This window comes from Rhea americana, unplaced genomic scaffold (assembly GCF_003343005.1).
Source record: "Rhea americana isolate MKP2758 unplaced genomic scaffold, rheAme1 scaffold_209, whole genome shotgun sequence".
In the NCBI taxonomy this organism is placed as follows: domain Eukaryota; kingdom Metazoa; phylum Chordata; class Aves; order Rheiformes; family Rheidae; genus Rhea; species Rhea americana.
This window is the reverse complement of record NW_028186249.1, coordinates 963,872-1,086,079: the sequence shown is the minus strand read 5'-3', so window position 1 is coordinate 1,086,079 and position 122,208 is coordinate 963,872. Positions and strand designations below refer to the sequence as shown.

Genomic DNA, 122,208 nt, shown 5'->3' with positions numbered 1-122,208 from the left:
ATAGATGCACACCTGAGATACAGTCTTGCATTTCTGTTCCATACTACTATCAATGCATCAATAAATTTTTCTAAATTTATTTTTCCGCTTTGCCAATGTCTAACTTTTTCCATACGTAGAGAAACTACTGAGTAAGTGGCAGAAGGCTGAAGCTTCTTTTTTCTTTTAGGTACATGATAATATCAGCAAACAAAACCTTTGACATTCAGAGTGGAGAAGGGAAGCTCTGAGGTAGAAGAGTAAAAAAATACTTTCAGAATTCTTTTGTTATTTTCAACTACTTGAAAAAAGATGAGCAGCAACTAAAATATGTTAATACTTCCAGAATGAAAAAAGACAGTAAAAAAAGTCATTAGAAAAAAAGATCAATTTAACAAACATTTTCTCATGAAAATGGTGTTTTATTTTTTTTTTTTCCTAATGGTCCTCTCCATTTTCTGAAAAGAGTAAGAAGACAGCTTTTAACACCCTGTGCCAGTTAAATTTTTGGCCCAATCCACAACAAATGTTCTCTTGCATACTCAAATGATTGTTTTCTATATCAAGATGAGTCCAAGTCTTGAAGCATGCTTAATGGGAAAGCAGACAGTGCAAAGGAAGCTTGGGGCACATCAAGTATAACAGTGCCTTGGAGCAGTTCATGAACACTTGCCAGTGTCTCAGGGGGCTTGGTTATCTGGCAGYTTTAGGAAAGAAGTTGTGTAACAGTGTGAAGATGTACACATCCCTAGCTTCTTTCAAAGAGAAAACTGATTTTCTCTGATTAGTTGTGAGGTTTATCTGGTATTTGAAATTGCAATGCTAGTACAAGCCCTAACCGATGTCTGATGGGACCATAAAACCCCAGAGAAGGAGCTGGAAGGCTCTTAAGGGGCTGTGGAACAAACCTCCGTTGCAGGATAGTGCTGTGCCTGGAGGGGATGACCAGGAGGGGCCAGTGAATAAACAGCTCCAGCCTCAGGGGAGTCTCCCTGAAGTAGAGGCAAGCACTTGGTCTACAAGGGTTGTAGCTTTGTACAGCTATTCCCAGTGCTGTGCTTAGTGATTTGGGCCACCATGGAGCTGGGACGCTCTCCTCTGGCGGTGCCCGTCATTCAGCAGTAGTCGAGGGCACGTGCTTCAATTTGGCCTCTTTGAGAACAGCCTTGTGGCCTCTAAACGGAGGCCGTATCTGTGGCTGAGGCCATCCTGCATCACCCCCTCTAAAATGCTCGCAGGCATGCCTGAATCTACTCAGGTAGCAGGGCTGAGGTAAGTGGCAGTGGCTGTGGTGGATGTGCCACGCTGAGGATGTCCTCCAGRCACCTCTCTGGTCATGGGGGTAGAGGGTATTGACCAGTGCAGGATAGCCAGTGCCGAGTTACTATGGRCCGCCCCACGGGCAGAGACACTCAGGCTGCCATGGGGCTGTAACTGGTGATGGGGGTGCGGTGCCAGACGGGTCTCCACGTTAACACCGGGCCTGCCCGAGCGCCAGGGAGGCTTCACGCCCACTGACACGGCACACGGTGGCCGGCAGGAAACTACAGCCCCCAGAAAGCCTTGCGGGGAGGCTTCCGCTCCCGGCGGGCAGTGCGCGGCCCTGTCGTTGCCCTGGCGACGCTACCCCGCGCCGCAATACAGCTCCCAGCAGGTTGTGCCTACCAGGGGCAGTTTCGTCGGCTGTTGTTTCTGTTCCTRTTGTGTCGCGCATGGGGTGGTTCTTTCCTAGATCTGCTAAAAAAAAGCCATGAGTTATAGGCCAAAGAAGTGGGGGAGTGGGTTGAGAGGACGCCATGATCCTCTCTGCGGGCTTGGCCCGGTGCACTGTGGGAGGTGTAGACCCGGAGATAGCAAACGGCCTCCGCGTCCCAGCGTGCTTTGCGCGGCCCCAAAACAAACATGGCGGAGGGGGTGGCAGGTCCGTGGGGTTGGGGCGGCGGGCGGCGGCTTGATTCCGTGTCCCAGCAGTGAGCGGTGAGCCGGGGCGGGCGGTGGTGGCGGCGCCTTCTTCCCCGGGGCGGGCGGCAGGCAGTGTCTCGTCTCTGCTGGGTCCTGTGCTGCGGCGACAAGGGCCAGCCGCAGGTAGGGCTGTGCTTGCCTGGGAGCTGCCAGCAGGCCCAGGGCAGTGACTGTTGTCTTCTCTTTGGTACTGGTGAGATCACATCTTGGCACTGGGCCCAGTGTGGGGCTCACCAGTGCAGGAGAGAGCTGGGCATACTGGGGAGAGCCCAGTGGAGGCCACTGAGATGGTCAAGGCCTTGGAGTATATGGTAGCTGAGAAGAGACTGAGAGAACCGAGTTTGTTCGGCCTGCGGAAGGGAASGGAAGGGAAGGGGAGACCCTGCTGCTGTCTGCAGCTAACTAGTGGGAGGATATAGATGGAGCCTGACTCTTCTTGCTGGTGCACAGGGATAGGATGAGAGATGGCAGATGCAAGTTGCAACMTGGAAGTTCCCATTAGAGATAAGGAGTACATTTTTCACTTGGAGTGTTGTCAAACATTGGGACAGAGGCTTAGAAGGGTTTGGTGATGTCCTTTGCTGGAGCTATTTCTGCTTTTCCTGATCAAGACCCTAAGCAATGTGATCTAAGCTGGCCTTGGTTTGAGGGGGTGTTGAACTGGAAAACTCTAGAGATCCTTTCTAACATATATATACATATATATGTGTATATATATATATTATATATATATTTATATATATATATATATATATAAATGGAGGGCAACTGCTAGCAGCAGTGCTTGGATCCTGAAATGAGCAGTGAGGGAGGGTTTGGGGCTACCATGCTGAAGTGCTTCTCTAGAGAGTGGGTGGTACTGTGGACTGTCAGTAAGGCAGTCATTGCCTTCTAGATATACAGCTTTTCATGGTGACAAAGCCTATTACGAGCAAGAGGAGGCATCCTGATGTGCATTCAGATGAGGAACATAGAATGTGTCATAATCTTTGCATAGTTAAATGCTGAAGTACAACAGGCCTAAATGAAAAAGAAGTGAAGTTTGAGACACAGATTGGAAAGGATGCTAAAACTAGCAATTATACCTTGAAAAGCTTAATGCAAAAAGATCAAAATTATCTTTTTTTTTTTTTAATCTATGTTCATTAAGAAGGAATTCCAACCAACTAATTTTATTTTGTGGGATTATATATGGGGATATTCCTCCTAGGAAGTAGTGAAGAAGAGTTATAGAACAATTTGAACGTTGATACATTGCTCAGAGTAGCTAACTGTATAGCAATTAGAACTAAAATGTGTTTTTGCTCTTTTAAAAATACCAAGTTTGATAATGCTATTTTAAAAAAGAGCTTTAGGAGATACCTGGAGAAATATAAATGGGTTGAATGGGAGCTCTCAGCTATATTTGGATTTCAACAGGTCTTCAAGAAGATTTACCACTGTAGATTTAAAGAAATTTAGCTGACACAAGAGGAGAAGGCATTTTTTTGCTTGATTAAATAAATAGATAAAAGATAGAAAACAGAAGGTTGACTCTCACGGTGGGAGTATCTTTGTATTTTTCCTAGGGCCTGTATTTTCAGCATACCATAAGCTTTCAGGAAAAGCAGTCAATGTCAAAATGATTAATTTCGTAGTGATGATATTCAGTGTAGGTGTGTAGAAAGAGACAAAACATAGGTCAGGGACAATCACAACTTTACGTAAGTGCATGCACACACACAAGCACACACACACACACACTTTATAGCTTATATTTGGATGGATTCAGGAAAATAATATATGTTTCATTTAGAAAAGGCAATTTTGTGCTCAGTAGTTTTGCGATAAGAATTAAACAGAATGTTATTTAGTGATGGTGGTCTTTGGTTTGTGCACATTTTTAACATTTTATGCAGATGTGATCCTCATCTCGGAAAAGGTTATAAGAAAAATTCAAATGATTTGGAGAAGGTAAAGTTATTTAAGGATAATCAAAGGGTGCAGTTTTGGTTGTAGGAATGGATACATCAATGTTGAGCCTGTTGTCTGGGGAAAAGATGAATAGAATATCATTAAGATCTGTAAAATTACGTTTGGAAAGAAGGTGATTACTCAGTGTTTCAGTATAACTTATTGATTAATCATTTCTAATACACAAACTGGAATAGAAAATGCAATTATCAGGTGGCAAATGCTAAAAAAACCCGAAAAGGARGTAAATGCTAAAAGATCGTATGGCTTCCAAAAAGGACTGGGAAAAAAAAAGTGGAGGAAGAATCATTTTGTTGCCATTGATTTTCTGTCATGATTTGCTTCAATGTCTGAAGCAAAAAGAATAGTTTGATAAAATAGCACTGTATTTTTGCCTGTTTCTTAAGCTCTACCTATCTGAATTGGCCAACAGTAGAGACAGGTTATTGGGGCACATGAATTTTTTCAGACATAGTGCAGGCAATTCTGGTCAGTTTTTGAGGCCTTCTTACCTTTCCTTCAGGGAAGCAGGCAACCTGAGCATTAGTTGATTACAAGTTTTTAGAAGTTTTTAGTACAAYTTTACCCTTTATTTTTGTATATATGTTTTTGCTGAGGCACACAAAACTGAAATGTGATGTACGTGGTTCTAGTTAAAGGTCTTTATTCTAACCAGTGCTAAGACAACATTGCTTTTAACTCACCTTTTTTATTATGTTAATGCATGATTCTGTATATTTATTATTTGAATGAGCTGAATAGAATTAGACAATATATAAGAAAATTCTTTTTTCAGGGCTAAGAGGCTATCTTTGAGGCTTTTCTTGAGGACAGAGCCAATCACATTTTTTTTTATAGTAACAGATTATTTTATTTATYTATTTATTTATTTATTTATTTTTAAAGGGCTGTTTTGTCTTCACAATGTTCGGAGACTTATTTGAAGAAGATCCCTCCTTTATTTCAAATAATCAATATGGAAAAGGGAAGAAGTCAAAGTACAGAGGTGCTGAGCCTCCAGCTCCCAGGGAGTTCACCAACCTAAGTGGCATCAAAAATCAGGGTGGGACTTGCTACCTCAATTCCCTTTTACAGACTCTGCTTTTTACACCCGAATTTAGAGGTACTGTATTCAAAAACTTCTTCAAGTAATCTTTTATTTGATTTTGATATTGTCTAGTGACTTGCATTACTAGTTATTTATTAAAAAACACCACAAGTGCACATCCTTTTCCAGAGAGGTTTATTTCGATTCACTTGAAATAAGTATAGAATACACAACTATCAGTCTATAAAATTAGTTTTGTCACTACTGCACAAAGCATAAGTATTGTAAACATGTAACTTTCTCATTGGTAGACAGGCTAATCCTTGCATAAATAAGAGAGATTATTGCTGTCCATAATGTGACATTCATTTTTAAATGCAATCATTGTTTGTTTATTGCTTTGTTGCTTATTTATACTTCGTTGTTTAGCTTGAACTAGTTGTATGGCATAAATGATGTTCAGAAACATTTAATATCTTTGTTTGTTGAAAAGCGTGTGGGACTGCTACAGTAAAATAAATCTTAAAGAGAAGACTCTTGAAGACTTTTTTTTTTTTTAAAAAAAAAAGGGGGGGGGAGGAAAGAAAAATCTTTTTAAGGCATTTTTCTTTTTAATTACAGAGGCACTGTTCTCTCTAGGACCTGAAGAACTTGGGACTCTGGATGATATCAGTAAACCAGATGCAAAGGTGTTTAAAACTGTTTAATTAGTCACTGCTGTATGTTGATTCAGAAGAGTGTTGTTTTACTTCACATGAAACTTCTCATGAGAATAAAAATCACATTAATATTGAAAAAAAGTTTGGTTGGCAGATGCTTCATTTTGCACACAGATGTAAGCTTTCAGTGCCGCAGCTTTTACTGTAAAAGTAAGATGCTGAACCTAGTCCTGCTGAATTTGATAGACAAGGTCCTTTTTCCTTCACACTCAAAGTCTGCACAGTGCTTTTCTTTTTTATTTTATTTTTTTCCTCCTCCCTACTGTAATTAAAGCTGTAGTACGATAGCTTATTTGTTATCAGTAAAAACACTAAATCTGTGTCAGCCTAGTTGCCTGCCGTGAGGCTCTTTGAAGGTTTAGCAGCACATACATGCACCAGATATCACAAGACTGGAATTTAATCTTTGTTTAAAAACTGCTTATTCATGTTCACTACAGAATTTTATTCTTTAGCTCTTCTGCTAAAATAACAAAATTGACTGCTTGGGAAAGTGTTTATCTTTGTACATCAAAGATGAAAAATAGGCAGCTGATTGAGCTTGTTGGCATTAATCCTTCTCCTTCCCATCTCCTCTCGCCCCACCACCCAATCCTTTACTGAACGAGAAATAGATCCTGATAAGTCTGTATGCCTTGATGTCTTGTGGGTGAGTTCTTAGGGTTTAACATTATGAAAAATATAAAAAGTTGTCATTTTTTGCTGTGGTGGTGGTTTAATTTTAGTCTATACAATTTTGCTTTATAACAAAACTTACATTCCTTAACTATATTTAGCTGACTAGGTGAAACATTGTAGATTTGGGGAGCTAGGATTGACTGATCTTCTATATGACTGGGATTTGAGCAAACTATATTATAAAAGCCATAAACAGTGGTAATTTATTATAATTTCAGTATTAAATTAATTTCTGCATAAAATTATGTTTCATTTTATTTAAATGATTGGTTTAATATGTCTTTCTAATCTGATTTTTTTTTCACACTTAGGTTCGAATAATTCCATTACAGCTTCAACGGTTATTTGCTCAGCTCCTGCTCTTAGACCAGCAGGCAGCATCTACAACAGATCTTACTGAGAGCTTTGGATGGAATAGCAATGAGGTACAAATTCCCATATCTGACACTATCATTGATAAACTTTTTCCTAAAGAGGAAGTATTTTTAGAATCTATCACTTGGGGGGAGAGAGAAAAAAAAAAAACTTACTGTATTTTGAATTGTGGAGGTAGCTTTTAATTGGGTCAACTGTTACTGTTTTGTTTGCATCTCCACATGAAGTACATGCCAGTTTCCAGTGAGCAACTTCATGCCAGTTTCCAGTGAGCAACAGAAAAAGTTACTCCTTCAGAGAAGATTTCAGTAGCTTTTCCTTTATTTTTTTTGCAGGAACATTTTTCCAGCAGTTATTAAGGTTAAAAAAATAGATTATTACCTAAAGTGACCTGTGTAACTCGTGTTAAAGTTTAATGGGAGTGTACTCAGATGAATGTCTCGTGGATTGTGTTTTGTGTGCTTGTAACAGAAGAAGCATAACTTTAGTCAAGAATGACAAATAATAGTAAATGATGTCTCATAGCAGTAAATACTTGGGAACAAATAATAGTAGATGTCTTTAACAGTAGTAATTGCTTGAGTAACCATYGAGGCAGCTCTCTGCTGCACTTAATGTGTATTGTTTCTTAAGAGGTTAGGCAGAACAATAAGTAAAGCAGATGGCACTTCTTTTTCAAGTTTGATTTTTATCATACAGGAAATGAGGCAGCATGATGTGCAAGAATTAAATCGAATTCTGTTCAGYGCTTTGGAAACTTCTCTTGTTGGGACTTCAGGTCATGACTTGATTAATAGGTTGTACCATGGTATTGTTGTCAACCAGATTGTTTGTAAAGAATGCAAGAATGTCAGTGAGAGACAGGTAAAGTCACTTTTTTTTTCCCAGAACCTATTCAGCTTGTTGAAGATATTTTCTGTTGGTTTAAATGTGGTGGGATTTTTCTTTTTTTGCTTATTTAACTCCTATAGGAAACTACATCTTTTTGCATGTCACTGGTGATCTGTTGAAGCCAGGTAGCATGTATGGGTAGGGCATTGCAGACTTATAAAAATACGGAATTTATGCGTGACTTTGGCAAATCTTGGCTGACATTTTCTAAACTACCTCCATCATGATGCGTGATGTGACTCATGGGCAAGGGGGGAAAGCATTTTTGCATCTTCTGAGTTGCCAAGTATTGCCTTTAGTAGATGCATTTAGCAGAGAGATGAGCAGTGAAGTAATAACAGTAAAAAATATCTTTTCACCTTTTTTCTCCCTGCTCTTTCTTAAAAAAAACAAAAAAAAAACAAAAAACAAAAAAAAAAACACTCTTGAATAAAAAAGAAAGTTGAAATGATGTAATTCTTATTCTGTCCGTATATGCTGACCTCTCAACAGTGAATGCAAAATAAGTGCTGCAGTTGATGGGATCAGTGTCTTCCTAATGTACCATAAACTTGCATCACTTGTTACTTACTTTTATTGTTGTACTTCTGTATAGGAAGATTTCCTAGACTTAACTGTGGCTGTAAAAGGTGTCACTGGCTTGGAGGAGGCCCTGTGGAACATGTATGTGGAAGAAGAGTACTTTGAAAATGATAACCTGTATCGATGTGGAGCCTGTGATAAACTTGTTGAAGCCTCAAAGGTAATATGTTTGGTGATTCCCAGTATTCAGTTTGGTAACAATTAGGAACTGAGCTTATATTGGTGTGTTCACCACCTGCCCACAAATTGAGAAAATCTGCAACTTTAATCAGATAGCATATAATAAGAAGATATCAAAAACTCTTCTTATATCTTTGACACAGGATGTGTTTTTGTGGCGTATGCTTGTGTCATACCCATCTGCCAGCTTATTTCTTGTGTAACCACCACCACTGCTTCCTATCCTCTCTGGGTGAGCGTCTCCACTAGTTGCTGCACACTAAACCGGTAACCAGCAGGAGTTTCCCTCTCTCTGAAAGGCCAGGAATGAGAAGGAGAAAAATCCATGCAGAAGAATCATTTTCATGCAGTCAGAGTACTGAATGTGAAAAAAATCTTCTCTTTCAGGTGGGCTTTTGAAGGAAGCCCACCGATTTATCTGCTGAGTTGTCCTGCTTTGTCATTATCTTGTAGTTAAAGATTTACTGTYTTGATCTGTGCTCAGCGTTGGCTGAGAACCAGCACGATTTTTTTCTTTGTTATCTGGAAGGCCAAATGTAATGACCTTTTCCTTTGCTAAGTCATTGCTGTTCTTCAGTGTTCAACTGAGAACTGTAGATGTTAAGCCTGTGATGTCTATTGGGAATGGTCCTCAGAAGTGCAGGAACATGCAGACTGGAGCACTCTTCTATCTGGCCCAGTTCCCTGACTTGACCCTTGAGTACCTTGGAGAAGCTGTAAGAGTGAGGGAAGTGTACAGTCATACCTCCCTGATATTTCTGTTTTATTCCAAGTGATGTGTCGTCCAGCTTTACTACTAAAGCCACCAGGCTTGATTCATACTTCAGACGCTTTTTGACATGGGTATCTTCCATGACCTTTAGCTGCTATTTTTTTTTTTAATATCAGATTGAATATAGTCCAAGTCTTGCAATGTGGAAAATGATGTGCCCTAAGCTTGCCTTTGCACTAAGTGTATCAATGCCTTGGAGTTCCAGTGCCTCAGTTGGCTTAGTTATCTGAGAAAAGTTTATTTACAATTTAAACTGCTGGGTTCAAGGGAGTGCAGAATACAATTGCTTATCTATCAAACTTGGTCACCTGCACAGTACACAGTCAGAACTTTGAATGTGGGTAAGAAGTCGCATAGCTGGGGAAGGCCAGGGAGAGGAGAGGACAACATCAGGTGAGAGGGGCTGTGCTTTAAGGTTGTAGCAGAAAGGAGGGAACTGATAACAGCATGACTGCTGCTTTTGGCTCTGTAATTCCATAGASATGGTGTGCGTGATCACAACGTGATTGCTCTGAGAGTCAGTCCTGACAGCAAGTGTGGTGCAATTTGGTTTGCTCCAGGGTTGTTTGTAGCTTTGTGTAACAGTGCAAACATCTATTTGCACCTAGCTTCCTTCAGAGGGAAAGGTGGTCTGTGATCAGTCTGGCCCATATCTATACATGCCATTCCCTCCTTCTAGTATTTTGTGGAGCTTTGGATATGATTTTTTTTCTACCTTCTTTTGTCTTGACTGTTGAAGAAACTAGTAATTGAAGGTATCAACTGCTTTATCAAATTAAARTCACACTATCTGATCTTCACTCCTAAGTTGGAAGAGCACGCAAAATACTTTGTGCTATTAAGCTCTGCAAAGTAGCCTTCACAATGGATACAAATGAAATACAAGATTCTAGGATTTTTTCTGAACTATAGGTGTGTTTTTGCTAGGCTTGGTTCTGGCTCTGCAAATGGGCAGTTGAATGGGGACATTGGAAAGGCCCAAGAGCACAGTCGCTGAATTTGCTCTTATATTCAGAGGATAGCTGGTTTCACTTTGCAGTAATGTTCCTCCTCTGTGCACACGCACCAAGATGTTGTGCCTCAACGTGTGTTCTACCTTAATGAATTAGATTATGTTGGCTTTCCTTCCTTGAAAGAAGCCAACCTTGAAAGAAGGTCATCTCTTCCATAAATGAGGGACACTTCAGTCCTTGCTTGGGTGTTCTCTGGCTGTCTGCAGCTCTTCTAGGATACGCCAACTCTTCCCAGTCARCCATGACATCTTGCTCATTTATTGTCATCCACAGACCTTAGTCAAGACCCTTTCCTTCAAGCAGTCATGAAGATGTTAAGCAAGAAGCCACTGTGATGTATTTTGGTGATATTCTTAGAGCATTTCTGTTATATGATGAAGCAGTCCAACAGCCTATCAGTTAACAGCAGGCTGCAAAATAAATGTAAGAATGATCCCTTTTCTAGGCAATACACATTTGTCATATGTAGTTATATCACAGATAACATCGTGTCAGACTTCTACATTTGAAACCACAGTGGCTGTATGAGTCCTGACCTACACTTGGTGGAACCCTTTGGAACTGTAAGGTTCCTAAAGGGCATTGGAACAAATCTCAGGTGGAGTACAGTGCTGTGCCTGGAAGGGTGGGGGAAGTAGAGGAAATAGCCTCAGTGAGGTCTCCTCCTTGCMGTAGGAGCAAGCACTTTGGCTTCAGGGTTGGTAAATTGAGCTTCATTCATAGCTGTTCTTCTCTGGTTACTTCAGGGGTAACCATGAAGTACTACTACTATCACAGGTGCTGATTTGAGCGCCCCACTGTTTATCTGGGAATGACAGGCCACCATGAAGCTGGGTTGCTGTCTTCCTGTAGCATGTGCTATTTAGCAGAAGTTGAGTATATGTACTTCATACTGGGGTGCCAGGTTCTGTGCAGGACTGATGCTGTACAAGGGGCCAAGAGCAGAGTTGGTGTAAAAATGCTGTATACCCTGACTTTGTGGGTAAATGTAATTCCAGAGGTATGAAGGCAGTTTCTTCATAATAAAAAAATTCAAGAAAATCCTCTTGCAAAGAATATGTGGGGCAAGGAAACATAATTGCTGACTGTGAATTTTGGCAATGTCCTTCTTCCTTTCCTGTAGAAGGATAAAGTATCGGACTAGTGATCAGCGTTCAGGGAAGGTGTAGGGCATAACTAGAGTGGAAGGAGCTTGATTTGCTTTTAGGAAGGTTGGTTGGAAGGAGAATTGAGAAAGGCATTTTTAGTTGTGCCTCCTTTGTTGTAACAAAGTTTTCCTAGAACATACCATATCAGATTTGCTCATAGAGTGATGGAAACATTCTTTATAACTGTGTACTTCTTTTTATCATTTTACAGTCAGCTAAGCTACGTAAGTTGCCTCCTTTTCTCACCATTTCTCTCCTGAGATTTAACTTTGACTTTGAGAAGTGCGAACGATACAAGGAAACCAGTTGCTATACATTTCCTGTCCAGATAAATCTGAGGCCTTTTTGTGAGCAGGTTTGTATTGTTATGTTTGTTCAAATTACTATATACTTGGCAAAGAATTGATACCTCAAGGACAAGCTGTCTTTCATTTTRCATTTTGTCCAAGCAAGATATTGAACAAACACGTGGGGTTCTTTTCTGTCCCTAACTCCCTCTTTTGGAAATATTTTGGAAAAACAAAGTTGGAAATACCTTGTAGCGATAGAAGGGAGGAGAGGATAATAAGGACCTAAAACTTAATCTAATGTTTACTTGAAAGAAAGATTTATCCTCTGAAAATTGAAATTAAACTTACTTTTTGTTGACCTTGTTTGATAATACCATATATGAGTTTAGCTACATATATTGTATATGCCTGTAGCTGTTTTATTTTTTTAGAAATCTGTCTTTGGTATTCTTATTTTTTTCCTAGAACATACCATATCAGATTTGCTCATAGCCAACTTTGATCCTTAAAATAAATAAAGAATATTCTTAATAGATACACCATTACTGAAAAGGGATTTATTTTCTTATTGTAATGCTTCAATGCAGGTTGTAAATCTCTCAGTGTTTGCATTTGTGGAAGCCTTTATTCAGATGGTTTGTGTAAATAAATACCTTGCTTGTTTTCTGTATTTTTTTAAACAAAAAACAATGCTTATGAATCTGCTGGTTGAACTCTTGTTAGTTGTGTAAATATTATGTCATTATGGAATGTATGAATTTCCAATCTTGATTAAAATCATGCTTAATAAGCCCATGCCTTTGTCCACATTTTGCTTTCAGTTCATGCTAGTGTTCCCACTTTAATCTCCGTGCATGCGAAGACACATAGAGAAATACCACAAGCTATGCTGTTGATGTAAAACTGTCGTTGTGTGAAAGACTTGCTGTTTTTTCCRCTAATCTCTTGTTGTTCTTGTTTCTTAAAGACTGAATTGGATGATTCAGARTATATGTATGAGCTCTTCTCTGTTATTATACACAAAGGTGGCTGCTATGGAGGACACTATCATGTTTATATCAGAGATGTGGATGAATTAGGGAACTGGCAATTACAAGTAAGTTGTTTAAAAAAAACCACTTTTTTTCATAGTCATATTTATGGTTAGCTGTTACGGTTAGACACAGGTTAGCTGTTTGTAAATGAATGCATCTTCCACTAGAGGAAATTGATACTAGATTTTTTTTTCTTTTTTGTGACACTCTGCATGCTATAGTAAGCRGTAGAGGCAGCTTATCAGAAGAACTTGCCTGTTTGGTAGCTAGCTTTCGGCCACACACATCCACACAGTGGTCAGTAACTATTCTGTTATGTAACTGTACTGTAGGAGTCTTATCCACTAACATGTGACAAAAGCACAGAGTCAGGTGTTAGGAGTGCAGGCACTCCAGTCATCTGACTGCAAGCTGTTTGAATCCTTTCATACAAAAGCATGAGCGGATCTTGGTCATGTGTTGTGTGCTGTATAATGAACTGATTGCTTCCATCTGGCCTCCACATAGCCATATAAAGAGGCTGGAGGAAACACCTGCATGAAATGTTATGCACAGGCTGCTGTACAACTTTTACTTTGAGGATTTTCTTTACATTTCTGAATTGCACATGCTAATGTTAGTGCAGACTACAACAGATAACTGCCRGTTGTGTTTGAAACAACAGTATTTGAGAATCCTAATATTTTTCTTGTACAGGAGGAAGAGCATAATACAGTTGAAGATAAAGTTTTAAGAGATTCAGAAAATACCAAAGAAGTAGAAAATCCACTGGCAGTGTTGAAAGGGATTTTAGCAGAGGTATGGTATGTAAAGAGTTTATTGCTTTGATGTTGATATTAGTGACCCTAGAAGAAGAGGTTAAAGTATGCAGGAGTGGGTAGGTTAAGAATACAGATTTCTTCTGGACTTGTTTGAAGCATATGAAACTCATAACTTAAGTAGACTTTAATACTTAAAATGTCTTGTTCATACTGAAAGAGGTCATTTTTTGATATTTCTTAGATTGCTTAGCTAAGCTGTTGCAAAAGGTGGTGTTACCTTGGCATATTAAAAAGCAGGAATGGTTTATGAACTTCAGAATTGGGTTCTTTGAGTTGATCTCTTGATGTTCATAGCCCTCCTCTTCATTATCTTAGTTTTTAACTTCTGTGTTTCTGTAGGAAGAATCTAAACAAATGCCTGTCGATCAATTGGGACAGAAATTATTGGAGAAAAATGGGATGTCTTGGAACAAGAAATACCGAAAACAGTATGGGGCATTAAGAAAGGTARTCTACCTGTATGTTAGTTTTCCTTAAATCTGTTACAAGARTATTAGCTTATTACCAAGGTAACTTTATATTTGTATTCCTTTGAAATAATCAATAGGATGGTAGCTGAAAGCACTGGCAATTTGACTAGCAAAATACAAATCTCGTCTCTCTCATATATGAGTAACATAAATTAGCATTCATCATTAGACTGGAAGATGCAGACTGGGGAACATGGACAAGATCCTGAAGGGATTTCTGCCTGAAAGCCCCCTTTTTTTTCCTTCTTTTTTTTTTCTTTTTTTTCTTCTCCTCCCCCCAGCCACAGTTTGGCCTAAGAAAGAATTAACTTTATTGACCTAAACCTTTTTGTATTTTATATATTTTTTTGTGTCTGTGGATGAAACTGCACAGGCATTACTAGTGCTTGAACACAGAAACACTGATGAGAATTAAAGAAATAATGCGGTGTCTCTTCACAGTCATGACAGAAGTGAGTGTTTGAATCCMTACACAATTTTGTTTTGTATAACGTGGGCACCAATCCTGTTTGACRTGTCTACATGCTGCTAAAATGAAGGTAGAGATTAGAGTGGATAAACTGAGAGAAACTGAAAGAGTAGATTGTTCAAGTGCCACAATGGGTAGTGTTAATTTAGCTGACTTAGATCAGTTTGAGGTATGATTCTGCAGACCAGAAGTTAACCTAAGGTCCGTGTTGGTAAATGTGGAGATTGGGGAGCGGAYGGATGGAGCAGTATGCTAGTTGGAATTGGTACTCTCCTGTGTGTCTAATAAAGTAGAAGCATTTTAGTTGCCTTAGAGCATCTCTTTCCTGTTTCCTTTCAGAGAACAGAAAGTGTGCACTTCTGAGAAGGGTTTTAAAAGGAATCCAGTATCTCAAGTGAGCCAATATCCTTGAAATTAAGAACATAGTCTGATTTAATTCTTAGTGACGCATGTAGGTCAAAAGCAATACTTTCGCTGTTTCTTGCATGTTAGTTTGCAGTTATGAAGTTTCAGATTTTGCTTCCTGTATGTGAAAAATACTAGGCAGAGAAGTTAGTGAGGGGGAAGGAATTAAATTTTCCTGTGTAAAATTGAGGAAATACATGAGGAAGCATCATAAAAACAAATTTTCCAAAGATGTGGTAGTTGGAAGGGCTGGGGGTTTTGTATAAATTTGAGGACAAATTCAGTGAGGTAGCTAATGCAGTCTGCTATGTTTAATGCCAGATATTTTCCAGTTCTAGAAAGCTATTTGTTCATCTTGTCRTTGCTTTCCTTTTAGTATTTGCAGAATCATCCCCAGATATTTCAGTTCAATCCTAATGAAAATAAGGTTGGTCTTAAGGAGAAGTATCATAAGCTCCCATTTAAGTCAGATTCTCAAGGAGAAAATCTGCAAAGCTCTCATCAGAAGAATGATGTCCAATGGAATTTAGGAAAAGCATCTACAACACTGAGCAACAGCTCTGCTGGTGGCCATTGGTTTGATCTGAATGATTCAAAAGTCCAGCCAATTAAGGAGAAGGAAATTGAGAAACAATTTCAGGGTAAAGAGAGTGCCTACATGCTGTTTTATCGAAAATCTCAATTAAAAAGACCACCAGAAGGTACAAAAAAATTTATTTTGATATGCTTTGACGCTTGTTTTGGAGGATGAAGGCAGTTGGGCATTTCTGTCCTTTCCAAATATTGATGATACAGTTGCCTGTCTTGTGCTCAGTGAAAAAGAGGCTAGCTGGAGATTACCTCTGCAAAGGGAGTGTACAGTTAACTGACTATAGGTGAAACAGACTTTTTTTTTCCAATACTCTTCTTAAATACTAGCAAAAAACTAGTGGAACAAATAAAAATCATTGCTGATAGCATTCATGTCTCCTTTTCCCTTAAGGAAAAGTTGGTGGGAACATGAGAGGAAGTTAAAGAACTTGTTTATTTTGTATCATCTTGYAATTTATCCTCCATGTTGCAAAAAGCTATATTGTTATTGGTCAGAATTTTCAAGATTACCATACTAAATGTCTCATCTTGATCACTTCTCTTCTTGGCCAAAACATGCTTTATGCTGCTGAGACCAAACTAACCTGTATTACTTGTTCTAGCTCRAGGGAATCCAAGGTATCGAATTCCTGAACACCTTTTGAATGAAATGAATGCTGCTAATACTGAACTGCAAAAAAAGAGGTATATTAATTAAAGTGTGCTGATCTCTTAAACAACATTCTTAATCTACAGATCTCTAAAGCAATTTCAAATGGAAGGAAGTAATTTAGTAGATACAGAGTTCAGATACTAAAATAACTCAGCATCGTAATTGTAGGGATACAACCCGTATGTGCAGATAGTGTCTTGCTGGCCCCCTACCTCACAGCTAATACCCTACTTAAGCATTTTCCAGAACCTCAGAGCAAACCTCCTTACAGCTTCGTATTGTACCASATTTGTATGAAAATCAGTGCAATTCTGGAAGGAGAATGTTATCTTAATYCTTATAGAGGGAGCTGACACTGGGAGAAGAGGGAATAATTTGACCTACTGTGAAACAACAGGTAAATGGTTTTGTTTGCCTGAAACATGGAGGAAAGAGCTAGCAGTGTTCAGATCGTGTGAAAATTTTCCTTATGGTGAGACCCATGCAGACTTGATGATTTGTGAGAATCACAGTTAAGGTGTCAGAATGTAGACATGTGGAATATACCGATGTCTTCTGTGCTACCTGTGTGCTGTGCAAATTTCACTCCTTTATTTTTAATGGCATGTTTGCTACTACATTCATCATCTTGCTGATAAGACTGGATGGAAGTATAAAGGAGGAAGGCATGACTACTCATTTTCCATGTAGTTTCTCCTGTGTGAGAGTGTTTGTATACACCTGTACACGTTCTACAGAGTATTGATCTGGAACACAGCCTGAAGAAAAATCCCACAAACTCCATATTTCTAAAGATGAAGTTTATTGTCCTGTTTGGAAAGGTATTGTAGAAGCAAGCACTATAACGATATGTTCTCTGTGTTTGTGGAGGATGTCTTAGCTAGTGTTGTAATCTATACAATCTATAGATCACTGACACCTTTGAGTGCTTCTTTGCATACCCACTGAGGGAAGGAAGGATGTGGCAGTGAATTTTTCCATGAAAYTAGTAACACAGGATATCAGTTCTAGGATGGCTGCACAGAAACTTCTCTGAAATAGAAGCTTTGTCACTTTTTTGTCACTTTGTGTCATCTATTGCTTGTCACTATTAAATACACCAACTTATTATTGTGTTGTTCTTTCAAAGGGCTGAATGTGACTCAGCAAACAATGGCATTGATTTACACCTCCATTTGAGCTCATATTACAAATTTCACAATGGGGCTTTGCACCCTTCACTTACTTGGAAAGAGAGTGTTGTGGATCTGACTATTGACAGAAGAAAAACTCTAGGAGACCTTCGGCAATCAATATTCCAGGTATTTACTATATTTAGTGAACCTCCCACGCTTTTTTACTTGAGCCACAGAAGCATTTGTAAACATACTTATGTCACAGTTTTTATCTCAATGAAAAATTTTGAACAGTAAATGAAATTTTAGGAGGCTGATAACTTACATGAATTTACAGAAAGGGAAACTTTGGCTTGAGGTTGGTTCTTGAAAGACCAAAAAAGTCACAAGACTGATGAAGTTTTAATTTTGTAGACATTAAAGCTGATGTAAGCAAATTCTTTTATATCTGGGCAGCCTGTACTTGGGCAAGGGTTGTCACTCTGCAAAGCTCTGGACTTATTATTAACATTTGAGTTATGACAGGTTTGTCTTTGTACTTCTAACAAGCTAGCTGTCCTCTACAGGAAATGTAGTTTAAAAATAGTAGTTTAAAAATTAAACCTAAGTAAACCTAATCCTGTAGTTTAACCTTTGAATGCGATATCTTTGCCTTTATTCTTTAGTAAGCCAGAGGAAAGTCACAAACAGGGCATGATAGCATTTGGTTTGAGTAGAGATGCAGAATTTGTGAAATGCTTTTACATACACATCTAAACTAAAGCTAACTTTTTTTTAACTTTTTTTTTTGGAAGTGTTAATTGTGTTTCCTATACCTTACAGCCTTTGGCTAATGTCCACTGGAAATGTTACTCTACCCAGTAGCTAACTGAGTCCTAGATACTTAAATGCTCCCTATGTTGCTCGCCTTGTTGAAGTAAATAGCAGTGACATGTTAACGTTTTAGCCAAGCTGTAACAGCTTTCAGCAAAGTTGTAATTTTGGGTGGGATGAGTTATTGCTTGCTGGTATTGTGTGTATATATATATATTTTTTCCCTCTACTCATGCCAATTAGATGTTGGAATCCTGGGAAGGAGACATGATTCTCAGTATTGCYAAGTCTTTACCAGCAGGACTACATCTTTACCACTCTCTTGATGGTAAGACTATGCTATTTATATGCTGTATACATTACAGACATAGAAGATGTTTGCTTGTAAACGTCTTTGAGGATGTTACTGAGCCCTCTTCAGTCCTTAATAAGCTTAGTTGCAAATCTACTGCCATTATATACGACACTCTTATTAGTGTTAGGAAACTTTAAACTTTTTAAATGTAATCTTTGTTCTCAAGGATAGTAAGAGAACAGGAAACTAAGCACATCTGCTGACAATAAATGTCTATTTCTTTGTATTTTGAACTTGATATGCTTATAGAAGTTTTGCTGTCACAGTATTTACTTAATCAGTAGAGAAGAAGATAGATGAAAGCGGCCAGAGTGATCTTAAAGCAAAGTGTAGCTTAAGCCTGAACAGAAGTAGGAATTTGTAAAGGAAAACACTTGCATAAAGACCACATTAATTTCAACATGAAAATTAATATTTTAAAACCATGAGTTCTGACTTTTAAGTTTTGCATTATTTTCTAGGTGCTGACAGCCTTGAAAATTCTCTTCAGCCAGTTTTAAGTTTTATATATAGTCTATATAAATAGACTATATATATATAAAAATATATATATAATATAAATATATATATATATATATATATAAAATATAAAAAAAAAAGTCTAAATATAGTCTATTTCAGCAAACAGATTCTGCCAGAATGTAACCCAGCTTTCTGTAATAGGACATCAGAAAACAGATGCAGTCATAACTTCTGTAAATATTCCTCTAGATCCTAGTGTATTTCTTTAAATGACACTGATTTTTGGGGGTGAGAGGAGGGAAAGAAATTGACTTACAGTAGGAAGGTGAAGGAAATTTCAGTGTAGGCATCAATATTTCAAAAAATAGGCTTGGCAGGTACAGTATGTTACTCATTTGTTAAAGCCAACTTTTTTCTTAAATCTATTAATATGTTGTTATACGTCACCTGGATAATCCTGACTAAACAGATTCTTCAAGTGGTATCTTTGCCTCAGTTTGCTAGTGAAATTGAATAGGTGGACCTGTGTGCTGGGCCTCTTCACGCAGTGGGACAGCTAAAGGGATGTTTGATGTTTGTCTTTTTCTTTCTCTCTCCTTTTTTTTTTTTTTTTTTTTTTTTTTTTTTTTTTTTTTTTTTTTTTTTTTTTTGATCTTACTATGTGAGTGAACCCTGACTTTAACCCCTATAAATGCTGATGGCACAACAATATTTGTAATGATATACTTGGAGTCAAAGTGGACTGTGCCAGTGTATTTTAGTTCCTCAGCTGACCCTGCTTATCTATTTTGGAGAGGGGAGAACTTAATTATTTACTCTTTTTAGGAGATGAACTGACACTGGATGCCATTGGGCTGGCTGATGGAGCAGACATCTTTGTGTGGAATGGGAAAGAGGTAACAGAACCAAATACCCTCTCTCCTTGTCAATTCTGAGGAGAAAAGATGCAATCACCAGACACATTTTTTGGAAAATTTAATCTGTTCTGGAGATGTGCTGCTGACATATTAACATTGGCCACTTCAGCCTTCTCTAGGGTACTTTTTGCATGTTGTCACTGTATCTTGTGTATGCTGTGCAGTGTGCTTCTTGATAGAATTATAAATAGAATTATACCATGTGGAATGTGATATGGTCAGATCAGTAGATACACTGTGCCAGTTACATTGGGATATATTCTGAAAACATCTGGTGCCTCTTGGAAGGAGATCAAATGATAGCAATGCAATAACAAAAACTTACGCTCTATGGCAAATTGTTCCACACATAAAACTAAACCTGTCGGTGACTTCTTCTATATATGGTCTCCCGGAAATATCACGCTCCCTTTACAGACTGTTGCATCTTTCTTCTAATATCAAGGTTTCTGCATAACCTTCRGATGCCTGTCTGTGGTTATATCACAACAGCAGAAGATTGTCCTGTCTCTGCATGGGTTAAATGAAATATTACTTTAGAAAGATTCTTGTTATAAAAGTATACTTTTTTTTGATAATRTATCAAAAATAAAGATATATCCAGTAACAGAGTTGTTTCTTGTTTATTTTCCTTTGGTACGGTCTTGACTACTTYAGCTGCCTTCATGGTCAAATTGCCTTAGGCAAGGAACTATATTCTTGACCCAGGTATATATTTTAGAGAGACAAGGCTCAGTCTTTTTGTCTCAGTAATTTTAATCTTGTCATATATTTTTATGCGGCTTTGTCTTAGTAAAAAGGTGTGTTTTACTGATCAGCATTGCATAAATGTTACATTCTTTGTTACAGGTTGGTGGTACAAAGCTGTTGACTGGCCTGGATCATGAACCTGTTATTGTAAACGTTCTTTGTTTAGCAAAGTRTAATGAAGGAGGGAAAGGTCAGCACTTCACAGAATCCCAGCACATCATTCCGTGCAGCACAGAACTAGACACTCTGCGCAGAGCCTTAGCACCATCAGGAGGAATCATCTTAAAGAACAGCTCAGGCCTTGGTAAAGATGCCAAGAACTGGGAAGTTCTTCCTGAAGAAGATATGAAGCAGACAGTCAAAAGTGTCGGTCTGACAGATGGATGCTCTATACTAATTTTAGACAGCCATGACCAGAGGTAACCATTTTGATTATGAGTATAGTTAAGCAAAAAAGCAATTATGGCAAAATCTGTTCAATTAAAATTATGCTAGTTATGTATTCTTCTAACTAATTGTCATGTTATAAACATTTTATTCCTTAAGTTTTTGAAATCRGATATTTATCAACTATTAGATGTTTGTTTGCTGTTAAAGTGCAGATGAAGTCATATCTTTTGACTTACACTGTAATGGGAAGAGTCTAGTGAGAACAACTGTGTACCAAGTGTGCTTGCATGTTTTTGGAGTAACTTGAATATCTGAGTTGCGAGGTTCTCCAGGAGACTAGGCGAAAAGAGGGAATTGAGTAGTATCATAACACCACGCAGCTCGGCCAAATCTCCCAGTTGAATCTCAARTTGCCATGTATAATAAGCAAGCATTTAGTCTCATTTCACATCTCARTGTACAGCATTGAAGTTAGGTTCCCGTTCATAGAGACATGGAGATATGTGCCTGTTATAAAAATGCAGACTTCCTAGTCGAAACAGTTCTGGAAGAAAGTTAAATGAAGCAGTGAGTTCCTCACCAAAGACTGTTCCTGTGCTTATAATGAGTGGTAGACAAAGTCTTAAATTTTAGTCATGATTCAGTATGCTTTTAAAATAATCTTTTCCGGAAGTGCCTTCAGAAGCTCMAATCCCCTTGAAACCTAGTTACCAAAACATAGTTGTTACTGGCATCCTCAGTTGCTAGCCTTGAAGTGCCTGGATTCTGTCTAAGCCTCTGTCTGYGTGTGCTCTCGCAGCACTCGGTGACATGCATGACTATTAACCACCTACACATTATTGATTTATATGACAGCTTTGGTATTTAGCAGTCTAGCCCTGGTAATGTAATTTTCTTGTCTTTATTAATGCTCATTTTTGCACTGMTCTTTATAGCTTGGTGAATGTAGCAAATGGCAATTTGACTGCTTTTGCATATGACATCAGCTGGCTCCAAGTTAAAAACTTCTGCAGAATGGATGCTGAAGAGGAACAAGTTAAAATTACTGCCACTGTTGAAACGGTAAGAACGGTAAGAAATCTGATTGGTTGTTCAGAGTTATAACACACACTTTCTGTTTCTCTGAACGCTTTTGGCCAGTACAGTTGGCCAATTAATAAAAGTATAATTTTGTCTGTACACGGGCAAAATAGCAATTTTGCTTATGACTGGATTTRTCCTCAAGGTATGATTTTTCCTTTGAGAAAATAGCGTGCAACTCAGAGTTACAATTTCTACAGGCAGTGACCAGAATAAATTGTAAGCTTTTTATGAATGAAATTAAAACAGGGGATACTTTGACTGCTCAGTAAAAAGAATGTAATGCCAATAACTTAAAACATTTCAGTATACATCAGTGTGTTTTACTCTGAAACACTTTTCTCTCTGGGCCATCCTGTAAAAGTACTTCGGGAGAGAGTGTGTCAGTAAACAACACCTGAAATGAGAAAAAGGTATTATTTCTTGCTTTTAATGTAAGATAGGAAAAAATACTATACTGTGGTTTAAAATATTCTGCAAAGTCATAGCATATAGCAGAATCYGAGTAGTTCATCTTTGTCCATATTAGTTTATTGTGTTTTGCTTTTATTGTAATTTTAATTTTCCCAGTTAAATCTGTTATAGATGTTTTAACAGATTACCTACTTTGTATAGAAACTGAAAATTCCCTTTTCCTGAGAATTAATTCTCATCTTCCTTAATTTTCTGAATAAGATTTTCCTAAGGGATCATTTTCTCTGGCACCTCTTCTGACTTTTTAAATAGTAGTTCATATAACATGAAATTACTAAGTGCTTTGATTTCTACGTTATGTTACATGATCAATTGGGTAGTTGTGAAACACTAGTCTTCTACTAAATCCCCAAATTAAATATCGCTTTCTTTTTCTTAGAATACTGTTTAATATAATCATATTTAATACGATATTCATACAATTATGTTTGTGTATTTTTTTTAAAGAAATGCTTAGATCTGTATAGTCTTAACAGGAATAAGAATGTAATCAGTAAGCATTTCAAGTGAAACTTTGTTGATTGGTATTTGAACACCATAGAATCAGTAAGGTTGGAAGGGACCTCTGGAGATCATCTAGTCCAACCYCCCTSCTCAAGCAGGGTCACCTAGAGCATGTTAGAYRGGGTTGCAGCCAGGCAGGCCTTGAAGATCTCCAGAGRAGGAGACMCCACAACCTCTCTGGGCAACCTGTTCCAGTGCTCYGTCACTCTCACAGTGGAGAAATTCCTCCTCACGTTCAGGCGGAACTTGCTGTGCTTCAATTTCTGCCCATTGCCTCTTGTCCTGTCACATGGGCACACTGGACAACTGAAARGAGTTTTTCCTTGTCCCCTTGACACCCTCCCTTCAGCTACTTATACACATTGATAAGATCCCCCCTCAGTTTTCTCTTCCCCAGGCTGAAGAGGCCCAGCTCTCGCAGCCTTTCCTCATAGGGCAGATGCTCCAGWCCTCTGATCATCTTTGTAGCCCTGCGCYGGACTCTCTCCAGTAGCTCCATGTCTCTCTTGTACTGGGCAGCCCAGAACTGGACGCAGTACTCRAGGTGTGGCCTCAGCAGGGCTGAGTAGAGGGGCAGGATCACCTCCCTCCACATGCTGGCAACACTCTTCCTAATGCAGCCTGGGATAGCATTGGCCTTCTTGGCCCCAAGGGCACATTGCTGGCTCGTAGTCTATTTGTCATCCACCAGCACTCCCAGGTCTTTCTCTGCAGAGCTGCTCTCCACARGGTCARCCCCCAGCTTGTACTGCTGCCTAGGGTTATTTTTCCCTAGGTGCAGGACCCTCCACTTGCCCTTGTTGAACCTCAGGAGGTTCCTCTCTGCCCAACTCTTCAGCCTATYCCAGGTGTCTCTGAATGGCAGCACAGCCCTCAGGTTTATCAGCCACTCCTCCCAGCTCGGTGTCATTAGCAAATTTGCTGAGGTGGCACTCTGTCCCCTCAAACAGATCATTGATGAAGTTGAACAGGMTGGGACCCAGTACTGAGCCCTGGGGAACTCCACTAGCCACAGGCCTCCAACTAGACTCCGCAGGACTGATGACATCCCTCTGAGCTCTGCCTTTCAGCCAGTTCTCAGTCCACCTCACGGTCCACTCATCTAACCCACATTTCCTGAGCTTGTGTAGGAGGATGTTACAGGAGACAGTGTCAAAAGCCTACCAGATGTGTTCTTGGCATTTTGCATTAGAGACTTTAATACTGCTTGCTTTTAGGTGATGTCAGATATCAAAATGAAAGCAATACAGGAACTTCAGCTAGAAGAGGAGCTAGGTAAGTGTTCAACTGCTTTATTTTTAGATGTGATAATGTTAAAATTTGCTGGCTAACTTCCTGGTTGATGTGAGAGAGTATTCAAAACAGCAGAATTCAGTGCTGTGAAGTTCTTGAATGAGGAAGAGTGGCAGTGACTTACTGAAAATTCATTCAATTCTGAATAAAATGTTTTTTCTTAGCTGGAAAAGTTTATGATAGTCTTAAGAAGTATATTTTTATGAATTTTTTTCGTTCATTTACTAGTTTTTCAGAATCTGTTTTAGTTGCTGGAATAATTCTCATCTTACTAAAATACTACACTGAAAACAGAAGCAAACTTCTTGCCTTACTCTCTTTAAGGCACCCCCATTTTCTTTAAGGCTTTTACTGCTCCCTTTACATATGGGACATTTGGCCAGTTTTATAGTGTTTTACTGATTGTTGCTAACAGCTGACTTCAAAGAGAGAGTATCCTTTCAGGGAAAGGATTAAAAATAACTAAGACCGTTCATGAGGTCTCTAGAAAACTCTTCCCACACTTGACAACTTGTTGTTGTCATAAATTTTAAATATGTTACCTGTCTAAACTTCTAAGCCAAATTTCCTGTCATTTGATATAGTTAACACATCTAACTCTGTTYTCCATCCCTCTTGTTACAGCAAATGACAGCTGTCTCAGACCTATTAGTGGAAATGGGAAACTTCTCTCTCCAGGTAAGATTTTATTTTTTTTGTATCACTCCCTGAGAAGTTAAATTTGGAGACTTTGACCTTCTCTTCATCCTTTCATGGGAGCTGTACACATATGTACTCTAATTTCTAACTGAAGTAGTTGTGTTTTTTCCAGTTCTGCTACTGTTTAGTAACAATATCAATGAAAAGCTAGTAATTAAACTTAGCATTCAGCTCACTTTTTTTTAACTTGCATCTTCAATGACCAATAGTGAATACCACACTTGAATGTATTTGTTGACCATCCACCAYGTGCGTTAAGACTGGGAATTAGTAGAAAGTTCTATTCACCACACTTTTTTTATAGACTTTTCAAAATAGACCACTTCTAAATTGAATCATATTTGTATCATTAGCAGAGTAGCTTTCCAGATGCTCCAGGAAACGGAGTCCTTGTTTCCTGTCTTTCTAACTTTTATTTCTTAAAACGAAAAGGGCTAAAGGTATTTGTTAAGGCGTATTGATGCACAAGGTTGGACTGTAATACTGCTTGAGTAAATAATCAATAGTAGACTTGAATAACGTGGTGACAGATGAAACACTAAAGCTCTGAACTAYTACATTCCCGTTTACTGTGAGGAGGAAGCTTGTCTCTGATGCAGGAAACACAGTTATGTGCTAATTTTCACTTCAAAAGTGCAGATTTCTGCTTTCGTGAGAGTGAAGGAGCATGCTAGTGCCATAGCCTGGTCTTCAGTTTAGATGAACGTGTGATACCATCCATTGCTATATAACAGTGCTCCTGCTGGCTACTTTTCAGCAGAAAAGAATCCCCAATTTTGCTTTTGGCACTGCTGTGCCTGTGGTGAGAAATTAAGCGTATCAACTTTGTGCTTATTGGAAAACATTTTCTCTGTTTTTACTAGTTTGCTAATACGCTGCGTTAGTTAAGAACACAGTCAGGAGGCCAAAGATAGATATTAATTCCCTTCTATTCAGCACTTGTCAGGATACACCTAGGGTACAGTGTCTGYTCTGGGATTCCCCATTATAAGGGGRGGAAAAAAACTCTTCTAAACTAGAGCCAGTCCAAAGGAGAGCATCTAGATGGTTTGAGATCTGGAGCATGCAATGTAGGAAGGAAGCTGAGTTTTTTCAATGAGAGGAGAGAAGGCTCGGGGATATCTAATTACCATCTTCAGCTTCCTAATGGGGAGCTGTAGAGAAGAGAACCAGGTTCTTCTCAGAGGTGCGTACTGAAAGGAGCAGAGGCAAAAGATAGAAGTTGCAGCAAGAGAAATTCCAAGTACGTATGAGGGGAATTCACAGAAAACGTGGTCAAACACTAGATCGTGGRACCATGGAGGGGCCCACATAGGAATTCCTTCCTTGAAGGTGTTTAGAGCTTGACTGGGAAGAACTTGGAATGACCTCAGCTGACTTGAGCTGGTCCTGCTTTGAAAAGGGGTTTGAACATGCAACCTACAGGTGTCTCATCCAACCTAAATTATTTTGTGACTCCATAGGCAAGAGATGGGGAGTGGAATTTTAAACAAATGTTGCTTTGCTCTGTTTAAGGCTTGCTGATTTAATGAATACACTGTGAAAATGCAGTTCTCTGAATGCTATTGAATGCTTTTATACCCTAAAAAGCAGTCTAATAGAAAGGGTATTTTCAGGAAGCAGCTTTTTAATGGTGTTTTTCTTGTTTTCATCTCCCTTAAGTGCCAGAGGATTATACTGTCAAGGAAGCAGAATTGAAAAKGGGAAGCTTGTTAGGACTGTGCCGTGGAAAATCTCCAACTTCCACTCAGGTAAAATAGTGCTGTGACTGAAAAGACCCTATTGCTGCTTTTAAGCTCTGCTCACATTTCCTAATATTTCATGTAGTCCTTTATTTCCTTTTGTAATGATTGCAGTAATAAACTGGAATGAGGGGGGAAAAAGAATATTGTTCACTTGCATTGAGAATTATATGTAAAAACATTAAGGCTCACACTGTTTATTTCCATTGYAAAAGGTCAGGAATATATCTGTGACTAGCTGATATAGCTCACTTGGCTAATGGTAAATCATTAAGTTCCAGTAATTTGTCTGTTTGCAGCTGTCCATCTTCTGTGCTCTGATGTGCATATACTTTAGTAAAGATCCTAAAGTAAGAAAAGGAAGGTATTATGTTTGATATCTACAAGTTGTAAATCTGGGGGGGGGGGTGCTGACTTGTAGATTTCTGAAGATCATAGTGTTTTCTTGTTTTCTCTGCTGCTAAGATGATGTAGGACAAAATATGGCTTAAGCTAGCAGGTTTTGGTTCTCATTTGTGCAGGCCGAGGGCATTATGCTTGGTTAATGATGCTCAACTGATGGCAATAATTCAAATACATGAGCTCCTCTGTCCCTACTGCCTAGATCATTTGATCTAGCTAAAAGCAATTTTAGTGGTGTTTTACTGATGGCAGGCATGCAGTAGCTGGTATATGCATGCACCCAGGGAATATTATTTCACAGCATTTCTATCCTTAAATATATGTTCTGATAACTTATACTTGCATTTTTAGCTCTTCCTGTATTTTATTGTTGGGAGTGACCAACAGACAAGCCCTGAGATGGAGATAGTTGTGGAAGAGACTGCCTCTGTCAGAGAGGTAAGTCTAGATGCTCTTAAAACATTTTGTGATGCTTGGGCCAGTTCTACTACTAGAGAACTTTTTCCTCGAACCATGTGTTGCTCAGATCACCAGGTAACACTGAAACAAAGGAAATATTTCCGCTCTAAAAGCCATCAGGGAGGAACTCCTCGGTTTTTCAACAAGTAGCAAGTAGATATCCTTACTTGTTCTTGATGAACATAGTCTGACTGTTCCAAGGAAACATGATGTTCTATGCTTATCTCAAGAGAGACATGGAGCTACTGGAGAGAGTCCAGYGCAGGGCTACAAAGRTGATCAGAGGTCTGGAGCATCTGCCCTATGAGGAAAGGCTGCGAGAGCTGGGCCTCTTTAGCCTGGGGAAGAGAAGACTGAGGGGGGATCTTATCAATGTGTATAGGTACCTGAAGGGAGGGTGTCAAGGGGATGGGGCCAAACTCTTTTCAGTTGTCCCATGTGACAGGACTGGAGGCAATGGGCAGAAATTGAAGCACAGCAAGTTTGGCCTGAACGTGAGGAGGAATTTCTCCACCATGAGAGTGACGGAGCACTGGAACAGGTTGCCCAGAGAGGTTGTGGTGTCTCCTTCTCTGGAGATCTTCAAKGCCTGCCTGGCTGCAACCCTGTCTAATATGCTCTAGGTGACCCTGCTTGAGGAGGGGGGTTGGACTAGATGATCTCCAGAGGTCCCTTCCAACCTTACTGATTCTGTGATCCATGTATGGTTGGTTAGCTACTGCTTTTAAAAATAACAATCCTTGAAATGATGTGCAATGACAGCAGAGCCCATCACAGTTGAATTTTGTTATATGGGAGTGAATATGCTTTTCAGTTGTTGTTCAGTTACTCTCTATAAATCTACAGATCTGCAAGTTGAGGTTGGTCTGACAGCATTGCTTAAAGAAGACTATGCAGCTTTCAGCAACAGCCATGGCAAAGTTAAGATAGCAGTATTTTAAAATAGTGAGGAGTCTTTAGGGATGTATATTCAAAAAGCTATTCTAACATGCTTGAAGTCACCAGCTTGTTTTTTTTTTTTTTTTTTTCTTAGTAGGTCACTAGCATTTTTCAAATTTTTTCAATAGAATTTGCTTCAGAAAAACAACATTGACAGCTTTTAAACAGTTTGTGGAAGCTGACTCTCCTGTTGTAGTAAATTTCCTACCTGAAAACTTGTTTTGTACTTCAAGAATGTAGTATGTAACTCAAGTATACCATGTATACATAATTATTTTGTTCCTAGGTATTTACCACTCAGCTGCTCAGTTTATATCCACTATAAAACCTAATGCAGATTTACTGAAAACTTTCTTTCTCAACCTATGCATTGAGTTAAGCCTCACCATATATTTCTCTTTTTCTAGTGTCTAAATTTAATGCTGGAAAAATCTGGATTATCAGGTTAGTTGAATTATCTTACTATTTAAGAGTTATCTTTAAGGGATTTCCAGTTTCTAAAGAGCTCTCTTGCTAACCCAAAATATAAAAATGTCCTTACTTTATTACAATGGTTTATGTGTCATTGTAATCTGAGAAGGACAGAAGAAAGGAATTTAAACTTGGAGTTTTGCTTTGATAAAGGCTGGCTGTGCAGTAGCTTTTGAAACATCAGTTTCAGGCTTTATATTTAATCTTAAAATGACAAAATCCACAATTTCTAGACTGTTTGCTTGAGTGCCTTTGCAGATGAAGGTGTTTGGCTGTTTGGGCATTTGTGTATTGCAGCGGGAAACATTGCGTGAAGTTAATTGTAAAAAATCAAAGTGTTTTTAGGCTGCTTTGTGAAAGCCAGTTAATCAATGTGAGGTCCCAGTTTCGCTGTTATCTCGGAGTCTGAGTGGTAGCAGTTCTAGTTTTAAACTGTAAAATGAGGGTTAAGGGAGAGATATAAATAGCACTGACATCACATGTGTATTTCTTGGCTCAACATGATGCTGATGAGGAGGAAGAGAGAAAAGCCTGGTGTGTCATTGTGTTTTCGATCTTTAGGTCTAACCTAACCTTTATTAAATATCGAGTTCTCTCTTACTGGGGGATAAAAACTGCAAACTTGGCCACGCTTTTGGAAACATAAAAGTTCACCTGAAAAATATTACTATGAAAATACACACTGAGTAGCCCAAGTGAAAATTAAATACTGTGCACTTGTATACATATGCATATGGGCGGAATAGTCAGTAATGTCTTGAAAATAGAAACTTAACTTTTTAATTTCCTTGTGGTATAAGTTCACTGCCAAGAAACAATGTTTCTGTTTTTATTTCTTGCTTTATATTACCATTCTTTTGAAAATTTTAAATTTGGCCTTCCATAGAGATTCATGTTCTGACTGCTCTCTTTAGAAGAGCTGTCAGAGTTCAGTGGATTTTGAAGCTGTAGTTTGAAAAGGCTGCCAGGTACTGTTTTCCCATCAGAAATCACTGCTGAGATTCCATTTGGGCTTTTAGTTATGAACGTCCAATTTTGGACCCTAGAGAGAATTTTTAAGTGCATTTTGATCTCTCACTTTTGATCAAATAAAAATATGATTAAATTTGTTCCTCTTGTACATAATGCTTCATGTAGGTGCTAATTCTAAAGTATTTTAGTTTCTGACTATATCTTTTCTTCCTCTAATGTGAAGTTTACTGGAAATGTACAAAGCAGACAGAATGGGAGAGAGATGAGTTTCTTCCTTACAATATATTTTTTAATTTTTACATTATCCTTATTAGTATTATATTATTATTATTACAGTACATTTTAAGGTGCTTTTCATCAGTTTAAATGGTATAGTGACAACAGAAGTTCATTGTCAAATTCACTCTCAGCATTTCTGCAGCTGAAACTTTTTCCCTCCTAACTTGTTAATTTTTTCTTCTGCAGTTTTTTTAGCTACATGTTGCCATTTCATTTCGTTTGGTTTCTTCCCGAACCAGGGAAATTAGGTAGCTGAGGAAGTGGTCATAGAAACAGACAGACATTTATAAAAATAAGAGAAAGTCATTTTCAGGAGGCAAAAGTGTTTTTTCTAGGGCCCGGGGAAGGAAGCTGAAGCTACTTTTTCATTCTTCAAAAATCTGTTTCTTTTCAGAATCTAAGTTTGTCAGAGTTGCAAGAATGGGAAGGCTCTTACACTCACCAAGGATTAAGGAGGAACACTTACTAAGAGTTTTTTTTTTTTTTTTCTTTTGTAACAACAGTGTTGGCTAATAATTTTCCCTCTATTTAGTTTTGTGTGTTTATTTACTTATTTATTTTTGTAGGTGGCAACTGGCATTTGAGAAGGTTTGACTGGTGCTATGAAGCAGGGGAAGCATTAAGTCAGGAAGTAAGAGGACCTTCTTTTTGATTTGAGTCACACAATACGTAGTTTGTTCCATTTTTCTTTAGAGATTTTTCCTGAAGAAAACTGCATTAAAGCAAATCTATGGAGTTTTTTGTGGGTGATGCATTGCTAGGCACACTGTTCTGTTTTCTCATGGTCTCGTGAAGACAGTGTTGGCTGTGGTTTAAAAGGTAAATCTTAAGCACTTGACTCTTCTTTTCAGGGATTATTAAGCCACATCCACATATGCCACTTTTCCTGAAGTCTAAACTTAGCATGAATTAAAGATGTTCAGATCTACCAATGATAAGCACAGGGTATTAACTTGTAAAACACAGAGGTGCAAAGAAAATAGATGGTTCAGTGGGATATTTCGGAAGGATTCTTGAGGTGCAGATGGAATACTTAATGTGCTCTTGCAAAGTTGTTTCTAAGTGCTGGATGTTATGTGGATATTTGTGCTCTTCTGTGGAAAAGCAAAACACCATGGACTATGCATGACATTAAAAAAAAAAAAAAAAAAAAAACTTCAGGCTTTAGGAAAAAAAGCACAAGGACTTGCAGGCTCGTAAATATACTGTGCTTTCTCTTTCTCTAGACTGCCACTCTGAAGGAGCTTAATGTTTGCAGAGGGGATACTTTGGTTGTAACTGAAGGAAGACTTCCACCAAAGGTAAAATAATGGGGGTTGTTTGTGATCTTTAGTCAATTGACTTTTCTGGAGACTTGAATATGATAACGTTCTTTTTTTCCTCTTATTTCAGAATTTTTCTACTGAAAAAATCAAGCTTTTTGTAGTTTCATAGTTTCTCAATTATGAGACTATTATAAATAGTCTCTCTGTATCTATTATTCTTTCAACCTCAGTAGCAGAAGTCTTGCCTGTTGTGTAGCTTCCTAGTCTAAATGCATCTTAGAATATTGTTAAGGTTACTAATCTGAAGGAAATCACTATTTCTGGCAAGCAAGATGAGCAATAATCAGTGCACAGGAGTCCTCCTGAAGGCACAGTCCTTACACTTTTATATCCTCACCAAACAGTAAAAATAGAGGAACTTACCTGTTTGTCTTGTTGTACTGAGTATTGTATTTGAAAATGAATGGCCCATATTGGAGACTGTCTTGACAGCAATGACTCTGCAATTAGAAGGGCTCTGTGCTAACAAATCTCAAGTGGTGTAGGGCATTATAAGTCAAAACAAAAGGCTAAAACACTTGGCAGCAGGCAGACAGTGCAGCTCTCAGCAAATGTATGGTGAATAAAGCTTCATACTGGACAAACTTGGATATTTTTGATAGCTTTGTTCTCAAAAAATTGTGGGATAAGAGCTTCTCTAACAGTGAAATGAGTGGTGATAAACCTGCATGTGGAGAAAAAAAAAAGAAAAGAAAAAGAAATACAGTCTCTAAGAAGAGGAGAGAGACATCAACTTAAGTGTCCTTTTCTGGCCACACAGAGCAGATGAGGAAAAACTCTGAAAAGCTGCTGAAGTGGCAAAATACCTTTGTAATTAGTGAACTTAGATGAGTACAAGGTCTTCCATCAAGTTCATGTCTGTGTCCARATCTGCAGGAAATAGTCACTCAGTTGCACTTGTCGTGTCACATGCCATGATAGCAAAACAGGATGGGTGATTTTATGCTACATAAGGCCCGATTTTTTTTCACTTCATAAAAAAGTAGGAAGTCAGTGTAGGTGATGTAGAATCCTAGATGAACACGGATGCCTTCACAAAAGCTGAGACTTGAACAAATCTTGTCCATTTTTCCTGAGATGGAAGCTGAACGTTGTTTSTTACCTATTTTGGAACACACAGGCTACTAGACACTTTTTGTTCGCTTTTCAGGGTTTCCTGAAAATACCCATCTGGTGGTACAGCCCTTTAAATCATACGGAACATCGAGAGAATGCACGAGACCAAGTGAACGGCGTGACCTGCAAGATGGAGGCTTTGCAGGTGTCTCCAGTAGGAGGTGAGCTCAATCAGTTTTTGAAAGTAATCATAGGGTCTAGTTGCCTGTGATAGCACACAAAGCCCTCAGGCTTTGAGTCAAAAAAAAAAAAAGTCCTTTTTTATTTTATTTTATTTTTTTTTACCCCAAGCCTTAAAATACTCCTGAAACCTAGCTATACAAGTCTTAACAAGCTTATTGTGAAAGAAACCACATAAGAAATGGTTGTAACTATATTACTAGGGCAGGAATGATGGAAGGGACTGTTTTTATGCTCCTTAGTTTGGTCAAGAGCTCCTATGCTCCTTATTTGGTCAAGAGTAAAGATCTTCACTGAATTTTGAAGCAGAAGCAATTATCTTTCAACAAATAAAATAGCTACTGCATACTTTGAGTGGCAGTATTGTAGGACATCTTCTCAAAAAGCTTATGAATGTTTGGCTTCAAATACCAAACTCCTAGTACTGCTTTTAACTCACCTCATGCTAAATTGCTTTATGAGAAGCTATAAAATGAGAGATGAATAAATGTGGTGTGACTCTCCAGGACACTACGTGCAGGTATTTTAATTTGTGTTTGTTATTCTAAAAGTCAAATCCAAATCAAAAACAAATGAGAGTAGGAAAAAGTAAGGATTGAGAAGGAGGAAGGAAAATGAAGTGAGGACAACTGCAAGTTGGAGAAAGGGGAGCAAACCAATGCTCTTTTATATAAGAAAATAAAATTTTTCCTTTGCTGTGGAGCTGTGTTGCACTGCATAACCCCCATCCTTTTAGAAGGATTTTTGTTTTTGCATTTTTCTCTTTTTCTCTCAAGAGTTCCATTTTCTTCCCTGTTGACTTCAATAGTGTAGGTGAGAGCACTTTCATTTTTCTTGTGACACACTCTACATTTCAGAATCATAAAAAATAATTATCAATTTTTATGGGTTCCTATGACCGGTTATATTTTTAAAATTTGCCATATAGAATCAGTTTGAACTCTTTGTAAGCTAACGGAAGGTATTTTATTGACTGTATATGTTTCTTTAACTATGMTCAAAGAAATCTACATCAGATGCCTTCTAAACTAAATGAAATCTCTGCTTAAAGTGACTATTTTCTCTTAGGACAATAATACAATGATATTGACTCTTCTCTCCATCTCTCTCTGTCTCTCTCTCTTTCTTGTGTCTTTGTCTCCCACCAGAATATATCCAAACAGACATGGATCTTTGTTACGCTGGCAGTATAGAAATAGCAGGAGAAGCTTCTTTGGAAGATCTGAAGATTCAGGTTAGATGTTCTGCTGTGTTCTAAATGTACAGCAACACTGATTAATTGAGCTATATTAATACATATTTTTTATTTCCTTTTCCCTTGTCTCCAGTATGTTCTGATATGGCATTTGCTTATATGCCATGTTCAGTGGTAAGTATCAAGAGGCAATTTGAGCATGTAGCTCAGATTATTTCCTTAGTATGTTCCCTGCAGTTGCCATTCTACCTGTCACGTGTTCCCAGCTGCAAAAGCCTTGTTGCACTTCATCTGAAACTTAGGGTTACAGCCGTATTTTTATTTCACAATGTAAAAATGATTAATGAGAGGAATGCACCCATACAAGCACTTCCTRAAGAGCCACTTGCTATTTCCACATCGTTCCTATATTAGTTTTTTTTGTGTGTTTTCATATGTTGAACATAATGAATGAAGAATTGCTTTAGATGCAGAGATGGTCGTATCTGTCATTTGCGAAAGTGTGGCTTAGTTTCCGTGGCCAGAAACTAAGGTACCTTTTAATGCTTTTTAGTAAGAAAAATATGATTTATTAAGCTTACAAAAAAACAAAACAACACAAAAACAGCCAACTACCAAACAACTCTTTTGTAAAGCTCTTCCACTGTTTAGCTAGTTGATTGTTCTAATTAAACTGCATTATTATCTCTTCCGATTCTGATCCATACCAACACTTGCTGTTTTGGGTGGATGTCTGTTTCTCAGTCTCGGCCAAACTGCTGCTGTGAAATACTGTGACATTTGCATCTTATGAACATGGAAATGTATCTTAGTGTGGAAATAATATTGTTTGGTTAAAGGCGGGAAGGAGCTTGCTCAGCACTTGACTAGAGATTATGGTAATGATTTTGTTAGTCTCATTCTTCCAGTTATAAAAATTCTGGTTGAAAAAAAAAATCACGACTTTGTAAGAGACCTGCGTTAATTGAGAAGTGCTGGGAGGGAGTGAAGTCCAACTTGCTTTGAGGTTGAGAAAAGAATCTTTCCATCATAGCCTCCATCTGTAAGTTGCAAGCAACCATTGGTGCGGGATAAGTCTAAATATCCTGCCATATTTCTAAATTGTTTTAATATTGCACTGAGAAGCAGTCAAGGAATTTTTTTCATCTCTCCAAGAAGACTGGCTGCTGAAATTATTGAAGAGATGTTTGGTTTTTCAGGCCATGACTTTGCCGTGTTGCCAGGAGCAGATTGTTCCACTACCTGCATTTCTCAGAGCCTGGACAGTGGAAAGTAAGCGCCTAGGCAAGCTTTTACGAAACAACAAACAGCAACTCAAGTAGGTTTCTTATTGAACACTAAAGTAACTTAGCAACAGACTGATGGTTTACTGGATTGTGAAATGGATTGGTGGAGGGAGAAAAATCAGTTCAGTCAAATGTCAACAGAAGGCTCTTTTCTGCTTGTTTCAATTTTTATAAGTTAAGCACCTGTTGTAACTCAAGTGCTGTGAAAGGGAGAGGTGGGAGCATAAACAAATCATGTCATGCTTATTCTGCTAAGCTTTATTTTAAATGCTTTGAATGCAATTTATATACCTTCCTGAGTTTCAATTTTGGTTCCAATTTTTTCTTACTTTGGTTTTGCAGATAACTGAATTTAGAATATATGACTGAAAATATATGTGTATAATCTTTGTTTTGTTATCAGTGAATATAAGCTGGGAGCCAGAGTGGAAATCTGCATAGAACCTCTGCAAAAAGAAGAGAATTTGGGGTAAATCCTCAAGATACTTGATACTTATTGRTGCATGTTTGAGACTTAAGCTAGCAGCTTTTAACTTAAATAGTTCCTGTTAGGATTACAGATATCAGTAGTTTGTGCAAGAATACTTTGGAGCTTTCATTTTTTGCTGGTAGAACCTTGCTTTAAAATTGAAGGGTAGGGTGGGGAGGAGTAGTGATTTGGGATTCTGAAAGGATGATTCGCAAAAACTGTCTGTCTGTCTCTTCCTCATGGCAGCCCTCATGAACTGYTGCTTCGAGTACAGATGGGCATACCAGGGCAGAGGGACTACTACTGCTCCACAGATTTGGTCTGGGATATCTCCAAGGAATGCACTACCTGGGCACTGAGGCAAAGAGTTGCTTCTCATTATTGTCTCCCTGTAGATAAAATTGAAATAGCCAAATACTTTCCTGAAAAATTTGAGTGGCTGCCGATATCTAGCTGGGTAAGATCTGGAATGACAGAGTCCAACAGCTGTTTTKAGAAAAGTGTGTGTTGGTTTGTGCTGCAGTCTTTGAGTATATATGAGTGCAGAGCCTTATTTTCCTGCAAACTGTGGAGTGAATTTGGAAAGTGGGTGGAGGTGGTTTACTTCCTCAGGGATCTGCTTAGGTCTTTTTGAAATCGTAATAAAAACAATAGGTGTTTCATCACTTCTTCAATTAGCAGATCTTGCAGTTCTGCCAAGTTAACCAGGTGGAAATCTTCTGGGGAAGAGAGCAGTTATGGTTAGCAGAGAACACACCACTCCTGCATCCTGTCTCTTCTGAGTCTAATAATTGAAAAGTTAGTTGCAGGTCATGAACGTGGAATCATTTGCTTTGCAAATGTGTAGTTTCATTGAATTTCTCTATAGCTATGGAAGTTAGATAACAGAAATACTGGAGATTTGCAGAGGTAGCACAAAATGAAAGCATTTCTCTTCACTATAGTTTCTGTGGTCAAGGGTCACTGTTAACAAGTCATGAAGTGTCATTTACTATGGTTAACATAGCAAGCTGGAAGGGAAAGAGACAGGTAAGTGTTTTTTGTTTTCCTTAAATAAGCTGCAGCTGCTGACAAAAGTAGCTATTTAATTYTCTTTACAATAAGCCTTTAATATGGAAGAATAGCTACTGGGGACCTAYAGATTTAGAAAGAATTGTCAGCAAATATCCATTTAAGTAACTTTTTGAAATCTGCTATATATGTCTTCTGTTTTGATTTTTATCAGACTCAACAGATTTCAAAGAGGAAACGGAAGAAAAAACAGGAGAGTTTACAGTCAGCACCTTATCACCTGAAAGATGGAGACATCATTGGAGTGAAGGTAAATGTGTTTTACTTTGGTTTAGGTTGAAGCACCCCCGACACACGCACACACCACTAGCAGTGTCTTCATTTCTTCCTTGTTTTTCTGCATCTTGTTACACCTGTATGAAAGTGCTGATATGTGGATCTGGACAACACATTCTATGGACAGGGGAAATTTGTTGCTGCTGATGCTTTTTGTCCCTTTTCTCCTGTTCTTAACTAGCCTGATGGAAATGTCATGCTTTCACCCTTACATCCTGCTGCAGACACTAGAGGGCGATACTTAGAGGCTCYTGTGCAACTCTCCCTTAGCCAGTGCAAAATCAGTTGTTGGTCTATGCTCAAATGCTATCTGGAGGAAACTGTGGATTTTTCTTGCCCTTGTTCTATGAACTATTTTTTCCAAATTAAAATGAAATCCAAGGACATTTTTCMTTTAAAATATTCTAAATTTAAATCATAGCATTTTCCATAGAAATATTACAGATCTGTTTAAATAAATGAAAATAAATAAATAAATAAATAAGATTACCCAGCAACATRTTGAGCTCTGAATTGTCAGTCAGGCTGATTTATGAGACTTCTGAAAGAACATACTCTCTGGGTTTTAAAGCAATACAGGGGAAGTCCAGTGTCCTAGTCTGATGAATTAAGCTATTGAGCAATATCTCTGATGCCAGTTCGTTGTTAAATACAGTTCRTTGCTAATTACAGAAACTAAAGAGCTGCAAGGTTTTTTTTTTTCTTTTTTTTTTACTTTTTTATTTTGCGTGTAGTTACCTGAATTTAATTGTTTTAAAACTAATTAGAAAAAATGCTCTGACAATGAATTGTTTAAACTGAGCTACATATGAGGCACACTTTTTTGGCAGATGAAAATAATATATTAATACACTCAATCCCTTTTGACAACAGAACCTTCTCCTTGATGACACAAAGGACTTCAGCACAGTRAGAGATGATGTTGGAAAAGAGAAGCAAAGGCAGCTTGTTTTAGAAAAAAAGAAAAGGTATTGAGTATTTACTTTTCTGTTGAAATATTCAGGTGTCTTTTGCTGCTTTTCACACTAACTTTTTACTTGGATATCTCTTTAGCATAGTGATAGTGGGATGTTCTTAGAGCACACAATCGCATTAGCACTAAAACACAGCACTGAAAGAAGCGCTCAAGTTAGTTAAAAGCAATTAAAAATTTCCTGTTTTAAGTGCCATGTTCCTACACTGAACCTCAGCTTTTTCCTTGCAACACACTCAGTTTAGCTCTGTCTCTGGAGATGAAAAATGAATTCTTTGTCTGCACAGACCTTATATAGGATGTGAGAGAGAGCTTGCAAAGTTGTTCGTACACCTAAATGGAAATCAAGTTCTAATCCAACTGGCGTATGCCACTGTTGGTGCTTAGGCTAAACCCCAAATTAGGCATCCTTCTTTCTATCTTTCTTTCTTTTAATAGCCGACAAGCTGAACGTTTACAGAACTACATTCTTTCTGAGGAAAAGGTGAATGTTAAGCACCGTAAACCAGAAGTGGCTCTTTCAATCAATGTTGGAGTTTTCAGATAGCACCAGGCAAATGATTTCTTCACCAGACCATACTGCCGATATACTAAATTGGAATGGAGTACCTCAACTGGACCAGCGAGAGGGATGGACTTCCCTGAAGTGTCTTCAAGAATCACCGAGACAGACTGAATATGGGATTTAGGATGACTCTGGTTTTCTTTTAATATCTCTTGGTGAAGTGCTTTAGCATCCCTTTATCCACGTGATACTCTCAGGCTAGGTATAATGCACTTTATCCATGGGAAAACTGATTAATATATTGTGTAACCTTTCAGTGACTGTTTTGTAATCACTTTAAGTGTTTTTTTTTTTAATCAGAAGAACTGGCATCTTGCACCATCACTACAGAGTTTGCTAGAGTTTTTAATGCAGTCATAAACCCTGTTTTTTAGAAATTACTGTACCATCTCTCATCACTGAAAATACTAGTAATAGTAGAATTTGATTTTTCTCTCTGATATATAAATCTAAGTCAGTAGTAGCTTGAATCAGATTTCACACATGAGAGAAATGTGGAAATCTGGACAAAGCATGCTAAATAGACTCCAGAGAGGAGCAAGTTGAAAATTTGTTGAGCTTCTAAAACCTGAAGACCCGTAATTTTCTGAGATGAAACAACAGTGTAGTAGCCTTGAATTTCAAAGTTGCTATTGCTATTTTKTTGTCCACAAGCTTTATTAACAAACAAAAAGGGCAAAAAAAATGGCAGATCTGATGGTATTGAGGGGTTTTATTTTATTAAGGAAAAAGGCTTGTATTTATTTTTCGTACTCTTATTCAGAGGATTTTCCTTCACTTCACATTTGTTTGGCTGTTTTAGTATCCTTTGAGACATTTGAGAAAGAGCAAGAAAATGCTTATCTTGATGGTGATTTACAGTCCCCATAATAGAAGGRACGACGTATGTCCTTGAATACCAGCTGAAATGAGTATCAAAAGTTCTTGTGTATTAAGTAAAATGTTTACTGAATGGTTGTAGGGTGTTCTCAATCTAGAGATCCAACATGTAAGTATCTGATGAGAGGCCATATTTTGTTACTGAGGCTGGGAATCAGGGTTTACTAAATGTTGATGTTTCTGTTGCCTTTATTCAAACAGCGCAAATATTTACAACACTTAAATGGTATTTCTCTACTGTATGCGATTAGCCATAACKTAATTTCCCATCAGGTTCATAATTTTCTTTGAGTRTAAGTAGTACTGACAAATTAACGAAAACTCTTAATGGAGYTATTTGCTTATAGTTAGACTTTAAGCCTTTTTTCAATGATAAGGTGAAAAAGGAAAGGAAGAAGRTAACACATAAGCTGTTCTGTGTAGCAGTAGAGTGCTGATGGCATGTAAACGTGTTTGCTTTTCTCACTGGAAACCTGCATAAATTAAGTCTGTTATCAAACATACTACAAAGCCGTGCTGAACTGTACAAATGGCCGGCAAACATCTTTTGAAACGAGTAAGGTAATGTTCAAATACAGCTTTTGAAACATAGGCTGAAGTACCTTTTAATTAAAACTGTAATAATGAGTGAACAAAATAAGTGCAACTCTTGAGGACTACAGTAAATGATTTCATGTATGCATAGAGGTTTCTGTTGTARACATGCCAATACAGCAGGTTACTAAAGTTTTGGCTGATGTGGGAAGATCCTCTGATTTAATTTTTACAGTTTAACAATATTCTATTGTTTTGGACAGCTTCGAAACAAAACCCTCAGTTCTGAGGGAACAAAAAAAAAGTCAGAGCATCACCTTATCTTGAAGCCTATGAACAGTAATTATTTCACATATTTTTAAAATTCAACAATTTGCTGATTCAGCCAATAAGACGGTGTTATCATTTCCAAACTTTTTTGGTTTTAGGTTTTACTTGAATAATTCAGTCCTAGTTTTATGGATAGATTTTTTTTTGATTGAGCCATTTTTTTCCCCCTCTGAGTTACTTTGCATAGCCTCCTTCCATTTTAATAGGAGTTTTTGTGAGCCACAGGCTTACAGAAATTATTGCACATGCTGATTACCAAGGTAAACAAGGAATCTTTGCATTTGCAAATTATTCTATTACATTGCACTTACTTTGCTGTCACTTTAGCTCCTCAAATCCCATTCTGGACAGCTGTACTGAGCTTGACTTTTTCCCTTGCCTATGTTTTAATCTCTGGTCTCTTCCTGAAAACATGAAATTTGGAGAAATTTAAATACAGAATACAAGCACTAAAATGGGGATTTTAGTATGTGCCTTTGTTGAAGTGTAATGTAGTAGTGCCTGCACTGAACCAATATTGAATTATTTCTAATGTTGGCTCAAAATGAATATTTTTTAGAATTATTGTGGACCATTCCACAATGAAAGAGTTTGTTAAAAATGGGGGGAGAGGGAACATCTTTTTAAAATGGAGTCTTTGTGATTCCACAGTTTATCATGATTRTATTCCAAGGCATAGAAGAACTTTCTTCTTTATTTTTCAAGTGTACTTCACAAATAAAGAGTCATTTATATATGTCTATTTGATTAGTCTCTATATGTCTGACATATGTTRATTGGGAATGGGGTAGATTATTTTCTAACACTGGACAGGGCACAGACTCGATTATTTATTTACTTATTTATTTTGCATACCTGTTCCTAGGACTGCATCCTGATCTGTGTGAAAAGTTCCCCAGACCTGGCTGGGCTTGCGCTGTCATCCTAGAGACTGAAGTTCAGTAGGAGGATCGGGATTTTGATGCGAGCTGAAGTGATTTTTTTCTTGTCTTACACTTTCMCCTTTTTTCGAGAAGCGTGATCTTGAGTTTACTGCCCGTAATTCTAGCTCCCAGTTATTGTATGTGTGCACACAACCATATTAATCTCGTCCGTTTTTCAAGAGAACGGCCTAATTCTTCTAGATGACTGTGGATCTGTGTAGAATAAGAARCAAGATTTCTGAAGAATAAGCTGTTAGCTTGTTACCTGTGCCTGATCCTGGTAGAGTTCTTCTAAAATAGCATTTGGTGCCTTATGTTCAACTCTGGGAATCTCATTAGGAGAAAGACTACTTCTTCTTCTTCTTTTTTTTTTTTTTTTTTCCCTCAAAATTCATTCCAGTTTGCTTAAGTGATTAGGGAGCTGAAGGAAGCGGCTAGTTTGGAGAACTAAGCTATCCTCTGTTGAATCCTCCTTTGAGAATACTCTATGGGTAGCTTGTATTTTGAAGCATTTTGCAAGTATAAACCCCAAGCAGAAAGAGAGCCCAAGGTAGTATAGGGTGACGTGCCTGGGACAGGTGAACTGATGACAGGAGAAGATGGGCTGTATTCCAGAGAAACAGCTTGATTGTGAGACTTGCTAACCGCTTGTGCAGCTTCTCCAAAGCTGTGGCTAACCACGGCACTACGGAGGCTATGAGAGCAAAGCAAGACTGCTGCAAGAGCAGGGCTTGCTGCTAGTGCCCTCCAGTGTGGTTAGCTGTGGTTTTTGGAAGCTGCCAACATTTCTGCTTAGCTTTTCAGTTACAGGCAAGTTAATCTCCAGCTTTTGCCATAGCTGGGACACTACAACTTCAGAATAAACAATGCCAAGCTGAGTTTGCAAGCAAGCTTAGAGAAGTAAGGATGTGAGCTCTAAGCCCTTGCTTCAATGGCTAGAAAGCTAAAAACTAAAGCATAATTTATTGTCATCTGACTTGACCCTCTTTGCCAACCTTGGTGAATCAGGCAGCATGGCTCTGTGTGCCGTTATGTGCAAAAGATACGATGATGGTGATGATGAAGATCCGTGCAAAGAGCTCTGCTGTAGCCAGGCACTGGASCCTGATCAGCTGTCTATACTGAATGGAGTTTGCAAGTACCACGGCTTCTGTACCTGTTGTGATCCATAAAGTAGAGTGCTTAATAAGGGCACTGTATTTTCTTAGAGTATCTCGAAAAATAGSTTACTGGATTATGGGCGTCTTGCTAGAAGAAACAGCGTCAGTTTCCTGTTTCACAAGTCTTTTCCATTTTAAAGCTTTGCTATGAACTTTAAATGTACCCCAGAATTTGATTGCAGTGGGTTGTATTTAAACTGTGATCAGTAATGGTCAAACACCCACTTTTGCTGAAAACTTCTAATCATCAGAGAGAATTATCTTAAAAGACAAAAGAGGGAGATGGGGGGAACTGGCCTTAGGCCACCATACATGCTTGCTTGCTGACAGATTTTACTGGAGTAAGCAACAGTTAACTTGTTCTGGCTGGTTAACCATTTTTCACTTCCTGCGCACCTTTATTCTGCTGTAATGTGCAAACCTTGGACAGCCATTCCTGGCTTGGCTTGGAGGTTCCTCCTGGCTGTCTCCACTGGGCAGCATCGTTCCCATGCTGGTACCACGGGAATCCTCACCTCCAGGCCACCACAAATACCCTGTTGGCACTCAGTGTGTCRTGGGCCTTTCTCAGCTGCTCCCACCTCTGCTCTGAACTAATTTATCTGTTACTAGCTCTGCTATATAAAYCTGTGGTTGCTTTTTCCCCCCTACTACTGATTCCTCTCTTTATTTGCCCTGTCTGCAATTCCCCTCATTTGTTGTGTTCCAGGGGCTACCATGTTGCCAGCTCTATCAGCTGCAGATCTTCAAATTCCTCTTCAATTCCCTTTTTCTTAGCGGTTGTAGGGTATCATGGCTTGTTTCTGGATGCACTTAATCCTTTGTGCAGCTGCGGTGCAGAAGCTGAAGAGATTATGGTGTGCTTCTGCTGCTGTATTTGTGTCCCCTTGCTGCTGGCCATCCTCACTGGTCAGTGCTGCACTTTGCTACAAGCTTCCTATGGCTTATAAACGATTGCTGCCCTTAAAGTAAATAAATAAATAAATAATAAATAAATAAATAAGAGAATTCAGGAAGCAGTTGCATTTATATTTAGCAGCCTGTGGTTATAAAACAGCTTCTGGGTGACTTCTGTGAATTATACTGTGGAGTTTAACCCCCCTTCTGCCGCTGGTTTGTGTTTTGTTTTGTCTCCACTGGATGCTTAGCACAGGAACAGGTTCTGATTTTTTTGCATGACAAGCTCAGTATGGCCAAAACAGTGGTTTCTGCTCAACTGATGTCTGTTTGGGTTCCTTAACAGAAGTCTAACACTAGTAAACTTAACCTTATTACCATAGAAACAATACAGCTGTAGTTGTAGACTACAGCCAGAGAATATTTTTTTCCTTTGGTCAGCAGAGCTATTAAAAGATTCCCTAGATGGAGTTTATTGGTGCTGACTTATGAATCCCTGATTTTGAGATCACAGACTTAAGTTTGCATGGCTGGCAGGGGAATGAAATTTGTTAAAAGGCTGATAGCAATAAACAGGATTTGTTCAATCCTGSAGATTATCAATTTGCTGATTATGGCTATGCACACAAAATAATATGAAAAATTTGGAAAGGAAAGAGGCTGCTGCTTTATTTTTGTTGTCTGGACTACAGAGCAAAAGCTTTTAACAAGAACAAAAGAAGTTTCGGAAATACATACTAATGAGCATTCACAAAGCAATAAAAATACAAAACCTGGAACCCCAAACCTGGGTGTCTTAATTTATATTATTGCATGGTTTTGTTTCTGACTCTACAAATTACATTTTCAAATGTTTAATACAGATTTATGTGTTGAAAAGGGGAGGGGGAAAACAAATAAAAACTAGSTGACAGAAAAGGTAAAATAAGTATATGATAACCATGCCCAATTAAAGAAATACTAAATACTGTGGTTTGTAATGAAATGTCACAAACCAAACTGATCCATTCTTAATCCTTCTGGTTTCTTCACAGAAATAATTTGAAAGCAAATCAAGAGCTATGCTCAATTGCTAGGTTGTTAGCTCCTTCTGTTCCTTGTGGGAAGGAGAAAATAATCCAGAATTAAAAGATCTACGGCTTAGAGGAAAAAAGAGTTATGATGTAGAAAATTGACTGCAACAAGTACACTCTAGCTTAGGCACAACACAAACTTAAAATGTATTTATAATGTGAGTATTGAACCCTATAATGGAGCTGCTGTATTTGATCCTTTTCAAAATTAGGCTTACTGGGGTTAAGAAGAGTTTGTCAACATGAGCAAGGAAAGTTCTAGTACATCAGTGGTAATCCTAAAGTCATTAAGATAAACTGCTACTTAAAAAATGAGCAGGCAGGTAGTGCATCGCTCCATGTATCGATTGCATGTGGACTGCACCAAATTCTCCTGAAGGTGGCTTTTCTGAAAGGGTAGCTGGGGGAACGTACAAAAAAATGCTGCCTTGGGTTTTGCTGGGTTTCTCAGCACTTCAGTCTCSGTGCATGCAGATTGGAGGTACCCACCATTCAGAGTTCTGTGTGGAGAAGTGACTTTGCTTGTCTCATGTTTTCAATCACTGCAGAGAAAGCGCTGGCATTACACTCCCCTCCCCAGAAAAAGAAAAAAAAAGGTATTTTTTGGCATATACTGCCTAACGCATAGCATAGATGCTGTAGCCACACCTGCTGAGGTCAGAAATTCAGGCTGCTCTGGATAGCTTGACTTCTAGAAAGTGTTTAAAATCATCTTTCAATTATAAAAGGTWGTTTTGAGTTTTGTCTCAGCAACAGGGCTTGATTGGAATTAGCATCTAGGAAATATCAAGCTACTGGTTTAGGAAAAAATGTGTATATGTGTGTGTTTATGTGTATGTATGTATATATGTATATATATTTTCCTGTTAGACTATTTTGTTAACTTCTGGTAGTGGCAGAAGTGTATATAATACGTTTTAACCAGTGCTCCAGAGAGAGTTTCTGCCATTAGAATATGCCGGTTCATCTGATAGAGTTTATGGATGGCATCGTGTTACCAGGTAGGCAATGGAAGCTGGTTTTTGTCATCTTTGCAGCTGTCCATGGGGTTCAAAGCTTTGTTTGCATGTCAGATAAAAGTCTGAAAATGCCCTCTGTGTACTGCTGGAGTGCAAGAGCTAGAGGAGAAAGACTGTGAGCCTTAATAGCAGTATCGTTCTCTGCTTCTCTATGGAAATGGGTTTACATTCTTCTTTCTTGGTTGCCCTACAGCTTTTGAATCTGGCTCATTCCAATTTACTATGGTCTGGGGTTCAAGGCCCCAGAAAATTACAAGTCTTGAAAGTGGGAAGCCAAGAGAGGGGAAAGCAGAGGCACCAACCCTTAGGAATTTATTACAGTATTCATGGACTGCTCATTTTTTAAACTTTTATATTTACCCCTTAGGCCTATAAGTATTACAGCTGGAAACCACTTCTGAGGTTCAGTTRTTCTGGATTATGAAACAGAACAGCAATACATGAAAGTCTGCAAATGCCTTGAACAGAAGCAGTTTGAGRGTTTGGGGGCCAAACTTGCACTGCGTTTGGGAACACCACCAGCTTCCTGACAGTCCTCAGGATTCAGACACTGAGGACAACCCTTGCTGTAGTTCACAGCTCCATTTTTCAGAAATATTTGGCAGAGTTTTTTTTTATTCTAGAGAGGACTTGCATTAAATTAACTTCATTCATATCTGTGAAATAAGTGCTGCGAGCAGACTTTACGACAGAAACAGATATGGCATTTCTAAAGATTCTCCTGTGCCTTATTCCTTTACCCATATTTGTTTTGTATAAACTTGAGATGGCTTAAAAAGGACCAGTTCAGTACTCATTTTACTCACAGGTTGAAATATCTTGTGGCTCATAGGTGTACATCCTGTTCCCGTATTTGCCAGTTATATCAGCTCGAACTGTCATAGAAGGATCTTGAGAGATGAAAAAAAAGCCAAAATATTATCGATACAGGGTTTGTAGGGCAGGGAAGATGTAGTTAACTTTGTGAGAAGAAAAGAAAAAGGTTTGAAAATGGTGTTTGGTCCTTTCGTGGCTGCAAAGATGCATTTTGAAGCACAAGACTCTAAGGAGCTGTGTTTTAATGAAGGAAGTCTCTTTCTGAGACCCACCACAAGAAGATTCTTTATGCACAAGCTTGATGAGGTGGCTCAAGAGAAATGGCTTTTGTCCTGGCAATRCTCAACAGTTTGGTAGATTTGCCTTTTGTGTAGTTGTCGGTTGTGGTTCACGTGGGGCCTTTTCTCTGTCCTCGAGTGAAGTGTTTATCAGTCGTTTGAGCACGTGCTTAGAGTACGAGGCCTAGTTTGGCTATTTCCAATTAAAGTTTCCCTTTTGAAAGGCTTAGTTATTCCTACAGTACTAGTGCTCAAAAGAATATGAGCTGTTACTTGGAGCACGGAGGGTTCAATGGGGACTGTACAGAAAAAAAAATGCCGTTAACTGGCTGTTTTGTTCTGATTATTGTCCCAGCCCCAGAGACTTACCGACAAAGAGGATCCGAGGGACGTAGTGGCCATCAGGCGCCATGTTATTGTCGCTACTGGAATGCTGTTGGAGAGTTAGGCTCTTAGTGATGGGTATCTGTAAAAGCACTCAGAGTGCTAGAAATGGACTGAATCAGCTGAGCTTGCCTTAGTAAATCAGCCAAGCTTACCTTGCTTCACATCTCATCTACCTCCTCTCCCAACAACTCACAGTTCTGGTCTGCTCAAATATGSCAAGCTCTTCTCTTTTGTCCAAGTTGGCCCATGCAAGAAGCTTAGGAGAGGGAATACCCTGGATGTACAACTCTGACAGCCTGATGACTGATTTTTTTTTCCTTGTGGTTGTTTCACATTGCTTGTGGTTGGAGAAGGCAAAATTGTATACCTTACCAATATGTATGTGTGTATATATCTGTGTAAGGAAGTGTCTGCCTGCCCTACTTCAAAGGAGTAACTGTGCTGGATGTTTTGCAAATGCTGTTGTATATTCCCTAGGAAAGTTAAAAAGTATATATATATATTGAATACAACTTTAAAGCTGTCCAAAGTTAATCCATTTATGATTTTAAGATGGTTTGTTCCACTCCCCAGTAAACATTTAGATAAATATTTTAAATTCAAACTTACTACCAGATTAAGCATGATGAAATCCTCCTGAGCCATCTGCTGAATCTCTGAGCTAGAAGCAAAAGCCTTCTTTAAAGCTAAAAGAAAGAGAAGTAAGTTTTTTGATGTCTATGGGGGAGGGGGAAGGGAAGTTGGCGTCACTGCTTTTCATGGTTTTGCAGCATCTTTTATTGATACTAAATCCACCAGGATGTAACGAACAAAACTTATTGACAAGTGCRTATCACACAAAAGTTGGAGGTCGTAGCTATAGTAAAAGAAAATGCAAAAGATGTTTAGAGAAACTGAAATGCTGGTGTACTGAGATGGTTCCTTCCCAATGAGMGGATGCACATGGCATAGCTTGACTTTATTTAGCAGCTTATGGCCCTGCACAGGAGTCATCTGCACAATTTATGCAGTTGGGAAAAAAAACCTTAAGTTGAATAAGAAATACTGGAGCCAGACTTCCCTGASAAACTTATCTTTCTTTCTTGATAACCCCCTAGGTTATTAAGTGACTGCAAGTGGCTTGACATGCTCAGCAGGAAGCCTCATAACAGTAAGCAGAAAGGTTCTCCACTATATAAAATAGATGGTTGCAGGTGCTTTTGCAGGCCAGAAGATCATTTGCACTTTSCAGTGCAGTAAACTATAGCACTTCAAGACTTTTGCCTGTAGATGAAAATACATAGCTAATGCAACATTGCAGTCTCTGAGAACATGAGACTAAAATGGTAATTTTCAGTGTGTGACTCTCCCTGCTTTCAGAATGCCTGTATGGTGAAAGTCATGGTTTAAAAGAATGCTATCATTCTTAGCAATGTGTCTTAGCCAGGGAAGTTTTGACCCCGAGCATGTTACTGCCCAGAAGAGTTTTACAACTTTTATTCTCCAACTTTTCTCAAGACTCCCCAGTGGAGTTACTGTGTCTCCACCTTTTCCAGCGCGTTCTGGGAAGGTTTCACACCAACTGCTCTGTAGGCAACGAGTGCTGACAGGGAGAGTTTGATCATCCAGATCATTTGGAAAGATTTGCTTTGCTCACCTTGGCTGTAAGGACATTCTTCCAGATGATGAATAACCATCAGTGGCTTCTTGCTGAAACAACATTGCAGAAAAGGAGAAGAAAACAAGTCAGACCTTTTACAGATAGCACCCGCAAAGAATTAAACCACTGTGATGCTCTCAGATATATTTATACTGCAAGGAGCAATAGCAATCTGGCTATAAGGGAGGTGCAGACACAGCTGTATAAAGAGGAGTGGATCACTGAGAAGGTAACACCTACTGRAGGCACTGCAAGGACATTAGAAATGACCGTGTGTTCTGAGCTCCAGCCTCAGCCCGTCTCAGGAGTGGAGCTGTACCCAGCTGACTTGGCTCATGTGCATCTGAGGGACGGAAGGTGAACCGTGGTACTGCTTGCCCTGAATCTTTGGAGGTCTTTGCCTGCACGCTTTTCCCCSTGTATTTGTTATGGCTGTGGAAACCAACATGGAAGGAAATAAGTTCCTATAACTATCAGGTATTCTTCATGGCTTGTGAGTACTAGAGGCTCTTAAAATCACTGCTAAAAATTTCAACCAGGGCAGCAAGTAAGAAAGGATTTGGAGAGGTATGTCAGACTCAATTCTAGAAGATGCTGGTGAGCACCTTTATATAGGTGAACTCCCTCCAAAATCTTGTTCAGCCTCGTTTGCTTAGGCTCTGCACAATACAGGTGAGCACTGCTTACAAAATATAGTTCAGAGTCCAAGCAAGCATCATGTTAGAGCCTTCTGTACTTTACATGATCAGCTCATAGCTTTCTTAGGTCTGTGCATGAACACAGCTACGTACACACTTAAACATATGCGCTAGCATAACAAGAACTGAAGATTACCTTTGTCTTGATCTTGCTAAACCTTCTTCATACGTCTGCACCCACTCAATGTCATCTCCCCAGCCTGTTGAAGCAGCTTTAGTTATTTTTTTTCCTCAATACGGATGAAGATTCTCTGCTGAGTAGCACTTGGATAGCATAAATTAGTTGCCTTCTCTCAGGATATTCAGGGCTTCTGGATGGTTTTGGGATACCAGGAAATAGATGATAGGGAAGGGGCATGAAAAMCCATCCTTCTTATGGCCCAGGTGGTTGATAAGGATTATGGACAGGTATTTCCAACCACCCAAAGGTTGGGGCCCACAGTTCTTCCCTAAACTCATCCAGCTCTTCCAAAGAGCCAAACCAGGCTTGCTGTTTGAACTGATACGGCTTCTTGCAGTAAGGGATTGCTCAACAGGTTGAGGGCTGGGTAGGGTAGGGAAGTGGTCATATTTTTGGTGTGAGATGCCTAGATCTTATTTGATGGTGGGAAAACATAGAACAATCCCTCTCTGAAGTGAAGTTTGGACATGAGTCTTGAGCCCCATCCAAGGGATACAGCACCCTGCCCATGCCTGGTAGCACCCACTGAAAATCCCAGGGAGGAGGAGGACATGCTTGCTGCCTGTGCCTGACCCACAATGCTGGCAAGAAAGAGGACAGCAGAAATGTTGAGCTGGCTCTGTGACTACAGATGCCTGTTCACTCAGTGTGCCTGGGTAGGGCTAGTGGCTGCTAGTGTGGCTACCTCCAGACTGGCACCTGAAGAACTAAGCAGCAGCCCGTGGGATAGTCTGACTCTTGGCTGCCTCCCCAACCCAGGTTTGGAGCAAAGCATCTATACCTGTTCCCAAGTACAGGGTGTGAGTCCCTCTCCCCTGCTGAATGCACCAGTGCTCTTGGCTGTGGTGCAAATGGCACTTACTTAAGATAAGTTTGGGCTTCTGTACGTGAACGAAGGGAGATCTCCCAGCCTCTGCGCTCAGACATTTACCTCGAGAGAGAGTTTGTGGGGTCCGTATCTGTGCAGGGCTTTTCTCCTCCTCTTCATCGGGGAGCTCCTGGACCTTTCTCTGTGYAGCCACCATTAGGCCATTGCAGAGAAGGATGGAGAACAGTAATGGAAAGGAGGGCATATTTCTGGCTGACAAGAACTGAGAGAGGAAAGGATCAACTCAAGCAGGTAGAGCTTGACAGATACCCTAAAGCACTGGGAGAAGAAAGGCCCAGGAAATATTCATCTCCCTGTTAAAACTGGCTGACTTCAAGGTGTCATAGCAAAAACTTAAGGAGAYACTGAAGCAATTCTGAGTATTCTTCCAGCTACTTGAACCTYATCAAGAAAACCAGATGCCTATAGTAAAAAAACACCTCTGCAGTTTTTCTTGTGGTTGAATTCCAGCATTCRTTTGCATGTTTCCTACTGCTCACCTGAGCACATACAGATAAACTACTCAGTCCACTACAAAGTGGCCTATATTTTCAATCAASCACTGATCACCCAGAGCTCTAGTAAATTTTCRTGGAGGATACAGTCACAGAGAAGCAATGCAAATCTGGCCATTTCTATCTAGAGGCCTGAACACACCTAGAGTCTGTCAAGTGACTTGGAAAATGTAGGTTATGGGGCAGCAGGTACCAGCTATCCCATCACTAGCCTCTTTTTATCACAGTAATCTCTATGTTTTTGAATTGTTTTGGCCAAGCAGTCCTCCTTTGCTTGGCTGCTATTCAAGGGTGTAATAGCCAGCTGCGACACCAGGCAAAAGCCCAGCCACAAAGAACGGGCAAACTAGTAGGAAAGAAATGCCCTGTCTTCCTCAGAGAGGAGACAGTTYCATAAAGAACCATTCACTTGGAATGGATCTCTTACCTGGCAGCTTCTGCTGATGTCTCAATGTGAATGTCCTTGTTGCAGTGTCTTCACTGTGGCCCAARTAAGGTAAGGTCTCTTTATACCTGTGTATTTGCACAATAGCAGAGGATGGGCGTCAGCTGACATTCCAGGATATCCTGCTCCTGGCAAGGTGCAGGGTGCACAACAAGCTTTTTCTTTTTTTCTTTTTCTTTTTTTCTTAACAAAAGTTTTTTTTTTTTTTTTAAAAAAAAAAGAAAGCCCAGTAATATGCATGTTTTTAATCAAGGTATATTGATTTATGAAAGCATTCCTACAGTGTTCAGATGACACTTAAACACACCTAACTCGTTGGAGGTGTACCRTGGGTCTCCCAGTACCTCAGTTCAGCTTAAATGAATTTGAAATGTTTGTGCTGTTTCTCATGTCCTCAGACAGACAAAATTAGCAGCATTTCTGCCACTTCAAACAGGCAGTGTATGTTATTCAAAACTTCTCAGAGGTGCCTTAAAAGAGAAAAAGGAGTAATGGAATCACCCTTTTCTTTTTTTTTCATTATCCTATGTTTATGCATCTTTGGATGCGTAGGATTCAGTTGTGGTGGAAGGGTTAACTGTCATCTAGCTTCCTTGATATAGTGAAGTCTCCCAGAACTGAACTGTGAGAGATACAGAGAAGATGCACACACCTCTCTCAACACCACTTCACACCAAGCAGGTGCAGAACACAGTGCTCTTAGAAGAGGTTTACCACAAGTATTTCTGTAAGAAAAAAAAGACTGCTAGAGAAAACAAGTAATCAGACGTAAACAGAAACACCCTGGTATGAACTGAACCACGTCATAGTTAACAGGGAACAGTAACATAGTAAAAAATCCATGTAAGGATATCACTGCCTAAAGAGATGGTCTACTCCTGTCATAAATTTTAAGGACGTGAAACACCATGCCTTCCCATGAAGAGATAACAGCTCTTGGCAAAGATTTTATTGTCTCACATGAAAAATATTTCATTTTCTGTTGTGAAATCAACCACTAGCCTGTTAGGAAAATACTAGCTCTGCTGTTACACACAGTCACATTCTGGTCTTTCTTTGTGTCTGCTCCATTGTGCTGAATAAGAGAAGGGGTCTTTGTGAGGACCCTCCTGTGGCATCCCATAATAAGGGCTCTGGTGTAGAACATGGGTCTGAGAGGTCAAATTGGGGATTTAGAAGGGCTGGAAATCTTGTCTCCAGGCTTTCTCATRCTTGATTACTCAACCAGAAGAATGCTTATTTTAACACTGTTTTGTGTGAATAGCTTTCCTTGGCATTTTTTGAAGAATGTGTTTGAGTGTATTTAAGGCCTAGCAGAGCTTGGGCCTTAAACTTCAGCAGTTGCTTCTGACACCTGAGCAACAGGGGCAGATTTGTAGATTGTTTCCCAGCTGGACGTTGTGGTTGGTGATGACTGGGCTCATAAGAAGGGGGCAACCTAGCACGCTAGGGAAAATGGGTRTAAATGAGCCAATGAGGAAAATATGGCTAGGCTCTTTGTTTTGCCAGCCCTTRGAAGAGCTGCTCCAGCATTTTCTCAGAATCTTCAGTGCTAAAGGACATGTAGAATCCACTACAGGTTGTGGGAAAGTTTATGGTAAAGTTAACCTGAGAGATTGGAGAGGAGACCGTCTCATGTCTCTGCTGTAGCACAGTACAGTGAGATTTTATGGGACAGAGAAAGGACACTGGTATGGCACCATACAGGTCGTCCCTTGTAAGCAGCCAAGTCCCATGCAAGCCAGAGATAGGCCAGAGCCATCCTGTGGGATTAGGAGTCTAATAARTCATGATGGCATAAAGAAAAGTCCAAGAGCCAGAATGTTGAGACCTCTACTTTCCTTTGACTTGCCCTCTGTTTCCACCCCCTGCTCCTTCCCATTTAAGTTTCTGAGAGGGATCCTGAAGATAGCAATGCTGATTTCTCAGTTTAGTTGCYTTTGATAGAGAATAAGAGTCTCAGTTCAGAGCCAAAGCCTAATCTAGGTGCTTTGAGCCACTCTGCACGGTCATACCTCTTCACTGAGCCAGCAAACCCGGTCCCAGGCACAGAAGGTTGTGTATACACTCTCATACATCATCAGTAGTTTTCTTCTATCTCTGGTTCATGCTCAGGGTAAAGGGGCAGGATCCAAGCACAGAGCATCACAAAAGCAAGCTCAGAAGCACTGCCTGGACTTCATGTGCTGTTTCACCACTAATGCCTTGGAGCATGTTGCTAGGGCTAGGTTGAAGTATGCAATGGATAGAGAGTTGCTGAAACAAGCAAACATCACAGGTTTCTTGAACCAGAAGAGTACTGCATGAAATCTAGATGGTTATARATCAATTGGGAAAGTTGAGTTGAGAAAGGTGGACATTCACTTCACTGAAATTCAAAAACTCTGCTTATCAGTAAAACTAGAYTCTAAGATGCATGGATGTTGCTGTGCTCTGAATTACAGGCTTTTCTGATGAGATAGAAGTAGAAGCTGGCGTGGATAGTTTTAGCAGAGGTTACCAAGAGGAAACGAGCATGCAAGTAAAATTTTAAAAGGGGGAAAAATCCAGATAATGAAATTACACTCATTTGAGACTCAGCTCTTATGAAAGTTGCTGTTTTCAATTTCAGTTATGGCAGGGTAGATAAAATGGATCCAGAGCATAACAATATTTGGAGACATGATTTAAYGTGTTGTTTCAATAGACCTAATGAGAACTATTTTTCCCAATAAAGCAAAATTGTTTGTGCAAAGTATGCCCACTAACTGCAAAATCRATTTTATTTGATTTAACTGAATAAAACAAGCCTTTCTGTTATGGAGTAAGCATGTTGCAGCTCAAAGGCTATTTATTGTCATATGGGTTTTATCCAATAAACCAAGCACAACTTGCCAAAGCCAATTTKGCATGAGAGTCCTGAACAGTCCCTCTATTAAATATCTTAGATAAAAAAAATAAGAAAGAATAAAATATTTTAAAATGTTTTATTTAGAATCTGTATTGAAATGATCAAAAAGAGCAGGAAGCATCTCTCTAGGAAATCATGAAGCTCTGCATTTTCAGTCATCTCTGCACATGATGTATTTTAAAATATCTGATCAACTGATTGATTTTATATCTTCAAAATAACCAACAAAGGCTGTTTTCCTTATTTCCCCCTTGCTTTCCACATGCAGCAATCCTGAAACATAGCATCTTTTTGTCACTGTGAGGGACAGCAAGGTCACAGTAAGCCTGCTTTACTCTTGGGGGCRGGGGCAGGGGGGGGATCAGCCAGCGAGCTGCTTCTCTAGCTCTGGGACACTTCTTTCTACCTGGAGTGTTGCTGGATGACAGGCATAAGGCAAGAGAGCCTATGCACAGCTGAAAATCCTACGGAAATGCCTCCTAACAAGTAGCCAGGAAATGAAACAGTACAGTGAACAGGCAGTGAAACAAATCCCATAGGCCAAGCAAAGTCCCACAAGAGATATGGAAGATGCCAGGTTCTCATCTGGTAGACAAATATTAGATGAGATTTGTCCTTTATTCAAAACATTTTAAAAAGYGTAGAAATCATGTATGCTATGACTGTGAATTATGTACTTGTGACTGAGTAGGCTGGTACAAATAAGTTCTTYCTGATATAAACTTCATCCTGCAGCCCGTGGATCAGATTTTGAAGTATGCTCGGCATGCAGTCACTTGCAAAGTTTCACAAGAGCCGCTAAGCACGTTAAGAAGTCTGCCCACTTTGCTGAGGTACCACATGGGAGCCAAGCAGTCACTAGCATCTGTTAGTTTATTGCAGTGGTGAGCTGGAGCTCAGCTGCCTTTGAGCAAAGGGGATGTACCCTGGGATTTCMATCCAGCACACACAGGAAAGGAGAGGTATGGATCCAGCTGATCTGTGATGATGGCTGAACTTGAGTACTGTAATCTGGAAATCTGATGTTTCACAGAATAAAATGGCTTTTCCTGTTGCAAATAATAAGCAAAGATTGCAAATGCTGGCTTAGCAACGCAGAGCCAGCAACGGGGAACATGCTTAGTGTCAGATGCCAGCTGCATTCACCTTTCTAAACATTGCAGGTTCCCCATCACTGCCCTTTCTTGCGATTGGAACTAAAAGCATAAATGAAAATGAGCAGTTATTAGCCCCAGAGTTGTGGTCACCAATTTGAGTGGTTACTGGCGAGAGGAGAAATAGCTAATACGACATTGAACACATACAAAGTCCTGCTTGTTTCTGTTCTGTATAAGCAGAATTGATTTTGCAGGCTTGTGTGATGACCATTTAAGACAATATACTGGGACTGCGTAAGTGTTTCCAGATGACAGTTCTGCTCACTGCTAAGCCCCATCCTTGGAGCCTGTTTTCTAAAACATTCCTAAGATGATGCCATGCTGAAGTGTCTCTGGTATGTGCATCCAAGTGRAAATGGTTAATTTTCCCTTGCAAGAGAGTTGTGCTATTTAAACAGCAGGGAAAAGTAGGGCCAGTAGCCCCTCTTTAGTTTTTTCTTGTTAAGCTTAAAAAATTGCCAGTGTAGCATAGAATGTGTGAATTCATCTGACCTAATTTATTTGTCTGATGAGCCTGGCTGCTAGTGGAGTGTGATTCTTTCTGACCTAAATGGGCATCTAGATGAGGCCTCATAGCTTGTCCTAGAAAGCAAACTCTCACCTCTTGTCAGAAAGAAAACCTAGTTGCTGATGACTTTAGACTGGATACCAATTTTCTGAATAATTTTATAAGCCCAAGACTACATTTACTGTGTGAATATATGTAAACAGGCCTTCTTGTAAAAGGTCTCAGGGAGTGCAACATATGCTYCTTGCAGTGTTCAGCCACTGCACTTCTCATGGGGAAATGCAGCATGGTAAAGCTGGTATCTGTTCTGGAATTAGCGGCAGTGGTATAGGAGAGAGATCCTGCACAGARTAAAGCATATCCAGAGATGCAGAAAGGCAAAACATGGCTTTTAAGGGRTGATAGCAATTTAAAAAACAAAAAGTGCAATTGTTTAATGGAGGACAGGGAATTAAAGCAGRTTCAAAGGAAGCCTGTTTCTCAAGTAAATGCAATCATTTCCTTGTCTCAGGCTCTTTTGGTAACTTGGTCTGGTTGCTGTTTGTGATATTAGGATAACGGGCACTACATGAGTGTTTATTTCTGCTTCAGGAGTGGATTTTAATGTAAAGTAAAAATGTAAAAAACGATCTTTGGAGAAATCCCCACTTGTTTTAGAATTTTGCACAACTACACACTGTTTGGGTTTTTTATCTTTTTTAAAAAAAATCTTAAAATTTGGAAACCCAGTGAATCATGGAAAACTGCAGAATTTATCATAGATATAACAATAAAAGTTGAGTAATCCTCTCACATTTCATTCTTGTTTCAGAAAAAACAGTATTTATGGGGCAGGTGAACCAACCAGATGCTTCACTTACTATAGTGGCTTCGGCTCAGAGTAGATAACTGAAGACTCTGTCTGTTTAAACTCTGCAGCTAAAACGAAGTTTAACTGCTAGAAAACAGAAACACCACCTTCTTGTGTCTCAAGAAGCTATTGCAGCCTGTCAATCYGGTATGCCTCTTCCAGCTCTTTGCAAGCTTTCAGCCAAATTTTTTTTTATTTTTATTTATTTATTTATTTATTTTTTTTGGTTCAACAGACTACACACAGATTTGGACAGGATCCCCTGCTCAGCTGTTTACTATCACTGCAAATGTTGCAGGACTTATTCAAAGATCACGTAGCCAGTATGTCCCTTCATGTTACTATTGCCCTGATACCAGTATCCTCTGGTCTGGTCTATACCAGAAATGTCTTTTAGATAGGAAGTGGGTACTTTCTATTGTCAGGCTGCACCTATATTTTTCAGGAGCATTTGGTAGTTTGGCTGATGTGGGTTGGAAACTGCACGTGTATATGTATATATACATATATATGTGTACATATATGCTACTGAGATCATAAGGTCATTTGAGAGTGGAGATAGTATTGTACTGTTTGCGGCATGTAAAAACTGAACCAAAAAAACAACCCAAACYGAGCTAGTTAGGCTTTGAATACTTGGCCAGCAATATATAGTTTAGTGTTGTCTTGCTGCTTTCCAGCCTACTTCAGCAAAGGAATTTGGCAATACCAAGTCAAATTAGTGGCTGGGAAGGTAGGGCTCCCTGCTGTGGGAAGGGATAAAACTTGGAGGAAAAGGCAGTATGCATTACGTCTTTTCCTGCTTGCAGTAGCAGTGGTCTTCTTGAAATAGCAAGTTTCTCTGTGACCCTCTTGACACTAGGAAGAATTTTGCAATGTGTGTGAGACCTGTGAATCTTGACATGAGTCAATCTGTAAGTTGCTTCATATCCTATTGATGCTATGTGGTCAAGAGCACTTCCCACCGGCATCTTCAGGAGGATTGTGTGAAATTCTCAATGCAGTATTAAAGATGTGTAAGCACTTCTGCTGCTTACACAATTTACTAATTGTAGTTGCTTTTGTGGCATGTTTATTGTGTTTACCATGCCTTAGATATTCTCTCTGAATATATTTTCAGCCCATGTGACATGGTCTCAACTTGCCCAGCCTCTACTAGCAATTCTAGTCCAAGGCCTTCCAAAGCGCTAGGTCTCTTGACTAAACYTCAAGCTATCTGTTTTGTGGTTTTAGGATAATATTTACAGTTCCAGTGGACCTGAAGGAAGGCACACGGATTTATGGAGCTTTTGTGAGTTGCTAGCTTTTGATTCTTCAGCTAAATTGAGCCATGCTTCCTCAGGGTACTACCTTTTCAGTGAAATGAGCGTGGTAAAGGTCAAATTTAACAAAGCCCCATAGATTTCTTCTCAGGCTTTACAGACACTTCACAGAGAGCTGGTGGCAGAAGTCCAGATAAACCACATGATTCCAAAATAAACAAACCCTCTTCCCCAGAGCAGCTTCTTCCCAGTCTTTTTGCTTCCTCTGAGACCCCTTCTGATGCCCTTGGATGTAGAAGCTGTCAAATACCTCATCTTCTTCCCAGACTCATCAGATTCTATAGTAACATTCTGTCTGGGAATCTCATCAATTTATGAATGTGTCAGATTGAGAGAAGAGACAAATTAGTTCCCTACAACTTCCTCTTGCTGAGCTACCTGCTCTCAGGAGCCCAGGTATTCTCTCAGCATGCAAGCTGTCCACTTGTCTTTCCTTGCAGAAAAATAACCTCTTTCCATCCCTGAACTAATACTATACAAATCTACTTTGTAATGCTCTTCTTTTCATTCCAAAATCTGATTCTGATTCATTCTCACTCAGGCTCAKCTCTTCTTATTTGAAGACTTGGCATGGTAGAACTTGTAACAATTCCTTTTACAACCAATGTGATGAATGCAAAGTCCTATTTGGCAAGGCAGGTGAGCTGCAAGTTTGAAATGTTAAATGGGCAGGCAGTCACAGTGCACAACAATACAGACTGCATGTAGCCCTATCGAAATTTAGATTTCAAAAATTAATGGTCATGACAAGCTGAGCAGAAAAGCATCATTTTCCTTCTTAGTGCCCCAAACATTATCAGGAAGATAGGAAGGAACATGAACAAGCTCTGGGGAATAAAGTTTTTGCTTTTCGATAAAGGTTGTAATGTGGGATCCATGAAGTCGTTTGCGAGGAGTATGTAGTACTCTGTCTGGTGGAAATGTCCTTGTCAGATATAATGATAGTGCTGGTAGTCCTGTGCTGCTTTTTCCCTTCAATTAGCTTGTCCTGACTTCAGAGGGAGTGTGATATGCGATCAGAGAATTTGGTWTTTTTTTCCTTCTTCTGAACCTTACTCTTACTTTCTACTTCTTTATGTCAAGACAATTAAAAAAACCCCATAAGATATAATTTAACTTTATAAGCACTTAAAGCTTCACTATTTTTCTGATAATTATTCATACAAGAGACAGGGTTTTGACKAGCTGTGTTGAACAAAATACTTTTAGGGTTAATTCTATGGACTCTTTCCCAGATGGCCCAGCTGTTCTAGCATATCTGGACACCTTAGATCTTAAATTTTATTCACATAATAAGCTGCTACACCTTATACTTGCTTCACTGTGCTTTTATTTTGTAAATAGTGCCTGAAAACAGAGCTGAATCTTGGCCAATCTGGGTATCAAAACTTGTTTAGCTTTAAAAGAAAATCCAAAGGTTTCTGCAGCTGGAAGAGCTAAGTCTTGAATCCACTTTCCATTTCTGAGTATTCTAGAGGAGGACTTAGATATGATTAAAATGATGCTGCATTTGACATTTTRTTTTGTAAGAAGGCTACTCTGTGAATAGTATTTGGAGAGGGAACTGAGTTTTAACATGTACATGACAAAATTATTTCCACGCTACCCTGACATCACATGGACTTGTGGCCATTAGGCAACCCTGAACTAGCTTGCCCTGGCTACTCCTCACACCATGCTTTAGAACTGTTTGATCAGAGCAGGACTAGATAGAAATACACACTTGTCTGCTGATAGCATGTGTATTGCTCTGAGGGACCGTGCAGCCAAAGTGACTTGGGTGCTTGGGACATGTCTTCACACAGGTGTGCCCCATAGCACCTGTGGCCCCTCCATGGCTGCCAACAAGAGCTGGAGTTGCTGTGCGCGTGCTGTGGTTATGGGGCCCGTCTTTGGGACAGTCTCTGGAATCAGAGRGCTGTCAAAAAACACCAGTCATGCRGAGTGGCACTTTGCCTCAAAGCTCTGTCTGGTCCTGCTGTGCTCATGTGTTACYCATAGTGAAAACACCACAGTTTCCTAGACTGACTTATTAGGACAGCAAGATAACGCGTATCTTATCCCATTGTATAAATACCATTGGAACAGCAAAGTTTCAACCTGTGGGGCAAAGCAAAACACTTTCTATAACATATCAGGCAGGTGCATGGTGGGGCTTCTAGGCAGGACCATGGTGCAAGAGCATCCATCCTCCCTTTGAACCCTGGCATGCAGTGGGCATCACTGGGTGGAATACAGGTTAAAAAGCAAACAGATCCCAAATAAAGCAACCCTCCTCATCCCCAGGTGCCTGCCAACCATAAAACTGCCGGCAGTTTTATGCAAAAGCAGCATGGCATAGCCCAGCCCAGGGCTTTGCCCCCCCTCTCCAGACACTCCCCTGGCAGCTAGGTCCCTCAGAGCCAGCAGGGCTTTAGGCTCCACCGAAGGAGGTAGGGACTGCAGGGCATGGGGGCGCATGTGGGAAGGACGGTGCTGGCATGGGGGCCGAAGTGGGGCGCCCCGAGGCAGCCACCCCCTTCCCTAGGCCCAGCATAAGGGAAGTCAGGGCCGAACATGGCTGCGAGGGGGGCGGAGCGAGCGGGGAGCAGTCGCTAGGGCCGCGCGCTGCGCCTAGCAACACCGTGCTGGCCGCTGCGCTTGCGCAGTGAGGCGCCTGGCGCCGCGGGGCACGCCGGGAAGGCTCGACGGCGGCGGCGGCGGCGGCGGCGGGGTCCCGCCGCCGCTATGAACGAGGCGGTGGTGCGCAGGACGCAGGAGTCGCTGGGCCAAGTGATCCGCAAGCCGCCCCTCACGGAGCGGCTCCTGAGCAAGCCGCCCTTCCGCTACCTGCACGACGTGATCACCGAGGTGGGCCCGGGAGCCCGGCCACCGGGCCCGCGCCGTTGCCGCCGTTGCTAGGCAACGGGGCCTGCCTGCGGGCTCGCGGCCTCGGCCGGGGCGGAGGGGCTCCCGGGCGCCCCCTGCCGCGCGGGGCGGGACGGGGCGGCGGCCCGCGGGACGCGCCGGGACGCGGGGAGCCGGGCTGTCGCCGAGGCCCCGCACGCTGCGGGTGGCGGCGGGTGGGGGAGGGAGGTACTTCTGCGTATCGTTGCATGTAAAGGAATGGGAAAATAATGGAGAGCTGCACTTAAACCGTGTACGCCGGTGCTGACTTTTACTTTTCTTCTGTTTTGAAGGTAATTAGAGTAACAGGTTTTYTGAAAGGACTTTACACAGATTTTGAATTGAAATCGGATAATGTTAAGGTGGGTATTAAGCGTTCTTATTTATTTGTTTTTAATATTTTAAGGATTCTTTGAACCTTGCCACAAGGTATTTGTCATCGTTTCTGTGTTCAGCTTCAAGTGATTGTCKTTAGTTTAACATTGTGAAGACAAAGTAGAAGGTATTGCAATATTGGTTATTTTATGTAGTGCATAAGRAGAGTATGTTCAGATTGCATTCATGGCGTTGCTAAGCGTATGGATACAAATAAACTGTCTCRTGTGAAAGAACTGTTTCTCTACAGATCTCAAAACAGTGAGATCTAATCTATGGTGAGATCAAGATTTCCAAAGTACTATTGTGTTACAAGTAATCATTATGTAGGAAGACTGCCTTGAGGTAAATAGCCTCTGATAATAAAATTATGGATACTAGAAATCTGTCCACAACCCTTCCAAGGGACTGGTAGTCTTGGTACAGAATGTGTGTTTTTAGGTTTATTGCTTTAAATATGTGTGTGTACATATATACACATCCTAATTACTGAAAGAGGATGTTAATGTTACTAACCAAAAATGCTTTTATTGCGTATGAGAGTGACTCTAGTCTGTGTTTGCTCTTCTTCCAGCATCTGCCTCCCTGCTTARCCAGGGATGCTGACTTCTCCAACTACAGACTTGGTTCAAAACTAGACTGTCATTTGAGTTTCTAGTTCGTGGCAAATAAAGAAGCATTTGTATGTGTCTAGTTAGAAAGCTATGTCCACTGGGGATTGTTTAGTGTAGCAACTACAAATACAAGGTGTATGAGCCTGGTTTATGTTGTATACAGGTCCCTATACAATCAGTTGTGTAGCTTGTTTATGCAATTCATGCAGATAATTACTAATCTGATATGTACATTTATTTTTGTGGATGTTCATATTGTTGCATTGCTAACATCTAAATTAGTTATACAGGGGACTGATTGTTTTTGGTATTTTTCCTGTTGAAGATGATCAGTAGTTCTGTGATGAAGAACAGCTTAGTGTATGCTGTCTCTTGCTTGGAGAACCCTGTGCATTTTATTTTTTGTGGACTGAAAAAAACTGTATTTCCTAGCAACTTCTAAGCATCTCTTTGCTTCTGTATTCGCATTCTGTCACATCTGTAARGTTGCACCAATCTCTTGAATACCTCTCCGAGAATTTCTTCCATAGTCCATGCAATCATGGTCATGGTTTTCATGAGCTCAAGTAGAGGAGGTCAGAACGCTGCAGTGTTGGGAAAACATCTATAGTTTGTGTTCTCCTTCTTGAAACATAGGCCAGGAGGAAGACTCAGTGCCTGCAAGATGCTTCATCAGTGTAATTTCTGTTGGAGTCTTAGAAAATCAGGAGAGTGACCTTCTTGTGGTGGAAAAAAAGGGGAGGAATCTTTTTGTGGAGACCAGAACTACCTGCAGAGAGTTAGAGACTGAGAACAGCAGTTGGAGTCTTTGTTGTGGCTACCTGTATATATTTCTGTGCGAAGGTGATCTGCTTTAGGTAGAACCAAGGGAGGATGCTCCTCTGGTGTGAGGATCTTGGCAATAGATACGTAGATGTGAAATGGGCAGGATGCTCTCAGAAAAATGAGCGATCTGTACCCGTTTTGTGAAATAGTCCTGACACTGTAGTCCAGAGTGCTTGCTGTGGGAGGGGAAAAATGGTGATTGTTCTTTGGTTGAGTGGTGCAATTGCAGATCACTGGAAGCATAGCCTGAAACTTGGAAAATCCAAAGCTGTGGTAATGTTCCTGGTTCGACCTCTGTGGCTGTTGGGACTGCCTCCTGTTTTGAAAACTCCCTACATGGTGTCAAGCATCTGTACGTGCTGTAACAGGCTTGTTTCTAGTTTCAACTTGCCTATCACACGTGGATATAGTAGTGGGGTTTTAAACTCCAAGCATCCAGCATTTCTCCTGGGCTGCTGCTTGTAGCTTTGCTGTTAGGATAATGTCTGGTGCTTAGATAACTGGTAAGGCCTGGTCATAGCCCCTCCTTCTAGGTTAAAAAAAAAAAAAAAAAAAAAAAAGGGGGTGATGGTGGGGAGAGAGGCAGGCTAGAAGAAGCCATGAGCCAGATCTGGCTTGTAGAGCATTCAGTTGGTCCTCGTTGAGTTGCCATCTGTTTCAGGGTTTGTATAGGCAAAGCGGTTAATGTGGCAGAGACATGAGAATTTAAAGTGCAAGGATTCCTGAATTKTTGGGACTCCTGGAACAAATACAGTTTAACTACTAACTGCCCAGTTAGTTGTTACACTGCAGTACTGTACTGTACAATATTGCTGTCTTCATGTTTATCAGAAGAGTTTATTGTTAGGTCTRGTAAAAATTTGTCCTCCTATAAAAGAAAAGATTTGATATCAAGCTTGCTAATTTTGTCTTTTTAAGCTCTCAGCACTGTTTCAGATGTTTGTTTCTATTTTGATAGGACTTTATTTTCTGATGTGTGTATGAGCTGTAGATTTCCCATTGGGTTCATGAGGATTTCTTGTTTGGAGAGAAAACACTGATAATATAACTGCTAAAAATGACGAAGATGTAGGAGAAACTTTTGGATCATCTTTATTTGAAAATGGGCTTAGTTTGGAAGAGTGTCCTGTCTTCTTCCCTCAATTAATAGATTCCATTTGTCCTTGAAAGGACAGACAACTATTATAATAGAAGGAGCTTGCAGTATTTCTTTCCTTTTCTATTTTGCTTTTGTATGCAGGGAGCACTGGTGATGGTGTAGTGCTCTTGACCTTAATGGAGAGAATTTCTAGCTATATGGCAATTGTTTGTTTTAATCTGTTTAGAAGAGTTGAAGATGGGAAGTATCCTGACTCTGGAGACTGTCTTCCCATGTGTTTAATTATCCTTCRCAGGCTGGCAGCAGAACCCAACTTTTGTTTATGGATTGGCTTTGGGACTTGAGATATCACATAGCCTGTTCTTTTAATGTCCAATGCTGCAGGATTAGATAACGCTGCCAGATGGCCTTTAAAGATTATTGACCTTGTTCAGCTAAGATAATATTTGCTTCTTTTACTTCCCTTTTTATTGGTATCTTATATTGGTATGTTAGATGCAGATTGCTCTGGATCTGGGCACCTGAGATACCTAGACAGTAAGTGCAGTGTGAAATCAGATGTTTTGTTGCAAAATGACTGTTCACTTTTCTAAAGTAATTGAAATGCCACTGGTCAGTTTTTCAGTTATCAGTCTGAATGGCATGATTTATATTATTTTGAAAATGCCCACTAAAATACACACAAAAAATTCTTGCATGTTTTTACTTTCTAAAATTCTGGTATAATACCTTCTTTATCTTTACTCATCAGAGTAAACGATGAATAAGTAGACTTTTGTGCTGAGACTGGTAAAAATTCCATGAATTTGTGATGTTTTATTAATAAAACATATTTTTCCCAAATATTCTGCAGCTGTAGAGACTTTGCATCGTGATTTCRTTATTTCATTCCCTGTGCAAGGAATCCCCCAGTAACCAGTCTGGGGGTTGTGAGGCTTTTATTTATTTTTATTTATTTTTTTAATGATTTTACATCATCACCAAAAGCTTCTTTTTTGTGAATATTTGGGGAAAATTGTTGGCAAAGTATAATTTTAAAACTAAAACATGTCTAGTAATATCTGCCTGCCCCTGATTCCCACCATCCTTTGTATATTTTCTTTACTTGCTGTTAGGTCTGTTTTACAAAGTATAAATATAAGCATGCAAGTCCTAGAGTTTGGACTCTCATAAATGCTGTAACTTTGGGACATCTGTGTTGAAAAATATTCTGAGCAAGAACTGTTTCTCTGGGCAGTATCTGAACTAACAATCCTGTTGCAACTTTCAGAGATTCTTTTGGAAATATTTGCCTGATTCTTTGAATAAAACTCAAGGTTCTTTAATACRTAATTTTTGAGAACAGAATGCTGGAAGTCTTACAGTGGTCTTAATGTGCTGGAGTGAAATAATATTCATATTAAAACATATGAATACTTTTAATGATATACTTTTAATTTGGCTGTTCTAGTTCAATATACATCTATTACTAAAGCCGTCATTTCTTAATCAGAAATAAATAACTAATTATAAAACAGGGCAGTAGCCAATTTTCCTGACCCTACAAATGAAATGCCAAGGTCTTTGACCACATCTGAATAYGTGGCATGGCTTGGAGGATCAAAAACAGGTACAAAGATTTCAGGAACAGAACTTTTCCTTTATTCTAAGCTCAGTCTTTTATTCCAGGCTCAGAAGCTGATCTCAGAAGAGGCCCTTCCTTCTRCTTTGGGCAGTGCTAGGCTGGACTTGCAGCAACCCAGGGCAACACAAGGATGCTAATAAAGCAGCTCCTCATGGTTTGCCCTCCAGCTTGCACTTCTGACAAAGCCTGCTTATGAGACACAGATTGGCTGCTGCTATAATAGATACTTTCTGCAAACATTCCTACCGGCAGAGGTTTCCTAGCTTTTAGCTGATACATGGAATTATTTTAAAGTATTGATATTATTTCTTAACTACTGTTTTACCAGGATAAAGATGCSAAAATCAGCTTTCTTCAGAAGGCAATTGATGCTGTTGTACTGGTAACAGGAGAGCCACTCTCAGTAAAACCAGCACGTGTTGTAGCTGGACATGAACCTGAAAAAACCAATGAATTACTTCAAGCAATTGGGAAGTGTTGCTTAAATAAGGTATGACATCACTATTAAGAGTTTGTCTTTTCTTGCAGTAATGTCTTTATTGAGCTGTTCTATATATTATTAGAGCTCAATTTGTGACAGACTACGTTGAYACTCATCCACTCTCTCTATTAAGATAACATTGTGTTGGGTCACCAKTTAGCTTAAGTCAGGTCCTTGCACAAATACATCTTGAATGGATAGTTGCTTTTAATTTATRCTGTTTTCTAATTTTAACCTTATTCATTGATCATGTAATACAATTTAATAAATATGAGGCAGAATATGAAGTTTCAGAATTTTCAACTTTTGAATACAAACATATTAATTATGCATCCTCATATGAAGAGATATTGCTACTTTTGATTGATTTCCTGCTGCCCCCCAGATCTTTAATTCTCTAATGAAAGTATTTTTTTTCCTRGGGAGATATCTTTTCTTTGAATACAAAAATGCAGCAAAGGGGACATCTGACTAACCTGTGCTACATAACCTCAGAGGCATATTGTTCTTAAAATAAGTGTTGAAGCAAAGATAATAGGGARTCTTTGCTTATACAAAGCTGTGGAGATTTTGATATACAAAAGTGTTTAAAATTTTTGGAGTAAAGAGTGTGAAGAAACTGTATATATTTAACTGAGAAATACTCCAGTGTTTACAGGCTGTCTGCAGCTTTGGATTAGCTACTAATAATAATTTGGATAATTTACTGATTTTTTTTTATTTATGTTATTTTGTTTTATGTTGTTTTGTTTTAATAAGTCAAGTGGTATGAGCTTTGTTCTTATGGAAGAGCTTGTGCTCAGGAAGGAGGAAGTTGATAAGCACTTGATAGAATAGTTTTGTGCAGTGTTGTGATGAGATACAGAATCCAGAAGATATAGTCTACCCATCTTAGTTAAGATTATTAGCCCCTTGGCCTTTATTATTGTGAAACTTGTTATGCATTGTGGAAAAGATTTTCTTCAGACTCTAACTTGATACTTCCGGTACTGAAATGAACATACTAGTTGGAGTTGCGTAGCTCAAGGAAATGTTACTTATGTACAGATGTGAACATCCAAATGCAAAAACTCATAGTTTTGTATTTGCACACCAGGAGTCAAACCCCAGGGCARTATCAGTTTCAGTGACCTAAAAGACACTACTCTTTTAGAAAGGACAAGGAGAATTCTAAAGAGATTTTTTTTTTTAAAAAAAAAATTTATTTTTCTAATATCCACAAACTCCTTGCCATTTGGACATTGAAACATATCTTCAACGTACTGTTGAAACAATCTGATAATTTTTTTTTTTTTTTTAAAAAAATTGTAGAACGGAATTAGATACAAATGCTTTTTAAACTTTGTAACTGAAACTTATTGAAAGTGGTTCTTAATGTAGGTGTCTCTGCCTTCTCAGCAATTATTTCTGATTGAGTAAGTGTTAGGTAAAAACTCAATATTGCAAATACAACATCATAATGTTATTTTAAAAAATGTTTAACCAACCTAGCAGTTGTGATTTGAAACTTGACGATAATTTACTTTAATATTTTGAAAAAAATGTACGCCATTGCAATGAGAATTGCTATTATGCTATAATACAAAAAAGGAAAAATATTTATATACTTAAACTATTGCAAGAATTAAAAGGAGATGTTTTTTTAGAAACATTAGTATTCAAGAGAGAGAATATTTCCAAAAGGGCAGAAACATGCTTTATATTAAAAACATCTTGTTGATTGCAGGGGTAAGAAGAAAGACGATATTTARTGAATTAACTTTTATACTCATTTCACTGAGATTTTTCTATTCCTTGCAGCTGTCCAGTGATGATGCTGTAAAAAGGATCTTGGCTGGGGAAAGAGTTGATGCTAAAGGGAAACCTCCCTTGTCGAAATCTCGAGATAAAGAAAACAGAGAATCCAGAGCAGAAGAACAAAAAAGCCATAAAGAGGTAGGAATCTGTGGCTTTCCTGGGGTAAAGAGACTACTTCTTTTTTTTATTTTTTTTAAATCACATTTTTTTTCTTTGTAAAGTCTCTGTGTGATAGAGTTGCCATATATTGAAGCTAAATTTTCACTTTATTTTTAGGGAAAAGGGGACTCTGAAATTAGAGACARAAAACCCAAAGAAGATTTGAAAGAAGAGATCAAAGAGAGAGAAAAGGAAAGTGATAAACATAAGGATAATGAAGATAGGCGCAAAGACCCTGAAAGGCACAACTTTAAGGAAGGAGAAAAACAAGAAAGAGAAAGAAACAAAAGCAGAGGAACCAAAGAAGGAAGAGAAACAGAAAAAAACAAAGGAAAAGGAGACATAGAACGAGAAAAGGATCTTGAACATGATAAAGGAAGGGAAAGGGAGAAAAAAAAAGAAGGAGGAAAAGAAAAAGACAGACTGAAAGAACGAGACAGGGATAAGGCTAGAGAAAGAGACAGAGAAAGAGGAAAAGACCGGGAAAGGGATAGACGAAGGGACAAAGGAAAAGATGGGGAACACTCAAGAGAACATGGAAAGGATAAAGCAGAGAAAAAGGTAATAGACATCTTATTTTTTGGGGAAAAAAAAAGCTTTTGGCATTCTGTGGTAGAGTTTGATTTTTTTTTTTTCCCTAATGAGCTTGCATATTTTTATTCTCTATTCATGTAACAACTGAAGCACTTTTTTTAACAGCAATTACTCCAATTTCTCTTATTAAATGAAAGTTGCAGTACAGACTTGATCTGGTAAGAGTACGACTGAGGCTATGTGTGTAGCTTCCTGTCTCTGTCATATTATATCTTCATTTGAGCCATTAGACTCCCCTGACTGTGCTTTCTGATCATCTAAAAAGCAGCTCCTTTTCTGCACTCTGCATATCGGAATTCTCCTGATGGCATTAGATTATGTTTGGCAGTGACAGTTTGCAGCAACTGCTGGAGTCATATACTTATGTCCTCTGGTGTCTCCCCAGTAATGCATGCTATGGTTGCAGCCATAGTCAGCTGTGGGGAAAGAAAGGGTTCAAAAAAGGAGTTATGGGCCRTAATTGGTCATTAATATCTCTAAAGTTTACTTCTTCTGCAGTAGGACACAGAGGATGTACATACATCTGTACATCATATATGTGCATCAWACATCTGTATTTTTCTTCTGGCCTTCTAGCCAAAGCTGCTCATTTCCAACTTGTTCTTTTTTCTTGAAAGAACTGAAGGGAAACCTATCTACATCAGATTATTTCCCACTTGCAAGGGTGCTCTATCTGTGGTGGGTTCTGCRTGTATTGTTACTTGTTTGAGGGGAATACATTTCCACCATTATCCCATACTTCGAGACTTCTCTGTGTAAAGTCCTGAACTGCCTTAAAAGCTATCTCCTCATTGCCTTTGATTGTGTTGCCTTTACTAATACTCTGTCCTTCTCCTCTAAATATTTCCTATTTCTGTTATGTAGCATACTGTTTCATAGTAGAGATTCAGGGATTAATGGATATCCAAGAGTACTTGTATTAGGTAGTAACTTAATTTTGTTAGATGTGAGAAAGCACTTCTGTCAGTACCTGTCTGCTGGYCTTAAGGATTTTTCCTTGCATAGTTTTACTCATAAATAACAATATTTAATTGTGAATTTTATTTACTTAGGCACTTGGTATGTTGCTGATGTCTGATGCCATCTGGAATTTAATACAGGCTGTGCATTTTAGCACTGTCTGAGACTTCCTTGGGTTTCAGGAACAGACAAGAGAGGCAAATTTTAGAAGGCAGGTTGATGAATAAGTATTCTGTTGTAACTTGCTCAGTTCTACTGTGTGCTCATTTTCCCTTTCAATTTTTTTGGGTAAGTGGCTTGCTCCTCAGCACATACGTGGCTTCATGGTTGAGCACTTGAGTCTAAAGCGATTATTTCATTTAGTCCACAGATTCTGAGGAACCTGTACTTAGAAAAATGGAGAAGCCGACTAAAGACAACAGGTACCAGCCAGATAATCAGGTTAGTAGTATAGAAGATCTGGRAAGGTGAAATACTGAAGGTGTTGCATTTTTAGTTGCTTTGGGAATCTGCATGTAGGATAGATAGGATTGAAAAATAAGTAGATGCCAAGTTTAGAATTCTCAAATGGACTCTCTCAGSTTAACTCAAGGATTTTTTTAAATACATTTATTACAGTGCAGATAATGCYAGTTTACTTTCTCATCTGTTATGTGTTTGGTTTTGAATTTTCTTAGCTTGAACAAAAAGAAAGGTCTACTCAGCTAATTACGTCTCCCAGATTTTTAGTTTTGTGTGCTGATGTTTGGGTACTTCAAGAAAATGCTTGTTTGTTCAAAACTATCTGTTTATTCCTGTGAATCTTTCCTTGAAATCTGTTTGATTTTTATGTACTTTAATAGAAGTTACCATTTCGGAAAGAAAATGAATGCAAGGTTCTGCCTGGGCCCTGTGTTTTGGAGYTGGATGACAGTAGGGCAGGATATAGGCTCACTGGTTGCCTCTGAACAGTAGCAGCTGCTTGTGATACCATTGTGTCAGCATCTGTTGCTTCTTGATGACCTAAGGCAATTTGGGGAATTACTGAGCCATGTGGCTAAATGTTTAAAGAGGAATACTTCAACTTCAATAAASTAATCTAAACCAGTTCAAACTAGGAAAAATAGGCAGGATCCCAAGTCTAGCAGGAGTCTCTGTTGGGAGTCAATGGGCTACTGACATCATCATGTCTTCTACATTAGATGACAAATTTTTATAGCCATTCTTTGACTGAAATCCAACYAAACTTTTAAAACTATTGGCACTTGGAGTGAGAGCTTATAAAGCAGTTTTAACCCTGAAGCAAGTCTTCATAGCCAAGTCAAACTTCTGTAAATTGGGTCTTTAWTGGAAATTCTGAGCCGCATCCCAAACTATCGTAGTGCTCTTGGGCACCACAATAATACACTAGTGCAGTAAAGTTTCATTTCCCGTCTTAGGTGCTTTTGGGAATGAGTCCAAGGCATGTTAGTTTATTGCCTTAAATCTACATGACATGCTTTTCCTTTACTTGCTTGCRTAACAGTAGACGCTGCTTAGCCTTTAGGTAATGAAAATATGCACTTTAGACCAGTGCATGACAAATGGTCACCTCATTAAGACTGTGGAACAGAAGAATGAAATGAAAATATTCCCAATGAATCTTTAGAGCTAGAGAACTAAGATAGCTGCACAAAGTGGTTTAAAGGAAACTCCAACATGAGATAATTGGGAAGTGCATCTTAAGGGACTGGGGTTGATCTTCCTGTCATCACGGTAGCTTCGCAGCAGGGTCATGCCTTTGTTTGCAGGGATTTGCCCTGATTTTAAACTACCCTAACTCAATTTAAATCACATAGCAGTGAAACAAGCTTATTAAAAAGAAGGGGTGTCATTTCTGTGCTTATGCAAATGCGAACTATTTAATTGTATTATTTTGTAGTCTCTGCTGCATGATTAATAACTTGTCAGCATCCATCTGTAGCTTTTTGGAAATACAGTKCACAGTAGGTGAAACAATTTGAAACAGACCTTTCTAAGCAGTGACTAATAAGCCGATGTGTATACATCACTCACTTGACTTCTGTCCTAAAGATTTGCCCCTTCTTCTATTCTGGTTCCATTCAGCAACCCATCCCAGGCTCGTAGTCTTGCTGTCTTTGTCCTTACACTCCTCAGCCTTCTCTCTCTCTTTCCAGTCTCATGTAGCTTCATTTCACAATGAACTACTTACCTGCCACTTGATTCAGGTCTTGCTTCCTCCATATTTGAGTTTGATCCTTTCTTCTGACACGCTGCATGTTTAGCAGCATGAAGACGTGAAAACAGTGGGAGAAATGGGAACTTTTCTTTCAATTGAGATGTCCTTGAAACATCAGGCTGAATCACTTGTATGCTACGTTTGTTTTAGAGTACAAGTTTATTTAGAAACTTTGTATGTTTCAAATATTTAGTATTGCTACTTGCTACTAGGCAAGCCTTAAAATGACACTTGGAATTTCAACAGGTTGACCCTCTCTCCCACGCTTTTTGAAAATAATATRTTTATCTGCTACTAGAGAAGCTCAGTATGTTACCCAGCAGGTAATAGTCATCACACAAATACTCATAATTTTCTGAAATTAAAAGAAAGCAAGTTTAAGTAGGAATCAAAAAGAAACATTTGACTACCACACAACTAATAACATGGCAAGCAGTCTATGTATGTAAAGAAGAGTACCTTTTGATCCAAGAGCTAGTTGTTGTATATCACACTGTCTGTGATTGGAGGAGGTAGAATTGTATTTTGTTAGCTCTCAGTCCAGGTCAGAGTCTTGTGTAAAATGAACACTTCCCAGCATGACTGATTAACCTTCTAAATAATAAAGATAACCTTTTTGATAGAAAAGGATTCAGGCTGTATACAGACCCTCTGAGCATATGGTGCTGTTTATAGGAAAGTGGTTGCAGAATAGGGTTACCCCTAAGGCAAAACACCTTGGAAAGATCTCATCTATTTTACAGATGGCTGCAGAAACTTTTGTCTAAAGTTTTTTTTTTTTTTTTTTTTTTTTTTTTTTTTTTTTAATATCCTGTCTTTTTTGGCCACATCTTCAGTGGCTTTCATTTTTGCAGCACAAACTATGTTGCTCTGGAGCTGTTCGTTTGAGTCATCCTCTAAGTCATATCTAATGCCGTTGTATTTCTTTTGGAACTGATATAGAAAGTATAATGAAACAACTACTGAAWCCAAAAAAGACATTACCCTAGAAGCCACACAGATAATCATTCCATGGAAACCTCCTGGATGTGGCTCATAAAAATTTCTGTTCTAGTGTTATGAATGACCCTCTTTCTTCATGGTATTAGTAACTCATAAGTGGTTCATATAATAGAAGACAAATATTAAAAATTACATTTAACAAGCAAGATTTTTCTAGTTCTCTTTGTTTGWAAGGTTTTAATTAGTAGAAGCTAACACCAATAGAACATCATCCTGCAGGGGCCTCTCTTTCAGGAAAATATAGTTAATCAGTGTTTTTCTAATAAACTTTATAATGACAGCGGTCATACTGACCTTAGCAAATACAGCTCTTGTTGTTGCGCACTAGTAAATTATGSATCTTAATAACAATAATAGCTATTTTAGGAGTAAATATTGTGAATACAAACAGTTTAAGGAAAAAAATAAAGAAAATCTTTGAGGGAGATGTAGTTTCCAGTAAAGGCATTAGAAATGAGCTATGTTTATTTATTGAGGAATAGTTTGTTGCATAATATGCTACGTACAAAAACAGAGTGTTTATGTGTGTGTTTATCCTGTGCCAGACCTCAGCAAGGTCTTCTCTGGGCTGTAACTGTAGATTTCTTCACAAGATAGATCAAGTGGAGCCTGAGGATCAGTGCATAAATGTCACTGATAGAAGCTGTTCATGCCATCCATGATTTTTGTCTATATGGAAAGGGAGAGAAATTAACAATTTGGCAGAATGTCTTTTCAAAGTATGTTGCTCTCCTTGATTTGCTCAATTATTAGAAAACATTCTTTTTCTTTCTTAACATGGAAATCAATAATGAGAACAAAGCAGCAGGCCRGATGGTTTACAGCAGACTACTTTAACCTCTCCAGATAGAAATATAACTATGCAAAACTAGAAGGTGTGTGTACGTACATGTAGGATTCCACTTTAATATGTTTTTTTTCCCAAAGTGGTGTGAAATGAAGTGTAATGCAATTCTTTTTTATTAACTAGCTCCACTGTCTGTTATTCCAAGTTTTGGAGGCTCTGATTTTGTACAAAGAATAATTAYCTATTTCATTTCCCTTCAAAAAGACTTAAATTGTAAATATTGTGGGGTTTATGTTTTTGTATGCTACCTTACTGATTAAATTTTAGCTTTTACTTTGCATCTGTTGCCAATGTGCACRCATGGCTCTACAAAAAAGTTAAAACTCTGTTTACAGTCACTACGTAACATAAATAACTAAATTGACTCCTACAGAAACCTTGGTACCTGTTCTCAGCTCCTTCTGCACCTGTGTTTAGTTTTTTAAGTTACCCCAGGAGCAGCAAATGTTTGAGTATACCAGATGTGGCCTGCAGGGTTTCAAAGCCAGACTCTGATAGTACGTAAATTTAACTTTTGCTCCCTGCATAGTGTTATGATTGTGAAAGATGGTAGTAATTAAAATGAACCACTTCAGTGTTACTTGTCTTTTTTGGACTTTTATCTATTTTCTTTATAAAGTGTCAGCATTTCCTAAAGAGAGTGAAATGAAAATACTGATAATTTTCATTATAGTTCAAATATAAATTGTAATAATCCTGTGAATACAATTTATATTTAAACTGGTTATGTTGTTCAGTACTACGTACTGTTCATTTGGCTAGATTTTGCAAATCAGAGGATGTAGACTTTTTTTATAGCTTATTGAATACCAGCTTCCTGAAATTCTGAACATGCAGGTTATAGGGCAATAGCTAGGGTGAAGAAAATAGATTGTTTCAGTTACCTAGACGAATGGTGACCCTTACTTAGACTGCTCACTTTACTGTAAAGTACCTGCAAATAATGGATCTAGTCAATTTATCTCAGTTTACGTACTATGACTTTTTTCTGTTGCTAATAAGCCATTCCCCATTGTTTGTCAGGAACTTCCATAGAACTGATGGAGCATTACAGCATGTAAAGAAGCAAGATTTGCCTTGAAAGCAAAGCTGTAACTATATCTGGCATGTAAACTTCACCTTCTTTGTGTAATTGTACCTCCAGTGCCAGTGGGTACATTGTTGTTAGATTGTAGAGGTGAGATACTGATTGTAGAGGTGAGATACTGCTCTGTGCCGTGGTCATTTAAAGTAGTTTGATTAAATGTGTTTACCAATATTCTGTACTTCTGAACATCTTTTTGCAGTGTTATTTTCCCTTATAACATTTGTGCTCCATTACAATACACGTAAGATATGATGGAAAATGAGTATCATTATGTTGTGTAATTTGGCAGTTTTCTCTTACAGGTTATTGCGGAACTTTAAGATTCACATAAAATGGATCAATATGTAATTCAAATTTATGTTATGAAAACGGACGTTATCAGCAGGGTTGGCAATAATTCTTGGATGCGTGAATTGTTAATTCACAGAAACACTAAAAAAGCAGATAAAAAGGAAATCCTGAGCAGTACCAAGCATACGTCAGGATTTTGAACAAGATGCAGAGATGTATTATAGGAATAGAGGCTATAGGAAGCATAAAATGGCTTTCTGTAAATCATCATTCTATAAATCTCACTTCATCTGCTGTGTTTAGTTGTGGTCACTTCATCTTTAGTAAAAAATGTTTCTGATGAAATCAGGGAATTAAGTAAAAGGGAAACAAAGTTATTAGAAGCATGAATGGCTTTTTTTTTGAAAGCTGCTGGTTTATAATTCTGCTCAATAATACAAGAAGAGGGGAGCTGTGATTTCATAACGGGGTAGATTCTGTCACTGGCTCTATCCTTCAGTCTACAAGTAAACAGAAGTATTCTCTGCAAATGTCAAGATTTGTCAGGAGGAATGTTAGAATAGCACCTGCTCTCAGACCCTTCTGTTGTCCAGACTTGCTATAACAGATGGTCTCCTTCGCACCCTGATCCTGTATCTCCAGGTATTTTGTCAGTCTGTCAGGAATCCTCCTTTACACCTTGCACCTCCTTTGGAGGCATTTGGACTTCAGCTGTTCTTCAGGTAGAGTGAGCAGCAAATTTGTACTAAATCCTTCATGTAGCAGTAGCATCTCTCCCAGACCTGTTCCTCTGCTTGCTCTCACCAAGGTGTTTTGAGCCCTGTTCACTGAGCCTTTTTATAATGCAAGAACTGTAGCTGTCTTAGGCCTCTCTTGCACTACCTGAACGTAGACTTATATATCCCTTCACACGCAGTGGACCTTATAGTCCAGATGGCCTCATCTGGGACTGGTTTGATTTCCTCTCTTGAGTTACTGTTGCTTATGCCCATCTTTTTCTCAACCTCCAGCCAAGTGGACCTGCTGATTTAAGCTGCTCCTTTCCAAGGACGTGTGACCACTGAAGTATATAGTGTAGAGCCTTTACAGAGAGTATTGCCAGTCAGCTATTCTTTACTTCAGGCAGTGCAAGCTATATCCAGAGAAAACAAAATGATACTTGCTTGTTTTCATTTCTTGGTGTCTTTGAGTTACTTTTAGACTTAGGTCAGAGACCTCATAAGTGTCTTGAATCTTCCTCCAGTTTACTTTTTTTCATGTTTGAACTGTTCTTTTTATACTAGGTGCTGACAAAGCCCCCCTTTTACTCATTTACAGTCTATTTTCCAGAAAAATAGCTGATCCTTCTTACCAGGTTATAATGTCCTCCTTCAGGTGATCCATCGCTTGTTTGCTGGTCTTTCTGGCGAGACCCATTTTCTTAGTTCGGCCGGGACCTTTGTCCAGGGAAGTTGCCATTTGACTAGAAGACCAGACAAGTCTGGTGGCACTGATTTTCAGTCATCACCTCTTCTCTTTTTGGAAGAAAGTTTAAAAAGACTTTCTAGAAGATCAAAGAGGAACTGTCTGTCTGTTACAAATAAACAGTTTTGTCAAAACATTAAAGTAATTAATCTTACTCTTTTGACTCACTGCTCCTGCTTAAAAGTCTACTGACTTTTCTGAGAAAATAGACATTACGTTTTTTAATTTCTGATTTTATGGGTCAGTTTGTAAATGAGTGTATGAATGTGTGTATGTGTGTGTATATACATATACACATGCACACACACTTGTACACATGCGTACATGCACACATACATATATAATGGATGTGTGTAAACATATATCTAATTTAAAATTGTGTGTGAGGGGTATTTGTTTTTGTTTTTAAGAGTGAAAGTCCTACAGGAATATCAAGGCAGCCTTCAACCAAAGGATCAAGGCAGCACACCGAACCTGGAGGAGAAGGTAACTAGAAGGAGGATATTCTTTCTATTAAATTTCCTGGAGGGTTATTGAATAGGAATAGCATAAATGCATAAATATACTTGTTTATTATTTTCTGTGCTTATTCTGTGCACACAGCCTGCATTTATGAATCCAGTAACCAATTTTTCTGCGTAGATTTGTTACGTGGAGGGTGTTATTCAGTTCGTGTGCTTATATTCTGTGTGAGCAGTTCAACTACAGATTTTGTCTGCTTTGAGACTTCTATATTGTGTTCTCTCAGAACTATTTTTGTTGGTCTACAGCATTTTTTCCTGTCATTTTCCCCAAAACTGTCTTGTTGCTCTATAATTTAGCAAGATTGGAAGAATATACTTTGCAAAACTGAGTGATGCTTAATCTCTGTTTCATTTCTGTTTCATTACTAAGGATAAGTGAACAAATGAACAGTATGTACTTGTTGCTAAAATGTTGCCAGTTATCTTTACATAAAGGCAAATGAAAAAAATGTATGAAATGCTTAGTGTAGAGTAATGTTCAGCACAGTGGTTTTATTTAAACTAAGGCTTAACATACCTTGTATAAGATTGGTTTATAAAGATAAAAGTCATCAGTGAGGCAAAACTTGCTCTGCTGTAGATATGAATCATACAACACAAGAACTTAAGAAGAATTGGGCAACACACATTTTATGAAGAAAACATATTCAATCTTTTCTCAAGTATCTGAAGTCCTTGTGTTTGTTCTTCAGAAATTTTGAATTTAAAAATGAAAAGATCATATTCCTCAAAAACAAACAATCAAACCAAAAAAAAAACCCACATTACCTGAGACTTGATGAATATTGATCTGATAAACAGAATTTAAAACTGTTTACATTTACAGTGCTCCAGGTGCTGGCTTCAGAACAGATCAAAATAAGGCATTAACCAGCACTGCTGGCTTGCAGACCGTTTGATGATTAGTGGAGATCCCTTTGAGTACTGGAATGACTACATGTGCTTATAGATCTTTGACTTTCCAGTGTCTGGCATCACAGCCGCGGTCAGCTGTGTTTTACCTGGGTTGGTGTCTGACTAGAACCTTGTGATTTCTGTTAGAGTAGTGAGGTGATCTAGGTATTATCAGTACTGAATTCTTGTCTCGTATCATATTCCACAGTAACTTGACCGAGTGTTAAGGGAACCAAGACTTGTGGCGTTCCTACTGACCATCCAGGGGAAGGAAGGGCAGATATTTGTTGTTTAGAGCATATGAGAAGAAAATGAGAAGCTATGAAAAGCCGTTTTCTTTGTGCTGTCCCAGAGTTGCTCCCAGTAGCAGTGTGGTGATCACCTTCCTGATCAGTGTGTGCAAAGCTAGGTCTCTAGACTGAAACATGCTTGCATGAATCATGCCAGTGGACTGGAAGTAGCTCTATGATCGTTTTGTCCCTGCTTCTGTGCAAAGTTTGTCAAGACAGTAAGTTGTGATAATAGATCTGTGATGTCTCTCCTTGCCCATTAGATAGTGGATTGATATGAATGGCCCATAATCACTACAATTACATTTATTAGCCTTTGGGTGATAGGTTCTTCTGAGTCTTTGACTGGAACTACTTAACATGTGGTGCAGTCATCAATAACGTCCCTTCTCATCTACCGCCTAGCTTTATTAGTCCAATTCACTTCATCTTTTGGGGCAAGATTTAAATGAAGATGATAGACATGAGATAATTTTAACTGATTCCAGTAAACAGTTGTGCCATGCTTTGCAAATATGTAAATTATTTTATCTTTCAAGGTGCTTCATTGCAGTTAAGTAACGGGCTTCTGTTTGTAAGTGTACTAAATATTGTATTTGCATACTAGTTGGAAACTAGGCTCTCTTCAGAGTATCCCTAATACTTGTCCTGCAACTTTCACATCAGGAAGAAAGGAATCTAAACTTAGTACAGCTAGCCATTCACCTGAAAAGAAGTCTAGCCCTTTGTATATGAAAGACAAGAAGGAGAGCCTAAATGGACACCTAGGTAAGGAATAAACCCAGCTGCTATCAACAGCTTGTATGACAGTGTAATTTCTGTATTTCAGTAAGTGCCTTTCCCCCCCTACTTTTAATTCTACCATCTGATTACTTACTATGATTGAAGTTTTCTCTCAATGGTTTTGTGCCTTGAAAGTTGATATTTTACTTCTAAACCAAAATGAAGAAGTTGCTGAACATAAATCAGTTTAACATCTCAGTTCAGAAGATAAAATAACACCTGTGAATTGATGCCTGTTGGAACTACTAATTCTGGCTAAAGACTAATACTGCTTAGATTAATGAAGCCTGAGGATTTTCATACACTTAATCTGCCATCATCACTACTATTTTAATTTATGTGTTACCATGTGTCTTTCTAAACATCTTTTTGACTGTTTTTTGGTTGTATGTTTTATTTGATTTCCATATGGCTGAGGTGAAATGCTGAAGTTGCATCAGAGCTGGGGTAACATTTTCATAACTATCAAGAGCCCCATTTCAAAAGAATTTAAAGTGCCAAAACATCTTTTAAAATTTTCCCCAAATAACTTGAAAAAAATCTGACACTTGGAAAAGAAGACCTGTTGACTTAGGAGCCTAATTCAGGTTGGTGCTTATAAAAAACTCTACATCACATCTAATGTACATGTGCTGTGAGGTTTTAATAATTTTATAGCTGAAAAATACCATCTGGATTCCACTAAATACAGTCTTTCTTCACTGCACAGAGATCCCTAGCTGATCCTATAATTTTTTTGCAAGAATTGAATATTTGTTTTATGGGCTAAAGTGGCATTAAAGTGACCAGAYATGCCGCATCTTGCAGGACCATCCCTTCTTTAAAATCAGTGCCAGGTCGTTCTGATTAGTGAAATACAATTTGACATTTATCCTGTGGTTTGACTTCAAGGTGAACGTTTTGAAATACTCYTCTTTTCATGATGCAGCAGGCCAGCACACTCAAGTTTCCCTTTACTTAAATGATCCGTACTTTGGGGCATTGACGCTCTTTTTGTTATGACATAGTGGAACTGTGATAGATCAGTAATGCTCATAGGTACTCTAGTAAATAGTCCARACTAAAAAGCTTTTGGAGCTATGCTGATGCCTGTCATAAATTTGTTCTCTGTAATTGCTTTTCATGACAAGCAGAGCTTTTTATACTTTCTAATATTAAATTGAGATAAACAGATGTATAACAGGAGAACAGAAAGAGGTTAGTGTCATAACTAAGCCTGTGAATACCAATTCACCTATTGTATATACAAAACTGAAATGGAGAATGGAAGATTAGTAAAGAAAAAATACATGTATTTGCTATCATTGTAACTAAAATTGTTTAAACCAGCATTTGCTCAAAACTGTGTATTAAGACCAAATTTCTAGTGATGTTAGAGCAAAAATTTGATTTATAAATTCGATGTGTTTTTTTTATTATTATTTCTTTAACACAGTTGCCTTAATTGAGATCTGAACAGCTTTCCTTTAAGACACTGAATATTGTGCTTCTTAAAGTAATTAGCCCTTCTTCTGCAGAGGTAATGCTTGCTCTGTGTGTGTGTGTGTGTGTGTGTGTGTGTGTGTGTGTGCGTGTGCGCATGTGCGTTTGTGTGTGTTGGAAGGAAATTTCCCACAAACACACATGCCCACCTGTGAATATCAAAAGCCAGTTTTATAAAGGAATAAAAGAAGTAATGTCACAGAGTAGGATGAGGTGAAAAACAGTAAAATTCATAATAAACCCAGTTTTCAAATGGAAAGAAATACGTGTTTTGCACTCTGCAATGTATATGCAGGTTTCTTAATGATATTTTCCTGTTTACCCAGTAGGGAGACAAACTGAGCCTTTGTTTTGAAATGCTGGCTAAAATGCTGGCTAAAAAACCTAATGTGTTATAACAAAGTGAGCAACTGATAAGCATGCTGGAGTTCAGTGGCTAATTCTGAGATGTTTATTGTACACCTCTACTGTCTATAGTGCAAACCTCACTTATAAATTATTTTATGTTAGGAAGCACGGATACTAACAAAAGTGCATGTAGTGCTCTTGAGCAAACAGTTAGCCTACAGAAAGAGGGAACTGAGTCAACCTCTACAATACAGGAGCAAGGTAAGGAAAGCAATGCTTACCRTGTCAGGTTTGAGGCCAGTTTGGTTGTCTGGATACGAATATGATCAGAAGATAATGTATGGATTGCRGTTTGAAATCACATTGGTTATCCTTTTAGCCAATACCCTACCTCAAATAGCCAGTACCCTTACTGCCAGTAACTGTTGTGCAATGATGCAGCAGTATCTTGACCAATGGAGGCCTCAGTAATTTTTGAAATTACTGATTTCAAATTTGAATTTAATTTGTTTCTGAATGAAAACCTTCCATTCTGATGGAGTAAGATGTTTTGCTTTCTATGGTTGGTTTGGGTTTTCTGCTAAGGTCCAGACCCTATGGGTAGTTTGAAGTACAGTTTTATAGGTTGGTGATGAATCTTTGAATGCTTGTTTTTGTTTAGTAATTGACCCCTCATTTGATTCTTTGTCAGCAAAGATAAATAAAAGTGCTGATTTATTTTCTTCTGCTATGTTTGTTAATCTTCTAAACTAGTAGAGCTCAGCATTTCTGCCGCAGTGGACCATGTAGTTTTATGGATGCTTGCCATGGCATGGTGGATGAATAGATCCAATGCTACTGATCTGTACATCCCCAAAGCCTCAGTTTTACACTTCATACAGTAGTTTCGTCACTATTTTTGGAAGTGCTGAATGTTTTACACTATGCATTAGGCATCACCTGAGATATTCTGGCTGTGGATATGGTCCTTTCGATTTTTTATTTTTATTTTATTCTTTTTTAAACTTTTGATGCTCTTTACATGATTTCTTGCCTGCAGATAAGCTGACTTGGAAGTGCTGAGTTCAGTTCTTGGGCAATGCATGAGGTGCCTCTGTTTTAAACAGATGTGCTCTTTCTGTATCTGTAATCTATTTTTTTTTCCTGTTGGCTATTTCTGCATTTATTCTGCTTCTGCTATATTTTGAGGAGTGTGAGGACTGAACATATTACTTCAAGTGAAGGTATACTTTTGATTTTTGTAATGGTAAGACCAAAAATAAATGTTCTACCCATTCTTTATATATGCTGACAAACTGTGTGAATAGTCTGGAGTTTCTGACTGTGTGTGTTCAATGTACAGATGTATTTCTAGGAATGATATATGAATGATACTGAGTCATTTTAGTCTTCTCCTCCCTCCCCCCCCCATATTTTTTTTTAGAAAACAGCAGTATATTTGAATACTTGCATCATTTTCTCCTGCAAGGTGTGTGTTACCTTGCTTCTGTCACAGTTGTCCTATTGTATCTTAGGTAGTTAAAGACAATTGGTAGGTGAAATAGTATGAAATGATTGATCTTTCTTTTTTGTTTCTTTTTTTGTTTGTTTTGTTTTTTTCTTCTTAAAAAAAACCAAACTGTTAATGTCAAAACTGAACTGCAGTTGTAGACCAGGCACTTCTATGATATTATTATGAAGTTGTGGAGATAATGGAAACAAGCTTTACTTGATTCAAAGTTCCTAACGAAATGTTCCTAATGAAAGTTCCGTATGAAATGTAAGGAAAGGGAAAGCTTTTGAAACAAACCAATATATTATTTAGAATGCATAACATACAAACAATGTTACAAAATTACTTAGACTTTATTAGCTAGCTAGCAAATGGTCTACAAAAAATGCTAAAAATTATTATTATTGGCTAAATACTGTATTGTTTTACCCACTATCAGGCTAATCAATGATATCTTTAAACTGCTTATGAACTGAAGAAACTGGATTTATTTTTCATRTAACTTAAGGAGTTCAATTAGTTGTCATGTAAAAAGTCTTGGTAAACTTCGGAAGTTACTTGTTTGCACTTGAGGTCATTTAATAAACGAGGGTGGCCCTTGAATAGTAAGAGTAACATATGTTTAGCATGTTTTTTTTACTCCAAATTTTTATTGTATCTTTGATCTCATTTGATTATCAACTATTTTGTTATAGGAGCAGTGGAAACTGTTAGCTTGGCAGATAAGATTTCAGAGGACAATGCTTCCAAACTGCAAGAGAAAGCTGAACCAGTGCTTGCAGTAAAACAGAAAGGTAAGAAGAAAGAACTTGGGTGCCTCAGAGTATAACTTGAATCCATGCAGCTGAATTATTTAAGGAGGGTAATTTACATTTAATCCAATTCCTTTCCCTGTATTTTAATTCTATCTTGCAGTTACTGTTCTGTTTTGAAAAATATACATTCGCTGATAAAATGGTTACTCTTAGATTCTTTTCTCCTTATCTGGATCAAAAGAAGCTAGTGGTTACAGTGCCCCAGGGAAGATGCAAACCTGCTGCAACTGAATCTATTGATGACTTGTTCTGTGTAAGAATTGCATCATTGCAGGTTGCCTTTTTGTTCAAAAATCTGTGAGTCCCACTTAATGTTTGCATTTTACAAGAATTTGGAGGCAAATTCCATCTCTACTTTCTTAGTTCTCTTTTTTTTTATTTTTTTAAGTTGTTTATGGTTCCCAAGATATACGTTATTAATGAAGTGTTTGTATCCAGCTACATTATACATGGAGTAGGAGAGCCAAAATAAAGGAAGAATAACTGAGGTTTATGCATAAAAGCTGCCTTTCTATTTTCTCTGGATCCAAATACTTGATCTAGTTARGAGAGCTGATACCAAGTGTGTGGGAGGTCAAAGGCTTCCCAGGCTACCTGCGGCCTTTAGAGCCTGATAGCTGTGTCAGTCTAATAGTATGTAGACAGTAGGCCAAGACACTTATATGACTCTGTATAGCTGGGAGAATTTCCAGACCAATTCATTTTAATCTTTTGGAGCAATCTTGTCTTTTGGACTGTATCTGTAATGGAATATAAGTATATATTCCTCTATTTTTAATCTGAATGTACATAAAAGGAACACCTGAAGGTTCACTATTGATTTGGGACTGGATTCTCAGGTGGTATAAAAACCCAGTGCATTAATGCGTTAGTAAACCTTAATTTTCTGTAAGTTCTTATATAAATACAATTTTCATTCACACTTTTAAATTCCAGCTGTGAAAGCACTTAATCTAGAAGGTTGGTAACAGTTGTTGCAGATAGCTAAGTCAAATGCATCTTTAGGTGTAATCAACATAATTCAATGAGCTCCTGTCACTTATTGCAGCTTTCTTCTTCTGTCCTTGAAAGATTCTGAAAGAAAAATCATTTATAATATTTCAGCCAGTAAACAGTGTATTTAAAACTAACTTATTTGCCAGGATCTTATGTAATATTATTTCTATATTTGACCACTGTACCAAGAAGGGAGGAACAGTTCTGTTTCACAGTCACTGTATTAAGTGTAGCTCTTTCTGAGGCTTTTCCAGAAGTTGATGAATGTCAGATTTTCTATAAATGGATAAATTTTGAAAAGAGCTGTTGTGTGGGGTTTTGCTGGTGCTGTTTCTTTCTTTCTATTTAGGTAATTATGTCAAAGTACCCTTCCTTGGGAGCAGTGTTGTCTGCTTTGTTTCTGGAGTTTATCTTAAAGTAACCTTAGAGTATTGTCACTCATTCAGTTAAGCTATTACAGCGGCTTACCACACATCTGCAGGGAATCAGCATATTTATGAAGTATGAGTATATTTTCTATCATCCTGGCACGGAGGCTTGGAAGAGATTGTCTTAAAACATGTCTTAAGCAGCGCGTGAATGCATGTGCTAGTACGATGGAAGGGAAAACAAGAAGGCAGGACTCTTTTCGGTGCTTTTTTTGGTGGCAGTGCCAGTTTATTCTAGCTGAAGAGTTTAAGAAACTGAGATTCTGTTTAGTTTGTCAGTTCCCTTTGACATGTCCTAGAATTGCAGATGCTTAGGCATTTGGACTCATGCTTAAAGTTCATTTGGCATTAGATTTATACTCCAGCTAACTCTAGTGGAATTAAATGAAAACTAGATGTGGAAATTACCTCAGGAACCTCCTGCAAATTGTAGTCAGTATCTTTCCACAGCAGTTGTGCTTTTGGAGTAAGCTAGTAAGGGAGGAACTGAAGCTAGTTCTTTTACAATGCTTTCAAGGGATTATGGGGTACTTGTGACTATTCAAAAAAAAGGGGGGGGAGGAATGAAAAAGAGGATTACATTCTGTGATCTGCTTCTGCATTTCCTCTGGACTTTTCATTTATTTCCTGGTGGACTATGTAAATTATCTTTGAGGAGATGCCAGTCCCTGTGCTTTAGTAGTTCAAACAATGGCATGACTTTGCATCTCAGGACATCTGTTGTACCTTTTAACACATCTCATTCAATCCATTCAGGAATATATCTGCTCAGATATTCTATCATCAAGCAAACCATTTTGATCATCTACTGTCTTTTCACTTTTAAAAAATGCTTCATTTATCATTAGTGTATTCTACTCAATTACTAGAATTTTTTACTAGAATTTCTTCAGCACTGAAGTGTAGATTGGTTGGAAAGGCTCCTTAATGTGTTTGTCCCTATTCTCCTAGTGCTAGTAGTAGTTCCCAGGTAACAAATTGGCTGTAATTCTTGTTGTGCTTCATGTTCTTGTCTAATCTGGTTAAATTTTTTAATAAGAATTTATATAACTGCCTCTCTGAAAAATCAATGTATTTGTTATTTCCAGGTCACTCTGCCAGTGATTCAGGTACTATAAAGTTTATATTTACAAAGACCAGCACAGCACGTATCAGTGATAGTGGTATCTGTTAGAAAAGATAGTGCTTTTTAGTAAATAAGGCGCTTCCGTAGTTCAGTGCTGTTTTTCTTTTCTTTGTGCTATATTGTGAAGAACTTTTAAATTGTTACAAAATGTAATTTGTTGGGTATACTTTATTCAAGCAGTTTTTAGTTGAAAAAAAAAACAGAAAACAAAAAGCCATCTATGAAAACTTGAAAATGAAAAGATCCTGTGGGGAGCTTCCTGCAAAATATTATAGGTAGTTATTGCAACAGCCAGTTTAATTAAACTTCCTTTTTCCGTTTTCTTAATGTCAGTACAAAATATTACTTCTCTCCTTCTGTTACTTGTTGCATTAGTTGCTTCTGTTCATATTAAAACTGATCCACAAAACCTTTCCCCAGATAGCATGAGCTGGGTAATTAGACCACCTTGATACCTCCTGGAGGAACAACACAGCAAGGCACAAGCAATCCAGGAGGTTTCTGGGGAGCACGGATGATAACTTTCTGATACAAGTACTGGACCTTATGCTAACAAACAAGGAAGGACTGGCTGGAGATGTGAAAGTTAGGGCAGCCTTGGCTGCGGTGACTATGACATGGTAGAGATCAGGATCCTACAAGAAGGGAACAGGGCAAAAAGTAGSATTACAGCCCTGGACTTCAGGAGAGCAAACTTGGCCTCTTTGGGACCTTCTTGGGAGAATCCCATGGGTTAGGACCCTGGAAGGAAGAGGAGTCCAAAAGAGCTGGTTGATATTCAAGGATCCCATCCTCCAAGCTTAAGAATGGTGCATCCCAGTGAGCAAGAAGTTGAGCAAAGGGGAGAGGAGACCTACATGAATGAATAATGAGCTCTTGGCAAAAGCCAAACAGAAGGAGGAAGTGTACAGAAGGTGGAAGAAAGGACACGCCGTTTGGGAAGAATATAGGGAGGTTGTCAGAGTATGCAGAGATGAGAGCAGGAAGGTCAAGCTTAAGGTGGCAGGAAGGTCAAGCAAGGCAGGCTTCTTTAAATGTATCAGCAGCAACAGGAAGACTAGGGAGAATGTAGGTGTGCTGAATGTGGCATGGGCCCTGATGACAAAAGATTTTTTAAAAAAAGGCCCTGATGGGATGTGAGGGAGCTGGCTGATACTGTTGCTTAGCCACTCTTGATTGTCTTTGAAAGGTCATGGAGAACAGGGAATGTGCCTGAGGACTGGAAGAAAGCAAATGTCACCCCAGTCTTTAAAAAGGGTCAAGAAAGATGACCCTGGGAAATACAGGTCTGTTGGCCTCACCTTGATCCCTGGAAAGGTAATGGAGCAGTTCATCCTGGATACCGTCTCCAAGCATGTAAAGGATAAGAAGGTGATCGGGAGTGGTGAGCATGGATTCACAAAAGGGAAATCATGCTTAACCAAACTGATACCCAGCCAGTCATTCCATCATAGAAGGCTAGATGAGGGGAGAGCAGTGGATGTTATTTACCTTGACTTCAGCAAGGCTTTTGACACTATCTTCCATAACATCCTCCTAGGTAAACTCAGGAAGTGTAGGCTAGATGAGTAGATGATGAGGAGGATTGAGAACTGGCTGAAAGGCAGAGCTCAGAAGGTTGTGATCTGTGAAGCAAAGCCTAGTTGGAGGCCTGTGGCTGGCAGTGTCCCCAGGGGTCAGTACTGGATCCAGTCTTGTTCAATTTGAATTCATCAATGACCTGAATGAGGGGACAGAATGCCAGCTCAGCAAGATTGCTGATGATAGGAGAATGGGAGGAGTGGCTGATACACCAGAGGGCTGTGCTGCCGTTCAGAGAGACCTGGATAGGCTAGAGTGTCTGGCAGAGAGGAAGCTCATGAAGTTCAACAAGGGTAAGTACAGGGTTCTGCCCCTAGGGGGAATAACTCCATGCACCAGTACAGGCTGGGGGCTGACCTGCTGCCAAGCAGCTCTGCAGAGAGGGATCTGGGAGTGCTGGTGCACAAGAAGTTAAGCATGAGCCAGCAGTGTGCCCTTGTGGCCAAGAAGGCCAATGGTATCCTGGGGTGCTTTCAGAAAAGTGTTGCCAGCAGGTTGAGGTAGGTGATCCTCCCCCTCTACCCCGCTACAGATGAGGTAACAGCTGGAGTGCTGTTTCCAGTTCTGGGCTCCGTAGTACAGGAGAGATACGGAACTACTGGAGTCCACCGAAGGGCTATGAAGATGTTTAAGGGACTAAGCATCTCTCATATGAGGAAAAGCTGAGAGAGCTGGGCCTCTTCAGCTTAGAGCAGAGAGGACTGAGGGGGGATATTATTAACATGTATAATTATCTGAAGAGAGGGTGTACAGAAGGCAGAGCCAAACTCTTTTCATTAGTGCCCAGCAATAGGATGAGAGGGAACGGGCGCAAACTGAAGCACAGGAAGTTTTGTTTGGACATAAGGAAAAACTTCTTTACTGTGAGAATAACAGAACACTGGCACAGGTTGCCCAGAGAGGTTGTGGAGTGTCCTTCCTTGGAGATATTCAAGTCATCTGGACCCAATCCTGTGCAACCTGCTTTAGGTGACCCTGCTTAAGCAGGTAGTTGGACTGTATGATCTCCAGAGATTTCTTCCAATGTCAGCCATTCTGTGATTTTGTATGGGAGACTTTAACCACCGTGACATTGGCTGAAGGGACTACACAGCAAGGCACAAACAGGCCAGGAGGCTCCTGCAATGCATTTAATGATAACTTCTTGTCACAAATGGTGGAGGAGCCTATGAGGAAGGGTGTCCTGCTGGATCTTGTCGTTACCAACAGAGAGGGACTGGTTAGAGATGTGAAGATTGGGGGCAGCCTTGGCTGCAGTGACTGTGAGATGGTGGAGTTCAGGATCCTGCAGGAAAGAAGTAAGACAATGAGTAGGATTACAACCCTGGACTTCAGGAGAGCAGACTTTGGGCTCTTCAGAGACCTACTTGGAGGAATCTCATGGGTTAAGGCCCTAGAAAGAAGGGGGGTCCAGGAAAGCTGGCTAGTATTCAAACATCACTTCCTCCAGGCTCAAGAGCAGTGCATCCGTATGAGTGAGAAGTGCAGCAAAAGGGGCAGGAGACCTGCATGGGTGAGCAAGGAGCTCTTGGCCAAATTTAGACAGAAGAAGAAAATACACAGAATGTGGAAGAGGGGACAGGCTAYTTGGGAGGATTGTAGGAATGCAGTCAGAGTATGTAGAGATGCGGCGAGGAAGGCTAAGGCCCAGCTGGAACTGAGTCTTGCAAGGGAAGTTAAGGACACCAGGAAGGGCTGCTTCAAATACATCAGCATGAAGAGGAGGACTCGGAAAAATGTGGGCCCACTACTGAATGGGGCGGGGGCCCTGGTGACAAGGGATACAGAGAAGGCAGAATTACTGAATACCTTCTTTGCTTCAGTCTTCACTGCTGAGGGCAGCCCTCATGAATCGCATAGCCTGGATGTAAGGGAGAAAGTCTGGAGAAGGGAAGACTCTCCTTTGGTTGAGGAGGATAGGATTAGAGATCTTCTGGGCAAGCTTGACATCCACAAMTCCATGGGCCCAGATGGGATGCACCCATGGGCAGTGAGGCAGCTGGCAGATGTTGTTGCCAGGCTGCTGTCCATCATCTTTGACAGCTCCTGGAGAACTGGAGAGGTGCCTGAGGACTGTAAAAAAGCCAATGTCACTGCAGTCTTCCAAAAGGGCCAGGAGGAGGACCCAGGCAACTCTAGGCCGGTCAGCCTCACCTCCCTCCCTGGAAAGGTGATGGAACAGCTCCTTCTGGATGTCGTCTCCAGACATATGGAGGAAAAGAAGTTGATCAGGAGTAGCCAGCATGGATTCACCAAGGGGAAATCCTGCTTAACCAATCTGATAGCCTTCTCTGATGGCATGATTGGCTGGGTAGATGAGGGGAGAGCAGTGGACGTTGTGTACTTTGACATCAGCAAGGCTTTTGACACCGTCTCCCATAACTTCCCCCTAAAAAAGCTCAGGAAGTGTGGGTTAGACGAGTGGACAGCGAGGTGGATTGAGAACTGTCTGAAAGGCAGAGCTCAGAGGGTCGCCATCAGTGGTGTGGAGTTCAGTTGGAGGCCTGTGGCTAGTGGTGTCCCCCAGGGCTCAGTACTGGGTCCCATCCTGTTCAACTTCTTYATCAGTGACCTGGATGAAGGGACAGAGTGCCCCTTGGCAAATTTGCTGATGATCCCAAGCTGGGAGGAGTGGCTGGTACACCAGAGGGCTGTGCTGCCATTCAGAGAGACCTGGACAGGCTGGAGACTTGGGTGGAGAGGAACCTCCTGAGGTTCAACAAGGGCAAGTGGAGGGTCCTGCACGTAGGGAAAAATAACCCTAGGCAGCAGTACAAGCTGGGGGCTGACCTTGTGGAGAGCAGCTCTGCAGAGAAAGACCTGGGAGTGTTGGTGGATGACAAGTTGACCATGAAGCAGCAATGTGCCCTTGGGGCCAAGCAGGCCAATGGAATCCTGGGGTGCCTTAGGAAGTGTTGCCAGCAGGTGGAGGGAGGTGATCCTGCCCCTCTAGTCAGCCCTGCTGAGGCCTCRTCTGGAGTCCCGTGTCCAGTTCTGGGCGGCCCAGTACAAGAGAGACATGGAGCTCCTGGAGAGAGCCCAGCGTAGGGCTGCAAAGAGGTCKGGAGCATGTGTCCTATGAGGAACGGCTGTGAGAGCTGGGCCTGTTTAGCCTGGGGAAGAGAAGACTGAGGGGGGATCTTATCACTGTGGATAAGTACCTGAAGGGAGGGTGTCAAGGGGATGGGGCCGAACTCTTTTCAGTTGTCCCATGTGACAGGACAAGAGGCAATGGGCAGAAATGGAAGCACAGGAAGTTCGGCCTGAACGTGAGGAGGAATCTCTTCCCTGTGAGAGTGACAGAGCACTGGCACAGGTTGCCCAGAGAGGTTGTGGAGTCTCCTTCTCTGGAGATCTTCAAGGCCCACCTGGATGCGACCCTGTCTAACATGCTGTAGGTGACCCTGCTTGAGCAGGGAGTTTGGACTAGATGATCTCCAGAGGTCCCTTCCAACCTTACTGATTCTATGATTCTATGAAATATATTTATGTGTTTTCCGTTATCCTATAGTAGACAATATGCAGATTTAGTAGACTGTATCAGTTCCTTTAAACTTACTGTACTATTCAGTAGTTTTAAATGGGGATCTTTTACCAGTGATATAACTGTTCAGACAATACACAGAAACCCATTAGGAAAGTGAAATACATTAGACTGTGATGAAATGGATATTTGTGTTTCTTTGGCTCAATTTAGGCATGTAAGAGCACAGCTGACTCAGCTTTTTTTCTTTTGATGGTGCCATTCTTTGGAGATTTCAGAGTGTGGGAACACTGAAATGGAAGAAACTTGTGTTAGAAGAAAAGTCTTTTCTGTGTGTAGCATTATGTGCAAGAATAGGAGATTATTTATCTAGGCAAGTTCTATAAATGAGATCCAAAAATACTGAGTGCTTTTTACCTGCAAGAATTATTTGTGGAAATACAAAAGCAGAAAATTGGAAATCATGTCTTGCAATCCTACGCAATTAGATTGTCAAGGCAAGGATGTTGTTTATTCTTTCTCTCTACCATTACAGAAAATGATCTAAACTGAGCTTGAAAGGTATGGGTTCAGTTGATTACTGTACTGAACCAGTCAGTGTAACTTAGTGAGAAAATTACTGTCTGGAAAGGAGAAGGTAAACTGCTTCCATCTGATTTAAACAGGAGATGGGGTCAAACCTAATGAGATTGTAACTATGGAGGGATTACAAAATGAGCAATAATCCTAGAATCATAGTTTTTAAAAAAAGAGGGGAAAAAAAAGCAGTGTAGAGAGTATCATCTTTGAGTAGCATCCTTTTTTTTTCTGATTTTGTGTAATGAGTAGCTTCAAATATTTTAAGGTCCCCTTGTAACTTTGAAAGAATTGAGTGAGATGGTAAGTCGTTTTTTATCTAGGCAATCTAGATTAGAGAATTTCACAGTATTAAGAAAGAAAATTAAAAAAATTAGGAAATTCTAAATGCTTTTGTAGTATCTCTTTTGAATTGTGAATACTCAGATTTTTTAAAAACTAAATGTTGACCAGCTATTAAAATTGTTTATAAGCTTATAGAAATGTATTTCTAATGATTGAATTTGTCATGTGATGCATTTTGTTAGTCTGTATTCAAATATAATGCTGGTAAGATTTCAAATATAGTGGTAAGGCAAATATAACTTTTCTTACTAAGTTGTCAGTGAAGCCAAATTACATGTTTCTTTCATTTAATAGAAGGAGAAGCAGAAAATATGACTCCTGGAAAACTTGCAGCATCTGAAAATGGCAAAGTACCTAATGATCTTCTACCTCAGGTTATCCAAAGGTTTGTTCTATGATTCTTTGCTCTGTGTGAATCAAATTCTGACRCATCTGAAGGAAGGAAACAGTCCATTTGAAAATGACAAAGTTGGAGCAGTATGTTTTGGCTCGTGATATCAAAAAATAAATACTATCCCATGTATGGTTTATTTTATTCACTTTCACTTCCGTTTATAAAGAAAACGTTGAAATTATTAAATATTTCTGGCTTACTTTTTTGATTTACAAAGTGCTTTGATGCAATATTATTAAAATGAGAAATATGCATGGAGACTGAAATAATGAGGAACACTGCCTTATATACGTGCGTTTCTTAAGTGTACTGTTATGGTTAAGATAAACTTGCCTTTCAAGTCCAGATTTACTTTTTCTTTGTCCAACATAGGCTTGTGTAATTGAATCAGGAACATCACTTAGGAAAATTAGGTTTTTTCTTTTACATTGCAGTGTGTTATTGTTAATTTTAAACTTCTTGTGAATGTTAAATAATTGTACTGAATCCAGGTTATTTTTTAGTAAGGCAAATCAAAAGGTTGTTTTACAAGGAATCATAATCTTCATTTATGACACATAGAAAAGCAAGTATTGTTATATTAGATTATATGCTGGGATGTGTTTTTAGTGTTGTTTTTATGCATTAGCCTAGTTGCTCAGTTTATGTATCTACTCCACTGAGGGACATGTGAGACTTCATTTTACAGTATGTGTGCAGAGGTCTCTTCATTTATTGCAGACGAATTCCGCGTCCTGGCAGTGCAAGACCAGCACCACCACGAATAAAACATCAGGAAAGCACAGAGGCCTTACTTCCAGAAAGGTAAGGACAGATGTGAGAAACACAGAGCAGATAATTTTAGCTCTTATGCCATGGTATTTTCAAATCTTCTGTGTGGTACCTGCTGCTGAATAGTACTAGGATAGGTTATCCCATGCTCATTGATTCAAATGGGAAAATTCAAGCCTACTTTAGTGGTTTTATTGTTGCTGAAAATATGGTACGTTATCTAAAAGTTACAGTTAGTTGTGACTTCTGGGAGTTCAAAAATACAGTTTACCTTTCCTGCTATTTTGAGCTCTAAAACAGAAAAGCATAGAATGATGATCAAAATTACTGCTAGAAAAGATTTGTAAAACATCCGGTGCATATTATATGCTCCAGAAAAGCTGAAACAGCCATTTGAAAATCCTGCCAAAATGGTTTAAGGGTGATTTCTGGTAAGTGCCAAGTGCTAAAATGGAAGGAAAATATATATCTTCCTGTGAGAGCAGGATGGCTGTTCTCAGAGCTGGGCTGTGACTAGAAATGACAATTCGGTGTGCTCTCGGTGGATGTTGCTTTTTTGCAGCAGGAGAGAAGGAACTGCTGTCTCTTCTGTTTTGGGTAGGTGGACAGATCTTAAATAGGGTTTCATGTTCACTGTGTGTCTTTCAGGAATAGTAGCGGTAAAACGGTCTCTAATTTGATCACAGACCACCAAAATTCTGATGACGATGATGACCAGTTTGTGGTGGAGGCAGCACTACTGCTGCCGGAAGTGCCGGAGATGGAAACGGTCTGTTAATGTTGCAAGTTGTAGCACCTTTTTGCATAGTTTGTTGTCTATTACTTATCTGTTTAACTAGTTTCTATTTGAATATTTTTGAGAACTTGTATATTAAAGCAATGCCAACCTTTTGCAACTAAAGCTCTCTTCATGTGTGTGTAGGAGCCAGAAGTGGAGCTGGTTGAGGATGAAAAGCATGGTATGTTTTCTTTGTTTGTTTGTTTTAATATAAAAAAACTTCTAGAAGTTTAAACCAAGTGTCAAGCATTGAAAAAGTGCTGAATAAAGTAGCAAAATATAACCTTAGGGCAGGAACTTCCAACATTTGCAACAAGAAAATAGAAATTACTTAAGAAATTACTTGTCTGAGCAGCAGGATTTACAACTGATGTTGAATACACTTGTTTTAATGTCAGTAGGATTTAAAATGCTGCTTAAAACCACTAAATTAATTTTTCCTACTGTGTGAGGTACACACAGCTTGAAGCTTTGAAGCTTGTCAACTCTGTTAAGATGTGAGATGAGGTTGGCTGATCAAGGCAAGTTGTAGAAGAGCTTCCAGAAAAACTGATGGAACTATTCTTAACAATGTTGATGCTTATTTGTGACCTCAGATGTCTGATTAAGAATCTTCAGTCTGTTATGATCACACTGGATGTGATTTAGGCAGACATATTTCTCRGATAGGTCCCTGCAGCCAAAAGTTTCAAGCAAAGGAAGAGAGTAGAGAGTTCAGATGATCCCAACGTTTATCAGGTGCAGTTTTTGAATTCTTCTGAAAGAGGAGTGCAGAGGAAAAGCCCTTGTGTTACTACAGCTCCCAAGTCTATCTCAATAGCAAAAGCCATTCAGTAAACTATAGTGTTTGGTGCAATTTAATTTATAGGAGATAGGAGAAAATAGATCATATAATAAGTACCTTGTATCTTGGTGATGTAAGTGCATAATGGGATGTGGTTAATGTTCCTCTAAAAACTGAAAGAAAATTAAACAGTTGGATTTTGATTGTATTGTCTGAATGTTTAGAACRATATTATAGTGCAGACTGTTTTTTACCAGGTGGACTTGTAAAAAGAATCTTAGAAACAAAGAAAGATTATGAGGCATCTCAAAAATCATCAAAGACTGCAGAGAAGGTAAGATGCAGATGGCCTTCCAAGAATTGTGAATATTAAAATATTTTAATAGTGGTCTTTTTTCTCACTTTAATTGTTTTTTCCATTTTTGATCAAACTCCCCTCTTTAATACATTATGCTTTTTTTTCCTTTCTGTTTGTCTCTTAGATAGTGTTAAATTTTTCTGTGTTTTCGCTTTCACTGTTTGTGTTGAGTGTTTTTTGTTTGTTTGTTTGTTTGATATTATTGTGTGTGGAGGGGGTTCCTGTTGTGGTTTTAAAAAATATTTCAGAGTGATTTTCAGGAAGTTTTCTTTAGCCTACCTGTTTGTTTTCTAAAACAAAGTCTGAGTTTGTCCAGATGGGCAAACTGTACATTTGTACTTTATTTTAATCTTTGTCTCCTGCGCATTTGAAAGGTAGCATCCTACTGTCCAGCAAATGTTATTGTTGTCTAACCATATGGGAACTCAAGTTTAGGTAACCATATAAAGTGCAGTAGATATCTTCATATTACCATGTTGCCTTTTACCTGAATGATCTTTTTCTTGGAAAGGAAAAGGTGTTCAGACAACTTCTAGAGGGTCTGCGAATGATAAGAAAAGCAGGTCTGTAGTCGATAGCTTTACATCCATGCCTCCAGGACAAACATCTGGTGATCACAAAGTAAAAGCAATCTCAATGTCATCTTATCACAGCTGGAGAGCCTTTACTATTTCAGTCTTGCAAGCTTTTGTTATAAGTAACAGCAAAAGGCAGAACATTTTAGATCAACTTTTTTTTTCTTTTTTTTTTTTTTTTTCCCAGATCCATTGACCATTTGAAAAGTTTCTAAATCACTGAGCTAGTTTTACGTGTTGGTGAAGAGGCTCTGAGGAAAGTAGTACAGAGCAACGTAAACAAGTACATAAAGTTTTGGGAAGGCATATGCTTTTCACAAACTCTTAAATCTTCACACCCAATCTCTTCTTTTTTTTTAATTTTAGTTCAGCGTTGCATATTTTACTGACTACACCTTTTCAGTAGTGATCTATAGTTTTACATACAGCAGATTTTTTTTTTTAGTTGCTGAAACTCAGACCTCAAGAGTCAAGCTTCTCACAAAGTCCTGGGCATCAAGCTTTTTTTATATAGCTATCTGAAATCATTAGTTGATTTTGAAACTTTGACCACTTGACTGCCTCTTTTTGCATTACTAGATACAATTATTTGGCAATGAGTGATGATAATATGAGGTTATGAGTAAAGCTCAGTGAGAGAAAAGAAGTCCCTGAGGGACTAAAATAATGGTAGGCAGTCTTAGTAGACAGTTTTAAAAAACTGATTTTATCTAAGGCTTGCATGGCTTTATAATTGCCTGTAGCAATCTGCAGCAAAAGTGACACAATGTTAACTTTTAGGATTGGAATTTTGGAAGGGTAAAATCAACAATCTCTTGCCTTAAACAGAGACACTCCCATATGCTTTGCTGTCTAGTGGTAAAGGGTTATGGTGTCACAGAGACCAGCCTTTTCATTCCTTCCCTAACAAGTTGAGAAAATCAGGAAGGCAGATCTGGCCTTTGAGGGAGTAGCTTCCTATCTGAAGTTTGGAACTGTCTGAGATCCAGGCCTGCTTGACTTGAAAAGAATTCCTTTCACATATTGCAAGCACAGATATTGAAGAAGAAAATGAACACCTCTTAAAATAGGAAAATACCATTAGTTTTCCTGTTGTAGTACATTATGAATAGACACAGTTTGATGCAACTTGCTGGATTACACAGTTATAAATGCGCAGCTTGAGTTATCTGTTTACTGATTATTGAAACATTATTGCCTCTTTGTAATGAACAAGTCTGATGTGAAATTTTGCCTGCTTGAGTAAGTTCTGTCTTTTATATAACTGTTTGGAGAATTGAAGGGTTAAAAAGTGATACTACTCTATTTATGCAGTAGTTCTAGAGTACATTGATGGAGTGTATGTTGAGCTAGCACTTGAGAGAGCAAGAGATACAGCTGTTCCTGTTTTTATAACTAGATGGTGCTGTTTAGTCGTCAATCTTCAGACTGAATTTTGGGATGTCATTTTTAGTTCATTTAATAATTTCTTCTGCTAGTACCTAATTGTACTTTACTATACTGTTCCATATTGTGTCCTGTCAACTTAAGTGTTGGACACAGAAAGGAACAATGGGCAAGTTTTATAAAAGCTCATAGATTTCATGCTCAGGAAACTTCCTTTGGTGCTTGTTCTAAACTTTCTGGGTTTTTTTTTTTTTTGTTTTGTTTTATTTTTTCTTTTTTGTTCTTTTTTTTCCTGAATAAGTGTAAACTAACTAAAACTATTCCCTTTTAATCCCTCAGATATTTCAAATGTCCATGGACAATTGTGTTCTTTACAATCACTCTTTAGTCCCATTGCACATTTTCAGTCTCTAAAATGTCCATTCAGTCCTCATTTGTCTTTTTGTTGCATCTTTTGAAGCACTGAGCTATGTTAGCAGCACTGATAATAGACAGCTAATTCTGGAAAAAAACATGCTGACTTCCTAGTCAATCACATGAGAACTTGCATACAACTCTACGCTGCTGGAGTATCATCTGATCTCAAATCCAATCACCTGGCTGCTACTGCACTAGGTTTCTTTTCTGCTACTGCTTTTCAAAGTATATTGAAGAACTCATTGGATCCAGACAGGAGAATCATAGTTTTCTTGAGTGCAGAGGAAAAAACAATGGAAAAGATGATTTAAAATGGTTGGAGTTGGTGACAGGAACTTGACACATGTAGGTCAGAAAACGCAAGCTGGAGAGGTTATTGAATTTCGGGAATTTTTTTTAAAGGATAAAGACACTGTGATGCAGAAGGCAGTAAAAGCAGAAAATACATTTCCAATGTGGTGTTGTCTCTGGAAACATTTCAGGGACCCAATATGCTGAGGGTAGCAGATGGATGTCTGGCATACTCTCATGGCCCTAGGGTCGTGAGCATATCTCATGTCTGAGGGATGTTACAAAGATAATGAGTAAGAGAATGGCCAGATTCATTTTTGGGAGACTGCAGACCAAAAGTTTTGGGAAGAATAGTTATGTTACTGGTCTGTGAAATCTCTTTGGAGAGAGGCAGCAAAAATAATTACAAAGAAAGGAAGGTTTCAAGTGGTTTATTTCTGCCAAGTGCTCTATACAGAGAAATGGCACCATGTCCTGTTATGTTGATGAGACTGTGAGAATGGGTCGGTGAACTCTGGCCAGTGTGTTATATTCTGATAGCCATAGGTTTTAGGCCAGGTCTAGCTCTGCAGTCTGTTGGGAAGCAGTATCAGACTGAGTTATGACCATTTCTCAGTCTTTTTTACTTATTTATTTAATTCGTTTTCCATCAAACTCTCCAGAAGAAGTATCTTCTACCGCAGTATGCAACAGTGTTCCAAAATGTATTATTCATTGGAGAATAAAATGTAATTGTACTTCTATGTTTTGGAATAAGATAATTTGGGGAATTATATCTGATGAAATAAAGGTTATCCTGGTGCCTATGGGTAAGAATAAATACCTTGCTTGTTTTTGTTAAACTATTCTATTTATAACTATTAAACATAGTTATAAAAGAAATGAAATATGAAACTTATTTGTTAGTCACTAAAGCTTTGTTCATCTGCCAGTTAGGATATAACTTGGGAAAATGAAGAGAAAAAGGTATCTTTGTAGTTCGAGTGCTAGATCTTCTGGCTTTATCGAGTTGAATATTCAGTAGCAAACTGATGAATTAATTTACCTGATTTATTGTGAATGAGTAAACTAGAAATCAGGTAAGTTGATAAATTAATATCTAATCAAAACATAACACTGCTGAAATCTTGAGGATATTTCACACCTTTACTTTTAACTGCTGATTGCAGAGAAGCTTTTGTTTGTGTTATGGATGTACATCTGAAGCTCTTTTTGTGCTGAGTTTCCAAAACAGGCTTTTACTTTTAAAAAGTTTTTGTAAAGAAAAAGAAGAGAAAAGGAAGGGAGAGAAAATTGGGGCTTTCATCATGTAGATTTTGCATGTGTAGAAACTTAAAATAATATACACAATTTTCAGGTCAAACAAAGGGGTCATTCTGGAAATACACAAGATCTTTGCTGTCTTGATTAGCTGAATTCAGCCTAACAAATTCCTAAAAAGACTTCCGAATTGTATTTGTTTAAAATCTGACCTCCTTATGTTAAACAGAGGAGGAAACAGATGTTACATTTTGTATTCCMCTTCATTTATTGATATGTGGAAAATGTAGGCAGGTTATTAAATAGTTTAAGCAATGGGGATCTCAGAATTACCATCCTTGCACTACCAAATACAGTTCACAGGCTTTAAAAAATAAGTAGCTTAGAGGTTTGCTCTAGGAACAAATGATATTAAATAGCTTAGCACTTGGATAATACTAACTTTAATTACAAATATAAATAAAGTTGGTACTTCTGAGTCCAGAACAAATATACTCATTGCTGATTCTGTTTATTTAAAGTTCTTCAGGTCATAGATTTTACATTAATTCATCAGCTGAACAACACTGAGTGTCCCSTGCTCATTAGTGCAATTAGTAATATGTAGTAAGCAGGGTCACCTAGAGCACGTTAAACAGGATCGCATCCAGGCGGGCCTTGAAGATYTCCAGAGAAGGAGACTCCACAGCCTCTCTGGGCAACCTGTTCCAGTGCTCTGTCACTCTCACAGGAAACAAGATTTTCCTTAAATTCAGGCAGAACATCTTGYGTCTCAGTTTGTGTCTGTTGCCTCATGTCCTGTTGCTTGCCACCACTGAAAGGAGTCTGGTCCCATCCTCTTGACACCCTCCCTTAAGGTATTTGTAGACATTGATAAGATCCCCTTTCAGTCTTCTCTTCCCCAGGCTAAACAGGCCCAGCTCTTGTACACCTTCCTCATAGGAGAGATGCTCCTGTCCGCTAACCATCTTTGTAGCCCTGCTCTGGACTCTCTAGTAGCTCCATGTCTCTCTCGTACTGGGCAGCCCAGAACTGGACACAGTACTCCAGATGAGGCCTCAGCAGGGCTGACTAGAGGGGCAGGATCACCTCCCTCAACCTGTTGCCGACACTATTCCTAATGCACTCCAGGATACCGTTGGCCTTCTTGGCCCCAAGGGCACATTGCTGCCTCATGGTCAGCTTGTCCACCAGGAATCCCAGGTCCTTCTCTGCAGATTCCCTGCCAATTTATATGTCATAAGAAATGCTTACAGTGAGATTTAATAGGAATTACATGCAGAAAAACTTTTTTTTCTCGTGTGACAATGCTGTTTATGATGATGTGATGATAGCACAGTGCTTTAAATAAAGCTGCCATGACAAATTTTTGGTGCTAGAATGGTGAATACAATTCCTCTAAAATATGGACAATACCCTATCCAACAGTTGCCAGTAACCTTTTTTTCAGGCATCATGGAGTTTCAGTTGGATGAACATATGCTTGAATGTCCTTGCTGCATGTTCGTCACTGCCAGCAGCTTTCACAAACATCCTGTCATCACCATGCAGTTGTGTTGCAAGCTGTGCAAGTGGAACTTTGTCACTCTTGTGATGCTCCTGGTGTCGTGGCTCCCATTGCTGTATCCTTTGCACACAAAACCACAAAAATTCTCTCCTGTAGATACAGTGTAGATGCAGTATGAGACAGTGGATGGATAAATTAAACAGAAAGAGTATACAGAATTGTAGTAAGACACCTGATATTTCTATACCTTGGAAAGGATGCAGTGTATCAATTGTGTAGCAATAATGTGTGTKGTAGGAGGCGCAATATAGATGATCTTCAAGTACTTCGTGAAGCTTCTCAATGAATCTGACCAGGGTATGCTTCTGAGGCACAGGCTCATGAGAAAGCAATTTGTGGGCACTAGGAATATGTTTATAACAACTTCATTCTGCATGGCAAAGATGCTGCTTTTTATGGAAGAGGAGGGTGTAGGGCCAAAGTTTCAGCAATGTGAATAGAAAAGGAAAGCCGAATCACAGAGGTGTCTTACTGGAAAGGGTTGTGCACCCAGGATGCCATTTTGGCTAAGGTAATACTATCCTGGTATTTTATCCACCTGGTTGGTTACCACTAGCGTTGTTTCCTGCCATGCACGTGGCAGAGTCATAGCATTTTGCTTAGTATGCTGAATGTTTCACCGAATGCGTGAGGTTTTACGCACTGACTTCTCCTGAAAACAGTGAAGTAAGGCAGGCAGGTTCAAAGGGATTGAGAGATGTTTATCTCCTTCTGTAAGTTCCAGTTCTTCTTATAGGTACGAAATTTGAGCCAAACATTTTAACACGCCTCCCACCACATCAATACTTTTTTACTTATTTGTGTCTTTCAAGTCTTAAGCAGGTCAAACTGACTTTGGTAAATCTAATGGTAAAGAACATCATACCTCTGATTCCTTGGCCTGTTACTGAACTCAGTACCTGGCATCCTGTTCATTTGAAATGATTTAACATTTACTGTTTTCCCTGTGTTTCTCTGAAGGAGTTTCTTTTGATAATCTCTAGTGGATAGTTACGATCTACTTAAAATGCAGGCTCTGTTAAAAAAAAAAAAAAGGAAAAGAAAACACCATTTATGATCAAATAATATTTTCTACAATAAAAAAGCCCTACATGGTTGGTTTTGCACTGAATGAATCAAAATTACATGTCCAAAATGAGATTTCTGTCCTGTCCTTGCTATGGAAAGGGGTAGAGGGGAAATGGTATACCTCAATAAAACTGTGATTACTTAGGTCTGTTTTCATAATGGGACATAATACAATAGTTAATAGTTTCTACAGCCCCTTTTAACTTCTTGAGGTACGTTTTCTCTAATTTGTTTCGTATTTAAAAATGTTAATTTTTAAAAAATACTGTTGATGGAAATAAAGGAGACATTATATAAGAATAGTCAAATATTGATTCTAGAAATAAAGCCTTAAAACTGTTTAAAAAAAAAAAAAAGAAAGAAAAAGAAAAATCATATCACCTCTTAAACTTTGTAGATATCAGCCATTTCAAATGTATTTAACAGCATGGATATTGGAAATGGATGTCTTGTGAATGATGCATTTTATAGAGCTGTGCATGCTGTAATATTTATACTAATTTCTTTAGCAAGGAGAGTTAAAACACAATTAAATCCTGGTGGCTTGGGGGGGACCTTCATGATAATTTCTCCTTTATTGATTAAAAGGCAAGTTTTTGCTTCTTAATTTCTCAAATCCTTGCATCCAAGCCTGCATTGTGTTCTATTCAGATTGAGGTAATGGGAAAGGCAGACTTTTTCCCAGGAATCCAAAATAAACATTTATCTTGGTGTCTTATGAAAAACATGAAGGAAAGGAAGCATGTTGGGCCTACAGAAGTGATATAGTCTTTTATATGGGGATAATTTATTGATTCTTGGTCTTTTGTGAAAGGAGAGTTCATTGAGGTGTATGACCTAATTAAATAGACTGGAACAATTCTGATTCTAGCATTTGTTTCTTAAAACTGAATATATCCTGTTACATGTTTGTGCAAAATGAGCAAAGGTGGCATTCAGGACTCTTACCACCCACGTTGCTTGTTGTAACAAACCATCTGCTATAATTCTTTGTGATTTAAAAAAATGTCTCATGCAAATTTTAACCCATAACTAACTATGAAATTGAGAACAGCAATATGACTTTTTTTTTTTTTTTCTTTTCTTAATGGCTTATAATCAGTAATAGCTGGCAAAGTTTGACTACTTTTTCTTGGTGATTATTCTCTGCTCTAAGCTTAGCTTTCTGTAGACTGCAGGAAATGCAAATGGCATCTTGGAGTAGAAGTGTTAGGAAGATGAAAGAAAGGATTGTGATTATTTCCTCTAACTCAGGTGAGGAGGAAGAACAGTGTTCCTCTAAGCTATCGCATCTACTTTTACTGGGAGATTTTTCTTGAAAGCTTGAAAACTAAGTGCTTTTCTATTAAAGAAAGCTGTATTAAAAATCTTTTGCATGTTCTTACACTGCTTAGGTATTATGTGGAATGTGTTTCAAAGACTTTTTTAACAAGCCTGTTGATGTACTTGTTTAACTAATATTTAAAAGTTTACAGTAGTTTTATATTTCAGTACTTGAAATTACTTTAGATGCAATAATATCCTGTCTTTTTTATGTCAGCTTTGAAGAATTATATACTAGAGAGTATACTGGAGTTGCAGGAACACCTAAATTTTTCTTGCATATTTACTAATACGCTTTAGATGCGCCTTCCGGATTTATAGGAAATATTTCAGTGTTTTGTTTCCATTTGAGCTTTCTGAGCAGATGTGTATTTTAGTGTTGGATATTTCAAGTTGTTAACTGGATCTATAGTTTAAAAATACCTGTTGCCCTTTGCTTGTTTACTGAAATGTGGAATTCTTGTTTGTCTTTTATTTTCAAAATGCATTTGCAGGTGTTGATCAGTGTGGCTGCTTGGACTGCCTAGGTATCAGGGAGGTCATTTCAACATTCCAAGAGTGTAAACCTGTGAACTAAGCATTTGTTAAATAAATGTGAATTACTCGTCATGTTTTCATACACACAACTACGCCCTCAGATAACTGACTAGCTGGATTTTTTTGCTTCGTAGATGGTTGTGTTTGCAATAAATTCCATACCTCTTAGCTGTGTCTTCTTGTAATGAGTGAGGTGAGGAAAGTGGTAAGGAGATGGTGCATTTAAGAGGAGAGGAAAAACAAGGCAGTGAGATTTTTTTTCTGGGAAGCTGTCAAATATACTATAAACCTGCCTTGCTGCTGAACTGAAGATAATTTTCTTTACAGATGACCTCTCAGGTATATGTGGCAAATAATAGTATCATGGATTAAGACTTCATTAAGGCCTTGATGGAGCATAACATAGCAAGAACTTTACTAGGAAAGCATAATTAGACTAGAGAAATTAAGTAAAAGACTTGGATCACTGGAACAGTGCAGTTCTCTTACTGTGTCTTTACTAGGTAGAACAAGGCAGGCAGCAGGGCAAAAAAATTCCTAGAGGGAAAATCTCATCAGCCCAAGGAGATGTATACTGAGCCCCAGTCAATGCCTGGTGTGGAGAATTTGGCTCTGCTCTGCAAACTGTGCCTTTGGGAACACCCATGCCAAAGAGCTCTTCTCTAGCAGRCTTGCAAGACTAAGAGAGAAAGGGTGCTGATGAAGTTGTTGGGAACGCTGTTGATTATGTTGCGCACCGGTTGGCCAGATAAACGATCTGGGAGAGAACACGTTCTCAAGCCTCCATAGCTTGTGTTGCGAAGTAGGGCACTTCCCGGCCCTCAAAAGAGGCGATGAGGCAAAAAACAGTGCTTTCATCTTTGCGTTGCAAAGGAGAGCAAACACATGGATGGCTTCAGAAAGCATCTGAACGCCGTGCTTTATGTGGTGTAGTATAATGAGACACCTGGTTCTGGGAGAGAGGTATGGGTCAAGGGAGAAGGAATTAAGATGAGTGTTATTTTTAACAGTTTAGCCAGCACTTATGAATTGACTTAAGAAGCAAGGTCATGAGTTCGGCAGTGTTCATCACTTCAACCCAGTTCCTAATTAAACAAATTTAAACTTACAAAATCACAGTAAACTCAGAAAAGTCCCACGGTTTTCATGTGCAGTGTATGCGTGTGTGTGTGTGGTAAAATGCAAGTGTCAGGAGTAAGTAAATCAGCCTTCAAATCTTTAGAAGTATTTTTCTAAAAATCTATATCGAAGTTCATCAGTAAGCTGAGGGCTGCTGAAATGTGTTTGGCGGTAGTCCCTGCTGCCTCCAAAGCCAGCTGAACAAACAGCCCACAGCTTGCACAGGAAGACAGGCCAATTGAGTAGGAGGGCAGCAGGGGACAGTGTGGTCGAATTTTTTTGTGTCCCAGCATGAGAGAAGCACACTGCCACCTCTCTGTTATGTAGCTGGTAGGAACTGTGTTTAGTAATTGCTTGATCCTTGTGGCTCAGGTGGTAAAGAAGGACCTTTCTAGTTGTCTGGCACACATTATATAACTGAAAAGACTTTAAATAAACTGTACTGAAGGGCTTGTGCATCTCAAAAGAAGCTCCACTTGAGGATTAGATCTATCTTGGAAGGAGAGAAAAGAAGAAAGGAAGAAAAGAAGGGAGGAAGGAAGGAAAGATGGAAAGAAGGAAAGAAAGCAGCAGACTATTGTTAAGAGTGATTGCTATTTACTTGGAAGGCTTTGCTGCAAAAAGATTATTACAGAATGTTAGTGATATGGCATCATTTTGCTCTTGGTGATTTAGCCATTTGAGCAAATACTTTTGTTGTACTTAACATGAAGTGAGCTAAGAGTCTTCAAGCGACTGACCGCAGAGATGCATACTGGCTGCACATGGGGGTAGTGTGCACAAGACCAAGTTAATTTGTATAGTGCAGTTTATTGAGGCCACATCTGCAGTCTGCATGATTTTACAACCACTGTCACCAGAACTAGAAGGAATGGAATAACCACTGTCTAATTTTGTTATGCAGCTTTAAGTGCTATTATTAGAACCAGCATTAGAAGATGAAAGTCCATATATAGACAGTGGAGAGATGAAGGGAACAATTCAGACTACTTAAGTGATACAGCGAAAGGAGGCTGTGCCCTTGAGCATCCAACATTGCTCCAAAGCGGTAGAACACTGCTGGAAGCTGGTCCAATGAATGCTTATGGAGTCTAACATGGTAGCCAAACATAATGAGCTGTGATACCTCTGCATCGCCAAAAACAGTGCCTTCCAGAAATCATAATCCTCTTCCTCTACAGCTTAGCATGACCTTTTTTAGGGTTGTTATGCAATGCGAATTGCAGCACTATGAACTTAAATGCCAAATTCACTGAGCGTGGAAGTTTATGTACAGAGCTCTAGACCCAGTGGTATTCTGGTCTTGTCCCATTGCGTGTCTGACCCAAATGCACGAGGGGAGGATGGGTGGGTGTGTGTATTTGATGTGCACAATGAACAGGCTGACAGACAGTAGCAGTTCACAGAGGTGCTAGAGCAGGGAGGCAGGTGAATTGGCCAAGTGTGCAGCTGCACCAGGTCAGCCCAAGACAGAGAGCATCCACCTCAGCTAGGTGTTTTTCTGGCCACATATCTTGGCTCTGATTCTGTAGCTGGTCCTCCTGCTTAGAGCAGTTCTGGCTTGTTTCTGTGGCTCAAGCCACATGGTGGGAACAGGGAATGTGGGACTTAATTCTTCTTACTTTGGTTGTTTCTGTGTTGAAGAGTGGTGGATGGGGGACGTGAGCCTAATCTTACCTACTCTACTTTACCTAGTGCAGCCATCTGTACTTTCCTTCTGCTTTGCAGCTGTGTTTTCCTTAAACCCCTTAATTTCTTTGGTCTTTTTATGTGACCTAACCTTGGGGCAGGTCTTTCTCTGTGCCATCAGCCAGTTTGGATAATTTCAGAAATGATTACATTTGACATTAGAGACTGACATACGGTGTTTTATTGAAGGCTTACTTTGTACTTGCTCTGTAACTGTTGTCCTGAAGTGCCATGTGGCACATGAAGAGCTCAGCCATGAATAAGGATTGTGCAGAGATGGGTTTGCTTCAGAGCAGCAGCTTGATAGCAAAAGTATTATTGGCTTTTGCATGTGTGTTGAGAGTTTCTGTTTAATGGTGCCATATTAGCCCACAAAAATTTGCCTTTCAAGGTACAGAAATGCATTGAAGTAAATTGAATGAGGAAGAGATCGCAGAGACATTGTGGGATAGCTCACATGACTGGAATGCTGTCATGGATGGCTCTGTGCTTTTTAGGAAAGACAGGCCAGGAAGGTGAGGTGGTGGAATAGCTCTTTATGTGAGAGAGCAACTGGAATGCATCAAGCTCTGCCTAGGGGTGGAGGAGGAGGAGGCAGTCGAGAGCTCATGGGTAAAGATCAAAGGGCAGGCTAACATAGGGACACTGTTGTGGGTGTCTACTACAGGCCACCTGACCAGGAAGAGAAAGTTGATGAGGCCTTCTATAGACAGCTGGAAGTAGTCTCAAGATCACAGATTCTCCTGGGGGACTTTAACCACCCTGACATTGGCTGGAGGGACTACACAGCAAGGCACAAGCAGTCCGGGAGGCTCCTGCAATGCATTGATGATAACTTCTTGTCACAAATGGTGAAGGAGGCTATGAGGAAGGGTGTCCTGCTGGATCTTGTCATTACCAACAGAGAGGGACTGGTTAGAGATGTGAAGATTGGGGGCAGCCTTGGCTGCAGTGACTGTGAGATGGTGGAGTTCAGGATCCTGCAGGAAGGAAGTAAGACAATGAGTAGGATTGCAACCCTGGACTTCAGGAGAGCAGACTTTGGGCTCTTCAGAGACCTACTTGGAGGAATCTCATGGGTTAAGGCCCTAGAAAGAAGGGGGGTCTAGGTGTTTGCTTCAGTCTTCACTGCTGAGGGCAGCCCTCAGGAATCGCATAGTCTGGATGTAAGGGAGAAAGTCTGGAGAAGGGAAGACTCCTTTGGTTGAGGAGGATAGGATTAGAGATCTTCTGGGCAAGCTTGACATCCACAACTCCATGGGCCCGGGTGGGATGCACCCACGGGCAGTGAGGCAGCTGGCAGATGTTGCCAGGCCGTTGTCCATCATCTTTGACAGCTCCTGGAGAACTGGAGAGGTGCCTGAGGACTGTAAAAAAGCCAATGTCACTGCAGTCTTCCAAAAGGGCCAGGAGGAGGACCCAGGCAACTCTAGGCCGGTCAGCCTCACCTCCCTCCCTGGAAAGGTGATGGAACAGCTCCTTCTGGATGTCGTCTCCAGACATATGGAGGAAAAGAAGTTGATCAGRAGTAGCCAGCATGGATTCACCAAGGGGAAATCCTGCTTAACCAATCTGATAGCCTTCTCTGATGGCATGATTGGCTGGGTAGATGAGGGGAGAGCAGTGGACGTTGTGTACTTTGACATCAGCAAGGCTTTTGACACCGTCTCCCATAACTTCCCCCTAAAAAAGCTCAGGAAGTGTGGGTTAGACGAGTGGACAGCGAGGTGGATTGAGAACTGTCTGAAAGGCAGAGCTCAGAGGGTCGCCATCAGTGGTGTGGAGTTCAGTTGGAGGCCTGTGGCTAGTGGTGTCCCCCAGGGCTCAGTACTGGGTCCCATCCTGTTCAACTTCTTYATCAGTGACCTGGATGAAGGGASAGAGTGCCCCTTGGCAAATTTGCTGATGATCCCAAGCTGGGAGGAGTGGCTGGTACACCAGAGGGCTGTGCTGCCATTCAGAGAGACCTGGACAGGCTGGAGACTTGGGTGGAGAGGAACCTCCTGAGGTTCAACAAGGGCAAGTGGAGGGTCCTGCACGTAGGGAAAAATAACCCTAGGCAGCAGTACAAGCTGGGGGCTGACCTTGTGGAGAGCAGCTCTGCAGAGAAAGACCTGGGAGTGTTGGTGGATGACAAGTTGACCATGAAGCAGCAATGTGCCCTTGGGGCCAAGCAGGCCAATGGAATCCTGGGGTGCCTTAGGAAGTGTTGCCAGCAGGTGGAGGGAGGTGATCCTGCCCCTCTAGTCAGCCCTGCTGAGGCCTCATCTGGAGTCCCGTGTCCAGTTCTGGGCGGCCCAGTACAAGAGAGACATGGAGCTCCTGGAGAGAGCCCAGCGTAGGGCTGCAAAGAGGTCTGGAGCATGTGTCCTATGAGGAACGGCTGTGAGAGCTGGGCCTGTTTAGCCTGGGGAAGAGAAGACTGAGGGGGGATCTTATCACTGTGGATAAGTACCTGAAGGGAGGGTGTCAAGGGGATGGGGCCGAACTCTTTTCAGTTGTCCCATGTGACAGGACAAGAGGCAATGGGCAGAAATGGAAGCACAGGAAGTTCGGCCTGAACGTGAGGAGGAATCTCTTCCCTGTGAGAGTGACAGAGCACTGGCACAGGTTGCCCAGAGAGGTTGTGGAGTCTCCTTCTCTGGAGATAGCCTGCCTGGATGCGACCCTGTCTAACATGCTGTAGGTGACCCTGCTTGAGCAGGGAGTTTGGACTAGATGATCTCCAGAGGGCCCTGCCAACCTTACTGATTCTATGATTCTTCCTACCAGCCATTGCTTTGGGAAAAATCATGCTCAAAACTTACGGGATCAGATATTAATTATACTTTCATGCACTCCTGATCTGAAAAGCAGTTTAATACTGCTATTGCTATTCCACAGTTACATGCTAAGCAGACACTAGCAGATACTTTTCCTAATTTTGGTGCTTTCCTTTTATTCATCCTTTATATTAGGAGAAGCCTTTTGTGTCAGAAGCAGCTAGGAAGAAAGAGAGAGACTTAGTAGCCAAAGAAATCGAGAAGTTGCAGGTCTCTATTCAGACACTGTGTCGGAGTTCCCTTCCACTTGGGAAGATCATGGATTACATTCAGGAGGACATGGATGCCATGAAGAATGAATTGCAAATGTGGCGGCACGAGAACAGACAGCTTACAGAAGCTCTGCAGAAAGAGCAAAGGTGAGTGTGTTCAGGCAAAGTTTGATTTTTCTCTTGRGACAGATTCTTATTTTGGTGTGAAGGGAGAGTTTTACTCATCTTGAAAAGTGAATTTGTCATCTGTCTTGTTTGCTTTCTGGGAATTCTTTTGTTGTCTTTTTTTTTGGAATTCCTTTTAAAGGAATTGTCAACTCAATTTCGCATAATATAAGTGACAGCAGAGATGCAAATGTTTATGTGAGATGAGAGGACTTGTTTTTTTTTTTTTTTTTTTTCAATAAATGTATAAGGAGTAAAGAGAGGGAACACTTAAGAAGAAAAGCTAGGTTTGGAACAGGGACTAGCAGTGGATTCCTAAATCACAACCTGTTCTCTTGCAACCACAGAGATTATGTGCCGTAGAATTCTATTTGTTCCGTAATGATATTAATAGCACATATTGTTGTCAGCTTATGATTTAAAAAATGATATCAGAAAGCCAGGAGAGTGAAGATGACAAATATAAGAAAGAGGAGAATAAATATAGGAAGCCTTGCTTGCCTCACCAGCTTGTCTTTTTATTCTCCTTGGAAATGGAAATTCCCTCCAATTTTTTGTCCTCAGATCTTAAATAAGAGCTAGATGTCTATCTTCTTGTATTAATAATCAATGTGGATAGTTTTACTGCTGTTTGAAATGGCATGCATGATTTATACAGACAAAAGTAGGCCACTGAGTGGAATTCTTAGCTAAGTCCTGTCTTGTGCTTCCCCCAGTTATGTGCATACTCAGTGGGTCTACTTTGGCCTTGCCAAACCCTTGTCATTTACCCTTCAACTGGTTTCTCTGGACAAGACTGTGTCCTTGATATTGATGCAGAAGGAGAGAGGTATTGTGAGGAAGGAACTAGCCAGCTGATTTTGTCTGGGGATTTATGTGAAACCAAACTTTGGCCAGCTGTTTCATGAGAGACTGTAGACAGACTAACATCTCTTCATTCGAGCCATTCGGTTCCCTTTAATAAGCTAAGACTGCAGCAATATATCCCAGCATTTCACAAAATTTAGTATGAAATCCTAATCAGATCACTGTAATGCTATGGCATGTTAGATCCCTCAGGAAAGAATTACACAGTATCAAACATGAAGAAGACGATGTTTCCCATATGTAGTGAAAATTGGACGCAGGTCTTTGTTTTCTTTACTGCTGTAGAAGACAATTGAAGGATCCCATTAGGAAAATGTTAGTGCAATTTCCAGTGGTACTTTTTGTGATTTATTCTAATGTGATAGAAAGGAAGGGAAAACTAAATGGTTTTAAGATGTAGACCATAGTTAATGAGTTCTCAAAGTGACAGAGTAATTCAGAATGACAGTATGGGTAGTTCAGTCTATCACTTCCCTGACTGTTAGGTGTTGCTGTAGATTAGCAAAGCGCTAGGGAAGGAGGCACATTTTTTTGAAAGCCAAACAGCCCTGTTCGTTTAAAATGCATCAGTGCACTTGTGGTTTATTAGCATAGGATTCCCTTTTATTAAATTTTGTATTAGCATGGCATTGCCTGCTCTCGTTAGCAGCTAATGATGTGTTGATTTGCATATACCCCTGCCCTTTCTCAGATTTCTGCCTGTAGTAGCTTTGTGTTGCTAGCCTTAGTGTCTTGTAGGAAATAGCTGGTCTTGGGCACTTTTCTTTCCCAAGTTATAAGGTGCATTGCTGCCTGTTATCTTTTCCAAGTTCCTTTTGAGTGCTTTTCTTCTTCTTCACTTTCTCTTTCTTTTTCTCTGCCATTTTGTAGTCGGTTACAGTGTGCTTTTCCAGAGAAGTAAAACAGTGAAAGTAGTCAAGACAGGTGGTCAGGTGTTAGCCTTAGGGTCAGCATAAATAAGCAGAAGTGACTCCAGGACTCATTTATCTTCTGCTTGGCAACAGCTTTGCTGGTGTTTTCTGTTCCAGAGTCAGTTGAAAGAGCTGGCATCTTGGGAAAAGCAGTGTTAAGACCCTGGTTTGAAGAAATGCCTGAATGGGAGCCTGGATCAGTTCTGCTTACGGTTGAACTTTCTGAAGCTCACTTGCTCTCCTACCTTCTTTTCCTTATGTCTACACTCCCTTTACTCTATATTTCTTCATCTCTGCAATGTGCTTCTCTCTTTAAAATTCTTGTGGTGAGGCCTATAGGGAGGGCTGTTTCCATGTGTGTTACGGTAGGACACCAGGGGCCCCAGGAGAAGGTGGGTATCCTGTTGTGCTATATCCTACGCAGTCTAACACCAGCTAGTCCGTGTGCCAGGAGATTGCAGCTCTTGGCTGGGTAGAATAAAAGTACTTGACAGATACCCAGTGCAGGATGAAATAACTGCAAAGCAAAGAGATTTTACTGGAAAAGCAAGGTTAGCCAAGAACTTACTGTTTACTGTTGAATTGTGGGTGATTTCTCCTGAACAATATTCTTCTCTGTCCATGTTGTTGGCTTTGCCTTTGTGCTTATTCTCAACTTTCTCTCTTTCAGGAAGGGTGGGCACAGCTTAAATTCTTTTCAAGCTTCCAAGTATTGAATATACTTTCTTCAAGGCATAAGTAACCTAAAGCAGCATAATGTTTCCAGTAACATTATGCTCTTTGTGTCTCTTTCAGTATCACAGACAGTGCTGTAGAGCCCTTAAAAGCTGAACTGGCTGAACTGGAACAGTTGATTAAAGACCAACAAGACAAGATCTGTGCTGTAAAAGCTAATATTTTAAAGAATGAAGAAAAAATTCAGAAGATGATTTTTAGCATAAACCTGTCTTCAAAAAGGTGAAGAAGAGAACAAAAAAGCATTGAGACTGACTGACATTCCTAGCAAATAAAAACAAAATAGCAGAGAAAAATTAAGATATGCCTTGCTCAAATATAAAATTATTAAGGACCAGAAGCCTAAACAGTATATGAAATCCCATTATTACTTCATTATTACTTTCATCTTTAGAGATTGATATTGCCCAAGATAAAATTATATTTATTTGAATACACAAGTTACAGAGCTATTAAAGTAAGTTATTTCTTTAGATGTGAAATGTTGTCGCTTACTTAGTAGGACTTTATGCCCCCTTTTCATGTCTGGCCTCTTCAGGGCAGTTTCTAACCCAGTCTCTGCATCCCTCATACCCATTGAGGTTGCTTTTGAACATGCTGTCAAGGAAAAGGAGTTTTAGATTTTTTTTTTTTTTTTTGGCTCCCTTAAAAACTATTTCAGATCCCTGCAGGTTAGAAAGTTCCATAATCCTGTTCATTATTTACAGGTCTTGTAAAGAAGTCTTTAAAAGAATGTCTGGAGATCAAGAAGTAAAGCCTTGTGTAGTGGGCAGTTCTTTGCATCATTACAAAGATGATGTCATGTTTACAGAGCTATCAGGAGTCTTACTAGGAACCACTGAAAATGCAGTATGACTATGTAAGGGAGGAAAAATATTTTATCTGTGCAGGTGTCTATTTTTATTACATATTTTCATYTGGAAAGGATTAATTTAATTTCTTATTTCCTCTCCAATGCATGTTCCTGTAACTTTTTGTATGTGAATAATTTCACTGATTTTTTTTTTTAAGATAACTACTGTTTCCTACTGACCTCTTGAGTGTACTGCATGTTAAAGTCCAGTCGTACTTACTCCTCTATCTACGAAGCATAGTTAGAATAGACACAACTGTATGGTTCTGCACTGAGCATAGAAGGCTTTATTCCCCTGCAAGGCTATTTTCTGAAGATTTTTATAATGTACAAATTCATCTTCTATTCCCATGTTGTTTGGATTGTGTAGGAACTGCTAGTGTCCTCTTTTATTCCTCCTTTAATTGAGAAATCTTTTTTTTCTTTGTGGCATCTGGTCCTTTTTAAATACAATTTTGRTGAGGGTTCTCAAGTATGACTTAGTGGACATAACGAGAGAGATTTGTTTGAATAAATCTCACCTTTTTGGTCTTGTCATCTTGCTGCTTTTGGAGACTTTTAAGGACTTACTAAAAACTTTAGAGTAGTTCAAAACAGTTTTTCAGTTGCCTAAGCCTAATGAAAACAGCTGCAGTCTAAATTGTCTATAAAAACTGTGTGGGTATGCACTTGTTAGCTTTAATTTATTGGTTCACTCTTTTCTGGATTCATGTATTCCTCACTACGATGAGTTTTGGTGTGGTATTTTAACACAATTGAATTTTTACGGAATATTCATTTATCAGTAACTATTACAAATACCACTTTGTTTTGCTTTTAGCATGTAATATAAGCAAAATTATTCATTTGGATGCTTTCCCTGAAAAACAATGTGAAAACTACCAAGATCTCTGATAACTTAAAGCAAAAATAGGCACACGAATTTTAGATAAAGTCTTGAATTAATTCTGTAACTATACCCTGTATGATGCTTGGCAGTTGGATATCAAAGATTAACTGCAATATGTTTCATGCCCTGGATTTCTTCACATTTGCTTAGACGTCTTGCTTCTTATGTAAATATGGCTAGGACTGTTTTTGTAGAAAAGTATAACAAGTATATTGTAATGTGAGTGTAATTGTACAGAGCATCAAATTGTATCATAAAATTATTTTTCTTTTATATAAAATCATTAAAAATGATTACCTATTTTTCTAGGAAGTGATGTGTTTGCATCATAAAATTCACATTTTAAAGTGGCTATAGAACAGTAGCGGTATCTTTTGAAGGAATAGATGGGATACTTGGGGGAAGATTTGCTTTTGAAAACATTGTTTTGAAAACGTTTTCTAACTTTTGTTAGAAAGCTTTGTGCTAGGAAACACTATGGGAATTCAGCTGACCTGTTATTGATAAGCTGTTACAAAAGAGACTAGCATGTGTCAAAAAAAATCTACCAAACGGATAATTGTGAAGTCGTTTGAGTGTTTAGTATGCTATGTACAGACATTTAAAGAATTTTGCCTGTGTGTTTGTTTAAATGAATAGTGGAGGAAGATTACTTTTTATTTTGCTTGCTGTGCAGCGATCTGGCGTCAGGCCTGAAGGTACTTCGCTCCAGGACTTGGGACTGTGACAGAAACTCAGTTCTTAAAGTGACTCATTTTCTGATGCCCAAGCACCCAGCAGTTTATTGCTTCTAGGAGGAGTTGCATCCTAGTTTCAATCACTGTAAGGGCAGGATGCTTTGCTGCATGGGATTTTAGTGGGGAAAAGGGAGAAGGTAGGTGACTTGTGAATGAATAAGATAATATTGTAAACTGTATTGTAAACTGTCCATGACATTATGCTCTTTGCTTTTGAATTACTACCTCAAACTTTTAATTTCAATATTTGGACCTAAATCATGAAGCAAAAAATCGGCATCACGTTCTGAGTAGAGTCCAGAAAAGCATGACTCCTGCTGTGACTCAACTCTGTTTTACCACCCTTTCCTGCTCACCCAGGGTTGGAGCCTGTCCACTGTGTGTTCCAGGTCTCATCACACACATGAAGCAAAAGGGCTTCGAGATATCCAGCAGAAACCCCAAAGTACAGAACTGACGGGGAAAGAATGAGTGGCCAATACGTAACTCCTGATCAGTTTGAATGCTTCTCTTGTGCAGGACTAAAATTACTTCATCAACTGTGTGGGTATAAGCAATGTGGTTTTCCACATACACTCTACCCTCAGCTTTGGAAGAAGCAGGTGAGTAGGAGCCACTGAAGCTGTCACTGCTCGGCATGCCTTGGGACTTGGCACTTGGGTATCCACACCCACTCCATCCTGGAGTGGTAAAACTCTTGACCGTTGGTGCCCACCAGTGCCAAAATCTGTACTTTTGAATTTAAAAAGATTTTGGGGGTGTGACTGGTCACTGCTGATCTGTACWATTTGGTATTTTGGCAATACTCTTCTGATGCTCTCCTGCGCTGCTCAGAGCCAACTGAGATAGTAATGCCTTTGGCACATGTAATATGGCTATGCTTTATTTGATATTGCAGCTGCAGGGGCCTAATTTGGAAACACAGAAGCTGTCATCCCCTGCATTGACAGCAAATGTGTTGCAGTGCCAACTTGACATGAGGAGAGAGACAAGACCGGAGCCACTGGAATGCCTAAGTGCCCCTACCTGCCTGCCCTTCCTACCTCTTTTAAATGCCTACATCCAAAACTACAGGTTTTATTTGGATTCTTCAAACTCCTGCTTAGCTAAAGTGTTAGTCTGTGGGCCTCTAGTTCATAGGTGCTTCAGGTGCTGCTGGTAGAAGCTACCATTTAAAAGTGCCTAGAAACTTGCTCTCAGTCCCCTAGCCGTGAACACCTTGGTGTCTCTCTCATGCCCCTTTCACATCTGCAGACAAGGTCTTCCTCCTATGTGGTTTCACTGGACCACATGTACTGGACTGACTTGGTTAGGAAAGCAGTAGGAGGAAACCTGTTTTATCCAGTAGCCCAGTGTTTTAAGTGTTCTCTTGGGATGTGAAGTGGTTTCAGCTCTGCCCTAGGTCAGTGAGGATTTAAATCACAGCTTTTCCTCTCCTTTAGCTACTCTATTTCGTGATCTTCCCTTTACCAGTCCCCCTCTTTTCATCTCCCCCCTGCTGATGGAGGTTGCGTGCTCCTCACATGGTGACAAGACTCATACATTAACTTGTCCTTACATTAGAAGTGACTGTCCCTTGAAAAGGGGCAGAAAGTGTAGTGCTCATCATTAACATGGGACTTGGAGGCAGTGATTCAATTTCCTGCTTGCCACAGGCTTTCTAGGAGATCTCGAGGATGTAGCCTGCATCTTCAGGCGCCGATTTTCTGTTAGTGAAATGGGGTCAGAGCCTTGCTCTGCCTTGCTGTGAGTCTGAATATATTCCAAATGGGGGCTACAAATGTACCATTCAGTAGATAGAAGAAAGGGAGGGAGGAATAAGCTGTCTGAGTCAGAGACATCTTTTTGTTCTCAGCTTGTGTGGCTGCTGTTAGGAAGGATCCCAGCCCCTGGCTGCCGCTTACGGTGATAGTAAGTAATAATAAATTGGCTGCGCTCCCCAGATAACTGTTTGCTTTCTGCATCATATATCTCACTTTAAAACAAGAAACAGTCAGGGCTAGGGTTTAATGTCATCTAATATCTCCTGCAGTCTTAGCTTGCTCTTTGTCTAGATTTTTTACTTTGCAGCGTGAAGGAAAGAAAATAGTGCCTGGGAGCTGAGTATTGTTTTAATTTTAAAGGCAGGCTGAGGATGCAGTACCTAAGAAAGCAAACAAACATCTGTGCCTCATGAAGGGGAAAGGAGCCTCTGTGAAAATGGATAGAGAAGAGTACGTGTTTGTGTGTCTGCCTGTGTTTTTCTTACACACGATGCTTTGCCTGTGCACTGAGTTTAAATTTTACCTTGTGGGTGGTTCATTTGCAAGGGAAACTTTCTACCGTGGTGGTTTGGGGTTTAAAACCCTTACATTGTCAGGCCCCTTTGGAGCTAATGAGAGCTGACAGTTCTGGGAGGCAGAACTTTTGTTTCACGACGTGCCTGACATTCCTCCCTCTCTTGTGCAGGTCAGGAGGTGCCTGCCAGCCCCTCTGGTTTAGGGCTGGGGAATATTTCTCCGCCAAAAAGGTACAGCTGTTGTCAGGATCATGAAACACAGTGGCTAGCCAGCGAGTGACGCAGGTTGGGCATCAGAGATAGGACCTCCCGAGATGAAAGAGACTCAGGTCCAAGCATCAGGGACAGAGGAGCTGGGAGAAGGCAAACAGCAGGATAAGCTCGTATGAGGGCTGCCCTCTGTTCTTTGCACCTTGCCTCAGATGGGCTGTCCCTTCTCAGTTGATCTAGGCACTAGATGGACTTCATCTGAGGACATCAGTGAGTTCTCCATATGTTTAGACTGTTCCCTAGAGTGGGAATGGAAGAGGCTTAGTTCTGTCTGTGTTTGACAGTGCAGGCTGAATGGTTGAGGTGTGTGAAGTGGGACTTGGCTGGAATTTAGGTGTCAGAGGGCCCAACTGTTGTCCAGAAGACCCCCTGCTCACCTCACCCCTCAATGCCAGCGGCACGTGGACCAGGTGTCCCATGTCCAGATACACTGGCCATGCAGGCTTATTCTATATTCAGCACATTACTTGGACTTCATTCACCTCATTGTCAGGTTGAGGTCAAAAACAGGGCAGATGAATTGCTCTTTAGAAATGCCAAAATTTCTCTGTATTGCCTGTAACGGTGGCATTAGGCAGAAAGCTCAGATAAGGCTGTTTACTTCAGTAGTGTCTAAAGCTAAGAGCTTACCTATCTATGAGTTACAAATCTTTCACTTCCAAATAACTACAAAATCAGGGAGACTTATCTGACAGGAGTGTTCTCACCATGAGGATAGATGCTGTGAATAGCAAGCTCAATTCTCACTCCCCCGGTATCCTTCAAATGGAGACAGATTCTCTAATACAAACACGTTAGTTATGGGCAGAATTCACTCTAATTTTATTCCTGAGATGACATTGTTCTGCCTGAAGGCAGGTTTAACACTTTGCCATGGTGGATTTTGCAAATCAGCAGTTCTTGCTAGAGTTGGCCCTTGAGTCCCTGTGTTTCAGCCTTGGAGGTGAATGCTGTGTGGTTTATCTCTTTCTGGACTGCAGCTCCAGGCTACCTGCTGACTCAGGAAGTCAGTGCTACTATGATTTACATTTCATTATCCTCACCAGCCTGGGAGCAGGGAACACCACCATCATTATTTTTGCAATGAAATCTTAAGTTCCTGATCGTGTGTGTGCGACCCAGGATATGCCATCTCCAACACAGCCATGGAGCACAGATCCCTAGATCAGGTCTATCCTGTGTATTTCTTTATTCCTTTGACCTGCTGCCTGACCTTGCTATAGTTAACCCTGATTTGGCTCAGTGATACTGGGTTACTGTGCTGTTCTTGGGTATCTGAAGATGGAAACTTCTTCTGGCACAAAGTCTTAGTTGTGCTTGCTAAGCCAGAAGGGCTGAGAGAGGACACACTGTTGCTTCCTTTTTAGCCTGCCATTGCTTTCAGCTGACTCCTCAGTGCAATTTGCTATATTGGATTTCTTCCTTTATGAAGTCAGAGTAGTTTAGAGACCTTAAGGACAGTCTCTTGCCTATTAGGTTACTTCCCTTGAGCACATCTTGGAACGTAAGGGGGAAAATGCCAATTACTTTTAAATGCTTTATAATTGCAAAGCCATAGCAATATTTCTTCGTAAGTAAAGAAAAGCCTGGCATTTGTAAGCCAGCCAGTACCTGTATGATTTAGGGGATGCAGTCTATTGAAAGCTAGTCGAAACTGGGCTCTCAAACAACTTTGCTTATTAATTAATAATTAATTAATAATTAATTATTAATTATTAAAAAGACCCAATCGTTTTCCAAAGCCCCCTTTATCCATCCACTGAGGAAGCAACCATTACCTGTGACATTGCTGCCAGGGTTGCAGAAAAAACAGGTCAAAACCATGGCCATGTAGTGCTCAGTGACCATAGGGCTGTGCTACCTCATACAATACASGGCTGCATGAGTGTTTTTGGTAATGCATGAGTAGTGAAGCATGTGTTCAGATATGCATGGAGCATGCATTTGTCTCTGCAAGGTGGGGTGCTTCCATCTCAGGCAGTTTCCCTTTTTGGACATTTATTTAAATTGTGATAATGAATGAGGAGCATCAGTTGGAAACAAATGTGAAGAGAGGGCTGACCCCTGGGCTACTGATCTGATAGGATTTTTCCCTCTGCCACCCTCAGGCACGCTGAGTGGCAAGTTTTGGGGCTGAGTCCTGTGAAAGAAATACTCCATATATCTTAAATGTTCCCCAGTCCAACCCTTTTTCTCCATGCATATATTTTTAAAGCAAATGTGTGCTCTTCAGGGGAAGAACCCAGATGTGACCTCTTCCTTTAGGATCTTTGAGATCATGGCATAGGTCAAGGCAAGGGAGCTTTCCACACTCTCTGAGCCCTCCCAACCTTGGTGCTTTCACACAGAGGTCACTTCAAGGGAAAGCTTGCACATCTTGGGCATTTGACTCAGTTGTCAATGACATCATGAGACACATCATGAGCACCATAGGACACATAGGAAGAGGGTGCCGGCCACCTCTTGGCCTGAAACTTCATCCAAAGTGCAGCACTGGGGATAAAACTGTGGGAGACACATCAAAGTACAAATGCTGCTTATGAAAGCACATCCAGTGCTCAAAGACAGGGACTGCACATACTGTGTTCTTTTAGTCACAGTCTGCCCTGCACTGGATGAGGTGCTGTAGAAATGCCAGCTTCTTTACAGCAGAAAGCAGTGCCTGAACATACATAGCAAAAGCCTTCTCCTTGAAGCCATGAGAAAACAGCCATTTCCTGCAAATGGGTGTCCTACAAGGAAAACCAATGTTCCCACACAGTGGAAAGTCTCATGACAAAGAAAAATCTGCTTCTTGCTGGATTTTCAATCTTTTTTTTTTTATTATTTCAATTGAAATACTAAGACTTTTGAAGAAGTGAAAATCTCCTTTAAAGGAAAAGTCCTGGTCGAAAGGCATTTTGGGGTTTTTCTCTTTTTAAATTTTTCCCGCATATGTGAAAAGACAAGTAATTTCTCAGGAAGTGCTTAGTGTGTGCTGGCTCTGTGGAGGGACAGGACAGGATAGGGCAGAAGTGAGCTGTGTTGAGCTGGTCCCTCRCCCTTAATGGACATCCAGAGGTGGCAGAACAAGGGATGGGGATGTTGCCTCCCTGTGTGCATGAGGAAATGCTTAGATAACTGTCTTCTGAGAACTGGGGACAGATACAACCCTATAGGCTTGCAGGGCAAGTAGAGGCATGGTGCTTTTYTGGGGAATGTGACACATGGATGCACACACAAGCAGGCACTCAGCTACAGGTGTGGGATGAGCGTGGGGACCCATGCATGAGCTTGCTGAGTTTTGCCCTCCTGCAGGACATACAGTTGGGGAAGCTCCCTGCTCTCCCCTCGCTCCTAACAAGACGTCATGTAGGTGACAACTGAAACGAAAAGTGGGCCTACCTTGAGGGATCCATAAGCCTGTCTTAACAGCAGGGTCTATTAAAGGTTAATAACAACTGTAACAAAGAGAAGGGAATCTACACAATAGAAACTACATAAAAACAAAATAAAACAACTGATACAAGCCAAAAATTGAGAGAAGCACAAGGAAATTCATTTTCCTTTGAAAAGTAGTCCACGTGTGCAGGATGTACCAGGACCTGCCTTCTCTGTCTCCTGCTAAACTACCTTTAGAGCTCCATTGCTCTAGAACAGAATGGCCCTTGGTTTCCATCCAGTGTAACTGCTTTTCCCTCCCCAAAAGGCCAGAAGAGCCATTCGCGGTTCCACATGACTTTGATATAAACCAAAAGGGCTTCTACTGGCATAATGGAAAAGGCATATTTTAACAGAGCTGTTTTTGTTTCAGAAGACTGACTTGGTCTAGAAGGAAATGCATGGGAAATTGTGCAGGGAAGCAGAGTGAAGGCGCTGCACAGTCTCTCAATTCCTGGGCTTGTGGCCTAGCCACAGGGACTGTTTTCTGGCTAACAACTTTATGTTGGATTAAACTGGTGACAAGAGACACTTATTTTTTCTGTACTTTCAGATTTCTCTGCTTTTTGGAACAGTGTCTGCTGATGCAGGAGACCAATTGTCGGCTATGTTTGGGAGGAGCTGGGGATACACAGTGTATTGTAGAGCTGTCTGGGAAAGAAGTTGTTTGGATAAGAAGTAGTTGTTCTGAGCTGGAGGTTCCAAGCTGGTCTGGCTTTAACATAGGGAGAGAGAGGAAATCTTTCTGTCCAATTCAAATAATCTCGGAGGTGCATGTTACAAAGCTGGAAAATGAAATCAACTTGAGATAGGCATTGTGTCATTATCAGTGCATAGTGCATAGGAACAGACTATGAACCAGAACAGACTGTGAACAAGCAGCCTAAACGAAGAAATGCTGGACACTCTCTCACTACATCCTCCTAAAGAAATACAAGCTTAGTCTGTAAGCATTTGCACCATGTTTTTTTCCTGGAGAGGAGGGAGTAGGAAGACGAAAGGTCCAATGGAAAGGGTCCCTTTGCACTGCCTGAGTAATTTCATTGACCATCATAAATATCATGATGCAGTTCTCATTGTAAGGACAGATGGGAAAGAAATGAGAGATGTTTCAGGGGTATCTAGCTACTATAATGTCTGAGGATGCAGGAAGCAAAGAATGATTACTTCAGCATCTTGAAGTATCTTATGAGTCTGATGACCAGACATCAGATAAATGACATTAGAAATGAGTATGCTTGATGAAACAATGGATGGTGTTAACAAAACACTCAAACATGTGGTCACGTGCGTGTCCAAACATGTACTTAACTTGCATCAGGGAAGGGGGAAAGGAAAAGTAAACCAACTAACAAGAGTGAATATAAAAAGACCGTGCAGGATTCCTTTCTTCTGGCCTTCATTTGCATGGATAATAAAGTCTGTAAGTTTGGGCAACAGGAACAAAATGCTTGTAAAAGTAAGCAGTAGTAAATGTATATGCAGACATGAGAATGCAATGCCGTGATGAAACAGTTTTGACTTTGCCTCAACATTGACAAAATAGCTAAAGGCCTAGTCTGGTGCTTGTATCTGCAAAGTACCAGGAGGTAGTGGGAAGTGGCGACTCTTGACTTTAGAAAAACGTGAAGCTTTGCAAGACTTGCATGTGCAAGCTCTCACATAGCATATCTGACTCCAGCCTCTACTGAAACAAGATGAGACCTCGTTTCCGGCTTGCATTGGTTTTATAACTGTGTTGGTTTGTGGTTACCCATGGTCTCATCCTGACTAATTCACTACCTAGTGGAACACACATCTGCAGTACCAAATCCTTGTGACACTTGTCAGAACTGCAGACTCACACTTGGCTCTTTCTCCGTTGTCTCTCCAGAGATTCAGGAGAGGAAAGAAAAGATGGGAAAGAATTGCTGCCTTCTAAATATCTGTAAGATCTGGAATTCTTTTGCATCTGATACAGAGCATGTCTTTCTTTCAAGATATCTCTCATCGTGTTGTCTTCTGCAGTACAAGCCAACTGTTTTTGGATTTTCCTCTGTGATTTTTACCAGAGGGATTTTCTTCCTGTCCTCCATTAACATCCTCTGTAGGTTTCACTGTGTTATGCTCATCTCTTGCAAGCTGGTCTCTTCATTGAAAAGTTATGCCTGGAGGGGGAGGAGAAGAGGATTGCAAGGAGGGAGAAATACTATTTAGGTTGGCCAAAGATGCATAGTCCTTTCCTAGGGTGTGCAGCTTGATGTAGCAGGAAGGTTTATTTGTTCTAGTCACA

The 122,208-nt window shown here is 39.6% G+C and overlaps 3 protein-coding genes across 13 annotated transcripts; 2 read left to right on the top strand and 1 right to left on the bottom strand.

The window, feature by feature from the left end:
- Positions 1-1,871: 1,871 nt before the first annotated feature.
- Positions 1,872-41,089, top strand: USP40 (ubiquitin specific peptidase 40). 8 transcript variants are annotated; one of them, XM_085304400.1, is made up of 33 exons: positions 1,872-1,900; positions 3,840-3,894; positions 4,801-5,017; positions 5,564-5,631; positions 6,651-6,764; positions 7,414-7,578; positions 8,201-8,347; positions 11,512-11,655; positions 12,558-12,686; positions 13,321-13,422; positions 13,785-13,892; positions 15,166-15,490; positions 15,983-16,064; positions 17,162-17,333; positions 18,204-18,288; positions 19,603-19,673; positions 20,544-20,863; positions 21,770-21,896; positions 24,110-24,167; positions 24,810-24,863; positions 26,547-26,635; positions 27,380-27,466; positions 28,834-28,870; positions 30,715-30,779; positions 31,375-31,449; positions 32,624-32,750; positions 33,918-34,003; positions 35,164-35,282; positions 35,654-35,719; positions 35,966-36,176; positions 36,945-37,040; positions 37,940-38,034; positions 38,478-41,089. In XM_085304400.1, exons 3-33 carry the CDS (start codon positions 4,819-4,821, stop codon positions 38,584-38,586), a joined length of 3,732 nt encoding a protein of 1,243 aa, XP_085160526.1. In that variant the 5' UTR covers positions 1,872-1,900; positions 3,840-3,894; positions 4,801-4,818; the 3' UTR covers positions 38,587-41,089. The 8 variants fall into 8 exon arrangements, with proteins under 8 accessions (XP_085160526.1, XP_085160525.1, XP_085160522.1 ...); XM_085304399.1 differs by having other exon boundaries at positions 1,872-1,956; XM_085304396.1 differs by lacking the exon at positions 3,840-3,894 and having other exon boundaries at positions 1,880-1,900.
- Positions 41,090-44,892: 3,803 nt separating this feature from the next.
- LOC146596165 (anterior gradient protein 3-like) lies at positions 44,893-50,491 on the bottom strand. Its single transcript, XM_085304405.1, has 7 exons — positions 50,350-50,491; positions 49,374-49,437; positions 48,537-48,589; positions 47,510-47,586; positions 46,883-46,946; positions 46,226-46,309; positions 44,893-44,942 (listed from the first exon to the last, which is right to left on the bottom strand). The coding sequence occupies exons 1-7, from the start codon at positions 50,489-50,491 to the stop codon at positions 44,893-44,895; spliced, it is 534 nt and encodes a 177-aa protein (XP_085160531.1).
- A 10,152-nt stretch (positions 50,492-60,643) lies between these two features.
- IFT54 (intraflagellar transport 54) lies at positions 60,644-113,543 on the top strand. 4 transcript variants are annotated; one of them, XM_085304390.1, is made up of 16 exons: positions 60,644-60,823; positions 61,153-61,221; positions 65,725-65,886; positions 67,678-67,812; positions 67,951-68,394; positions 69,751-69,828; positions 76,707-76,782; positions 78,671-78,772; positions 82,805-82,903; positions 91,755-91,845; positions 92,575-92,658; positions 93,274-93,394; positions 93,548-93,584; positions 94,445-94,521; positions 108,735-108,958; positions 111,550-113,543. In XM_085304390.1, exons 1-16 carry the CDS (start codon positions 60,701-60,703, stop codon positions 111,713-111,715), a joined length of 2,088 nt encoding a protein of 695 aa, XP_085160516.1. In that variant the 5' UTR covers positions 60,644-60,700; the 3' UTR covers positions 111,716-113,543. The 4 variants fall into 4 exon arrangements, with proteins under 4 accessions (XP_085160516.1, XP_085160518.1, XP_085160517.1 ...); XM_085304392.1 differs by lacking the exons at positions 108,735-108,958; positions 111,550-113,543 and adding an exon at positions 102,927-103,224; XM_085304391.1 differs by lacking the exons at positions 108,735-108,958; positions 111,550-113,543 and adding an exon at positions 99,925-100,453.
- Positions 113,544-122,208: the final 8,665 nt, after the last annotated feature.